The 106662-nt window shown below is 31.5% G+C and overlaps 3 protein-coding genes and 5 long non-coding RNA genes across 15 annotated transcripts; 3 read left to right on the forward strand and 5 right to left on the reverse strand.

Moving 5' to 3' along the window:
- Nucleotides 1-20882: 20882 nt before the first annotated feature.
- Nucleotides 20883-22279, forward strand: LOC128042609 (uncharacterized). Its single transcript, XR_008198111.1, has 2 exons — nucleotides 20883-21182; nucleotides 21946-22279. It is a non-coding gene; the product is annotated as an uncharacterized LOC128042609 (long non-coding RNA).
- Nucleotides 22280-33872: 11593 nt separating this feature from the next.
- LOC105803813 (uncharacterized) lies at nucleotides 33873-36013 on the reverse strand. 6 transcript variants are annotated; one of them, XR_008198052.1, is made up of 4 exons: nucleotides 35471-36013; nucleotides 35150-35187; nucleotides 34276-34776; nucleotides 33873-34172 (listed from the first exon to the last, which is right to left on the reverse strand). It is a non-coding gene; the product is annotated as an uncharacterized LOC105803813 (long non-coding RNA). The 6 variants fall into 6 exon arrangements; XR_008198051.1 differs by lacking the exon at nucleotides 35150-35187; XR_008198053.1 differs by having other exon boundaries at nucleotides 35150-36013.
- A 3514-nt stretch (nucleotides 36014-39527) lies between these two features.
- LOC128042361 (uncharacterized) lies at nucleotides 39528-41727 on the forward strand. The gene is made up of 3 exons (XR_008197657.1): nucleotides 39528-39597; nucleotides 40745-40830; nucleotides 41503-41727. It is a non-coding gene; the product is annotated as an uncharacterized LOC128042361 (long non-coding RNA).
- A 3560-nt stretch (nucleotides 41728-45287) lies between these two features.
- Nucleotides 45288-46862, reverse strand: LOC128042603 (uncharacterized). The gene is made up of 2 exons (XR_008198092.1): nucleotides 46547-46862; nucleotides 45288-45568 (listed from the first exon to the last, which is right to left on the reverse strand). It is a non-coding gene; the product is annotated as an uncharacterized LOC128042603 (long non-coding RNA).
- Nucleotides 46863-62860: 15998 nt separating this feature from the next.
- On the reverse strand, nucleotides 62861-66147 carry LOC105803769 (glucose-1-phosphate adenylyltransferase small subunit 2, chloroplastic). Its single transcript, XM_012636173.2, has 10 exons — nucleotides 65799-66147; nucleotides 65367-65663; nucleotides 65008-65277; nucleotides 64753-64932; nucleotides 64474-64577; nucleotides 64277-64388; nucleotides 64088-64186; nucleotides 63881-64000; nucleotides 63356-63498; nucleotides 62861-63083 (listed from the first exon to the last, which is right to left on the reverse strand). The coding sequence occupies exons 1-9, from the start codon at nucleotides 66060-66062 to the stop codon at nucleotides 63382-63384; spliced, it is 1563 nt and encodes a 520-aa protein (XP_012491627.1). The 5' UTR covers nucleotides 66063-66147; the 3' UTR covers nucleotides 62861-63083; nucleotides 63356-63381.
- A 7665-nt stretch (nucleotides 66148-73812) lies between these two features.
- Nucleotides 73813-75785, reverse strand: LOC105803757 (ras-related protein RABB1c). Its single transcript, XM_012636156.2, has 6 exons — nucleotides 75520-75785; nucleotides 74971-75110; nucleotides 74689-74771; nucleotides 74386-74590; nucleotides 74240-74308; nucleotides 73813-74046 (listed from the first exon to the last, which is right to left on the reverse strand). Exons 1-6 carry the CDS (start codon nucleotides 75563-75565, stop codon nucleotides 73954-73956), a joined length of 636 nt encoding a protein of 211 aa, XP_012491610.1. The 5' UTR covers nucleotides 75566-75785; the 3' UTR covers nucleotides 73813-73953.
- Nucleotides 75786-81518: 5733 nt separating this feature from the next.
- LOC105803750 (subtilisin-like protease SBT5.3) lies at nucleotides 81519-87709 on the reverse strand. 2 transcript variants are annotated; one of them, XM_012636146.2, is made up of 11 exons: nucleotides 87275-87709; nucleotides 87061-87170; nucleotides 86886-86983; nucleotides 86635-86799; nucleotides 85925-86033; nucleotides 83604-84138; nucleotides 83264-83361; nucleotides 82892-83137; nucleotides 82672-82786; nucleotides 82357-82570; nucleotides 81519-82247 (listed from the first exon to the last, which is right to left on the reverse strand). In XM_012636146.2, the coding sequence occupies exons 1-11, from the start codon at nucleotides 87356-87358 to the stop codon at nucleotides 81712-81714; spliced, it is 2310 nt and encodes a 769-aa protein (XP_012491600.2). In that variant the 5' UTR covers nucleotides 87359-87709; the 3' UTR covers nucleotides 81519-81711. The 2 variants fall into 2 exon arrangements, with proteins under 2 accessions (XP_012491600.2, XP_052489760.1); XM_052633800.1 differs by having other exon boundaries at nucleotides 82672-82792; nucleotides 87275-87701.
- Nucleotides 87710-101326: 13617 nt separating this feature from the next.
- LOC105803727 (uncharacterized) lies at nucleotides 101327-103638 on the forward strand. Of its 2 annotated transcripts, XR_008198041.1 has the most exons (5): nucleotides 101327-101790; nucleotides 101980-102275; nucleotides 102436-102619; nucleotides 102801-102870; nucleotides 103211-103638. It is a non-coding gene; the product is annotated as an uncharacterized LOC105803727 (long non-coding RNA). The 2 variants fall into 2 exon arrangements; XR_008198040.1 differs by having other exon boundaries at nucleotides 101329-102275.
- Nucleotides 103639-106662: the final 3024 nt, after the last annotated feature.

Consider the following 106662-nt stretch of genomic DNA (forward strand, 5'->3'; position numbering starts at 1 on the left):
TCTTCATCTGTACCGTGTTTCATTGTTTGGGTGTTTCCATTTCTTGCAAAAGATTAAAATCTCCAGTTCGTACATTCGGTCAACACACATAGTTGACGGAGAACGTCGCGAAGCATCGTCGGAATCGGTCATCGGGGGAATAAGTATTCAAGGTTCGATTTCCCCATTCTGTCTCCGTATTCATTTGGGTTTTCTCTTACTTGTTAATTTTATTCTTGGTTTGTTGATCCTGAAATTAAAAAAAATTGTATCCTCTGTTTATAGGGTATTCGGTCTTCCTCTTCATTTTTTGTGGATCGTCCTGAAGGTAGTGTAATGCTTAGAAAGTGAAATTATTTTCGGAATGGTTTCATTGCTTACAAACTGATGTTAATACTGCTTTTTTATAGGGTTTCAGTCCATTCCATTTCATTGCGTTCATTTCTGTTTTCTGCATCGTTCTGAAGGTACAAATATATATGTAGGAAAATTTGATGTGCAAATATATATGTAGGAAAATTTCTGTTTTCTACACAAACATGCTGTCGGTGGATTCATCTGCTACTGTGCTTTTAGCAAAGGATTTGATGTGCAAATATTTATGTAGGAAAATTTTCCCTAGAAACAAAGGATAAAATGGTTTGGATGTCTTACTGTTTTGACCTAGTTTGCTTGGAAATCGCTTAAGAAAACTTAAGTGTCAAACGAAGCTGTCTTTAGCTTCTATTTTCCACTCAAAACTCGAAATGCACTTTGACAGTGGCATTAGTATTGTCTTCATCTTTTAATATTTCTTCATGTGATTCACCTTGTTTTAAATATTACAAAATACTCCTTTTATGATGTATATAAATCTTCACAATTGCTTTACTTAAAACATGAAATCATAAGTTGAAAATGCTCATTTTCAAAATGTCAAGTCACTTATTCATATAATTTGGAGAACTTCCTCTTTAAACTGTTATTTTAATACTTTAAATAAGTCAAAGTAAAAATGGTGCATCAAATTGAATGCGCATCGTGTTCACTTTTAGATTAATTTAATTTATTTACATATGATTCAAAGAGTCAACTTGTAGCTAAGTCATCTAGTTACCCTAATTTTGTATGTATATTCACTCTCCACGAATAATTCAAAGGACCGGTAAGTTTAAAAGCAAAGATTGCTTATGTAAGCTATATTTAAATTTTATTAATAATAAATTGACAACTTAAATAAGTATTACTATATTTTAATATTATACATATATTCATTTACGTATGTAAGCTATATTTAAATTTTATTAATAATATTTAAACATATTTTGTTGTCAATTTTGTACACATATACCTCTCCACGAATAATTCAAAGGAAGATTAGTTTAAAAGCAAAGATTGCTTATGTAAGCTATATTTAAATTTTATTAATAATAAGTTGACAACTTAAATAAGTATTACTATATTTTTAATATTATACATATATTCATTTACGTTATGTAAGCTATATTTAAATTTTATTAATAATATTTAAACATATTTTGTTGTCAATTTTGTACACATATACCTCTCCACGAATAATTCAATGGAAGATTAGTTTAAAAGCAAAGATTGCTTATGTAAGCTATATTTAAATTTTATTAATAATAAATTGACAACTTAAATAAGTATTACTATATTTTTAATATTATACATATATTCATTTACATTATGTAAGCTATATTTCAGATTTTATTAATAATATTTAAACATATTTTGTTGTCAATTTTGTACACATATACCTCTCCACAAATAATTAAGTAGAATATTAGTTTAAAAGCAAAGATTGCATATGTAAGCTATATTTAAATTTTATTAATAATAAATTGATAACTTAAATAAGTATTACTATATTTTAATATTATACATATATTCATTTACATAACACATAACTTACATAACATACTTAATACATAACTTGCATAACTTACATAATACACAACTTACATGTGTAAATAATACAGAACTTACATAACTTACATACCCTACATAAATTAAATAAGTTACATAATAATACATACCCTACATAAATTAAATAAGTTACATAATACACAACTTACATAACTTATATAAGTTTCATAATACACAACTTATGCAACTTACATAAGACATAACTTACATGTGTAAATAATACGAACTTACATAACTTACATACCCTACATAATTTAAATAAGTTACATAATAATACATACCCTACATAAGTTAAATAAGTTACATAATACACAACTTACGCAACTTACATAAGTTTCATAATACACAACTTACACAACTTACATAACTTACATAATGTATAACTTATTCCTAAATCCTAAACCCGTGCAATTTATTGTCAATGTCAGACTTCAAGAATTAAGAAATGGACCATTCTTGGATGAATTTGTCAAGGGTAAGTTACATAATACACAACTTACGCAACTTACATAAGTTTCATAATACACAACTTACATAACTTACATAACTTACATAACTTACATAATGTATAACTTATTCCTAAATCCTAAACCCATGCAATTTATTGTCAATGTCAGACTTCAAGAATTAAGAAATGGACCATTCTTAGATGAATTTGTCAAGGGTAAACGACGGTTATCGAAATGGAGTGCATAGTTTTCTAAATTTTGCATTTCAATATGCAAGCCAAGAGAACATGATTCTTTGCCCGTGTAAGAAGTGTGTCAACATAAACTGGCATTATCGTGAGGTTGTATATGAGCATCTAATTGTTGATGGGTTTGTTCGGGGTTATAAACAATGGTTATTTCATGGAGAATGTCCGTGTAGTACTTCCTCTTCAACGATGGATGTATCTTATTCTGGTACTGCTTACCATCAGCCTGATAGAGGGGATGACATGGAAGGTATGTTGCGGGATGCATTTAATATGCACAATCATGGTGTCCAGTCGTTCCCAGCGGACTTTCTGGCTTCTGATGATTGTAATATTGGGAGAAATGCTTTTACCAAACCGGGAAGTAGTGTACGTCATGAAGAGCCGAACGAAGAAGCGGCGAAGTTCTACGCGCTACTTAATGACATGAACGAAGAACTGTATGAGGGATCAAAATTTTCAAAAATGTCTTTCTGTGTTCATCTTTTTCAATTAAAATGTTTAGGAGGGTGGACCGAAAACTCTTTGACAATGCTGTTAGAGTTCTTGAGAGAAATGTTTCCTTTTGCAAAAATCCCTCAGTCATGCAAAGATATGAAGAAATTCATAAAAGATTTAGGCCTTGGGTACAACAAAATCCATAGTTGCCCAAATGACTGCATGTTGTATTAGGGCGATCGGAGAAATCAACAGTGCTGTCATGTATGCGGCCACTCCCGTTGGATAAGTAAAAACGCAGAAGGTGGGAACGACGATGAAAATGATGCACAGTCAAGAAAGAAGCCAGTTAAGATTTTACGGTATTTTCCGCTGATACTGAGGCTTCAAAGGCTTTTCATGTCGTCAAAGACTGCGGAGTCTATGACGTGGCACCATGATGGACGAACCGATGATGGATTATTAAGGCATCTGGCAGATTCTTTAGCTTGGAAATCATTTGACAATAAATTTCCAGGCTTTGCAAGCGATCCTAGGAGTGTGAGGCTTGGGCTAGCATCTGATGGATTTAATCCTTTCAAGATCATGAGCACTGCGTATAGTACTTGGCCAGTAGTGCTTGTTCCTTACAATCTGCCTCCGTGGATTTGCATGAAGCAATCTTCCATTATCTTATCTATGATTATCCCTGGAGAGAAAGGGCTCGGGAATGATATCGACATTTATTTATAACCACTTATTGAAGAGTTAAAACAATTGTGGGCTGGTGTCGAGACATACGATGTGCTGAGAAAGGAGAACTTTAATTTACGTGCAGCTTTGATGTGGACCGTTAATGACTTTCCCAATTATGCCAATTTATCCGGTTGGAGTACCAAGGGTCGTTATACGTGTCCTTGTTGTGCTGCACAAACATGTTCGCAATGGTTGTACAATGGGAAGAAGTTCTCTTACATGGGGCATCGTCGGTGGTTACCGAAAAATCATATATTTAGATTTCAGAGTTCTGTATTTGACGGTACTGAAGAGTTCAGAGAAGCTCCTTCGCAGACCAGTGGCTCTGAAATCTTGTTCATGTTGGAAGATATGAATTTCATTTATGGGAAGATGAACCAACCACCAAACACGCAAAGAAATAGAAGATCAAATGATGAAGCTAATGATGACTCTGATGAAGAGGACGATCCTAATGAGGCGGACTTGTGGAAAAAAAAGAAGTATTTTTTTTGAGTTGCCTTATTGGGAGTATCACCTTTTACGACATAATCTTGATGTTATGCACATTGAGAAAAATGTCTGCGAGAATATTGTGGGTACAATTTTGAATGTCGACGGAAAATCAAAAGACAATCTTCAGAGTCGACTTGATTTAGTCCAAATGAGAATCCGACCTGATCTTCATCCCAATCCACTTCCGAATGGGAAATATCAGTTGCCGCCTTCTATTTTTTCAATGTCGAAGACGGAAAAAGAAGTGTTCTGCACGGTGTTAAAGGATATAAAGGTTCCAGATGCGTATGCATCAAATATATCTCGATGTGTTAGTGTTAAAGATTGAAGATTATATTCGCTAAAATCACATGACTATCACATCTTGATGCAAGATTTACTGCCAGTGGCTCTACGATGTTGTATGTCCAAGAAGGTGACGTCTTGTATAATTGAACTATCCAACATAATGAAAGTCATTTGTGGCAAAGTTTTGGATGTTCAAGAACTTCAGAAGGTACAGGATCGAGCCGCTTTGACTTTATGCAACATGGAGAAAATCTTCCCACCTTCCTTCTTCACCATTGTGGTTCACTTGATAATCCATCTCCCGCACGAAGCAATTCTTGGCAGACCCGTTTTCTATCGATGGATGTATCCCATAGAAAGGTGTTAATTAAAATTTTTAAAATTTTCCTTCATTCACCTCTATGCCTTTAGTTTCAATAATTAAGAAATATTGTATATTGTATTTAGGTTCCTATCCAAATTAAAGTCTTACTGCCGCAACAAGCGATATCTAGAAGGATCGATTGCTGAATGCTACTTGGCAGAGGAATGTATGACCTTCTGCTCAAGATATTTGGAAGATGTTGAAACAAGGTTAAACAGACCAAATAGGAATGCTGGACTTACGGACCATAACTTAGCCGATACTTATTTGTTCCAAAGTTTTGGAGAACCAATCGGCAAAGTTGAAATTGCAGAATTAGATCATTTATCGTGGGTACAAGCACATCGATATGTTCTATTTCACCACGAATCATTGGAACCTTTACGGAAGTAAGTTCTACAAATTTGATAAATATTTATCAAACTAATAACTGTTTATCTTCTAACAAGGTGAACATTTTCTTAACATAGTGAGTACAAACAAATATTGAGATCTCGTTCGCGCTCCCGAAGAACACAACATCGAGATATCAATAAGATGTTTACAGAATCTTTTTATGAATGGTTAAGCCAAACGGTATGCAGTTGGAGCTTCCTCTTACAAATAATAATGTTTTCTCATAACATTTTTAATTACTCAGTTTACTTTCCGTTCAATAGGTTTGGAGTGGGAAGAATGTAAACGACGAAGTTAAATGGCTCTCCCAAGGTCCAAATCGAGTGGTTAAAGATATAGTGCGTTCCTCATCAACGGATTCAGATTTCATACAAAATATCGCGGGAGGTTGAGGAGAACGCAAAATTGTGGAATAGTTGTCAATTCTGCAATTACAAGTTATGCTAGTGCTAGGGACAATAATCCTGCCGAGGAAATGTGGAATATTTGGACATCTTATCGACATAATTGAGTTGGATTACTACGGCAAATGAAAAGTTGTCTTATTTCGAGGTGATTGGGCGATTTTAATACACTCGTGGAATTAAGCAAGATCAATTTGGTTTTACAATGGTGAACTTTGACCGATTGATTCACACAGACAACAAGCGATAGATGAGCCGTATGTATTCTCATCTCAAGTCAAACAAGTTTTTACTCAAAAGATCCAATCGATGAGGGTTGGTACGTTGTACTCCATAACATCCCTAGAGACTTGTTTGACATGGGCAATGGAAGTAGAGATAACATCGACGACGATCGAAACTTTTCCTTTCCAGAAAAAAACTTAAACGACAATATCCCTAGTACTAGTGCACAATTTCAATGGGTTCGTCAGGATACCGATGAAGATATTTACAAATAAGGATGTAGTAAGATTTTACGATTGTTTAATTATATGTAATATCATAATTTAAATCTTGGTCTTATGCTATATTTCAACTGCTTTTATATGTCTTGATATTGTTGTAATTAGTTATTAAGTTGTCAACTATTTTATGTGTATTGCAGATAAAATGCCTAGAAGAAAAATTCTAAGGGGAAGCATTGTTCAAAATGATCCTAACTCGATGAAACAAATAATCTTGAACATCGACAAACAATTGGATCTTCGAATGTTCCGATTACAGCTGAGGATCCTACAGAAGTTCAAAGTAATTTTACATTTAATTTACATGCGTGTTTCTGTTATAGTTGATTTATTTTTTAAATTCTTATATTATAATATACCATTTGTAGCTGAAAATGGTGGGACGCGCAGAGGTCGATGACGTACGCTACTTAGAGAGTTATACGAGTTAGATCCACTCAAGCGTGTCAAAGTTGGACGAAACAGTTTTGGTCAGCCTGTTGGATCAGAAGCTCGACTTCTAGCAGGATATATGGGCATTTTAGCACGAAATCTGAATATGTTGCCTATCAACTACGAGTCATGGCATCAAATGCCCGATAGCAACAAAAATCAAGCCCCCGATAATATTAAGGTAACAAAATGTTAATGCCATCTGTAATGCTTGGGAAATAGTTTCATTTATATTTACTTTATTAACTTGTGTTTTTTGTTTTTTGTAGGCGAGGTTTGCTTTAGAGGTCTCGGATGCTTACGTAAAGAAGGCATTGGGAAAAAGATGGAGAGACAATAAAAGTACTTTGAAGAAAAATTATTATAAAACAAAAACAACCCTCGATGAGAAATTGCAAAATGTCCCGCCGGGTATGTTGAGGTACCAATGGGAAGATGCGGTTAGATTTTGGCATTCGAAGAAAGGCGAGGTATGACGTACTTCCAAACTATTGTAATTATTTTGGTTTATAGTATTTTCTATTTACGTACTAAAAATTTCATAACGTAGGATCGTGAACAAGTTGGAAAAAGCGGCAGGCAGAAACAAAAATTCACCCACACAGCCGGGTCGAGAAGTTTTGCATGTGTAGCTGAGGCGGAGGTATTTTTAATTTTTTTAATATTGTCGAATATGTATAACTTCTGTTAAATAATATTTATACTACCATATTGTAGGAACTGTCATCTGGTCAAAAAGTTAGACGCCTTCAACTTTTTGAAATTACACATAGGAAGAAAGATGGATCTCCCATGACTCCTGAAGCTGGTGAAATAATGGTACGTTTACTTAATACGATTTGACTTATTTTAGTTATTTTTAGTGTTTATTTTCTAATGGTTTAATTTATTACTTGTAATGCGACTATTGTTATGTTGCATATGTTTTTTAATATATAATATTGCGTTCCTAACTATGTGATTTATTTATTAGGAAAAACTAAAGGATAAAAAGGCGGAGTACGAAGCGATTGCTTCTAGTGATAGTTCTGTTCATCTTGAAGACATTGATAACCGGATTATTACTGAAGTTTTGGGTCCTGAAAGATATGGTCGGGTTCGATTTCAAGGATCTTTTGTTAGCCCAACCCAATATTTTGGATCCAGCTCCCACCAATACATGGCTTCGGGGAGTCAGGCTCAAGCTGAAATTCAGAGGTTGAAAGACCAGATGGCTGAGATGCAAGCAACCACAGTTGAGGTTCAAAGGAAATATGAAGAACTCCAGCTACAACTTAAAGTAGAGGCGACAGCGAGGGAAGCAGAGGCCGCAGCGAGGGAAGCAGAGCAGACCAAAAAGTACGACGAACTCCAGCAACAGCTTTAGACTGTGATGAAGATGTTTCAGTCGCAACTTCCGCCTTCATAGTGTATGACATAAATATTTTTATCATTTTAACATTTAACATTTTTGCAAAAATACTATTAATTCACTTTTATTTATTGATATTAATATTATTTTATTCGTTTAATTTGAAATATTATATAAATTTATTGCTTTTGGCTGGTGTAAATCTGGTTGCTTTTGATTTGTTGCTACAGGTGGGCTGAAAAAATGAAAAATTTAATATAAAAAAATCCCAAAAATAGTGGCGTTTTTGTATAAAAGCGCCGCTAAAGAACATGTTCTTTAGCGGGGTTTTAAAAAAAACGCCACTATTTTTCATGTTCTTTAGCGGCGCTTAAGAATAAATGCCGCTAAAGAACATGGTCTTTAGCGGCGTTTTTTCTTAAGCGCCGCTAACGAACATGGTCTTTAGCGGCGTTTTTTTCTAAGCGCCGCTAAAGAACACGGTCTTTAGAGGGGTTTTTTTTCTAAGTGCCGCTAAAGAACACGGTCTTTAGAGGCGTTTTTTCTAAGCGCCGCTAAAGAACATGGTCTTTAGCAGCGTTTTTTTCTGAGCGCCGCTAAAGAACGCGTTTTTTGTAAGCGCCGCTAAAGAACATGGTTTTTAGCGGCGTTTTTGGTTTGTAAACGCTGCAAACGTTTGCGACATTTTCGTTAGCGGCCTTTTTTGCGGCGCTTAGTGGTGTTAAAAAGTGCCGCTAAAGGCCTAAAAAAACACCGCTAAAGACCTGTTTTGGTGTAGTGTATATTGTGTAGTAAATTGTGATTAAATAGATATGTTGGCAATGTGAACACTTGAAATCGTTGGATATCATTGGCATGCCATAGGCTTGTGAGTACTCATCCATTTTATTATGTGTTGGGTATTATGGCCTAGACATAGCGTTGGAGAGATAAGGGAATGTCGAGTATAGCTCCATTCACCGCAGATAGTGTGGTTTGTTTGGAGAGTGTGAGTATACGTGCTACACTTACTTGAAGATAGCTTATGACTTTATGAGTCATGTGGAGTGTTTTGGAGATCTGCTTATCAAATGAGTATATAATTTCACAATGTTTCTTATTCACAGTAGAGGGGGAAAGTATATAATATGAAGCTAAATAAACCATTCTCCTTTATAAAGTGAAAGTAGAAAACCAATTTGATAGGAAAATAAAAGGTCTTACATTGGATATCAGATAGAAGGGGCAAGTATGACTTTAACTTCCTTAAAGAGGTTTGTGACACAAACAAAATTATACATGAATTTTCCACTCCCTATTTTCCACAACAAAATGGCATAACTAAAAGGAAAACAAAACTCTAAAAAAATGATGAATGTTTTACTACTTACTTCTGGTTTACCTGATCACATGTGGGGGGAGGCCGTACTTTTCTACAAATCACATCCTTAATAGAGTGTCTCACAAAAAATTAGATTGTACGCCATACGAATAAAATGAAAGATGATATGCACTTTAATTATGTTTTATTTTACTTATTTTAATTATTTAACTTTTACCTTAATGAATAAAATGAAAGAAAAAGTTTACCAACTATCCACACTAAACAAACATGGTCTATTTGCCTTATAAATCCCTCCACTTATGTTAATTAAGCCATTTAACTAATAAAATTCGATGGCGATTAAATTTTATATCTTTTACAATTTAGTCATTTTTAAAAATTAACTAGCTTAACGTTAAAATTTCCAAACCGAACATTAATACACCTATTTAATCACTTCATAAATATTTAATAAAAATATTTATGGTCTCAATTTACAGAAACGAAGTTCCACTACCTGATTTTTCCACAACCATTTGATTTTAAAAGCAACTCACTTGAACTTTCGTTCAATTAGCAAAATTTAACCAAATCAAAATTCAATATAAACTATATTTAAATCTATAAAATAAATAATAATTACGAACTTATTGTCCAATTTGTGGTCCTAAAACCACTATTTTCGACTCCACTGAAAACGGGTTGTTATAGCACAAAACCTTTTCTAAGTTCATCCGAACATTTTCAATACTCACATATATATGCATTTCTTTAAACTATAGTCCAAATCTCATATTTTATACCAATTCACAACCAAACACATATATAATCACAATTTAAACACACAACTACTTAGACACATTTATACCATATGAACTTACCTAGTCAAATCAACAAACAAGTTGAATTTGTAAGGAATAATTGATAATTTTGCCTTTTCTCCGATTATCTTCGATTTGGTTCAATTCTTGATCTAAACATTAGTTCAATTCAATTTATCAATTTCAAGAAGTTTATAATATTCTATTTTATGCATGGATCAATTCAATTTCATTTTTGAATGCCCTTAATTTTTTGTATTTTATTCAATTTAGTCCATAAAATTGAAATTGCAATATCTTTTAAATTTGAGCTTCGATTTGGAAACCGATCTCAATTACATCATTCTAGGACCCTCTATTATTTAAAATTATAAAATCTTTACATCAATTTCACAATCTATACACTTTAGTCCTTTTGGACAAAACTAACAATTTACACTTTATAATTTAGTCCCTTTCCATATCTAAGCTTAAAATGTTAATCCCTGATTTATTTTTGATTCTTTGTATGATTAAGCATAAATGAGTTACTAGTTTGATGGTTAAGTGTTAGTGAAATTTCTTTGAAACCCAAGTTTGAATTCGCTCCCTTGTATTTTTTTTAATTTTCGACATTTCCCTTGTTTTTAACCCTATTGCTGCCCCTAAGGTTCAAAAAACCTAGTATTTAAACATCTTTTTCCTATTTGTGTGTTCACACTGCATCCTTTCAAACTCTAACATATTTTTCTCTCTTGTGATTTTCTCTTAATTATTTCCTTCTTTCCTCCCTTTGTGTTGCCCCTCATCTTGGCCCCTCCTAATCCTATCGTTGAAAGCACCAAAAATATCCTATCCCTAATAAATAATGAAAAAGAATAGTAAAAGGGAAATAGAGTCAAATCCTCAGGGACTGGAATTGCACAATATCTTGTTCTGTGAAATCCCAAGCAGAATCATGCCCAAGAAACCTGTGTTTTTGAAAAAAATAAAAAAATAACAGAATTAAAAGTTTGGATCTAGAAAAAAAAATAAAAATAGAATTAAGAATATTGAATCGAAAATTCGAGAAATTAAAAATAGAGTTAAGAGGAAGAAAATTCTTATGGAAGATTCCAGTCTCCAGTTGTCTCGTTCTGCCTTGGGTTCAATCGTCGGCTTTTAGATAATCCTTCCCAAACCAAATAAACCAGTTATAGTGGAAGAGGACGCCTACGACCACCAGCTCCAAGGATTTAGACTTACGATTTGGTGGAACCTGACTCTATCCAACAATCGCTTCTGTGGGATCGTCTTATGTTAGATCAACGCTTCTCAATGGCGAATCCCACACCATTTTGTCTCTTGGGCTCGCCAACCTCTTACGCAGTAAGCTAACAAACCGACTGTGCAATCTTCCCAAAACATACAAAGCGGCCGCCTTTGCATACGTTGAAAGCTTACTTCTTAAGGGACATGGACAGAAGCGTCAACCCCGTAGTGCGGAGAAATGATGAATACTCGTTGAAAATGCTGAGTACGGATTCTAAGCCTCATGAACCCTTTGGGGATTTTCAACAACCTTCGGCTAGATGGGTTTAGTGGCTCATGGTTGTGGTAGAAAAGAAAATAAATAAAATAAAAATAGAGATTTTATTGAAAGAAAATATCAGAAGAACAAAAGCCTAGACTTTTGGAGAGAGAGTGTTTACATAAAAAGATGGAAATGGGATCCCTTTTGAGTCACTTCACCCCCTATTTATAGTGCTAGGAGAGATAGTCTAATCCTAATTAAATTCCTAAAAGATAAATACATTTAATTGAAGATAAATAAAGATAAATAAAATAAAATCCTAAAAATAATCCTTAATAGTTATCTCAATATTAATTATCCTAATATAATTAAAATAGAGTCTGATAGAATAAAATCTCTTCTTTTTGTATTTCAACCCTTGTGTCCTTCATGCTTGCACTTTTGGCACAAACTTTTCCTTGTGTCGCACATTGGCTCATTTTATCTCTAAATTCACGCTTTTGGCCCTTAATTTTTCTTTTGCCTCAAATTTAGTCCATATGAGATAAAAGATCATAAATAGCTCAAATTAGCAGGATCATGGACAGAATAAATACATAATTAATACATAAAAATATGTTATTCTAGAGTGTTATCAAATTCCCCCTACTTAGCCCATGCTTGCCCTCAAGTATGGTTCTTATCTATTGTGAAAGTTAGATTCTGCCATAAAAGAAATACAACTCCAAAGTTTTATAAAAATCAGTCAAAAATGCATATGAAAATAAAGAGAATCCTAAGCTTTCTTTAAGTAAAATAGAAAAAGTTTTCCAATTAATACACACAAAAGTTAGAATTTAAATGAATTATTTAGTGAAAATTAGGTAAATTACCAAACCTACCAAGACACCCTATTTTTTTCCTCCTTTAGTCCCCAAATTATATTTTTTTTCTTTTTCTTTTCCTTTCTTTTCCTTTTTTTCTTTTTCTTTTGATTTATTTATTATTTATATTTTTTTATGCTTTAGGAATATACTGAACCTTTTGACGCGAAGAGAGATGACAGCCAAGCACCCCACCCCGGTTACTCAGCCCAGCAGACTCCTAATTTATTATAATTTTTTCTTAAGAACACATTGAACCTTTTGACGAAAAGAGAGATGACAGCCAAGCACCCCACCCCCGTTACTCAGCCCAACATATTCTTAAAAATTAATTCCGGTTAGCAGAGTTTTACCTAACACGTCACACAACCAGTTGATGCAAAATAGGATGACAAACCAAGCACCCTACCCCGGTTACTCAGTCAGTCACGTTTTTAAGCTGCACTCATAACCACGGAAACATTAAACGACATTTTAATAATAAATTTTTTATGAGAACTTTAGAAAAAAAATCAAGTGTCAAAAATAAGTTTCACTAATTACCTTAATAGTCATCAACATATTTTAGCATGCAAACATATTAAGTGTCCACTTTGTATTTAAACTTGATCAATTTTACGAAAAGCAAGATAAAGTTAACTTTATGAATCACAATTATTTTTAGTCTAATAAGAATAAAACAGTGGAGATGGTATCAATTATGGAAAATCCGTAATTTTCTCAGAAAACAAGAATAATGCTTGTAGGTCAAACAGTGGGGAATTCTTGGTAAAAATCTTGGGCATGAAAAGAGGCAGGAGATTCCAAAAAAATAAATATGGAAAAAATAAAGCCTCAAGCAGCAACACCAGCCAAAAATAATCACAGCAACAGCAATAATAACCAAAATCATAGCAGAAAATGATAGTAATAACGAAGAGTACCTCCCCCTACTGAATGCACATTGTCCTCAATGTGGACGAAAAGAAATAAATAGGTAGAAAATTTTAGAAAAACTCCCCGTGTTGTTACTGTCGATCGCAAATGATGGCAATAAGCTTGGTCAGTTGCTGGCCAAAGGTTTCAAGTTGGGCCTCAATGCGCTCTAAGCATTGCTCAATGGTTTTCTTCGCATTTTCGCTCTGTTTTATCTAAGCAAAAGAAGAAAAATTTATTAATATCAAAATAAGTAAAATAAAATAAAATAAAGTAATAAATAAAGTAAAGAAAAAACATAAAAAATAATAAAAATAAAAATTGGGTTGCCTCCCAACAAGCGCTTGTTTAACGTCGTTAGCTCGACACCGTTATTGATTCTATGGTGGTTCCAAATGGATATTCTCAATCGTGTGAGCTTGAAAATTCTCATAACACGGCTTCAACCGCTGGCCATTGACTACGAACTGCTTTCCAGATTCTTCACTCTCTATTTCAATAGCTCCATGTGTGAACACTTTAGTAATAATAAAAGGTCCTTACCATCGTGATCGAAGCTTACCTGGGAATAACTTTAACACGGAGTTATAAAGTAAAACTTTTTATCCTATCGAAAAATGCTTTTGAGCTATTCTCTTATCGTGAAACAACTTTGTCTTGTCTTTATAAATGTGAGCATTCTCGTAGGCATCATTGTGAAATTCTTCTAACTCTTGAATGTTTAATTTCCTTGCCTGTCCTGCGGGTTATAACTCCAACTCTGGTGCCTGTATAACAGAAGGTAACTGTTTAGTATTTGGAGATAATAACTCATTAACAAATTCAAATTCATCAAGTTCAGAATTATCTCCATAAATTGACTCAAAATTCTCTTCCACCAAAGAGTCAATTATGTCGATACGATTTACGCTCAATATTTCACTTGGATGGCTAATGGCGTCGTAGACATTAAACTTTACGATCTCCCTACCAAACTCCATCGTGAGAGTTCCACTTCGAACGTCGATTTTAGTACTAGTTGTACTAAGGAACGGTCGATCCAATAGGATATCTGAAAATCCAGGAGTGCTATCCTCCTCCATTTTGATCACATAAAAATCTGCAGGGAAATTAAGTTCGTTAACTTTTACCAGAACATCCTTAAGGACTCCTTCTGGATGCACAACAGACCTGTCCGCTAATTGAATGATAACACCTATTTTTGTCAAAAAACCTGCGTTAAGTGATTCATAAATAGAATATGGCATTACATTTATAGAGGCCCCTAGATCACATATAGCCTTCTTAATTCCCAGATGGCCTATTTTGCATGGTATTGCAAACATGCCCCTATCCTTGCATTTTGTCGGCATTTTCCACTATAACACTACGGATATATTCTCACCAATATTCACCCTTTCATTACCTGTTAATTTTCGCTTGTTGGTGCAAAGCTCTTTAAGAAATTTAACATACCGCGGTATTTGCTTGATGGCGTCCAACAGCGGAATGTTGATCTCGACATTCCTAAATGTTTCAAGGATTTTCTTGTCCTCTTTACCTCTTCGACAATGGTTGAATTGTTCTGGAAATGGAGGTTGAATTTTAGGCAATGGAGGCTTCAGTCGGACCTGTTCCTCTTTCTCAGGTTTTTTCTGGGTGATTTCTTGGGCAAGATTCTTGTCAAGAATTGGTTTCAATACCTTTTCGCTTCACAACGTCACTGTATTTGCATTTTTTCTAGGGTTTGGTTCTGTTTGTGACGGAAGCTTCCCTTGAGAGGTCAATTTCTCAATCGATGTGTTTAACTCTTTGATAGACGTCTCGGTTTTCTGTTGGAAATCTTTCATATCTTTTTGGAAATTAAGATTTTACTGTTGAAAATCAAGAACATTAGTTACTAACTTATTGACCATGGTTTCTAGAAAATCATCTGAACCTTGAGGTTGTTGCAAAAATCGATTTTGGTATGGCTGGTTATTTCGTGGATTGGCCCCATAACTTAAGTTAGGATGGTCCCTCCACCCTGGGTTGTAGGTATTAGCATAGGGGTCGTACTGCCTTTATAGCGGCCCAGGAAAATTTCCCACAGCATCCAGATGGGTCGTGGTATCATCATAAAAACTGGGACATGTATCAGTTGCGTGATCAGGTGTAGCACATATTCCGCATAACCGAGCTGTCTTCACTTTTTCTGTAATAAAATAATTCATCATATTAGTAAGTCTATCAACTTTATCCTCTAAGGTTGAATTACTTAGCTGGTGAACCCTTATAGGGGGTTCAGTATTGGCTCGAAACTGCTGAGAATTTGCAGCCATCGTGGAGATCAAGTCTCTCGCTTGTTGGGGAGTCATGTTGACCAATGCTCCTCCACTAGCAGCGTCTACCATATTCATCTCCATGGGCTTCAAACCTTAGTAAAAATATTGGAGGAGAGATTGATCCGTTATACCATGTTATGGGCAGCTTGCATACAACTTCTTAAACTGCTCTCAATAATCGTAAAGGGACTCAGCTTCTTTTTGCCTTATTCCAACAGTCTCTCTTTTTAGTTTAGCTGCTCGAGACGCTGGAAAAAATCTGTTTAGAAATAAAAGAGAGATTAACCCAAGTTGTAATAGATCCAGAGGGTAAGTAAAATAACCATTCCTTAGCGGAATTTGTTAGGGAGAAAGGGAAAGCACACAATTTAATCTGATCCTTAGTTACCCCCTGAGGTTTCATGCTAAGACAAACCATATGAAATTCTTTTAGATGCTTGTGGGGATTTTCATTTTGTAACCGACGATAAGTTGGCAGTAACTGGATTAAACCTGACTTCAACTCAAAATCAGTATCCACAGTAGGAAAAGTGATGCATAATGGCGATTGTTCTGTCGGAGCTTCGGCCAGTTGTCGAATCGTTTGAGCCATTGGTTGGTGTGCTAAATTTGGGTTTTCATTAACCCTAGTGTTAAGCACTTCTTCTGGTGAGTCGACTTTTACTTTTTCACTTTCAAGTGTTCGAGTAGGGTTTTCGTTAACCCTAGACTCAGCTTCGTCGTCGACTTCGATTTCTGGCGGTGGGTTACTTTGAGTTCCAACCACCGGTGACTGCTTTTTTCGTAACTTTGTCTCCTTGCGATTGACTCTAGAAGTCTTCTCAATTTCTGAATCGAACGCAAGAGTACCTGGAGCAGATCTGGTCATAAGAAACAAGAAACAAAATTAGTACGTTGCCAGTCCCCGGTAACGGCGCCAAAATTTGATGCGGTCGTTGAAAGCACCAAAAATATCCTATCCCTAATAAATAATGAAAAAGAATAGTAAAAGGAAAGTAGGGTCAAATCCTCAGGGACTGGAATTGCACAATATCTTGTGCTGTGAAATCTCAAGCAGAATCTTGCCCAAGAAACCTGTGTTTCTGAAAAAAATAAAAAATAACAGAATTAAAGGTTTGGATCTAGAAATAAAATAAAATAAAAACAGAATTAAGAATATTGAATCGAAAATTCGAGAAATTAAAAATAGAGTTAAGAGGAAGAAAATTCTTATGGGAGATTCCAGCCTCCAGTTGTCTCGTTCTGCCCTTAATTTTGCTCTCTAAATCCACGCTTTTGGCCCTTAATTTTGCTTTTGCCTCAAATTTAGTCCCTATGAGATAAAAGATCATAAATAGCTCAAATTAGCAGGATCATACACAGAATAAATACATAATTAATACATAAAAATATGTTATTCTAGAGTGTTATCACCTCTCAATTTTTTTATACTTCCTTTTGTTTGTGTCGTCAATTCTCATCCATCGTCGCCGTTTGCACCACCTTGTGCCACCGCTGCTCCCTTCTCCGTCACCGGCACGTCATCACCATTTTTTTCTCTTCCTCTCTTTTCGTGTTCATTCCTTTCATTGTGGTCAAATCTCCTTTTGTTTTTACAATCTCTTTGGCCAAATCTCCTCTGACTGCCAAAATCTCTACTGATTGTTTGTTCCCGATTTGATTACTGGTGTAGAGTAAGTGTTTTATTTTTATTAGATCTCAGATCTCATATTTGGATCTTCTTCACCATCTTGGCCAAATCTCATGTGTGTATATTCTTTGTCTAAGACCCAGATATGGACTACTCAGATCATCTTTAATAATTGAGGCTAATTGTATCCTCCATTCCGAATCAGTAGAAAGCGTAAGCATTCTCTAAGATCAGATCTCACTTTTTCCTTTCCAAATATGACAATACCAATTCTAATAAGTGTGATTCATTGTTTAAGGTACAAATATGGACACGTCAAACCAGATCTGATCTGTAGGAGTGTTGTTGTTTTAGATGTGTAAATCGGAGAAAGAGTAAGTGTTCTTCTTGTATTTAGTAATTGGATCTATAGATCTTTTCTTAGATCTAGCATAACCAAATCTAATATGGTGTGTTTTGCTCATTCAAAGTTCAAATCTAGATGAGATCTGATCAAATCTGTAGTGAAGGAGTGTAGCAGATTAGATCTAGTGTTATTTAGACGTATGGATTAATGTGAGGGTTCTAACCAAATGTAATATGCGTATGACTTGTCCATAAGTGTTTTATGTGTGTGTTTGGTAGCATCTATATGAATCTATGCCTTAATTGTGATTTACTGAAAGCATAAGTGCCTTTGGTGTTAGTCGAATGAGATTTGAGCCCTTTACTAAGGTTGGCCAAATGTAACTGCCTCTGACTATGGCTTTTGAGATTACCAAAATTGTGTATATTGTTATTGTATGTTTTGTTCTGATTCATATGTTCTGTAATATTATGGAAAAATATTGTTACTGATATTCTGATTACATGTTAAAACATATTTACTATCATTATTTTATTGAACGTATAATGAAAATCATGCCCGCTATTTTCGATAAAACTGATTGCATGTTGAAGCACGCCTACTGTACTGATTCTGATTCTGTTATGCTATATTGCATTGCATGGGGATCGGGATGATATGTAAGGAGAAAATTTCTGGTAGTTTATTTGCATTTTTGGTGATTTATCCACATATTTCTGGTAATTTATCTACAATTTTGGTGATTTATCCACATATTTCTAGTAGTTTATTTGCAAATACTGGTGGCATGTCTACAATGCGGTGTGTAGGAATAGACGAGTTTTGGGGAACTTTTATTGTGGTGTGTAGCGGATGATGGGTAGGAATTTTCTTTGAAAAAAAAAAGGTTACACTGTTAAACATGAGCATGTACATACATGATATAATTTATGTTATCTGTTACACTGTGTTACTGTTAGCTTGATTTCTATTTTATCCTATTGTAATTGAAAAAGTTATGTGTTAAGGCTCACATTGAGCTCTATAGCTCACTCCTTAATTTACTATTTTTATAGGGAATTCACTAGGTTAGGATCTGGACTCGACATACGGAGAATCATCTCAGACTTTTTATTTTACTTTAAAAAGTATTTTCACTTTAAATTATCAATTTCTATTTGGGGACTATAATAATTTATTTGGACTGTGGAATGGGTTGTTTTTGGTTGGTTTTAGTTTGCTTATAAGCAAAACATTTGAAACTGAACAAACTTATGATTATGCTTAAATATGCATGAAACATGGTTTTAAATATAAAATTGGTTAAAACACTTTTTCTGTTGTGTAATTGAAACTGGATTTCTGAAAAGATATTTTAACCAATAAAATTTATAAAGTTTTCAAAATACAAAACCTTTACAAATTAGTCTCTAGATTTTAAACTGGTTTAATAGCAAACGTTTTTATCTTGTTTTTGTAAAATTAGATATCAACTAAGTTTTCCAAATGACATAAGAGTTTTTACAAGATAACCCCTAACCCAATTTGGCTTAAAACCCAATAATTTTTATTAAACTAAGAAAATTACTCAAACGTATCTTCCGTAGAATAAGCAAATGATTTCAAAAGTAAACTTATGAATCCAATTGTTTTACTCGGCCATTACAATGGCCCATGTGACCTTCAGAATTCGGACATAAAGACTGGGTCGGGTTAGGGAGTTACATAAATATATCAATTCAACACTAAATTCATGAAATCAATAATGATAACTTTTAGAAACTTCAATAATTTACCAAATTGGTACATGGGCTAGCTAAATCAAACTCTCATAACCTCAAAAACATAAAAATTACAAGAGAATGACTTAATTGAACTTACAAATAGAAGTACGAAAGTCTTGAAAGTTTAAAACCCTATTCTCCTCTTTTGCTTCGTGAAGAAGAAGAAGATGATGAATAAAATGTTTTGTTTTCATTTAACTTTAGCTTATATACTTATTTTTGTTTTAATTAATCTCAATTAATTAACTAAAGTTTAATTAATTAATTTTTAATCTAAATTAACAATATCAGTGGATTACAATTAACATCCACCACCGGTCATTATTAAAAGGGTCTAATTGCTCATTTGGTTATTTGGTTAATTAAAATTTTATAGCGATAAATTTTTACAATTTAGTACATTGACTATAATTAACTATCCATTTGACAAAATTAAAGGAGAAAACTTTAATATATTTTTATATTAATCTATTAAATATTAATATTTAATATTTACGGACTCGAACATCGAAAATGAGATTTCGAAATTGTCATTTTTGAAACCATTAAAAAACGGACTATTACAGCATTGTCCCATGTTTCCTCCAATTTTAATGGTTAAGCTCATCACCTTATTTCTCATTCTCTCCAAATATGCATAAGATATGGTTTGATATTAGTAAGTGAAAGATTTATTTTAAGCTCATGAAATGATTTTTAATTTGAGCGCATTATAAAACTTCACTTTTTTCACTCACAATGCTTTTAACTTTATTCATGATTTTATTCATTCGCTTTGCTTTTAACCCTCACATTATTTTTGTTCACTTAATATTTTTGATTTTAAGCACATTTTAGCGGGAGTCTACACACACTATATCGAACCATCTCTTCATTATTCACTCAGATTCATTTTTAAAACCACCAAAATATTTCAACCTAACCCTTAATGTCTGTGGTCTAATGTCTAATTGTAAATCTGAACTGTGTTAACAAATATCATGTGTTTTCTCTCCTTACTTTGCATTTAATCTATTTTGTTCAATTTTTTTTCAATTTCTAGTAGAACTAAATTGTTTTACAACCAACCAAATGATATGTTTAAACAATAATTTGAACAAAGTACGAGTAGTTTGATTCGTACAACATTTCTTTCAAAATAAACTAATTATTAAATGTGAAACTTAGGTCTAATATTCTTTTATCCACTTGTGAACGACTTCACCCCAAAAATTTAATACCAGAAAGATTACTTGCACACTACGCAAAAATCAAAAAAGGCCAAAAGGAAATAACCAAATCCAACAACCAGCAGAGAAGAAGAAGAAAACAAAGTTATAGTTTAATAAAGATATGGTAGCCTTTCCTGCCTCTAAATTCAAAGAGATTAATGCTGAAAATTAGAGTAACATAAAGTACCTTTCGCTTTATCATTTTCTTTTATTCAAGTATACAATCAGTCAACACGCGCTAATCAGCGCTGAACACTAAATTCAAAATTCCATTGATTTTAAATTTTGTTGCCATTGAAAAATTATACCTTCGTCTCTCTCTATCTCTATCTCTTTGTGTATATATAAACTCAGCCTGGCTTTGATGAAACCATGAAGGTGGAAGTGGACATAAGCAATGAAGAGGGTTTGGAAGAATCATAAAGTAGTGTTTTCGCTGCTTCTGGTGACTATACTTTTATCAATGGCGACTTCTGGCTCTCTCTTAGCTGAAGCAAAAATTCCCAACTTCTTAGCTATCCAAGGTTTGTTTTCTTTGTTCTTCATATTATTTTCATCACCCTTATTTTTAATTGTATGGTCGAGGGGAATATAAAATCAGTTGGAGTTTTAAATTTGACTTGGAACTCCATGTTCAAATTAAGGTAAGTAATGAGCACTACTACAAATGCTACACATAGAAACGGTCAGAAAACACTGAAATGTTGATTGAAACAAAACTTAAATTACTCGATACCACTTGAGGATCAAAACGGTCTGTATCTATTGATATAATCGGTGATGTTACGATGCCAACTACCTTAGCTCAAACTCAACTCAAATAAGATTAAATTTCTTAAACTCACCGAATTAAGCTGATTTATTAGTAAAAAATAGCTCAAATTGGTTGAAATACAAAACAAAAATGCTAAATCATTAAAAGAGAGCTGAAATAAGTTGATACATTATTCGAATCAAATGTTAAGATATTTAAATTTAAGATTCGATAAATTTAATTGCTCAAACTCGACTCGTTATGATCAAAAGGTATTTAAATTTCAAACGGGATCGTAAATAAAATTTCCCAGATAATCTACTTAGATTATAATATACTAAACTACCTAAAAGGATTAGATTGCTTTAGATATAAATTTCATAGAAACCGAAAAATTTTATCATCAATTAAGGGTGGTGTTTAAAATAAAATTATCCTTTGACGTGTATGGTTTGAATTAAGACATTTTCAGTTTTTAATAATATTATACCTAACAATTCACATCAAATATTTCGGGTGTTTGTGTAAAACAGAAAGCTTGAAGCGTGGCATACAGCGTCGGAATCTGAAGCCATTGCCTCCAGGTGGTGGGACTCCCCCAGCCGGATACAAATGAGAATGAGATCCGACTCCGGCAACCAAAATATATGGCTTTACCATTTTAAATTTTAATGTTCTAAAAGTGGTGATATTATGATGATAATGATGAGAGGATATCCAATGAGAATACCTTGATGGGGCATTATTATGGGGCACAATAAATTTCATAACAGTTTTTTTTTTAATTTAATTTAATAGTAGCGAAAGTTTGTCAGTTTTGTTTTATGGATTTAATAATAAATTTAGTCCTCCAATGTTTATATATTCTACTTGATCTTAAAATTAAAAAATTAATAAATTTAACCATTAATAATTAAAAATTTGTCATTTTAATTCTATAGAATATGTGGTCTGAAAACAATCACTAGTATTCTGTTTTCATCGTACTTTTAGGTGCTTTTCTATAGAAAAAGAAAAAGAAATTTAAAAAAAACATATTTGGAGTTGGTATAATCAAACTTTAATTTTTTTCAATTCTAATAATTGGAGAAATTATTATAATGTTCTCTTTAATTTTTTAAAATTATTGTTACAAATAAAGTACATATACAAATATAATATATGCATAATAAATACTTAAATAATTATAGTTTAATATTCAAGTAATTTAAGTATCAGTAGTGACAAAAAAAGTTAGACATCAATTTAAAGACAAGATATAATTTAGACACCATTTTTATGATTTAAGTCTACATACAAATATAAGTTTTAAAATTATTAATTAAATTTAATAAATTGATTTAATAATTGTCGAAACCATTTTTTTGAAAAAACAAAAATTTTTTGTCGATTTAAAAAATGAAACAAAAATTGGAGTCGCCACCGACCCTTTATTAAGATGTGGTCGGCTCACCTTGAAAATGATTTTGATCTGCGAAATTTGAGAAAACAGGTTCGGGAATCGGTTACGCACGAGGAAGGGTTAGCACCCTCATAACGCCCAAAATTGGTACCGAATTGATTAATTAAGGTCTTAATTTCGAATATCGAAAATTCGTGAAGAATTTTAAAAAAATATGATCCTCCCTTTTATTAATGTTAATTTTATAAAAGATGATTGGATAAATCGATGCGGATGCTAAAGACCTCCTTGTCTCAGAGTAATAAAATGTCACACCCAATACATTAGGGCACGACATTTTTAGTCCTCGAGAATAAGCTTGTCTTTTGATTTCCAAAACTTGTGCGGTGAAGTTTAAAAAGGATAGTCAATTGCTTTAAGTCAGATGAGAAATCGAAACCCAATACATTAGGGCACAATTTCTCAAAATTCCTAGCATTGAATATAGCCCTTATTATTATTTTAAAAATTCTCATCTCGAGGAATCAACATATCATGTCCAATACATTAGGACACGACGTATCGAATTCCCGAGAATGAGCTTTTATTTATGTGTTTTGATTAAAGAAAATTTTTGATTATTTATATTCAACGAGGAAAATTGGAACCCAATACGTTAGGGCTCAATTCTCTCGAGGATTCCAAATTTCGAGTATTGCGTTATTTTTGAAAACTTTTATATGAAATAACTTTGACATTTGTAATCTTTTGAATGAATAAAAAACGATTGAATAATAATGTACAACATAAAGGATGATTTGTAAATAACATACACTAATGAATTACAAATAATCAATAGGTAAATACAAGCAAGCATAGTAACAATAATCTCAATCATACATTATGTCAATGCTAATAATATCGACATTCAAAGAATAAACGAATTATCAATACAAAAAATGAGTTATATGTGTAAAATTTTAAAGTAAACAATATACATATGTGAGTTTAAAATAAGTCAAAATGAAGATAAAAAATAAATACTATAAAAAATAATATCAAAATGAAGTTTAAAGTGAATATTGTATATGAAGAAAACCAAAATACATGAAATAATATATACATATTAATTTAAATAATATTACACATGGATTGGAAAATTTCTTATGGTAATATATGTATAATAGTATGTATAAAAGGTTGATATAAATCAGTATATAATGAAATAAAATTTTAAATGAAACAAGTTATATATGTAATAAGTAAAAAAATGTAAACATGAAATCGATGATACATTAGGTGTATACGTATAAAAAAACTTAATACAAATTATATATAAAATAGTATTATATAAAAATGTTATTGACTTTTAAAGCACAAAAGTATATATACATAAATATTTAAAAAAGTATCATAAAAATAAAATTATTAAAATATATAGATAATATTAGATTAACATAAAATATATACTAATATATTAGATAAGAAAAGAATCAAAATTAGTATTTAATAAAGTAATTTACGTATATAAAAAGTAAATATATGAACTAATGTAATAGTAATACCAATAATAACAAAAGTAATAATAATGAACTAAATAATTTTATAGCAATAATAACGAAACAGAGGAATAAATTGGCATTAAAGCAGTAATTAAGGGGAGAAACCTAAAATAAACAAAAGAAAAAGTCCAAATTACAAAGCGCGAATAACATAGGGACTAAAATAGAAAATATTCCTTGCCCACTAAAACGCAGCGCTGCAAATGGACTAAAATGAAGTTAGCAAGAAATTATGCAGCCCAATTTAAAGAAGCAACATAAACTAGATTGAAACCAAACACAAACAAGGAGGAATTGAAGCGCAAATATCCCTCCCCAGACCAAAACGCGCGGGTCTAGCCGCAGTTGGATCGGGTCATCGGGTTTGAACAGATACGACGTCGTTTCGGGGCCACTGATTCAGGCCCCAAACGACGTCGTTTAAATGCCCTATAAGAACTAATTTCAAAACCCTAAAATCATTTCAACTGCATGACAAAGATTTAGGTCTTTCTACCTCTCAGCCGCTGCAGACCTAAAACCGTCCTCTGCTATTTTAGAAACCAGGCCTCCCCCCATCCAACCCCGATTCACACGAAGGGGAAGAAGGCTTCATTGGCGCCGGCGACAAGGTAAGATCCCCCCTTTTTCTTTATATTTTTTGCATATAAAGTAAAAACAAATCGAAGAAAACCAAAAAAAATAAAATAAAAGATAAAACGAATTCGGAGAATCACCTAAACGATATATTCTTTACTGTTTTTGAATTGTTTTTTCTGTTTTTGAATTTTTTTGTATTTTTGTATTGATTTTGTGTCTGCCTCTGAAAAATACAATGGCTTTCTACTGATTTTTATAGCCGAATGAAAAATACAATTTTTGTGTTCTCTCTGCTGCATTGTTTTCGTCTTCTTGTAGGTATGGAGGCTAGCTGGCGTACGGAGGCGCAGTGATGTGGAGGGAACGCGTGGTGGTGTGGCGCAGAGGGGTGGCTCATCACGCGCGGAGGGCTTGGCTGCGGCGCCTGGATCTTCTAGGGTTTCCTGCTTCTAATTTTTTTTGTTTTGGGCTATATTAGGCTAACGGTTTGGGTAGTTTAGGTTAAATGATTTGGGCCTTATTGGGCTAATTGGTTATTGTAAATGGACTTTGGTTTATATGCGCGGGCCGGACAATATTGGGCCATTACAATAATTATAGTTTAATTTTTTTAAGGAAAATCAACAATATATTAATAAAAGAAGAAAAACAAGCATTATGAAAATAAAGGACAAGACAATTGACATTCACATAAAATCCATAATTTAAATGTTGTATTTACTAATTACTACTCATATAACATTTTATAGGATACATTATTTATTTTGATATTTTAAGTAAACATAATGTTTTATTTGGTTCTTCAATTTTACAAAAAGTTATTTTAATTTTTCATTTAATTTTTCATCTCTTTTAATCCTTGAACTTACATTTTTTGTGAAATCAGTTTAAAATAGATAAAAAATTAATATTTGTTAACTTTTTGACATGGCATATGCATGGATTGCCACGTGAATGACATGTCAGCATTTAATTAATTTTAAAAATTATATTTTTATAATTTTTATACTTTTTTAATGATTTTTTATTTTTTTTAAATAATTTTTATAATTTTTGAACTTTTAAAAATTTTAAAAATTAATTAAATGCTAACACGTCACCCACATGTATGCCACATCAACAAAGTTAAAAAAAAGTTAACTTTTCCGTTTATTTTTTGGTGATTTGACAAAAATACAAATTTCAAGGCTGAAAAAACGAAAAATTAAATGGAGAATTAAAATGACTTTCTTTTTTTTATAAAATTGAAGGGTCTAATAAATCATTATGTCTTTCTTGTATTCATTGGAAAATTATTCACTTTGAACCAAAAGTGTTTTCTACTGCATCGTAAAATTGGATTTAAGTGCTTTTACCTTTTAATTTGTTGCGTTTTGTAATTGAAATTATCAAAAAACCTTTTCTGCACTAACTATTTAAAGGGTACTTAGAAATTTAGATTAATTTAGATTTGCTATATTATATTTAATTATTTAAATATCATCTAAATTATTTTTTTAATTTTTAATATCATGTCTAAAATATATATTTTAATTTTTTACTATATATTTTTTTTACAGCAATGATGAATACTTAAATTACAAATTGTATTTTTCTATAACACTTTTCGAGAACACTTTTTCAAAACACTTTTTATTTGATAATAGCCTTATCTTGATGGTCACTTAAGCCCGGGTTTGGGCTAATCTTGATGGTGATTCGGGACTATTTTGATAGCGATTTTGGTTTTAGCTTGGGCTTTGATTGTTGGTTGGAAGATTTGGCCTCAAATTCCGACGAGTCGAACTTAAACGGACTAGATTTTCTGTCATTGAGTGTTCAAAGTACAATTATTATTTATTAACTCAAGTAAAAATATATTAATTTTTTTTTAAAAGTACCTAATATTGTTGAAATATTTGATGAAAATCATGCCCGTTATTTCTGTTAAAACTGAATGCATGTTGAAGCATGCCTACTGTACTAATTCTGGTTATGTTATGCCATAGTGCATTGCATAGGGATTGAGATGATATGTAAAGAGGAAGTTTCTGACATTTTATCTGCAAATACTAGTGGCATGTCCATAATGCAGTGTGTAGGGATGGACGAGTTTTGGAGAACTCTTATTGTGGTGTGTAGCGGATGATGGGTAGGAATTTTCTTTTAAAAAAAATACACTGTTAAACATGAGCATGTAAGTACATGATATAATTTATGTTATCGATTGTATTGTGTTATTATTATCTTGATTGCTATTTTATCCTATTGCAACTAAAAAACTTATGTGTTAAGACTCGCACTGAGCTTTATAGCTCACTCCTTAACTTACCGTCTTTGCAAAGAATCTATGAGGTTAGGATTTGGACTCGGCATACGGATGATTGTCACATCCCCAAAATCGAGTTAGAAGAAATTGGGTTAGTGAAACCAAGAGTGGTCATATCCAGATTCTTTAGTTTTGATTGTGACAATTATGAAAAATAATTGAATTTAGTTCAGTGGTTGAGGGTTGGGGTGGTGTGTGTGAGGTTTTGGGCTCGAATCCTTTCCCTTGAAATTTTGTTTTTTTTAGCTCAATTCGTATCCCTAACCTTTTGGCTTAAATCTTATTTCTTTGCAAATTATATTAGAATGAGCCTATTAGTTTAGTGGTAAGATGTCAACTTACCCTTTGGTTTTGTGTTCAAGTCCCTGTGCGTGTAAATGAGAAATTTCTTTTTGTTTTAAACTCTTTTCGGCTTGGATCGACGACTTTCTGGGTTAAGTATTCCAATATTGGCTTTGGGGGCTAATTTCTTGTAAGGGAAAGTTATCAATTTAATTGTCAGATTTTTATCAACGTAAATAACACCAGGTGTGTGAAATCAACGTAAAAACTTGATTGAAACTCAATGAAATCGCGAAACTGGGCTATTTTTCGAAACTGCCCAATGCCACACAGTTGTGTGGTAGGCCGTGTGAAGTTATACAGGTCGTGTAGGTAGGCCGTGTGGGACACACGGCAGTGTAAAATCATGCAGATCGTATGGGTAGATCGTGTGGACCACACGAGCTAGGTTTTTGGGCCGTGTGGGCCTTTTGGGTCAATTTGGAGGCCTAATTAAGGGTTGATTAAAGGACTCGTAAATTGGATCCATGGGCATTATGTAAGCCCAAAAAAGCATAAGTTTCAATAAACAAACATGGGTAAGTGTAGGAGGTATGTTAATAAGTTCCAATAAGTATAATAATGCATTATGATTTGCCATAAGTAGGTATGTAAGTTAAACATGACTATTTTGTAAACGATGTGTGTTATATGTATTTTGTTTTCTGTTCTGATAAGTTATCTGATTCGACTATGTAATATGATTTGTTATGATCTGTATAAGTTATGTGTAAGTTATGCTCCATATAATATCTGTTTATGTGTGTATGCCATACAACCTATGTGATATGTATGTATGTTAATGTGACTTTGCATATGCATTTGGGTGGGTTATGATATGATGGAGGAAGTGTTGTATGGCAGTTGTTACTGCAAATATATGGCAGCTAGACCGCAAATTTCTATATGGAAACTCAACTGCATATTTGTGAGTGGCACACTGCCACATATTGGTGTGATTGGACAGATGGACTCTTGTAGTCCTATTTAGTGTGATTGGATGGTCGGAGTTGATGTGTAGAGGATGGGGGTAGGATCTATAGCTGCATTTGTTCTGGTCTGATATATGTTTATGAAATTTTGATATTCTGATCCGAAATATGTTTCAAAAATATGACATAATGATTTGATATATGTTTTTGGTAATACAATATTTTGATATGATAGTTGTATATTATTAATAAAAATTTTGTGGTGACATTTACATATATACTTGTTAAATAAAATTCTGCTTGTGGGTCGGATCACACACCAGGCTTCTAGCTCACTTGTTTGTTTGATATGTTTCAGGTGAACTTCTGACTTAGGACCGAACGGCATGTGGGAGCTCGGATTGGTCTTTCAAATAATATGGTTTGATTTATGTTAATTAAGAATTCTGGACATTTGGTTTTGGACTATGTCTTTTAATTTGGCTTTGTTTTTGGGTTTTGATTTGTTCGTTTGTTTTTGGAAGTTTTAACGTAAAACTGAAAAAAAATCATACAAGCTAACAAATTAAAATTTGATTTTCAAAACTAAAACAAGCTAAGGACTTTCCACTGCAAATTTAAATTGAGTTTTATGACAATTTATAAAGAATGTTTTGGAATATACCTAATTGGCAAACTATACGTTTCACTTATCAAGATCATGGTTTCCAAATTATCAACTTTGTAAATTTTTTGCTGCAAAGTTTTATTCAAAATTACGAGTTTTATAAAGCAAGCGAAATAAGCACAATGATTTAATAAAATTTGGACTTTAAGTTAGTAATTGATAGATTCACATAAGCAATTTAAAAGTGGAAAGTTTTTCTATCAAAGATTTGTGACAAATTTTATAAAACTTTGATTTTCGGTTTTGTATCAAGCAATGTTTTGGAAAGTAAAGATTTCTACGTATTACTGTAACTCTCCAGATTCGGCTATAACATCTAGGTCGGGTTTGGGGTGTTACAATGATCGTCTCAAACTTTTTATTTTACTTTAAAAAGTTTTTTTACTTTAATTTATCAATTTCTATTTGGGGGCTGTAATAAATTATTTGGATTGTGGCATGAGTTATTTTTGGTTGGTTTTAGTTTGCATTACATGCAAAAACGTTTGAAACTGGACAAATTTATGATTATGCTTAAATATGCATTAAACCTGGTTTTTAATACAAAAAAATTTAATTTATCAATTTTTATTTGGGGATTGTAATAATTTATTTGGATTGTGGCGTGGGTTATTTTTGGTTGGTTTTAGTTTGCATTACATGCAAAAATGTTTGAAACTGAACAAACTTATGATTATGCTTAAATATGCATGAAACCTAGTTTTAAATATAAAATTGGTTAAAACACTTTTTCCGCTATGTAATTGAAACTGAATTTTGAAAAGATATTTTAATCAAGAAAATTTACAAAGTTTTCAAAATACAAAACCTTTACAAATTAGTCTCTAGATTTTAAAATGGTTCAATAGTCAACATTTTTATCTTGTTTTTGTAAAATTTAAAATCAACTAAGTTTTCCAAATGATATTAGAGTTTTTACAATATAACCCCTAACCCAATTTGGGTTAAAGCCCAATAATTTTATTAAACTAAGAAAATTACTCAAACATATCTTCTGTACAATAAGCAAATGATTTCAAAAGTAAACTTCTGAAACCGATTGTTTTACTAGGCCATTATGGTGGCACATGTGACCTTCAGAGTCTGGACATAATGACTGGATCGAGTTAGGGAGGTTACATAAAATATATCAATTCAATATTAAAATATTCAAGAAATCAACAATGACAACTTTTAGAAACTTTAATAATTTTGTAAATTGGTACATGTGCTAGCTAAACCAAGCTCTCATAACCTCAAAAACATAAAAATTACAATAAAATGAATCGGTTGAACTTACAAATTGAAATCCGAAAGTTTTGAAAGTTTAAAACCCTATTCTCCTCTTTTGCTTCGTGAAGAAGAAGATGATGAACATAAAACGTTTTGTTTTCATTTAACTTTAGCTTATATAATTATTTAAGTTTTAATTAATCTCAATTAATTAAATAAAATTTTAATTAATTTTAATCTAAATTAACAATATTAGTAGATTACAATTAACACCTGGTTATATTAAAAGGGTGTGATTGCTCTTTTAGTCATTTGGTTAATTAAAATCTATAGCAATAAACTTTTATAATTTAGTCTCTATACTACAACTAACTATCAATTTGACAAAATTAAACGAGAAAATTTTAATATATTTTAAATTATTCTATTAAATATTAATATTTAATATTTACAGACTTTGACATTGGAAATGGGGCTTTGAAACTATCATTTTCAAAACTATTGAAAAACGAGCTGTTACAACATTGTCCCATGTTTCCCCCCAATTTTAATTTCTCCTTCTCTCGCCTCCTTTTCTCTCCAAATATGCGTAAGATATGGTTTGATATTAGTGAGTACAAAGAACTAGCAAGTAATTGTGCATTATAGAAGTGAAAGACTTATTTTAAGCTCATGAAATGATTTTTAATTTGAGCACATTATAAAAATTTTCTATTTTTCACTCACAATGCTTTTAACTTTATTCATACTTTTATTAACTCGCTTTGCTTTAACCCTCACATTACTTTTGTTCACTCAATATTTTTCATTCTAAGCACATTTTAGTGAGAGTCTACACACACTATATCGAACCATCTCTCCACTGTTCACTTGAATTCATTTTTGAAACCACCAAAATATTTCTACCTAGCCCACAATGTTCATGTTCTAAGGTCTAGTAATGAATCTGAACTGTGTTAATAAATACTGTGTGTTAATTTTCTCTTTACTTTGCTCCTTACTTTACTTTGTATTTAATCTATTTTGTTCGATTATGTTCCAATCTCTGTTAGAATGAAACTATTTACAACCAACCAAATTATCCGTTTAAACAATAATTGAAATGAAGTCTTTTTCAGCAACAAATAAAACTTATTTTTAAATAATTAGTGATGTTTAATAAAGCACAAGTACTTTGATTCATACAACATTTCTTTCAAAATAATACTAATTAATAAATTTAAAATTTACATGTAATATTTTCTTATCCACGAGTGACCGACTTCTACTCAACAAAAAATTTAATACCAGAAAGATGACTTGGACTCCACGCAAAAATCAACGAAAGCCAAAAGGAAATATCCAAATCCAACAACCAGCAGAGAAGAAGATGAAGTTGACATAGAGATTTCTGTAAATTTTGAAAATAAAATTATAGTTTAATAAAGATATGGTAGCCTTTCATGCCTATATTCAAAGAGATTAATGTTGAATATTTTGAAAAGTACCTTTCGCTTTTGCATGTTTGTTTGATTTTCTTCTTCTTTTATTAAAGTTTACAATCAATCAACGGTGAACACTAAATTCAAAACTCGATGATTTTAAAACTCTTTACCATTGAAAATCTATAGCTCTCTTTGTGTATATATAAACTCAGCCTGGCTTTGATGAAACCATGAAGGTGGAAGTGGACATAAGCAATGAAGAGGGTTTGGAAGAATCATAAAGTAGTGTTTTCGCTGCTTCTGGTGACTATACTTTTATCAATGGCGACTTCTGGCTCTCTCTTAGCTGAAGCAAAAATTCCCAACTTCTTAGCTATCCAAGGTTTGTTTTCTTTGTTCTTCATATTATTTTCATCACCCTTATTTTTAATTGTATGGTCGAGGGGAATATCAAATTTTGTATCATCTTATTGGCCTGCATGCACTGGTGCAAATGGTACACACTGTAACGGCTAAAAAACACTGAAACCTTGATTGGAACAAAACCTAAATTATTCAGTACCACTTGAGGATCAAAACGGTATGTATCTATCGATATAATCAGTAATGTTACGATACCAATTATCATGGTTTAAGCTCAACTTAGATAAGATTAATTTTTAAACTAGTTCAATTAAATTGATCTATTAGTAAAAATAGCTAAAATTGTGAGCTTAATTTTAAGTTCAATTATTTATATTTAAGCTACATCAAGTTTGAACTAAAACAAAAATTAATGCTAAATCATTAAAAGAGAGCAGAAATAAGTTGAATCAAATGTTAAGATATTCAAATTTAAGTTTCCATAGATTTAATTACTTAAATTTAACTTGTCATAATTAAAAGGTATTCAAATTTCAAACTATTTCTCATTAAATAATCTAGGTGTGTGGTTTTTTCTTTTAATCAAACATAATCTACTTAGATTATAATATCTTTATAGAAAATCGAAAATGTTAACAAAAGTGATACTACACTACCTAAAACGATTAGATTGCTTTGGATATAATTTTCATACAAACCGATAAATTTTATCATCAATTAATGGTGGTGTTTAAAATAAAATTATTCTTTGATTCCATGTAATGATCTAATGGTCAGGGTATTCATCATTTCAGGTGTAGTCTAGATTCAAATTGCGCTATTCGTGTTTGTTGTTTGAATTTTGTCTTGTTCTACAATTATGTTTGTAGAATTATAGTTTGAATTAAGTTATTTTCAGTTTGTAATAATATTATAACTAACAATTCACATCAAATATTTTCGGTGTGCGTATGAAACAGACAGCTTGAAGAGTGGCATACAGCGTCGGAATCTTAGGCCATCGCCTCCAGGTGGTGGGACTTCCCCAATCCCAAATCCACCGTACAGACAGGAGCCCCCAGCCCGATACAAATGAAATCCGACTCCTACAACCAAAATATATGGCTTTACCATTTTAAATTTTACGGTACGTTTGGTTCATTGGAATGGAATACTGTTGTAATGGAATAGGGCTGTAATGGAATAGAGTTGTAATCAGTGATTCAATTGTTTGGTTGAATGTAATGGAATAGAACTGTAATAGTATTATTGTGTTTGGTTGAAGGGAATAGCTTTGTAATAGTGTAAGGAAAAAGCTAAAATGACCAAAATACCCTTAGCAAAAAAATTTTAGGTAGATGATTCTTATTATTAAATTTTAATAAGATTATTATTAAATATGATTTAATAATAATATATAATTTAATAACATTCTTAATATAATTATTTTTATATTAAAATATTTAAAATATTTTATTTACTACATTTTCAAATAATACACTATTATTTAAATCCACTGTTGCTCAAGTTGTCTCCATTATAGTTGACACATAACAAACACATGGTTAGAGTAGTGCATTTGCATGATTTATTATGATATTTAAATTCAAATCACAACCACTTGCACTATACCTGCTAGAATAGGAGGTCAAGTTTATGACATAAAATATTGTTTCATTAAAAAAAATTCAAATTTAACTTTACATATATTACGGTTTATCAACAAGCGATATGAACAACCTTAAATTTTACTTTTCTTCGTCATTACTGTCTGAATCAAGGAGATAACAAGAAACACAAAAAAACAAATTCTATGTTACATATTCTGATTCGTGTAAAGAAAGGGATTGGTTACAGGAAAATGTGAACGAAAAGGTTTAAAAGAAATCTATAAGGAAAATTTGTTATGCACATCATCGAGTTTTGCCATTTATGCGCGATATGTATCCTTGTGTTGTTGTCATTCAACCATTCAACTACGCCATGCGGAAGATACCTCCAATTCAATGTCCTTTTCCCACCAATTAGAAGTCTACAATAATTCATGATTTTGTTTGTTGGTTAGCTGATTAGATTTTCATGATGCTTAATCTCTACCATGTAATATATGTATATATATAAACCGAATTTCCCACCTTGTTTCTTTAAGTTCCATGGAATCAAATTCATCAAAAAAAGAGGAGGCAAGGTGTAGAAGCAGCTGCTTTAAAGAAAATATCTCGAACTTGAGTTGCCCTCTTGCCTTTTGCATCCCTCAACAGCATGAAAATTTTCAATTTTATTGAGTTAAGAGAGTGGCTAACATGAGAAGCTGCAAATATAAGGGAATTTAGTATGCAAGGGACAAATACCTATGCGGAGGTAGATCACTTTGAATCCAGAAACTGACTGTAGATTCTATATAGTCTCTGTTTTTCAGCTTCTAAAACTGACTATCTTGCCTTGGAAGCAATAGACTTCAGAACAGTATCAGTTATGACCAACATTTTGCCAGGCTCATTGCTATTCGCGCTGCTCAAATGTTCATGAACCGCAGCGAGCTGTGCATCTAAGAGAAGAGCTTGGAGATCAGCTCCGCTAAATCCTTCTATCATATATGCTATGGCGTCCAAATCAACATCACTGGCCAATGGAAACTACATTATATGTGCAAAAACAAAGTATTACAAAGGCAAGCAACACTAAAACATTCAATCAAGGTAGTTTCTAGTTCGATATATATATAGCAAATCACATTATGCTATACTATGTTGCTTGGACTGTTCATTTATGTTCTATACATATTTGGACACAAATATACACGTTGTTCCTCCAAATATATGAAAATTTTTAAAATTTTGAGTAAATCAATGACAGATGTACATCAAAATCCAACACTGACCACTTAATACTGGTAACAAAGCTAATATATGTGGTTAAAATCATGTAATTCTAGGAAGCAAGACCTGAAGAAGAGTTTTATACATTCGGTTTCTATGATGAAACAAAAAAGGAGGCGATCAAGCCTACCTGGTCTCAGCAATACAGCATCAAGCAGATCTGGTCTACTGCTTATGAGAAGAATTTAAGTCAATTTTAAAGCCATGCAACTCATAAGGAAAACCATGAAATAAGAAATTCATATATTTATGGAAAACCTTGTAATCAAGAAACGTATTATCTTTTAAAAATTTTGTGCTACTTGAAAAGCTATCTTATTTGGGTATGCATCTCATGTCAAAATTGATCACGTGAAGATAATAACGAACCAAACTCAAAATTGTGGGGATTAACCGAAGATTAAGGATAGATACTATCAAAATAATACAATAGGATTCCATGAGAACTAACCTTGTTGCAACAAACACAAATACACCGATCAAAACTTCAAAACCATCTAATTCAGTTAGGAATTGTTTGAAAGCAAAATAACAATGAGAAAGACATCAAAAGTTAAGGCAAAATAATAAAATGCAGCAAGCAAAAAGATACTAACTTGGTTGACAACTCGATCAATTACTCTAGTGTTGTCATGTCATCTTTTAGGGGTAATGGAATCAAATTCATCAAAAAAGTTAGAAAATATCTCGAACCTGAAACGATATTGAGCATGAACCATGAGTTACATTTCCACAGTGGAAACACATTAATATATTTCCACAGCATATGATGAGCTGAACTTAATAGTCAATAAAATATGCATGCCTCGGCATCCTAGTCCTTTGGGCACTAGAATAAGTTAATAAATCTACAAATTTGCAAAGTTTACATTGACAGTAATATATTACAGCAGTCCTATACCCTTCAATACAATACTTAAAATGCATGTAACACAAACTTGCTACTAAATTTCATTTTAGGCAAGGTAATTACTAATAATACATACACATTATGCATTTATAAGGCTCACAAGAAATTATTGTTTATATATGTTATTTTCTACATACTGGGTTTAAATTATAATAAATATTACTGGCATATCAAGAAGCAAAAATTAATGGGGAACACATCCATAAAAGATGGTAAAAGAGAAAATGCTTGATTAGACTCTCTTACAGCTTGCTCAGAAGCACCAATGTATTTGTTCAATAGTTCAAGCCCTTTCACTGATATTTCATGAAATAATAAAATTAATTAGTATCAAGTTTTACCCAAAATTTTAAGATAAGCAATGGAAAGTGTATGCAATCTCATTCCCTAAATAACACATAATGCAACTTATTATATACAATTTAAACTACATGCAGATTAAAAGCATCGTGAAAATTAGTAACAAGAGGGATAAAGATGTTTGTAACGACCCAAAATTTGTAGGCACCAAAAAAAATATGTTATCGGGCCTCCGTCTTAGTAAACTGAGTTAGTAAATAAATATTAGGAGTAAATGTGAGTCTAATAGTGTGTTTAATCAGATTTTTATTTAGTGAATTTAGCCCACTTTAAAGTAATTAGGAAAAAGGATCAAATTGAATAAAGAATGAAAGTCTAATTATAGATTAAAAGAAAATAAAAAAGACCAAAATGGAAAATAAGCCATTTAGCATAAGTGAGGCGGCATAAGCCTTTAAAATCTAAGATTTTATATGATTTTATTATTAAGGTTTTATCTATAATTAAATTATAAATTATATTAATTATTATATTATGAAATAAATAAATTAATTAATTAAGACATAACAAATGTAGGGTGATAAGTGGTACATGTGTAATATGTGAATAGATATACACTTGTATTAAAATTATTTATTTGCTTAAAATTTAAGTAAAAGATATTTATAATATTAATTAATATTATTATCATGATATTATATTGTGCCAAATGTATGGTGTATATGATGAAATGTGGAAAAATAAAATACATATGTTAGTAATTATTACATATTTACTTTTAAGTAATAAATTTATATTAATATCATTATTTTATATATATATATATATATATATATATAATAAAGTAAGATAAAAGAAAACAAAGAAACAAAACAAAGAAGGAAAGAAACAGAGAGCAATTCGAAACAGGGAAAGGAAAGAAGAAAAGAAAAGAAAAGGAAAAATTAGGGTTTTGAAGCTTAAAGCTTTAATTGGTAAGTCAATTAAGTCATTTTATTTAATTTTGATGTTTTAGAAGTCTTAGAACAAAGATTTTGATGAAATTAAGTTGGGACTTTGGAAGTTTATAGGTTTTAAGTATAGTTCATGCTGAAAAAATGTTTGAATTAGGGGTTTAATTGAGACTTATTGATTAGAATTGATTAAAGGATTAAATTGTAAAGTAAGCTATAAGTTTGACATAATAGGGACTAAATTTCAAGAATTTCGAAATTAGGGTTTTATGATGAAATTTAGATAGTTATATCTAAGTTTGGTTAAAATTTGAATTGAAATAAAGTATAAATTGAGATAGAAAAATAAGTGAATTTAGTTAAGACTAAATTGAAATTAAAGTAGAAAATTGAATAGAAATTTAATTAATTAGATATAAATTAATAGTGTATTATTGATTATAAAATTATCTTAATTTTTCGTAGCTAGCAAAGAACTAGAAGCATCGGCACGGAAGGGAAAAGAGGAGATTGTCGAGGAGTAAACTCGAGAAATTCACGGTTTGTATTACTATAATTCAAATATATTTATTATTATTATTAATTGCTATATTTTAATTAAAATGCATGGTAGGTGAAATTAGGTAAGCAATTGAAATGATAATATTGAATTGAATGAAATTGATTCAAAAATGTTTGTGGCTATTGAAATTGAAGGAGAATAAATTAGTAATTAAAATGATTTGAATTAAGTAATTGAATTAAATTGCATTGAAAAAAATGTGAATCTTTGAAATGTATATTGACTGAAAAGTAATTAGTGATTTGAATTTGATTGGAAAATGAATTAAATATATATATATATGAATTGAATAAAAGTGAATTAAATTATGAATAAGTGTGAATACATGAATTGAGTATCGATTGAAAAGTGGTTTGAATTGAATCAAGTATGATTACATGTGAATATCTGGAATATGTATTGGTAGATTAGGAAGTGGAAAGTGAATTTGAATTGAAATGTGATTATTGAATAGAAATTGAAATGGTTTGAATTGAATTATTGAATTAAACTGAAATATTGAAATTGGTGATTGATATGGATTTTATTGGAATTGAAATTGAGAGTGGAAATTGATATGTGAGACTGATACTGAACTGAATTATGGAATACTGAATACTGTTATGTGTAGTGCTTTGAACTGTAAAAATACTGAAGTAATGAATTACTGCAATACTGTGAAATTGATTGAAATAAGGAATTATAATTGATATCGAACTAAGAAGGAAAATTATACTGGAAAGTGAATTAAATACCTTATTAACTAGTCGGGCTAGTTGGATATAGTTGGCATGCCATAGGATATGGAAAAAGTACGGGGTATTTGTTGGCTTACTGATCAGGCACTTATGTGCCAACTTCATATCATTATCGATTCGGCACTTTGTGTGTCGAATCACATCTTATCATTCTCGATTCGACACTTTGTGTGTCGAATCGTTATCATATCGCATTATTCAGCACTTTGTGTGTTGAATCTTTATTCATCGCTCATATTCTTGCTACCGTTATGATTCTTGTTCTTGGTGTGTTTGGTTGGAAGCCGTATCCGCCGAGTCCGAGTCAAGTTAATAGGGCAAATGAAATAAAGTTCTTGATAAAACTAAATCTGAATGATATGACATATGTGAAAGGTAAGAATTATGGTTCAAGAAAGATAAGGATAAATTTTATGAAATAGATTTTTGACAATATGAAATGATATAAAATGAGAAGTGAAAATGAAATAATTAGAAATAGTGAAATAATACTTGAATTTAATTGAATACAAGTTATTGAAAAATATTTATGGATTTAATGTATGAAGTGAGTATTTAAAGACTCTAACGTAAATTGATTATAAAGGAACGAATTGACAATGGAAATTGATGATGGATAAATTATTAAAATGGAATGGGAAATTGAAATGGGAAATTGAAATGAATGTGAAATAGTTCTTGAAAGACTAATGTTGTAAGGTTTAGATATGAAATAGAATAAGTTATTGAATTGAGATATATAAATGAAATGTATGAAATAATGACTTTATGAAATGGTTATTGATGAAATGCATGAAATAAATATCGATATAGTAAGAAGATAAATAAGTTAAAATGAAAAGAAGCTATTTGAAATACATACCTTTGAAATAAAATTAAAGTTTAAATGCATGAATGATTTATTAATGGTGAAATAGTGGTAAGATTTAATATATATATATATATATATGTATATATATGTTGTTTTTGCCTTAAGTATTTGAATTATAGTAATACCACTAGGTGTATACTCAGCGTACGGTTTGTTTCCGTGCGTAGATTAGGTACAGAAATTTTAGAAGAGTTGAATTTGAGATTGCAAGACTTCATCTCATCACATCTTCAAGCAACAGCAGGGTATGTTTTAAAGTTTTTTTATTAGAATGGCATGTACGTAGGAAAAATATTAGGTATGTTCCAAGCATTTTTTTTATGTTCAATAATATTAGTAATTAGCCAAGAATTAATTTGGCGCCAAATGTAATATTCCTATATCAAGTTCCTTAAGTCGAACATGGTATAGGGGTGTTACAATGTTGGTAATATATAGAAGTAACAAATTTATCTAGAGGGGAATGTAACAGCCTGTTTTTGGGTCAAATCAAAAGAGTGATTTTGGGACCACAAATTCGAAGTTAAAATATTAATTTTATTATATTAAAGTTTACAGCATAATAGTATTATTAGGTGAAAATTTCGTGAAGAAATTTTATCATTTGCATGCTTAATTTGATATGACAGACTAAATTGCGTAACGTGTAAAATTTAGGTTCTATTAGAAAAAGGTGTTAATTTGCTATGAAATTAAAACATGAGTGGCCTTAAATGGTAATTAGACCATAATTATTTTTAGTGGACAAAGTTGGAAATTAATTAAGCATTATAAAGAATTATAAGTAAGGTTACTATGGTAATTAATAAAATAAACTTAAATTAAATTAAGAAAAAGAAAGACATCATCTTTCTTCTTCATTTTACTAACCAAATATTAGCTTGGGAAGCCATTAAAAACCATCCAAGCATTCGGCCATCCTTAGTTCTCATGCATGTGAGTATTTTTCGTCTCGTTTTCATGATTTCTATGTTTTTGGAGTTGTTGTAGCTTAATCTAGCTAGCCCGTGTCTTCGATTTCAAAACTGTTAAAGATTTTGATGGTTACCATTGATGTTTAATGGTGAAATATGAATTTTTTATGTTATATTTTCATATTTTGTAAAGTTATTTTTTTGATGAAAATGCAAATTAGGGATTAAATTGTGAAAAGATGAAAATGTGGGGTTAAAGTGTGAATAAATGTAAAATATGGGCTGATAGGGGCACTATGGTAATTTGGCCAAGCATGGGTCTTGTTGAATTTTATGAATTTTGTGTATTTGTGAAATAGGGACTAAATTGTAAGAAATGTGGAAGTTTAGGGCCAAAGTGCAAATTGGCTTAAATATGTGTTTTTGGACTGAATTGAATGATTATATGATTAAATGAGTTAATTTTGAATACATATAGATCAAGAAAAGAGGAATCTAGAATTAGATCGGGAGAAAGGCAAAATTATCGAGTAATCGATTCGATTCGTCAATTCCGAGTACGAGGTAAGTTGGTAATTTGATGATTTCATTAAAATGTATGTTAAATGTTTTGATTATGCCTAAACGGTGATTATGAGATTTTCATTAATGTATGAATTGTAAATATGACTTTACGGATATATTCGAAGATAAAATCGATAAGCTAGAAATCTCGGTTGAACCTTAGGAATAGAATTGGATACTTGTGAAACGTTATAAGTTGATATACCGATTTGGCTTCAGGTCATGATATTATCACTTCGGGTGCGATTTATACTGATTTGGCTTCGGGCCATGCATATCGGATAAATTGGTTTCGGGCCATGATAATAGTTCTTTGGATAAGTTACCTTGATTTGGCTACGGGCCATGGTATAGGTACTTATCATATGAGACATTTGAGTATCTGATTTCTATTCCAAATGGTTCAACAGGTAAATGAATGAGATGATTGAGAAAGAGGTTAGTACGAGACAATACAAGTACGTACAGAACCTATTCGAGTATTTAATAGAGAAAGATAATGAAATGGTATTTGATCATGTTTTAAGACATGAGAAAGGTTTGTTGTAATTGTATATATGGTGATGTTATGTACAATTAGTTGAATTGTATGTATTTGATGTATTGAATTATTCATTTACGAGTTTACTAAGCTAGGAAGCTTACTTCGAGTTATTTTCCTATGTTTTATAGAGAATCAAGGCTAGCTCGAATCCAAAAGACGTCGGGAACATCATCGCACTATCGGACATCTAAGTTGGTACTTTTGAATTGTATGTATATGGTATATGGCATGTATAGGCTAGTGTCATCTTGGTATGTTTTGAGTTATGATATTAGCCATGAGATTTGGCTTGTAAAGGTTGGTGTGTATTTGGCCATATGAATTGGTTGTTTAAGTGTTGAGAGAATGCATGTTTGAACTTAAGATGAATTGATGGTTATAGTAAGTTAAATTGATATACTTTTGAGTTAGTTTGGTACTAAAATTGAAATGAAATGAACGAAGTTTATTAGTTAACTTTTATATAATATTATGAATGTTGTTGATCAATTTGATAAGTAAATGTTTTAGGCATGATTTAAATATGTTTGAATGTGAAAATGTGTTGGTTTCCATATTGATTGTAAATTGGTTGCGGTTGAAATTGCAAGGAGGGTTAGATTTTTATAAAGGGATTATCTTGAGTTCGCATAAAAAAAATTCCCCAAGTTTTCGAATTAGTCCCGAATCACTCCTAACTCGTATTATGGGCCTAAGGGACTTTAAAATTATTTTATATTATATTTGATAATTATTTGTATATTAATTGTAAATTGTCTGATAGGTCCAGTAATGCTCCATAACCTTGTTCTGGTGACGGACACAGGTTAGGGGTGTTACAGGAAAAATGAACATTAATGTCTTTTTAAAAAGAGATACAAGACGGAAGTACATACACACACAAGAAACAAAAATACCAGATCATACGATCATATCCATCACAAAAACCAATTCTATCATCTGGATTTAACCAGTTGGTTAATGAAAAAAGGTCCCAATACCAAAATCTACAATTTCTAACCCTATAAAAAATTTCCATTTTTCTTCAAAATTCAAGAAAATTATGGAAAAATAATTACTGAACTAGATTTCTCAATATTCTTCTGGGTAATTCTTATAACAATGATAATTGAAAAAATTCGAAAGGAAAGAGGAAAAACGGAACCAATAATACAAACATAGTTGAAATTATAAAACAGGAAGAGGAAGAAAAAAGGGGAACTTACAGAGGTTCTCACAAAGAAAATGAGGCAGCTTTGTGGAGGCGGGGAACGAGTCGTAGATGAATCTACGGTTCTCAATGACAGAATCGAGGGAGGCACCACTTTTACAACAACGACAGAATTGACGGTCAATGGGTGAAGAAATACATGGTAAAATTGTCTGGGGGAGAAATTTTGCTATTACATCCGTCGTTGAATGGACTATTCTTATCCCCCTTCACCGAATGATGATTCGGTAAATCAGACGAATAAGAGAGGAATAGTCATTTTCCGAATGAAGAAAACGGTGAACCAAACTATAGTTTAAGTGTTCATCCAAGAATAAGGAGGGAATGGAGCCATTCCCTCCAACCAAACGTGGCCTTAATGTTCTAAAGGTGATGATATGATGATGATGATGATGATGATGAGAGGATATGCAATGAGAGTACCTTAGATGGGGCATTTTTACATCTGGTGATGCTCGTCTCCGTTAAAAGAGATTTTAAATTGTACTTCATGATATACAATTTCACTCGGTGTTTTCTTCAATAAGGGGACTAACTAACCGTAAACAATCTTCGGAATGTTTCTCCATACCTTTCCGGCATTCAAAAACACTCGTTTAAGAAACCAAAATGCAAAATCTTTTATCCTTTAGATTAGAAATATTGCAGGCAGTTATAGACAAATATTTTAATTAATGCTCAATAGATGTTCCTCTCTATTTAATATATTTACTTTTTTATTTTATTTGTTATGGATGTTGCACAATAAATTTCATAACACTGTTTTCTTTTTTAATTTAATTTAATAGTAACGAAAGTTCGACAATTTTGTTTTATTGGTTTAATAATAAATTTAGTCCTTTAATGTTTACACATTCTATTAATTTAATCTTAAATCTAAAAATTCAACAAATTTAACCATCAATAATTACATGATTTATCATTTTAATTTTAATTCTAATTCTAAAGAATATGTAATCTGAAAAAAAACTCTGTTTTTCACCGTACTTTAGGTGCTTTTCTTTAGAAAAAAAAGATTTGGAGTTTTTTTTTCAATTCAATTAAACTTTAGTAAGAAGATAATAGTTATTGGCGAAATTATTATAATGTTCTCTTTAAATTTTTTAAAAATTTATTATTACAAATAAAGTACATATACGAATATAATATATGTATAATAAATATTTAAATAATTACAGTTTAATATTTAAGTAATTTAAGTACCATTGATGACAAAAAAATAGGTATCAAAAGACAATAGGTATAATTTAGACACCATTTTATGATTTCAGTCTACATACAATAAGTTTTAAAATTATTTATTAAATTCAATAAATTGATTTAATAATTATAGTTTAATTTTTAAAGGAAAATCAACAATATATTAATAAAAGAAGAAAAACAAGCATTATGAAAATAAAGGACTAGACAATATTGACATAAATTCCATAATTTAAATGTTGTATTTACTAATTGCTACCCATATAACATTTTATAGGATTCATTATTTATTTTGATATTTTAAGTAAACATAATGTTTTATTTGGTTCTTCAATTTTACAAAAAATTATTTTAGTTTTCATTTAATTTTTGTCTCTTTTACTCTTTGAACTTGCATTTTTGTGAAATCACTCTAAAATAGATGAAAAAATTAATATTTGTTAAACTTTGCTGACATGGCATATACATGGATTGTCACGTGAATGACCTGTCAAGATTTAATTAATTTTAAATATATATTTTATCATTTTATACTTTTTAATGATTTTTATTTTTAAAATAATTTTATAATTTTAAAACTTTTAAAAATTTTAAAATTAATTAAATGCTAGCACATCATCCACATGTATGCCACATCAACAAAGTTAAAAAAAGTTAACTTTTCCGTTTATTTTGGGTGATTTGACAAAATATAAATTTCGAGGCTGAAAATTAAAAAATTAAATGGAGAATTAAAATAACTTTCTTTTTTTATAAAATCGAAGGGTCTAATAAATCATCATATGGTATTCGTTGGAAAATTATTCACTTTGAACCAAAAAGTGTTTTCTACTCAATCGTAAAAATTGGATTTAAGTGCTTTTACCTTTTAGATTAATTTAGATTTGCTATATTATATTCAATTATTTAAATATCATCTAAATTAATTTTTTTAATTTTTAATATCATGTCTAAAATAAATATTTTAATTTTTTTACTATATATTTGTATTTTTTTACGGGTAAACTATAAAAATAGTCACTTTTGTTTACCTCAGATTACATTTTAGTCACTTATGTTTGAAATGTTATGTTTTAGTCACTTATGTTATAGTTTTGTTACAAAATGGTTACTCTGCCGTTAAGCTCCGTTATCTCCCTAACAGAAATCCTACGTAACAATCCAAATGGGTTTTAAATGCCGATTTGGATGTCCAACTAGGATGATAATAGATTTTTAATTAAATAAATTTAATTGGTTAAAAATTTTAAATTAATTACACTTTGAATTGAAACAAAAAATTGTTTCTCTTTTTCTTTTAATTTTCTTTTCCATTTTGACTGAAAAACTATTCTTATCCCAGTTGGACATCCAAGTTGGCATTTAAAACCCATTTGGACTGCCATGTAGGATTACTGTTAGGGAGGTAATGGAGCTTAATGGCAGAGTGACTACTTCGTAATAAAACGATAACATAAGTGACTAAAACGTAACATTTCAAACATAAGTGACTAAAATGTAATCTGGAGTAAACAAAAGTGACTACTTTTATAGTTTACCTTTTTTTTACAGCAATGATGAATACTTAAATTACAAAATTACATTTTTCTATAACACTTTTCGAGAACACTTTTTATTTGATAATAGCCTTATCTTGATGGTCACTTAAGCCCGGGTTTGGGCTAATCTTGATGGTGATTCGGGAGTATTTTGATAGCAATTTTGGTTTTGGCTTGGGCTTTGATTGTTGGTTGGAAGATCTGGCCTCAAACTCCGACGAGCCGAACTTAAACGGACTAGATTTTCTGTCATTGAGTGTTCAAAGGATAATTATCATTTATTAACTCAAGTCAAAATATATTTAAAAAATTATTTAAAAGTAACTAATAATGTTGAAATATTTGATGTTGACATTAATTCCATGCAATTTTCAATCCATCAGTAATCAGTAGTAGTTTTACTTGAAGGGTTGATCAGAGAAGAAGCTAAATAGGGGAAACTATAACTATCAAAGCCTAAATTATGGGCTTTTGACGTATTTTTCCGGTGGGAGGTATATTTTTAGCTACTATAAATATAATAATATATTACACATGTACACATATGAAAATTACATATTTAAAACATAAGAGATATTTAAAAATAACATATAATAAATAATAAAATATATTATTTGAAACTAATTAATTAATAGTAATAACATATACAATATGTACAATATTAAATTAAAATGTACAAAACACTTTTATCATATTTGGTAGGAGCAATATTATTTTTTCGGCATGTTTTAGTATATAAGTTAGCAAATTGATAATATTTAGCCACTCTCAAAGCTTATTTTCAGCAAAGAGAAGGAAAAGTTTCGCTTATTTCAAGATGTCTAATTTTTACAAAAGCTTTTATGATCTTTTTAATTTCAAGTTTAAAATTGTAATAATTATTCCTTATACTATTGTAATATCATATGCAATAAATAAATTTTTCTCATGTTATTACACTAATAACCAAACGAAATATTTAGGTTTTAGCATTGATTAAGTGGTAAAATTAAAGTTTTATGAATCCAAATGTCATGGTTCAAATCTTCTCCTGGTATCAATTCAGTCAATAGTTTAAATAAAAATATAAATTAAGTAGAGAGAGTTGCTAAATTAGACCAAATTTCACCTTTTTAAAGAATTAAATTATTCTTACATATTGGAGTATATGCACTTCAATAAAAATAATAAAAATGGAGGTGAAGAAATATAATATGTGGAAAAGAAAGAGTAGCAAAAACAAACCTCGGATGGTTGAGAAGTTGGGAATTGTTGCTTCAGCTAAAAGGGAGCCGGAACTCGTCATTGATAAAAGTATAGACACCAGAAGCAGCGAAAACACAACAGCATTACTATTATTATGCTTCATTGTTTATTTCGTCTTCCTCATTCATGGTTTCATCAAGGCCAGACACAGAGATTTATAGGCAGATAAAGTGAGAAAGTTCTCATTTTTCAATGCCAAACAATAAATTTGAAACCTAATGATGGGTGGCAGGCAGGCTGCCACGGTACACCGACCTCCCTGTGTAGAAACGGTCTTCCTTCACTTTCTCGTCTTAGGAAGTTGGTCTTGTTAAGTTTTATTTGCTGCTTCCTTCAAATTTCAAAGGTAGTAATGGGTGGTTTTGTTTTTCTCCCTCAGCTTTTTCCACACGGTGATGGTTTGGTGAATTAATAAATTTCTACTTAATAGAAGGGACAAAAAGATGACTTGATTTCCCACGAGGAACTTGACTGAGTCAAACTCAAAAATCATTTAAGGGATTGCACCTTCCTTAATTAGTTTCTAATTATATTCGATATCAACAAGGGTTGGAGAAGGGGATGACGTTGAAGAAGGTTGGTTCACTTACTCTAAGGTCGAGAGTCGGAAAGGTAAAAGAACTTAAGTAGAAAAGGACCGGAATGTTAAGGTATTGTAGGTGGAGAGTTGTCTCCCTACAATGTTGATACCTTTGGGTATTTATAGGAGAGATGGTTCCTACCCAATTATGTCACTTAGTAGACCCTAGGTGGTCCAATGAAGGGTCCAACTGAGTTTGAGGTAGGGATATTGATAAAGATGAGTGTGGATGAATGCGGAAGCAGATTGTAAAGTTTGTTCAAGTCACATATTTGACTTAGGGCTCTAGACGTTTGAAAAAAAATAAAAATTTGAGTTTTGACACAACCTGAAACACAATCAAAGCCAAGTCAAACAAAACAAATAAATAAATAAATAAGATAAATAAATAAAATAATAAATGAAACATTTGAACAACAAATAAGAAAATAAATACGATAGATGGAAAAGATAGAACGTGATATGTAGAAGTCCTAAGAAGTCTTGAAAACACCAAGAATCCACAACCCCTTCAAGGTGCTCTAATTTTCCCTCCAAGATAGAAATCTTGGTAAGAAAAAGTTTGAAAAAGATCTTCACAATCTAAAAAAATTGTTAAAAACTATTCTTAAAGAAACTCAAGAAAAAATCTTGAAAAGAAAAACTTAAAGAGAATTTATTAACTTAAAAAAGAAATAGAATAACAATCAATTGTGTGAATTATGTAAAATGCAAAGGCTTTTATATAGGCTAGCTAAATAAATCTAAATAAAACTCTTAAGTATACTAGAACTCTAATTAATCTAAATAATAAGCAGTTTTAAACCAAAATTTTCTTGTTGAAATAAAACTCCTAAATAATTTCAAATACTTAATAATTATAAAAAATTTGGAATAAAAATAATAAAATAATAAAGGCTGATAAATACAATATTGGGCTCATATTTAATAAAAATTAAGCCTAAAACTCGAACCCAATATGAAACGTTTAAGCTTATGGGATTGATTGAGTTCCTTGAAGGGAAATGTCATTTTCCACATGAGCTTGTCATCATATATTGAGAGTTTATGCCAATGAACAAAATTAGTCTCTTCTATTTCATCCTCACTCCAAAATCCATCGTCTTGAAGTTTCAACTCTTCTTAAATTTTTTTTGAGATAAAGTCTTGAACAAATAAATTGAGTTTTGATTTTAGCTGCTTGGATTTGGATCTCGTGATTGGTCCTTGAGGAAACCTAAGCCCATCGCCATTATGGCCTTTCAATTGGACCGAGTTGTTCGTATCAGATATAAAAATAGTCCCTCAAGTCGAAAGGTAGGTTACAAAGTGATTTTGCCTCAAGACCATCCACAAGTTATCCTCGCAAGTGGTAGCCGTTACAGATAAAATAGTGGGTGCCAATTTGGAGCGGTTCACCCTTACAGCGTGAATAGTCATTTACGATGAAGGGAAAGTATGGGGAAGTGCGTTTGAAATTCCCAAAAACTTTGGTTTGTAATTTGATGGAGGGTACAACGGTTCCCAGGTGGTCCCCTCTTGAGGAGAGCGTATTTGTTAATAGTAAATAACTTAACAGAGGGTCCAATTGGGTGATTAATGATGGACAGTCCCTTCCGTAAGGTGTACAACACATACAGATAATTAGTCACTAAATGACCATTTGAACGGTACACGGAGGAGGGTCGCTTACCAATATCTCTCTAGTCAATCTCGTCTCACCACATGTCGCAATCATGGTAGAGGTATAAGAAGCCTCTATTTCACCATTAGATTCTTTCACATTTATGAATCACCTTCTTCATTACTTTCTATTTGGGTAAGCAATAATAAATTAAAAGAGAACCAACACATTTCCAAAAAAATAATGAGTCTATTTAGGCTTGACTACTTCATATTGATAAAATCTTATAATGCGTGCCTATGATTATCCCTTATGCATTTAAGAAGATTGACTACTTATCTAGTCATGTCATACAGTGAACCAGGGGACCTCTCCTATAAATACCCTAGAAAACTATGAATATGGGGTCGACCTTGTAATACCCTAAAGTTACTCTGAGTACTTGCCTTCTTAATTTAGGGGAGCTCAACTATAAATACAGGTTTTCCTCCTCATTTCTAATCATCCCATTATATTCTATTCAAACTTAATGAATATACTTGGAGAGCATTTACTCAAACACCTTGTGAGCATTGTTTTCTTGTGGTTATTTTGTTATTTCATTACTCTTTTGTTTTTGATTTGTTTCACTTTATTTTCGGTGCCTTGGAGAATTTCTATCAAGAATACTCACTTTCGAGAGTAAGGTTGACTTAAGCAATTTGAACTTAAGAAATTTCCTATGGCTACAAGGATTGCGAGACTAAAGTTCTAGTCCCATGACAATTGGTATTAGAGCTAGTGTTCAAAAACACCGATTGTGATGTCAAAATGAGTAGATGAGAAAGTTGAGTCTATAGAGACCCATGGGATGAGAAAGAAAACTAGCAGCTTGGGTGATATGCTAGTAACTCGAGGGATATGCTATCAGCATTGGAATGTAAAGTTGTCAAACTTGATGGCTCTATGGGTGATGTGAAGGAGACCCTTGAGAAATTTGATAGATGAACCACAGAGTTATAATTAAGGAAAGGTTAGCTCAAAGAACAAGTGGTGAAGGCCTTTAGTGCTAATGTCTATTCGATGCAAGGAGTCTTCAATACTGCAACGGGTGAGATGACTTAAAGGAATGATGCTATCGAGGCCATAGTGTCAACCTTAAAAGAACAGATTGAGGAGCTCAAGGGGGAGCTCAATATCTACAAAGTTGCTCTTGGTATTGGGATGTTGGCTTCGACATCCAAGCCTAAGGTAGATGTCCCGAAGCTAAAAGAGTTCAATAAGACGAGATCCGTAAAGGATGTGGACAACTTCTTGTAGGAAATGAAGCAATACTTTTGTGCTAAAAGCTTCATGGATGATGGTATTAAGGAAAATATTGCTGGCATGTATTTTACTAATGTCACTACGTTATGGTGGCGTCATAAGTTTACAAATAAGAGACGACGTGGTACCACTATTAGGACTTCGGAGGAGTTCCAAAATGAATTCAAATGTCAGTTTTTCCCAGAGCATGCCAAGGATAAGGCTTGGGATAAGTTGTATCGGCTTATGCAACAACGCAAAGTTAGGGAGTATATGAAGGAGTTCAATGAGCTAATGCTCCAAATTTTTTATCTGGGTGAAAAGAAGGTATTTTTCTCCTTTATGAATAGTCTAAAGTTGTGGGTGAAACAAGAGTTGTAACGTTGAGGGTCAAAGAGCTTTCCAAAGCTATGAACATAACGCAGTCCTTAATCGAACTTGTTTCGAGAAAAGACATGTTTAAGTCTTCCAAACCCAAAGAGAAAAGCAATGGCCGGGGAGATGAAGAATGTGTTGGATATGGTGCCCTAAGTGTAGTATTTTCATCTACGTAGACTTGTATTTTTTTGAACAGACCGGTTAATAAAATTATTCACGAATTACATTAATACCCTTTGTATATTATTCTTACTTGGTTTTTAATGTAAAGCAAAATAGAAGCAAATATTAACTCATTGATTGTCTAATATTTAACAAATACTAAGCAGTATTATGTGGTCAAATCATAATCTAGAATGACAACTTATATTAGTAGACGAACCTAACATGTCCTTAGTCTAATAAAAAATGAGAAAATTGATTGAAAGAGTAATATGTCCTTTATCAAATCCAATTGGGAATATGTTTTGTCACATCCCAAGTTTGGCGAATCTAGGATTAAGGCGTGTAGTAGAGAAATTTTCTACTTGGCGAAGTGTAATTCACCCATTTGCTTCTTTTCGCGAATATGTCTAAGCATATATAGTAACTACTGTGCAAGTGAGTGAAAATTTTATATCAGGGTATTCTGCTATTTAAAGAAAAAGAATGTGCAAGTGAAAAGATAACTATGGTAACACTTAATCAAAATTGTACCTTTTCGATTCGTCTAGGATGAACGTTTCAACCGAGTAGTCTTCTTCACTGTCCTCAAGCTCACATCTGTCGAGTGTGGGCTTACTTCAAATCAGAAAAAATTTCACAAAAATTACTATGGGGTAATTTCGTAATTTTTCTAAACTTTTGGGCTAAATTATAAATAAGAACAATATTTTTAGAAATTTTCTGAAATAATCTCTTCAGAGAATTTTCTCTCTACAAATTTCTCTTGAATTCAAGTGTTTGTAAATAATGACCAAAAGCTCTCTTTATATAAAGAGAGTTTAGAGAGTTCAATTATAAATAAACTTAATCACTTTAATATTAAATTAATATGATATTTATCAAGATAAATATTAGATTAAATTTAATATTAAAGTGATTAAGTTAATAGAATATTTATCTACAAGATAAATATTAAATTTAATTTAATATTAAATATATTGAAATAATATTATTTTTAGAATAATTAATCTAAAAACAAATTCTTTGGTAGGGTCCTAGTAGGAGTGTAATTCTTCCACTATTCAACCACTATAGACCCACCACCAGAATACCACCGTCGCAGTCGCTGGCACCCCGAGCTGGTTTGATTTCTCCCAATTGGACTGTCGGCTCGGTTTCACATACCAGGCCCAATTCAACCAATTTTTGGATCTTGGTCTTGGTTTGGGGATCCCGAGTTCAATTTACGATCTCAGGTCCAATTTTCAAGTTTAATTACCCATTGGGTCAATTGTCTGACTTAAAAATTAATTTCCAAAAATTTTATATTAATTTTAATTCATTTGATTAATTTAATTTTACTTGATCAAAATTAATTTTCCCAAAAATCAATTAGATGTTCCAAATTATTTTTTTAAGAAAATTCTTTAATCAAATTTTTTAGTTGAACAATTCTTACGGCCATCCCATTTAATTCCACATTAAATAAATCAACTCAATTAAATTATTTCCAAAATCGTAGAATTTCCTTTTGATTTAAATACAGTCTGATCGAGCTTTTGTTGAGCTAGCGGAGGGACCAATCAGTCATATATAATTAGGATCTAGTAATTGTAATTATGTTCAGAAGCATCATTCCAATAATTCGCAATTACTTAATCATGGAGTCATTCCACAAGAAGTATCATGATTGAAAACTCCTTATTGTATACTCTTTACAAAAGTAATTCATCCAACTATTTTGCCCAATGACCTCGTTATGTGTGTGTTACCCTTATACGATATCCTTGAGTCCTTTGAGTTACATCTGTTCACTCAATACAACCCTATTTTATCTCATTATGACCATTGTGTCTTCTTAATTATTAATATGATCACTGTCAACAAATTACTGTGATAAATTACTCGTTTAAGAACAAGGAACCTGTGACCACGTTCCATCTTTATCAATCCACACAGTGCCAATGAAAGGATATCATTAACTCTTTAATTGAGCTATGAATTCCATTGTTTCTAGTAAACCTATGCCATACACAAGTCATGTACCCAACATACCGAATATCAATTTGATCATCTTTAGAGCATAAGCCTCCACTTATATCATAGCACATGAGTTACGCATGGTCAGTGACTAGCTCAAGATTTAGGTAAATCACACCATGAACGTCACAAGTGAATTAATTCACAAATAGATTTAGAATTAATCCATATAGGGTTCAGTTCAATGCATCATTCTTTCAATGAATACATCTAGGTCTCTACCCGTGGAGTCAACTGCTCTGATAGCCAAGACTAGTCATCTCCTCAATTGGAATTGTAGACGACATAATAATCATTCTCAATATTTGAATCAAATACTCACTTTAATTCTTTTACAAGATTACAGACTTGTTTAGATTATCTACTGAAGTAAGTTATCTTTCTCGCAATGTAAACGTTCTTATAGTGTCACTTATCATCAGTTTGAACTTAGACAATCAATGAGCTAATATTGTTTGTCACAATTTTACTATTCATGTAAAATATGAAAAAGAAATACAAAAGACATAATAGTAAAATGTGAAAGTAACTTTATTTATTTATTCATTGTTCAAATAAATAGAAAATAATTACATGTTTACTACAAAATGGGCACATTTCCCAACAATAAATAGAATGTGTATGTATTGAGTCAAATTGGGATGTGATATGATGAATGATTTGATTTAGCAAACTTAGCATGGTAATTCGCCAAAAGAAATATCAATATATCATATCCGTCAAGAGAATAGTACCTATGGTCAACTATTCTGGAATAATCATTTGATGATTGATGAAGGGAAGAGAAAGGGGTAGTATCGACTGGTGAAATTTATAGTCAACTATTTAGTTAAATGAAAGATGAGAAGTTAAGAATGGTAAGTGGTGTATAAGTACGTGGTTATCTGACGATATGAAGTTATTTGCCAATGACAGAATTGGGAAATCTACAAATGCGGGATGAAGAATTTAACAAGCAAGTTTAAAAGGTAATTTATTTTTGAACTCAACAAATTCTCTTGAACTTACAAGTGTTATGTTTATGTTTCAGGTTGTTTTATTATTGAGTTCGCTTGGAGGGACAAGCCTAGAGTTCGCCAATATAGCGGCGAAATGGGGTATTATGCATACAATAAGTTATCTGGAAATGGCGTATTGTAGGGTTACGCCTTTAAGTGTCTATCTTTAGTGAACGTTTATGTTGTAAAAGATATAGGGATATGTCTGATGTATTATATTACTTTCAAATACATTTCTTTGTTTCTATAATCACGAAAATTTTAGATAAAGTAATAAGAAAAATGTTTTAGTCAAGAGTACTAGAAATTTGTTTTGGAAATTTAGTTAAATATCGTGAAGCAACACCTAAGATCCGGATCCGACGAATCAGGTCGAGTTGAGGGCGTTACAGACTTTGTCTTGGGCACCGGAGTGGATGACTCCCAGAAGATAGAGACATAGATGTAACTGACTGGACGGACAGTACATAAGACTGGACCCAAGCAAAATAAATTTTGAATCCGTTTATGGATTTATTCACTTGTGATGTTCATAATGTGACATACCTTAATCCTGAGTGGATGATGGACTATGTATGCATGACTCGTATACTTTTATGTAAGTAAAAGTCTGAGTTCGAATAGATAAGGAATCGAAAGCTGGTGTGTTGGGTATACGACTTCTGCAGTATGTAACATAATTCAAATAGTGAAATTCATAGCCTAGGACATGGGTAAATGATATCCTCTCATTGGCATTACATGATAGATGAAAAACAAACGTGGCCACGGGTCGTCTTTGTGATGAATTACTTTGTTATTATTTAATATTAATTGTAACGACCCGATAGTCAGGGGTGTCAGAAAGTGCATTCTCGAGACTCCGTTCCCGTAAATTTGACTCGTAAATATTTATTAAAAATATTTACAAAGCTAGTTGTGTGGTAAATTAGGTTTTGGTTAAGTGAATTTGCAAGAATTAAAAGTAATTAGGTATAAGGACTAAATTGCATAGAGGGTGAAAGTTGAATTATAGATTAAAGAAAAATTAAAGGGACTAAAGAAGCAATTATGCCATTGTTTTTTAATGAGGCCGCATAAGGTAAGATATTTATAAATTTCATATATATTATAATAAAATATGTTTACTTAATTAATAAGGATATATATTGTATTATAATAATAAACTAATATATGATAAAACAAATTAAGTAAATGAATGAATTAAAAAAAAGCCAAGCCAAAACGAAACAGAAAGGAAAGAAAGAAAAGAAAAAGGAAAAGAAAGAAAGAAGAAATGCAAGGGCATAGGGACTTCTAAGGTTCAAAGTTTATTTGGTTAGTCAATTTAGTCCTTTTTTGTAATTTTTATGTTTTTGGAATCTTGGTGTTAAGTACTACCCGACCTGTGTCGAAATTTTAGCAATTATTGAGTTTTTAAATGTTGTTAATGTTGAATAATTTTAGTATTAAGGATTAAATTGATAGATTTAAAAGTTAGAAATGAAAAGGGATTGAATTGTAGAATAAATTGTAAATTTTGAGTAATAATGATTAAATTGTGAAGAATTTGAAATTTAGGGATTTAAGTGAAAATAGGGAGTTAAATTTAGTTTAAAGTGAAATTTGTATGAAAATATAGGATTAATTGTAAAGAAAAAGTTAGTTTCGGTTTAGGGACTAAATTACCGAGACTAAATTGAAAATTAGTCAAATATTGAGTAAAAATTGAAATCTTCAATATGAAATTGAATTGTGTTGTATTGATGAATTTTAATTGTTTTAATTCTGTAGCTAACCTCGTATCGGAATCCTCGACTAAAAAGGGAAAGATAAAGTCGACATCGAATAGCTCAGAATTTATGGTTTGTATTTCTATAATCCGAAACTAGTTATTGATTGTTATATTTTTTATTTAATGCATATGGGTGTTGAGGTGAGTATTCGACACTTTGACATTCAATTGAATTAAAAGTTGATTAAATGGATTAAATTGATATATATATATACATATATATATTATGAATATATTGATTATTTGAATTGAAATGAATATTAATGTGAAATTTGAATATTGGATATTGTTATTGTTTCAAATGATATGTGGATCCAATTGTGAAAAGCTATTATATAGCAAGTGATGAGAATTGAATATGTTATAAAATGATGTATTTATGTTTTAAGTATTGAATGGTTAATGTTATTGTATAAATAAATGTGGCTTTAAATATTCAATTGTGTCTATTATATTGTTTTGTCTTTAAATATTTGGATTATAGAAATACCACTGAGTTTTACTCAGCGTACTGTTTTGTTTTCCGTGTGCAGATTAGGTACTACAATTTTGATCGTCGATTCAGCATCCAACAACGATCCTGAACTCAAACATGGTGATGTTTATCCTTTTGAAATGTGCCGGCATGTACCTAAGGTGTCTAAATAATAGTTATTTTGTAAATGGATTGAAAATGAGGTTATAAGTTTACTATTGGTTTGGTATGTTTATAATTTGGATTAAAATGATGCTTTGATGACTTGTTTTGATGATATGAAATGTTTGAGAATTCTGCCTGTTTGATCGGTAAACTTCGGTAATTCTCTGAAACCCTACTTCGGAGACGGATATGGGTTAGGGGTGTTTCAGTAATTGACTTTTCATGAAGGAAGATGTAATGGTTACTGTGAGATGAAATATAATCATATTGGTAAAGCAGATTTATCCCAAAAAATTAAGAATATCCTATGAGAGGAACACACTTATAACAAGGTCATTGGACGAGAACTGATCGAGTTGCTTTCGTAATGGTATGTTATTAAGGAAAGCTTAGTCACAATACTATAGTAGAATGACTTCATGACTAAATGAGTTTATAATTAATAGACAAAAAGTTGAAACTTAATTATAAATCGTTTGAGCCCTAATCACATGTGTCCAGCTCGTCCCTCCGCTAGTTCGTTGAAACCATAAATGAATTGTTTGTTGAATCAAATGAACAAAAATTGATAGAAACTATAAAGTTAAAGAAATGAGAAACATTTGGAAATGAATGTGGTTTTCTCACTCAGTATGAAAATGACCTGAGAATTAATTTATAGTTTTTCGAATTATTAATTAATTAATTGAAGTTTAAAAATGGAATTAAATTAATTGGTCATTGTGAATTTGTTGAATGTAGAAAATTAAATATATTCTCATAGATTATTTTACGGTAAAATTTTCATGATTTTAATAGAATCAGAATCAGGTTGATAAAATTATTTAATTAAAAATTTTATTTATTTATTTAAATTAACTTATGATGTTTATTTTGGGAAATAAAAAAAATATGCACTGGGTTGGATTCAATTATTAAGTGTTGGGTCAATAGTTTAGGAAGCACATATAATTGAACTCAATATAGGAGAGGCCTGAATCTCATCATAATACATATGAGGAGAAGCACACCCTGTTAGCCCCTCTCTCTCCTAGTTCAACTAGGAGATTGTTTTTCTATTAAATAGACATTAGATACATTCTACTAATTCAACTAGAGTTTCACTTCCTCTCCCTATAAATAGATGCATCGGTAGGGCTAAAAACAATAACTTATATACGACTTTGAGATATTGCTATTCTACCAGAAAGAAGTGGAAATTTATTTTCTAGAATAAATTTTATTTTCTGGGAATAACAATTTTACTGGTTTCTATTCAGAAAGAGATTTACTTTCTCAGTGAAAGTAAATAAAATATTTTTGGTTTTGTGTTTGATTTAAATTTGTTTGCGCCCACGCTTGAACCAATTTGTGGTATGAGAATAGCGGAGAAGGTCGTTCAATTAAAAGCCAGGAACGGCAAAGATTTTTCTAGCCAAAAACACATATGCAATTTCAAGAAAAGTTGATTGCTATAAATATCACAAACCGGCTCGATTTTCAAAATTTTAATTTTTTGCTGTGCAAGAAAACTATTTTCGAACTAAATTTTTTCCAACAATTGGTACCAAAGCCAGATTGTGTTATGTTTATAGTATAAACTGATACCGAAATTTTCTCTCTTATTCATGTGTGATTAATTTATGATAAGATGTGACATTCTTGTTGTTGACACCATTTTTTTTTTGTGAAAATGGGGTCGACTTGGATTTGAAACTAAAAACGAGTATGGGAGTCGCCACCAATCTTTTTTGATGAGGTGTGATCGGGTTATCTCGAAAAGTTATTATTTTAATAAACGATTTGATTTATTAAAACAATAATTTCGGTCTACGAAATTTAGAAAAACGGGTTCAGGAGTCAGTTACTTACGAGGAATGATTAGCACCCTCGTAATGCCCAAAATTGGTACCTAGTTGATTAATTAGTGTCATAGTGTCGAAGATTGAAAAATTTGAAGAGTTTAAAAAAATGATCCTTTATTGAAATGCTAAAAATTTTCGAAAAAATAGCATATTTCACGTTAATCGAGAAAGAGAATTATATCCAATAAGTTAGGACACAATGTCTTGGATTCCCGATGCGCGAATGAATGCCTAAAATTTACTTATTTAAAAGATATTTAGCTATCTCGAAAAAAAAGGGATCATGTCAGTAAGTTAGGACACGATCTTTTCTTAATTCCTGAGATCGTTTAAAACTTGAAAAAAATGGAATCATGCCCAGTAAGTTAGGACACGATCTCTTCTTAATTCTCGAGATCGTTTAAAACTTGAGTTTGAAAAGATTCGTGTATTTAGATTTATTGTGAAAATCAAAACCCCGTAAGTTAGGGTACGACCTTCTCGAATCCAAACACGAGATTTCGCTTATTCAAAAAAATATATTTATGCATTGAATAAAATTAATCTAACACGGAATAATAAAAAATGAAACACGGTGTCAATATGAGTAACAAAACAAAAATGAATACGATGATGTAAGCATAAATAATACGAGCAACAACAACAAAAATAAGATAAATAAAAGGACAAATCAATTATAAGTAAATAAACAAATAAGACTAAAACGTTTTTCAAAATAATAATGAACACATAAATAAATAAATATCAAATAAGACAATAATAACAATAACGAAAATAAATAAAATAATAAAAAGTCTATGTATATATATATATATATAAAGTTTGAAATAAAAAGATATAAATAAGTAAATAATAATAATATCAATATATAATAAGACAAATATATTTAAAATTTAAAATAATAATAATACTAATGATGCTAATAATACTAATGATAATAATAATAATAATACTAATGATAATACTAATGATGATGATGATAATAATAATAATAATAATAATAATAATAATAATAATAATAATAATAATAATAATCATAATCATAATAACATCAAATTTATTAATATTATTAATAAAATAACCAAAATAACAAAAAAAAGGGTTAAATTGAATTTTAAAACAAAATCTGGGGTCAAATCTGAAAATAAATAAAAAGGAAGGACTACTTTGAACGCGCGAATAACAAGGAGAGACTAAAAGAGTAATTTTCTCTTCTCTTCCAAAACGCACAGCTTCAAGGAACCATATTGTAAAGCAAAATAAATTACTGGGTGAATTTAAAAAAACAAAAGGCACTCGATTGTAAAAGTATTTAAAAGCGGAAGGGCTGAAAGTGTAATTAGCCCTTCCGTTTAAAAACACGCGATGCCTGGCCTGGAGCGGGTCGGGTCGGGTTGGATGGCACAAAACGACGTTGTTTTGGGCGTTAGGGGGTTGGGCCAAAACGGCGTCGTTTCATGCACCTATATAAACCAAAAAATTTTCTAAATATTTCATTTTTCCTTTCTTTTCAAAAAAAAATTTCAAAAACACTCTCTTCTCTCTCCCTACTCTCCAACAATCCGGCCAATGGTCCGGCCGAGAGCCACCGCACCAACCGCCGGTCGCTGGGGCCGGCGCCGCCGTGCACAGCGGCAGGGAGTCCAAAAGTTTCAATTTTTTTCCGATGCAGCCCTCTGCCCCCTAAGCACTCTGGCGTCAGCGAAAAGGTAAGAAAAGACCTCCCTTTTTACTTTATTTAGTATTTCGAAATAATAAAAAAATAAAACGAAACAAAAGCAAAAATAAAAAAAGAGTGACCTTTAATTTCTTGAATCTTTGTTCTTTTTTTTTCTTTTTTTTTATTCCAATAAAAAAACCCCTAGCTATTACATTTGCTTCGGCTCTTATAGCCTATTTTTGTTATTCTGCTGCTCTTTCTTTATTGTTTGCAAGTACTCAATGGTGCCAGTGGGCAAGTGGCGGTGGCAGTAGGTAAAAGGCGATCAGAAGACCCTAGGTGCGGCGCACCTAGGGTTAGGGTTTTCAGACCTTTTTTTTTGTTTTAGGCCATTTGGCCGTGGGAAATTGGGCTGCTGTGATCTAGGCTTAGGGTTTGCTTGGGTTTTGGGCCGTTTGGGCCTGTTGTAATTGTTTTGATTTGGGCCCGGGCAGAATTGGCCTACAACACTTGTAATTATCAACATGTTTAGGGATATGTATGTGAATGAATATATGTTATTATTTTATTATTTATATGATAAAATAATTTTGTCAAAATTGTGATTCCTAAAAAATTAAATATAATTATTATTACTTTTTCAGGTATGTAAATTAGATCGTAAATTATCATCTCCACGTAGGATTTATTTAATTATTATATTAGAATAAATTATGTGAGCCGAAAACGAACACAGGGCTTATGCAATCAAAATTTTCGATGGAATCCAAGGAACCGAGATGCATCCAGGCTGATTGAGACAGCGCAAACCCGAACCAACCAAACCGGCAAAATACAAACGGTGGTTCGACAACAGGAGGTTGTCGATGGTCCGACGTTGATTATTAATGGTAAGGAGCCAACAACGGTGGTTAACAGTGGCCGACGGTAGTGGTCAACAGTAGCCCGACGGCAACTTGACGAATTTGAACCCAAGAAATTGCCTAAGGCTAAACGGATTGCAAGACTAAAGTTTAAGCCCCATGACACATATGTGTGATAAGATTTCTAGTATTAATAATTTATTATATTTTTAAGTAGAAATAATTTTTTTGATGGATAAATGGAAATAATTAATCATGTATGTTTAATAATATTGAACACTATGATATTCTATATTAATATATTAATATTTTTTAAAAATAAAAAATTTTATTACTAATATAATAATATTAAGCGTGTTAATTTTAATTACTTATAAAAAAACTTTTTCTAGAAAATATGTTACGCTTTTTAAAAGATAAGTCAATTTACAAGAAAATAAATTTATTTTTCATTTACCTATAAATCATTTTTGTTGACCAAATTATTTTCATAAACCAAACATAAAAAATACAGAAAATATTTTTCAGAAATCATTTTTCGTGAAGCAAACACATCCTAAAAGTTATAATGGAAGACCACTTTAAAATTTTAACTGAAAATTATGAAAAACAATTTTTTAGTGAAAATAGTGAAATCAATTTTTATTTTTTAATTTTCATGTATTTTTATTTTCATTTTTCAAAAACGTTTTAAAGTTTACAATCAAATAAAATTTCTTCAATTTTTTTTATTTTTCAAGGAAATAAAACCGAAATAGTCTCTATTTCCTAGAAACAGATGGAGACCTAAAAAATTAATAGAAAATAAAAACTAAACTAAACTAGGCTAAAATGCTTTATGATTTTTTCTCTCCAACTTTATTATTTTAGCCCTTAATTTAATTTTTTACCTTATTTAACACTTAAATTGTCAAATCATCTTAAAATGGATAGAAATTTATTTGTTTATTTAATTTGCTACCATGACATACATGTGAATTATAAGGTATATAAAACGTTAACATTTAATTAATAAAAATATTAAAAATATTTTTATGATTTTTAAATTTTTTTCTAATAATTTTAATGATATCTAATTTTAAAATAATTTTTATGTTGTTCTGATTTTTAAATTTTAAAAATTAATTAAATGTTTATGTCCACGTGACAATCCATGTACATGCAATGTCAACAAAGTTAAAAAATATTAATCTTTCCATTCATTTTGGGGTGATTTGACAAAAAAAACATAAATTTTAAGGGTTAAAAGGTAAAAAAATTAATGGAAGATAAATAATTTTTTGTAAAGTTAGAAAGTCAAAAAATTATTATGTCAATATTTAATTGTAGATAAATAAAGGTGGAAAAAATTAAACTAGCCTTAAAAAAATTAATTTTCATATATAACAAAATGGATGAAAGACTTCTTTTTTTTTGTGAATTACAAGAAGAGGGCAAAACCCTAACAATAACACAATTAGCGTGATTTAAACCCAAGCCGCATTTAAGACAGTGAACACCTTGACTATCAAGATATCATACAAAGTTCAAAGATATTTTAAATATATAAAAAAAATACCTAAAATATTTTGGCTCTTTTACATTAAATCTTGAGTGTTGTATATGTCACATAATAAGTATGAATTACTTAGTAGAAGTTTTAGACTCCACAAGTAAAGTTAGAGGTTAATAAGTATTTTATAGGAGAATAGTAAAATATTAAAATATATATATTTAAAAAAACGAGACACATATCAATTTTTTAAAGCTTCCCATACCAATATACCAACATTTTCATAAACTTCCAACAAGATTGGAAGGGTCAATAATTAGCCATTTTTTCTCTTCTCTTTCCTTGTTTTCAATGAGTCAAGACGCGCTAATTTAATGGACATTAAATTCAATAACGAGGCTTAAAATTCATGGGCATTGAACAAGGTGAAGGGGGAGGTTTCTGTTATGTATAAATACTGAGCCAGGCTTCAATCAAACACCATGAACACTACTGCTGCTATTGTAAGTAAGAAAACAATGAAAAGGTGCTCCAAAGATAACAACTCACCACTTATCTTTGCGCTGCTTCTGGCATCTCTACTTTTATCAACGGGGAATTCAGGGTGTGTGTTAGTTGAAGCAAGAATTCCCCACTTCTCAGTTATCCAAGGTACCCCCTTGTCAAACACTATCGTTGACACATGAAAATATACAATCACAAAAAGAATAATGAATTCTCAGGTGTATGTCCTTGTAATTTTGGGTTTGTGCACATAACAGGCAGTTTGAAGAGTGATATATACCGTCGGAGATTGAGGCCATTTCCTCCGATAGGTATGAATTCCCCAGACCCTAATGGCAGCCATGGCCAAACCCCTAAGAGCTGAGAAAAACGAGAACAAAATCCGTATTGCATTCCCTACTAATTCAGGTAATCTCCATCTGTTGTTCTCTACTAAATATGGCTTTCACCTTTTGAAGTTAAATCCTTTTAAAACGAAGATTAAAGCTGTTGTATAATAGTAAAGACCCTTCCACCTTCTATCTTCAATATATAATAATAAAAGATACTTCTTCATAGGTACAAAATTCTAACCCTTTATCCCTGTAAGATGGGTTTTACATTAATTGTAGTCCATCAGATACATGCATACATATATCACTAGTTTTTTTTTGCATTAAGGGCTAAACGGCAGTGCATGATCTTTGGAATGTTCTCCATGGCCATACCAATCCTGCATTTAAGATAGCTCTTATCTAAGCAACCACTCCGAAAGGCACAATAACACTGGTAAAACATAAAATTTGCAGACAAATTATGGAATAAAGTTGTTATTTTATTTAAGCTGAAACATGAACTTTATAGCATAATTCCGAAGGTCCTCTCTCTATTTAATATATTATTATACTACCTAAAAATATACATCACAATGGGAAATTACATCAGATATAAGAAAAGGTGGAAGATGTGCAATTGCATACTTTCTTGAGGCTATTGGAACAGTACCTTAAGCAGTGGTAATGTAAGCTTCCTTAGATTACAGTTCCACTAGGAATTAAGGCATCCTTGATTACTGTCACAATCCCACTCTTTATGAAATATCCATCCGTTTCCCTTGCAGTTTCTTGCACATTGTCACTATTAATGATCTGAAAAAAAAAATGCAACATTCATTGTCAACGTTTTAACCTTGGAAATCTAATAAAAATAGATCTTTTAGATGGGATAAAATGTTCTTGAAGTTGTTATTGCAATAAATCCCTTTGTTTTTTGTTGGCATTCAGTTAAGAACTTTGTACTATTGCCTTCAGAAGAATTTTTATGCTAAATCTAGGAAAAGAGCTGAGGAGAAGAATTTTTATGCTAGACTAAGTTCCATGCAGAAGAAAGCAGCACCAAGGTGCCAGTGAGAATTTAGGGACTGAAACTCATATCTCTCCCTGAGGGTTTAACTACTGTGCTGAGACCACAAAAAAATCATAGTAAATGACTAAATTTATGTAAGGTAAAAAAAAAAAAAAAAAAACCAACCTTCACATTGTCACCAATTCGAGCATTCTTGTCAATAATGGCTCTCTTGATGTGCGAATTCTTTCCAATACCAATTGGAACGCTTCCCTTTGCAGCAAGAAACCTTCTGTCAGCATCAGTCTGGACGAAGGAAAAGAGAAGATATTGTCAGAGGCAATAGTATGTGTCAAATATAAAAGAAAGCTAATTATTTTCAGGCCATTATACCTCATAATAATCTGCTCCCATCAGTAAGGTATCTTCTATGATTGCGCCCTCAGAAATGCAAGATCGAAGACCAACAACAGAATGGTGAATTTTACAGTTCTGCAATTAACCAAAATACCATGATGATTAACTCTCATCAATTGTCTAACTTCCATAGGCAGAATATTGACATAGCCCCAAGGAACTGACCTTAATCACACAGCCCTCACCAATAACACTATCTGTAACATCAGCATCAAGCATTTTGGATGGAGGCAAATATCGAGGCTGGGTGTAGATTGGAGACGATCGGTCATAGAAGCTAGGAAGAAAGATCAAAACCATAAAGGTAATTAATTTTATCATCAACTAGTCATAATAATAATGCATTGATGAACTAAAACAACCTGAAATCTGGCACTGGCTTTTTGGTAATTCCCAGATTTGCATTATAAAATGCCTCAATGGTACCAATGTCCTCCCAGTAGCCATCATACAGGTAAGCTTGCACCTACATGGATTTAAAAGCAATTAGAATTCCGAACAAGTATAACTATTTCTCCATGAAGTGAAGAAAAGATCAATGTGGCAACATAGTTGAATCCCATCATGCATAAAATTCTAACAATGAGCTTGATAAAGGTAACAGCCATAAAGATGAAGGGATATATGAAAAGCATACTTACCCTCATCCCAATGGAAGTAGCACCGGGAATGACTTCACTTCCAAAATCATTGGCACCCGGAAACTTTTCTCTAAGAAGATCCAACATCACATTCTTACTAACAACATATATGCCCATACTAGCAATGTAAGGCATCTCTTTTGCCCTCTCATCATCAAGACCTAAAATTGTTGTATCAACCTAAAACAACACCATCAAACTCAGAACCAGAAAAACAATAACAGCATGAAATCCGTATCCGAATAAAGATTCTACCTTCATAGCTTTAAGTTGGTCCCCTTTCGGTTTCTCAGCAAATTCAATTATACGCCCTTCTTCATCAATCTTCATCAGACCGAAAGCAGTAGCCCGTTTTTCATCCATGGGCAATGCAGCTACAGTGATATCAGCATCAGTCTCTCTATGCGCCTGGATAAACTTTTCATAGTCCATTCTATACAAATGGTCCCCAGCAAGAACCAAGAATTCCAAAACATTATGCTCCTCAAACAACCATAAATACTGCCTCACCGCATCTGCTGTCCCCTGTACATTCAAACTCAAATTTTAGCAAATCAAAACCCAAAGAAGTACCAAATTTAAAATCCATTTGAGTGATATAATCAACAACAGACCTGGAACCAATTTGGGTTCTCAGGACTCTGCTGAGCTGCAAGAACTTCGACGAACCCTTCGTTCTTGTAACCACCCATGTTACTAGCATATGCACGGGAAAGGTGACGATTGAGAGAAGCAGAATTGAACTGAGTGAGAACGTAGATTTTTGATACATTACTGTTCAAGCAATTGCTAACCGGAATATCAATTAGCCTATAATTTGCTCCTAATGGAACAGCCGGCTTAGCTCTCTTCTTTGTTAGTGGGTAAAGCCTTGTCCCTGCTCCACCTCCCAAAATAATCCCCAAAACACTCTGCCAAAATAATAATCACAAAAATTTCCAAAAACAAAAAGAATTTCCCACATTTTCATCAAAATGCATATTTAAAAAAAAAAAAAAGCTTAGATCTTTGAGCATGTCAGAAACAGTGATAAACATAAAGCTTACTCTACTAGCGTCGGGGTCCAAACATGTTTGAGAGTTTTGAGAATCGGAAACTGCTTTCGGTGAAATGATGAAAGGAGTTCGTTTCATTTGCCGGGAAGAAGTAACAGTTTTGGAAACAAGCTTATCACCTGATAGAGCAGAAGCCGAGAATGACAAGGTTCGAGGAGCCAAGAATATACCGCTAGAGGGAGAAATTGAAGCAGCATTGGATGAGGAAGAGGACTTAGTAGTAGTAATCAATCTCAAAGCAGCTGTAGCAGCCATGTTGGGAAAGTTTACGGGAATGATATGAGGATGGAACAGCAGCTTTAAAAAAAGATCTGAAATTGACGAGGAATTCAGCAATGGAATTGCCCTTAATGTCTCTGTAAATTTACTAGCTCATTTTAGAATGCTTCTGTCGCTATTCACGGGCTTTTCTGAGATTTCATAATCTTTTTAGTTTTGTATTTTATAAGAAAAAAATCATTTTCGGCAGTGAAGAATAATTGGGTGGCTGTCATCTTCCTAGTAAACTGAGATCACATTATTTAATTAAAATATATAGTTTTAAGATTTTTTTTTATTTATATCAAAATAATACAATTAGAAGCGTAAATTAGTTGAGATTATTCGTGCAGCTTTTTCTATTTGTAAATAATTTATTATTTTTAATACTAATTATATATTTTGTAATATTGTTGTTAAAGTGTTATTAATGTTAATGATACATTTTATCAAATGGTTTTATGAAGTATTTGAAATAGTAATTAATTAAAAGTTAGATATTGTTGAGTTTTTGTATTTCATATTCTTAAACCAATGAAGCTACACACCCAAGGTCAAACATAGGGTATACCAAAAGGTATTTGGGGTTAAAATTGTTATTACTTTATTTAATCAAAGGAGGTCAAGACGTCTATCTACCCCTTTTACCTTGGATCTATACATTGAGTTTGATGATATTCAACTTAGATACAAAGCAACCAATGTTCCAAGCTCATCTAGAATCCCAATAGAAATATCATCTATGGTGGGTGCGCAATATGAAACTCCAACTCGACTTATAATTTAATTAATATTTAATGGCTATACTAAGGCAGTGATGCAATTAGAGTCTACTACAAGACATCTTCCATTCATATTCAGTTTTAGTTATGATACACATTTGTATGTTCTATTATCAATGTCTACTCGAATTCAATCTCCAAACTCAAAGTCGCCATTAACCAAAAATTTTATTGAACGATCTGGCAAATTCGCAAATGATTATAGTGAAGACGAGTTGAAATTAGGGAAGAAAAAAACAACACAATTTTCATCGGAGTTAGAGTGAACGATCTTCCAGCATATCAATCTCCATCATATATGCAATGGATGCACTTGAATTTTCGAAAATTTTTTTATCAAACCCCCAAGGTATATGACTCATGCTTCTTCATATTCATGTGGACTGTCTATTAGGATCAATTTCCATTGAAAGAGGCGACGATATCAACCATTAAGCAGTACTGCATTTTGTACAAATTTGGAGCATTAGGACAAATTTAGGAGTTTCTGGCTTGATACTCGTATTATGGATTTCACGCCTCTATCTACATAGTTAGTGTATGTTAAAACCATAGTCATAAAAATATTTTTAAATTTTTAAATATGCATGTAATGATGTATAAAACATAGGAAAACCAATGGAAGTTGTATCAATTGAGGTTAGAAACCACAATCTCTTCTTGGAAAAATCCAGTTTAGAAAAATAGTTTTCAGTCAGAACCAAAAGTTAAAAATTTTAAAAATCGAATCGGTTGTAATATTTATAGTAATAAACATTTTTTCTAGAAGTACTTGTACTTTGTGTGAGATGGATATTAGATGTTTTTGGCTTTCAACCGAACAATATTCTTCTCCATCATTCTCGTACTACGAATTACTTTGAATGTGGGCTCGAACAATCACGAACCAAACACAAACCCAAAAACAATTTATTAGTTTCCATAGAAAAATAATTCTCTCTCAATAGAAACTGTTAGAATTGTAATTCCCAACAAATAGAATTTATTCTTAGAAAATACATTCTCACCACTTTCTAGCAAAATAACAATATATCAAACTTATATGAAATTTTTGTAAACAGTTCTACCAATGTCATCTATTTATAGAAAAATATAAGAGAATCATAGTTGAATTAGTAAAACGCAAGTAATATTTATTTAATAGAAAATAATATTCTACTTTAAGTAGAATGGACCTCTCTGTATTGGGTCTAATTATATATGCTTCCTAATTTTAACTCAACATTTTATAATTTAATCTAACCCAATACATGGTTATTTCCAAAATAAATATTATTTATTTAATTAGTCAAATTAACTAAATAAAATTCCCAAATAATTTTCTCAACTCAATTTTAATTTCGTTCAAATCATGACAATTTTACTTGTAAAAGAATCCATGAGAAAATATATTTAATTTCCATATTCAATAAACTCACAATGGCTAATTAATTTAATTTAATTTTTGAACTTCAATTATTTAATTATAATTAATTAAATAATAATTTGAAAATCTTAAATTAATTCTTTAGTCATATCTAACGCATCCATTTATCAATGCGGCACATTTATTTGACTTCACCATTTCCATCTATTTCTGTTCATTTGGTTCTACATGCAATTTATTTTTGGTTTCAACGAGCTAGTGAAGGGAACGATTGGATATATGTAATTAAGGCTCAAATAATTTATATTTAAGTTCTAGCTTTTCGTTTATTAATTATAAACTTAGTCACGAAGTCATTTCATTATAGTATCGTGATTGAGTTCTTCCCAACAACATACCATTACGAAAGCAACTCGATTAGTGCTCATCCAATGACCTTGCCATAAGTGTGTTATTCTTATAAGATATCCTTAATCACTTTGGGATAAATTTATTCTACAATGAGAAGTCAATTACTATCAAATAGTAATCAAGTCATTTACCAAAAAGACAAATGACTCGTGGCCACAATTACTTTTCATTTATCATGTAATGTCAATGAGAGGATAACATTTACCCATTAGTTGAGTTATGAATTCCACTATTGTGAATGGTGCTACAAACAACAGAAGTCGTATATCCAATGCATCAGCTTTTGATTCCTTACCTATTTGAACTCAGACTTTTACTTAAATCAAAGTATATGAGTCACGTATAGTGTTGGATCTGATGCCCTAAGTGTAGGATTTTCGTCTATATACATTTGTAATTTTTTGAACAGATTGGTTAATAAAATTATTCAAGAATTACATTAATACCCTTTGTATATTGTCCTCATGTGGTTTTTGCATGTAAAGCAAAATAGAAGTAAATATTAGTTCATTGGTTGTCTAATATTTAACTAATAGCAAGTGGTATTACGTGGTCGGATCATAATACTAAAAGACAACTTATATTAGTAGATGAACCTAAATATATCATTAGTCTAATTGAAAATGAGCAAACTAATTGAAAGGCTAATTTACCATCTATTAAGTCCAATTGTGGAGATGTCTTATTTTGGGCATCGAAGCGGATCACTCCCAAAAGATAGAGAAATAGATGTGACTGACTAGATTGACAGTAAATCGGACTAAACCAAAGAAAAATAGATGATGAATTTGTTTATGAATTTATTCACTTGTGACATTCAAAGTATAACATACCTTAAACCTGAGTGGATGGTAGATTATGTATGCATGACTCATATACTTTAATGTAAGTAAAAGTCTGAGTTCAAATATATAGGAACCAAAAGCTAGTGCATTGGGTATACGACTTTTGAAGTATGTAGCACCATTCACAATAGTGGAATTCATAGTCCAAGATATGGACAAATGATATCCTCTCATTAGCATTACATGATAGATGAACAGTAAACATGGTCACAAGTCATTCGTCTTTGTGAGGAATGACTTGATTACTATTTGATAGTAATTGGCTTTTCATGAAGGAAGATGTAATGATTACCATGAGGTGAAATAGAATCATATTGGGAGAACAGATTTATCTCAAAGAGATTAAGGGTGTCCTATTATGGTAACACACTTATGACAAGGTCATTGCACGAGCATTGATCAAGTTGCTTTCGTAATGGTATGTCAATAAGGAGAGCTCAGTCACAATACTATAGTGGAATGACTTCGTGAGTAAATGAGTTTATAATTAATAGGCTAAAAGTTAGAATTTAATTATAAATCATTTAAGTCTTAATCGCATATGTCTAATCAGTCCCCCCCCGGTAGCTCGTTGAAACCAGAAATGAATTGCATGTTGAATCAAATGAACAGAAATGGATAGAAATGGTAAACTTAGAGAAATGAGAAACATTTGAAAATGAACATGGTTTTCTCTAAATGGAAATGGCCTGAAAATTAATTTATAGTTTGTCAAATTATTATTTAATTGATTAATTAAATAGTTGAAGTTCGAAAATGGAATTAAATTAATTGGTCATTGTGAATCATTGAATGTATAAATATTAAATATATTTTCTCATAGACTCTTTTACGGTAAAGTCGTCATGATTTTAACGAATTAGAATTGGGTTGAGAAAATTATTTAATTGGGAAATTAATTTATTTAAATTAATTTATGGTGTTTATTTTGGGAAATAGAAAATATATATTGGGTTAGATTGAATTATTAAGTACTAGGTTACAAGTCCAGAAATACTTATAATTGGATCTGATATGCGAAAGACCCAAAAGTCTCTCATATGTTGCTCATACAACTGCCTATATATATCGTCATCCATAATTAAATCCAATTCCTGTTGAATTGAATATTCAAACATATGGTATTTTTCAGCATAACTCCATTTCTTTGTCGAGGTTCCGTTCATCCTATTTGATGCTTTGTTACTATTTTCATCAAACGGTTTTGTACAATCTGGTTCAAGATGGTTGATAGCAACACATGGGCCTTCGCGATCAGAGTTGGAAACACGATGCACGACCTCATCTAATGGAGTCATTGCTTCGTTTCCGTGTTGCAACACCATCATGAGCAATCTACGGTTCTCATCAATCTCCCATTCTTCGTAAAATCATTCCTCGTATATGTCATCATAGTACCATGCGGTCATTTTGCATTCCTCATCCCAACTGCTATTATCATTAAATTCATAATCAACTGCATTCATGATTAAATTAAATAGTCGACAATGTATCTAAAAATATTTAAATAAATAAAAATAGAAAAAATAATGAAAATAAAAAAAATTAACACTCTATCTAACTCGTTTATCTTTCAACTAGTATTATTTTACAAAGCAATTAAATTAATAACAAATTTCACCATTGCAATCCCCAACAACGACACCAATAACTTGACAACGTCTGGACTAGAAATATTGTAGCAAAAAGATAAAAAAAAAAAACTAAGCAGCGTTGTCTGCAAGTATACGGGTCAAATTGTAATATAGTTTGTTTACAACGAAACACTTGGAAAATATTCCAAGGATCGTACCCAAGGGATTATAGAATAGATAAATTTCTTATTAAATTAATTACAGAAAATAAGTACTAATCTAATCGAGTTCCGAATTAGTAGTGCGATTTCAAATTAAAGTATTTATTAAACTAATTAAATTAATTAACCTAAACTAAGCTAATGGAATTTCTTATTCCTAGTGTTGACAATGCGAGCTCTCGACCTATAATCGATTAAATCCCTAATTAACAACTAAGTCATTAATTACCCTCAAAAGAGTTGTTTACCATCCTCAGCTAGGAATACCCTCTTGATCTCACTGCTTGGCACAAGTTATACTCGACAGACTACCCCCTTTCGGTCTCACCTGTCTCGATATTCTATTAGGGGCGTCACTCCCTAATATACTAAGTACTCTTGAATAAACTCTCAATTTTAGGTAAATAATTACTTAATTAATAAATCAGATCCATAACCGAAACATGCTAGATATAAAATACGCACAACTTATTCTAATATTCTATAAACATCAGTTGATCAGGCTAATGAAAATATATATATAAAAGAATAAGAAGTAGGAGAAAGCTCTTGAATAAATATATACACGGTTCCAAAGCAATCTTCGCTCGCGATCGTCTTCACATCGGAACAAGGAAAATCCCAACTAAGCGAATATAAAATAAAAATACAAAGAAAACTATTTAAATATGAAAAAAGGCCTAATTTTCAACCCTTTTTTAATGGGATTATAAGAGTGTTTATATAGGCACAGATTAGGGCTACCTTAGGGTAATTTATTCCTAAAATACCTCTGGTTTAATAAACAAATTATAGCTTTAAAATTCTGTTCATGCGACTGCTGGTGTCATCATCTAATCATGTTTACATCACGACGTCGCGACGCCAAGACCCCCATGTCGCGACATCAACTCTGTTTTCAGCCCTTAATGCTTCGAAGTTCAATGTCGCGACGTTGGATGTTGATGTCGCGACGCGATCGTTGTTCCTTGCATACTTATGCCCAAATTAATGCCTTACACACTCAAATAACCCGTTAGTCATACCTGAGGCCTGAGTTGGCCTTACTTGTCATCAAAACACTAAAAACTACATAAAAACGCTTATTTTACCAAAATTAAACCTAAGTAAAAAAAATCAAAATCGAAATAAAAACATATAAAAACACTAGAAAACAAGCTTGTTAAGCGCCGGAAAGACCTTCATTTTCCACATCGAATTGTGGAAGGTCATGCTACATACTGCAAAAGTCGTATACCCAACGCACTAGCTTTCGATTCTTTATCTATTTGAACTCAGGCTTTTACTTACATCAAAGTATGTGAGTCACGCATATATAGTCTATCATCCACTCAGGATTAAGGTATGTCACATTATGAACGTCACAAGCGAATAAATCCATAAACGAATTCAGGATCTACCTACTTGGGTCCTATTCGATATACTGTCGGTCTAGTCAGTCACATCTATGTCTTTATCTTCTGGGAGTCATCCGCTCCAATGCTCAAGACAAAAACATCTCCCCAATTAGACTTGATAGACGACATGTTAGTCTTTCAATTGGTTTTCTCATTTTCCAATTAGATTAATGACATGTTTAGGTTCATCTACTAATATAAGCTATCTTTCTGTATTACGATTTGACCACGTAATACCGCTTAGTATTAGTTAAACATTAGATAACTAGTGAGCTAATAATTTTATTAAATCCATATGTTCAAAAAAATATAAGTATACAAACGAATATATTACATTGAGGGCACTAGATCCAATACATTTGACCTTTGAAGTCAACTTTGACTCATTGCCTGTTACTTCAATTTTTGTAGGTGTATAATAACCATCATTCTGTAACATCAAAATTTTGATAGACAAATGTAATTATTATAAAGAGAGTTAATAATATGTTGTAAATTTAATAATATTAGATATATAAAATTAATTATTAAAATATGATGTAAGTTTGACAAAAAATATTATATAAGTAAAAGATATAGTGTTTTTTGAGTGTTTAAAAATTTATACGGATGGTGAAGAAAAATATAGTGTAATTCATCCCTCCAAAATTGTAATGTAAAAAGAAAAATGTTTCCTTGAGAAGATCGGTTTGAGACTTTTGAGTATTTTAGGTTGACTTAAACAACTTAAAAACGAATTATCCAATAAAATTGCTTGATTTGGTTGATTAAAGTCCAGGTCGTGACAATAGACTAACCCAAATTCATGAAATGCTCAGTTCATCGAATCTAATGAGAAAACCAAATTTCCCAACTCAATTCATCCAATCTACTGGACCACTTTTTGTAAACAGTTGTGGGGAAGGAGCATTAAATCATGTAAGTTGATAGTTTTTTTTTATATAAAATTGATCACTTTTCTTATGCTTGCTTGTATAAAGAATAAAGAATTTAAGATTATTTATTTAGCTCAAATACATTTATTTTTAAAAAATTAATCAAATAATTTTGACCGCATTTTGATTTTGTTTAATTTATTTATTAAGTCTTAACTCGATTGGTATCAGTATTATTATCAGATAGGAAGACGTGAATTCGCGTCCGCTGAAGTATATTTATCCTCTCATTTAAGGTAAGAAAGAGTTGTACCATCGACAAGAAATCTCGTAATCCAACAGCAAAACTAAAAGAAATGTATAAATCCGAAACCAAAACACATAACAGTTGAGTCTCAAAACTTGGAGAAAAAGAAATCAGCCGCAGCAGCTGCCTGCCTGAGAAGCCGAACCATCTCTACCACCTGATAAACCAGCGCCGGTTTGGTGTCCAAGTTTTATACCACAAGACTGTACCAAAGCAGAAATGAACTGAAGATTAATGGTTCAACAAGTATTCATCCATTCCATTATTGCTGCCTTGTAAAAAGCTAACCTTCTCCGACACCCAACAATTTCTTACCAAATCAGGAATTTATGTACTATCCTAAAACTTGAAAAGAGAATGAAATTGCAAAGTAACTATAAGCATTACAAAACTAACCTCATTAGATATGTCAATAACTCCATCCTGAATCTTCTTGTAGATTTTGGCAGCCGTGCTAATAAATGCCTGCAAAGGAATATCATCGACAACCTTAATTATACGGGTTATCTCAAGTACGATATGAAATTATTTTTTTATATCACCTCTTCGACATTTTGAGCCGTTTTCGCTGAGGCTTCCATGAAGACCAGGCCATGTTCCTTGGCAAACTGCTCACCTTCCTCTGTGCTCACAGCCCTTCTATGAGCCAAATCGCACTTGTTGCCGATAAGCATAACGGTCATGTTTGCATTTGCATGTTGCCTTGCATCCTCCAACCAGCTAGTCAAGTGATTGAAAGTCTCCCTCCTGATTATTAATCACATATTCATGTAGACATGGGTTACTTAAAGCTTAAGCAACTTCATAGACTTAACTAAAGAGATCCTAAACCAAAGAATATATACCTAGTAATATCATAAACTAGAAGTGCACCGGCAGCGCCTCGGTAGTAAGACCTTGTAATGGATCTGAATGACTCTTGGCCCGCCTAAACAAAACCAACAAAATTCATCATCCACAACACAAAAGAAATATGTTTCAGATTTTAATGGCTTAAGCAGTACCATAATTCTACACATAAGAAATCCCGAACTTTCAATATACAAATAAGGGTCCAAAAGCACTTACAGACATATTAAAGGGGATGAAACTTTAAAGTAAAACATTAAGAAGCTAAAAGAACAAACCGTGTCCCAGATTTGAAGCTTTATTGGGTTGTTGTCAATGCCGATCAACCTGGCTCCGAATTCAACACCAATGGTTAAATCATGAACGGGCTGGAATCTTTTGTCGGTGAATTGCAAAAGAAGACATGATTTCCCAACTCCTGCAGAAACAAAAATGAACATACTTGTGCTGAAGTAGCATGTAGTAACACACAGAATTGCAAACATGGCCAAAATGAGTATATAATATGCAAATTTGCTTAAAGTAGGAGAGCTTCATTGGTTATGCAATTCCAGTCTTCATTGTCTCGGCAATGCTAACACATTGTGATGCTTAATAAAGCCATTACTCGATGCTAGATTCTGTTCAAACATAGGAATCAAGGGCCTAATCACATTACAAATTCTGATAATGCACCCTTTAGGTATTTAATTGGCAAAGACGAGCTTACAAGCAAAGAAATTAACAGTGCCAACAAAAAGAAAATCCCAGAAAATTCAGATGATAATCATAAAACGTATGAGAAACGACCCAGATATCCAATTTCAAAAAAGAAGAAAAAATCGTACCAGTATCTCCAATGATAATGTACTTGAAAAGGTAAGAGTACGACATCGTCTGTGGTCGTATTTGTACAAACCCAAAGACCCAAAATCCTAAATTTTGAACAATATTGGTTTTGGAAATTAACTGAAAGATCAGATCTTTCAAATGTATATTACCAAAATAAACAAATCAAACAAGTTTGTTTCTTTGAAAAAAATGGAATTAATAGTGTCAAATCCCAGAAAGTGTTAAAAGAAAATCAAAAGAATTAAAAGAGAGATTGATGATCTCCTTCTTCTCCATTTCTCTTCTTTCCTTCCTTCAAAATTGCATTTTCTTTTTAATTTGAAAAAGGAAGCAGGATTTTAAACATAAAAATCACTAAACTTATTTAAAATTTATATTTTTAAGGTTAGTTAAATTTATCATTTAAACCTTTTTTATTTCAAATAATTAAATTAAACTCATACAAATTTACTTATAATTTGTTTTAAAAAAAACATTAACGTGAATTTTGTTTGAAACTTAGTAAAAGAGCCGCATTTCCTTATCACATATTGTCACTGACTCACAATTCATCACCATTTGACTGACTTTAGGATTACCTTTTTACAGTATACTATTTTTTTAAAATTTGGTCATTAATATTTTTATTGGTAAAAAATATTTTATTTATGAATGACTAAGTGACAAATGAACCAAATGTTAAGGATTCAAATAAAAATATTAAAATTAAAAAATAGATTAAATGAATGTTGTTGGAGATCGACCCAATTAAGCAAGGAACAAGTAAAAATAGCAGAAGAAATTGATAAATTGAACACACAAATTTAATGTAGAAAAACTCCTCCAAAGAGGATAAAAACCACAGGCAAAGATAATTTTACTATAATAGAAAAAGAAACAAAGAGTACAAAAGATGGAGATTAAAAAAAACTAAAACCCCGAAAACCTGAAAACAAATAACCCTCAAAACATAAACACAAAATTCTCTCAATGTATTATGAGTTCTAATCTAATTGGTGTATTTTCTAAGGTTATAAAGAGCCTATTTATAGGCTAAATTCATATGTCAAATAATAATAAAATTTTAGCCTCTAAATAGGCTCTTTTACAACATTAGAAAATACACTCATTAGATTAGAACTCATAACACATTTAGATAATTTTGTGTTTATATTTTGAGGGTTCTTTGTTTTTGGGTTTTCGGGGTTTTAGTTTTTTTTAATCTCCATATTTTGTACTCTTCGTTTATTTTTCCATTATAGTAAAATTATCTTTACCCGTGATTTTTATCCTCTTTGGAGGAGTTTTTCCTCGTTAAATTTGTGTGTTCAATTTATTAATTTCTTTTGCTATTTTTACTTGTTCCTTGCTTAATCCGGTCGATCTTCAACAAGTGGTATCAGAGCTAGTTCATTTTTTATAGATCAGCCCATTTAGATATGATAGCAACAAGGTTTGAAATTGAGAAGTTCGATGGTGAGACAAATTTCAATCTGTGACAAGTTCGGATGATGACAATTCTAGTTCAATCTGGTTTGAAAAAGGTTGTTACCGGGAAAAAGCCTGAGAATCTAAATAAAACAGAATGGGAAGAGCTTGATGAAAAGGCTTTGTCTGCAATCCAGTTATGCCTCGCGAATACGGTATTGTAAGAGGTATTGATGGGGAAGACCTCATCTGCCTTGTGGAAAATGTTACAAACTCTTTATGTAACTAAGTCTCTGGCTAACCGTTTAGTGTTGAAACAACGTCTATTTACGTTTCGCATGAACGAAAGTGAGTTTCTTAGAGATCACATCAGTCAATTCATTACTCTTTTAAATGATTTAAAGAACGTTGAGGTTTATATTGATGATTAAGATCAAGCTATGCTGTTATTGTGCTCTTTACCCCCTTCATACAAGTCTTTCAGGGAGAACCTAATTTATGGCAGAGACAAACTCTCGTTCGAAGATGTGAAGGGTCATTTGTTGAGTAAAGACAAACTCGACAATGAGCTTCATTTGGATAGCAAGGCAGATAGGCAAGCTTCCATTTTGATAGCATCAAATAAACAAGATAAAAGGTGTCGCTATTGTAAAAAGTTAGGTCATGTCAAAGCAGATTATAAACTGCGAAATAAAAGAGTTGTTGAGAGTAACGAGGAAGATGTAGCTGGCACTAATTTGGCCGATGAAAGTGGTGATGATTTTTTTTTTAGTGTCAACGAGCGATAACTCCAAGCTCACGTCCAAGTGGATCCTAGATTCAGGATGTTCTTTCCACATGTGTCCCAATAGAGAATGGTTCTCCACATACAGTTCGGTTGAAGGTGGAGTTGTGCAAATGAGAAACGATTCATCTAGTAAGGTAATTGGTATTGGTACTGTTAAAATTAGGATACACGATGGGACGATTAGGACACTCTTTGATGTCAGGTATGTACCTGATTACGAAAGAATCTTATCTCATTGAGTATTTTAGACTTGAAAGAATGCAGAATCAAATCGAGTCGAGCGGCATTAAAGTATCTCTTGGAGCTCTCGTTTTGTTAAAAGGTAAAAGAACTGGCAGTCTTTATATTCTGAAAGGTTCTACAGTGAACAGTGAAATCGGACGTCCCTCGTCCGTTACAGAGTCGAAGTCAACTCGTTTGGAGCGGAGACAACTTGGTCATAGGAGGGAAAAATGTATGACTGTTTCGTTGAAGAGAGGTTTTCTTTTGGATGCAGGTTTTGAAAAGTTAGGGCAATGTGTTCGTGAAAATCAGACCCGGGTTAGTTTTGATTTGGCAGTGTACAAGTTGAAGGCTAGAAGTCTTCCAGTTTCTAAGCACAGATTCGACTTAGTTAATTCCCTGCATAGTTCAAGATAGGCTTGTGGCGGGCTTTGGCAAAGATGGCGTTGTAGAAATATGAGTCAAGGTGGAGATTTGTTAAGTATGACTCCTATTTCAATCAAATTTGAGAAATAATCTTCTAATTAAACTCTGTTTATTTGTTTCAATCAAACACTGATTAGTTTAGATTATTTTATTATTATTTGACATATGAATTTAGCCTATAAATAGGTTTTTTTACAACCTTAGAAAATACACACATTAGATTAGAACTCATAACACATTTAGAGAATTTTGTGTTGACGTTTTAAGGATTCTTTGTTTTCGGGTTTTGGGGGTTTTAGTTTTTTTTCATCTCCATCTTTTGTACTCTTCGTTTCTTTTGCCATTATAGTAAAATTATCTTTGCCCGTGGTTTTTATCCTCTTTGGAGGAGTTTTTATCCTCTTCTGCTATTTTTACTTATTCATTACTTAATCGGGTCGATCTCCAACAAATGTAATAAACAATTATAATTTAAATAATAAATTTATTTAAATTGCAAGAGCAAATATCGAACTAATTAAAAGCTTCTATGTTTGAGACTTTAAGAGAGCCACAGATCCTCCGAATTTTGTAAAATTACTATTTACATTTAAAAAATTATAATTCAATTATGATTTTCAAAAATAATTTTTGATTTTGCCTCGATTTTATTTATTTATGGCTACATGTTTAAAATAAATTAGTTGTACTTTTATAGAAAAAATTTTACCTAGGGTCCATTTGTTTACATATAAAAGGTTTTACGAATTTTTTTACATTTTCCTATATTTGTTTCATAAAAATAATTTGGTTAAGGAAAATGACTTACAAGATCAATGGAAAATAAGCTCTTTTCTTGTAAATGACTTACGATTTTCAAAAGCGTAAGACATTTTTTGAAAAAGAGCTTCTATAGATAATTTTATTTTATATAAAAATTAAATTAAATCAAGTTTAATATTATTATATTGTTAATAATTTTATTTTTATTTTAAAATATTTAAAATTATTAAATTATTAATATAAAATATTATATTTTCAATATTATTAAACATACATATTTAATTATTTATATTTAGTTATATAATAAACCCAAAACAACCCAAATAGTTAAAATTCTTCGACCAAAAGATTGGAGTGAAAACTCAAATTCTCCAAAGAAATTTCCAACCAAATTCACCACCAATATAAACCACCACCCATATTTCACATATTAGGATTACCAAATTGCCCGGTACAATGCATTCCTAATGAACAATGAACATATGAGACATTATTGGTTTATATATTTCAACTATGGTACCTAATTCAAATTTCCAAATTGGTTCCAAAAATGGTAAAACTAGTATGGACCATCATCTTTCGATATTTTACCAGAAAAGATTCAAAACTTATGACCCAAATTCTTTGACAAATTTTAGCTCGAATCGAACCACAAACACATCTACAGAACAATCTATTTTTTTCTCAAAATTGTGCATTTTTTGGATTGTTTCCTGGAATTACTCTTATGAATAGGATCCATGTGTTGGAATTTCGTTAATAGTTCAATACTTCAGAACTAAATGGTGCGACAAATTTAATGATGAAAAATATGATTCAAAATATTTGGATAAAATTTTCAACATGAATCCGAGATTATGTAAGTCTGCAGCCCCAAATTAAACCACAACAAAATTCCTTCAAACAAAATCGACTGCTAATGTAATGTTAACTCAAGCCAAGACCAAGAAGGAATATAAAAAACTCATGGCTGAAATGCTTAGCTCAATGGATTCTAGATCCGAAGACGAGAAATCCTCAACGTCTTCAATCAAAACAATGGATCTTACAAACATTACCACCTCAGTAACTATCACTAGAACCCAGAAAAAATGATGATAATTTTGCAAAGACAATAGATGAATGAACGCAAAAACAAAAGATGAACAAGGGAGATTCTCTACAGAGCAAAGACAAAAATGAACAGGAGTGATTCCCTGCCAAATGCAACCAAAAATGAATAGTGAGATTCCCTGCAGAGCAAAGACAGAAATGAACAAGAGTGATTCACTGGCAAAAGCAACCAAGAATGAATAGTGAGATCCCTTGCATAGCAAAGACAAAAATGATTAGGAGAGGTTCTCTGCCAAAAATGTTATAATCAGAGAATAATTATAATAATAATCTGAAAAGTAACTATTATGCAATCTTTGTAATAATGTAAGGGATTGAATTCCCCAGATAAAAATGTTGTAAAGAGGCATGAGCCCTCTATAAAAGGCTCCCATTTTTTTAAAAAAGGACACGACTTCAAACACTCCATACAAAGATAAAAAATTTGGTTCTCCAAACTTTCTAGCTTTTAGAATTTAAGTTTTTCAAACTATTCAAAAAATTTAATTTTCAAACAAATCAAATTTATGTTATCAAATTTTACTTTTCAAATTACGACTTCCGTCCACTCGATCCTCTGATCATTAGGACTATCTGGTTATATAATTTATTATTTTAATAAATTATCTAAAATTTCAATTTTATTTTAATAATCAATTTTTAAATAATATTCTTCACATTGAAAATATTCAATATTAATATTTTAATAATAAATATTTATTACAATTATAAATATATTATAAATGTTAAAATATGTCATAGGTCTACGTATTCTTCACAAATTTGCAATTTAGTCTCCGCACTTTTATTTTTAAGAATTTAGTCTCTACTTTTCAGTTTTGAAAATCAAGTCCAATTGTTGACATTGTTAAATTTTCTTTTCAATTTTGTTGATGTCACATTTTAAAATAAAAATACTCACTTAGTCATGTAACTAAAAATAACGTTGTAATAAACCCGAATTTAACAAAATATTTATGATATATGCAAAAACAATGTAAAATATAAATATATGGATATAAAATAAACTCAATTAAATAATGAAAAGATAAGAAAATCTCAAATGTATGTTTGTTTCATTGAAAATAGATTTTATGAAATATTTTAAGGAATCATCAAACAATAGAAAATATTTTATACAAATTCATCAAATCACCCTAAAATATTAACTTTTCCTAAAGTCATTTTCAGTGAAAGAAACATATTCGTAATTTTATCTTAAGAAAACAAATATAAAGTAAACTCGAAATTTAATTTGATTGTCAAGTTAAAAAAGTAAAAGGAAACAGAGAAAGAAAAGATGGAAAAGGTCTGATTCATCTAACTGGATTTCAATCATTTATTGTTTGGCCTTGAAGAATAATATAGAACACATTGAAGGCCATGCCTAAAGCAAATAAGAGGTAGCAACCAATGGGTTAAATCCAGGGATTAAAAACTTAATGCTAACCCAAGCCTGTTTTTTTTTTTTTTTTTGACAGCTTTTATACTTTTAGACTGCCTTCACTACTATAGGACTCCTAACATAGTGTACATGATCTGACCATACCAGCTGCCCATATACGTATTCCTTAATTGCTTCGCCTTTTTTAACCTTCAGGCTAACTATGAAGGTCTTCTCTTCGCCAACCTTTTTGAACTTCAACTTTTTCGGCTTAACCTTAACCGAAATTCCGACTGGTTTCTGCACTTGAGCTCTGTAAGTGCCTGGTGTTCCTACATTTTTAACAGTCCTAGTCACTGTAATGGATCCAACAAGGTTAGGGATAGTGATTGAAGGGTAGTTGAAGTTGGCAAGATTGATCGAACCGGGGCACTTGTAGTTGTCCTGCGAGAATGCTGATATTAGTGTGTCGTTGTACCCCAATGTGCATAGAAAGTTTAGGTAATCCTTAGTGGATAAGTCATAAACAAGTCCCGGATCCACAGCAAGGTTTGGTTGTATATGTCCCGATCCATAGCTGAACGGTCCGGCTTTGATGTATGATGCATTTAGAATCCTCTCGTTTGCGTTATCCAGTGTGGTTGCTGCAACATAGGGGGAAAAATGTAGGGGTTTATTGCGCAATCATAATCTTAATGAAAATTCAAGAACTAGAAACCTAAGGTTTATTGTTCGAGGTAACAGGTTTCTTACCACTGGTCATAATAGCTGATTTGATTGCTGCAGGGCTCCAATTAGGATATCGGGTTTTAAGAAGGCCAACAATGCCTGAAACATGAGGACATGACATCGAAGTGCCTGATACTGAGTTAAACTGAACTCGGCGCTTGTCGAAATCTTCATTTGTTGGCCCTTCTGCTTCTGTATAGGCAGCTATTACACTCACTCCTGGTGCAGTGATATCAGGCTGAATATTGGATACAAAAATACCGAGTATGAGATACAATTTAGCAGATGAAAAAACAAATATATATATATATATATATAGTTGCTGCTGGTAGCAAGTACCTTGAGGATCTCAGGTGTGATGGTATTAGGTCCCTTTGATGAAAATGCTGCCATGAAGGGGGCTGGCTTTGTGCCAATTAGGGTGGTCACGGGCATAATACGAGCCATGGGATTCCTGTTCCTGATATCCATACATAGTCAGTGAACGTCTAATACTGTTGTCATATAAGCTCACAGAATGACTCGTAAGGGTAACATATTTATTGATCCTCGCACTTACTTTGTTGAATTAATGTAAGCGAAAACAGCAAGACCATCGGTGTAATTGATATGTGAAGCCGGGAGGAGATGAGCATCGGCAATAATTTCATTCCCTGTGAGAAAGTCATTCGCAAGAATCATGCCAACAGCGCCAGCCAGAGCTGCTTGCTGACCCTTGTCCACCCTCGCATTCTTCCCTCGAAGACAAACCAAGATCTTTCCAGTCACCTTTTTAGGATCAAGGGCACCAGCCTGGCATAATGTTCTGCATGATGTCTACAAATCAGCATGCATATATACAAAAAATGACGAGAAGATAAGATACGTATATTACTGAACAGTTGGTATAACTGAAACCAAGGTACACTATTTACAAGTGTTATATCCTTACGCATTTTGAATGGATGCATTCGCCAACTTAGCATCCGCTGCACTTAAAAGAGGGAAGAACTTCTTGTCTGGCAAAACTTTAGATGATAAACTTTGTCCCTTCAAAAAGGAAACATAAGTATTTATAAGTGCTAGGTGAAAACATATGAAGCATGTTATGAACCAACAATCTTAAGTAGTAGTTTGCTTTCTCTCTATTTTTGTGTTTAATTTTGCATTCAATTGGATGATTATGTTGCTACTTTTTACTCTATTAGTCCTGATCGCATTTCGACTTATGTTTGACGATATTTATCATTTTGATCTTCAGTAACTAGACTTGACGGGAGGGATGAAATAACCTTGTAGTGCATATTGTTGCCAAGGACAACAACACTACGAAACTCCCTATCCATTGTGCTGGCTCCGACTGTTATCTGCCATGGTGCAATGTTAGAGACAGTCCCATCAGCAGGTCCTGAATTTCCAGCCGAGCAGACCACAACAATTCCATGCTTGATAGCATGAAAAGAACCGATCGCAACGCTGTCATTGAAAAAGGCAGTAGGATCTCCTCCCAGTGAAACTGACAGCACGTCGACACCATCCTGAATGGCCACATCAAAAGCTGCCAATATATCTGCATCAAAGCATTCATTTCCTGAAACCGGTGGCCAGCACACCTTGTATGCTGCTACTCTGGCTCTAGGGGATCCACCTTTTGCGGTTCCTTTGCCAAAACCGAAAACACTTGCCCTGGGTACCATGTTACCCCCAGCAGTCGATAAGGTATGTGTTCCATGACCTTCTTTATCGCGTGGAGTATCGAATGACGAGTTGAGTTTGCCAACAACAGATGCATAGCCTTTGTTGAAGTACCTCGCTCCAATTAGCTTCCTTTAACATAACTCCAACAATTTAGGCACTAACATGGTTTAGAAATACTAGAAAGAACACACATCATCAATAAACAAACTTAAATTTCGATTTAGATACCAACTTTATAAACCTAAACTACCTTCAGGAAAAGGGGCAGTAGCTTTTTCCAGGATAAAAAAGACCCCATAATAAGACAACAGCATGATAAAAATAACATTTCAACCACCCAAAAAAAGGAGAAAGCTGATCTGAGCATTGACAGCAAGGGAATATCAGAATAAGTATGAATATTTTATGCAATTGCAAGTTGCAAGCAAAGCAGTGCACGCATGCATGTGCCATTCAAGCTGCCAGAAGCTTTGTGTCACAGTCAGGGCGCTGAACCAATCACCTATACTGGCCCGAGCTTTGAGTCTCGGCCCACGACACTTTGCTGCTAACCGTGAAAAGTGAACCGTATTAAAGCAGATTATAGGGGATCTATAAAATGCCGGCTGACTATTGTGTGTCTCAAAGGTTTTCTTGGACTTGTCCAAGAACATGAACCTAGATCTTATACAATTCAATGGCTTTTAAATCTCATTATATTTGAGTTTTTTTAAATGGCAACATAAACAATTCTTTGCTGTCTTGCTTTTAGGCAACAAAGTGTTTAACTATATAAGAATATCAGATTAAACTATTCTGTCATTAGTGTAGAAGGGTAATACAAATTAGCTCATTGTTTGAGATTTTCAAACAGGTTGTAATAAACTATAAACAAAAATTTTCAGAATACAGTCAGTTTATTTAAAATATATATATTGCTAATATTTAAATCATACTCCATTGCAATACAGAGAGAGTCTTGCTTCACAGTGAAAAGCAAGCCAAGAATTAAAAATTGCTCACTTACCAAAAATATATAACATGAAATTCTTTTTATATCAAGTAAACAATTTTAAACTCATGACTTATTTTCATTGACAAATGTGAGGGAGAAAATAGGTGATAAAAGAATCTTATCTAGATTTTATCCACTTACAGACACTTCGTTTTTTCAGTAAGTTTAATGACATAAAAAAAGGGAGGCTGGAACTGAGTACTGGTTTTTAGACTAAAACCTCAATGGTCCTACGGATGGAATCTACGTTATTCGGATTCATGTGTGAGTGTCTGATATCTGTCCCGTATTAGAGCATTTTTATGTTTTCAGAGAGTCATATTTCATTCCTATATTTGAGTAGGTGTTGAACTTGAGTCGGATACAAAATAAAGTCATTGGAATTTTAAACTTGTATCTGTGTCTACTAGAAAAGGTGAACCATTATTTGTTCCCATGGAACTTAAACCACAGTATACACCCTTTTCTATTTGTGTTAAGTTTTTTTTTTTTTTAAATTCACTAACTCTTAGATAAAGTGGTACCCTCAGCTTTACCATGAAATTCCAAATAGCTATGCTTTTTATATTTATATTTATATTATTACAGATACTGGTCCATCCCCACCATCAAATTGGAACTGATGAAGATTCCTACATTACCTAAATTTCACCTCTGCAGTCTGCACACATGCCACATTCTTTCTGGGTTCACAACGATGGAGACCTTTCCACAATTAAACCCTACATTATGCAATAACTAAGGGTTTCTATTAAGGGCATTCTTAGAACTGGGTTTTTAGCTACTTTCCTCTATCAAATTTAAACACAATAAGTGTTAAGAAGACAAAATGAACATCATCCTTGAAAAAGGTACACCACTGCCATGGGCGTGGGATGAAAGGTGGGGATGGCAGGGGAAAGAAACAAATAAAAAACAGACCTGTTGCAGTGAAATCCAGCATCTTTCTGATTTTGACAAATTCCCTTCCACTTTGAAGGAATCGGTCCATACCCATCATCACTGAAACTTTTTGATTCTGGCCAAACACCTTAGCATAAAAGCCAAAAAAATAATAATAATAAATCCCCATTCAACATGCGTTAATGGCTGTGAAAGTCAAAGCCTTTCACTAAAATACAAGCAAACCATGGGCAATATTCATCTTTGATTTCTTGTTTTATTGCACTACTTTTCAATCCTTGTCCAACCGCTATCTATTCAGTATTTAATTTTTGTTAAGCTGCCTTATCAATGGAATAGCTACATTATACATTTATAATATAGACGCTTCATCATGCACGAACACGCAGTGGGACTAGTCAATGACTGCATCTCAGGTTCATGGATTGGGAAAATCACCATCTATCATAATTTAAGCTACGTGTATGGTGTATTGAAACCAAATTGTCTATTTACATCATTATCTTAATTTCAACGTTGTAAAAAGCAAAACCCTTTTCTTTTTATTAAGTTCAGCTTTCCAAATTAAAAATTATTAATATGTTAGATCCAATCTGTATTCATTTGTGAGTTTTGTCATATGGGAACCAAGTTAACTGATAAAACAAACAAAACACATTGTCCAGTCAGTTCATGTAGTTATTATTTACAAGACCGGTAATCATATGAAAGATTAAGATGTAACTCACCAGTGTCAAGGTTTCCGATGATGGTGTCTTCACCGTACCTGGTTTTGTTCCAGATTGAGTTGGATGGAACAACACCGTTGTGATCCAAACCAAGGAAATCCCAGGATCGCGTTGTGTGTAGCTTTCTTCCCTTGTTCAAGAACAGTGAAACTACTTTGGGATGCCCTGCGGACAAAAGAGTTTTTTTAACACAGTTTCTCGGGAAAATTGAAGCAGAGAAGAAAAATAAAAAAAAAGAAATGGACATTTACTTGCGATCTGAGCTGCTACTTCATCGTCTAAATGAGCAGCGAAACCATTGATGTGCCTTGTATAAGAGTAAAAGATAGCTTCTCGAGCATGCTCATGGCTGTTTCGAAACAAATCATTCAAGATGTAAAGAAAAAAAAAGGCTTCAAATATGTTTACTCCACGAAACGAACTTACCCGCCGAGGAATGATCCGAGAAAATGGTAGTGAGATTCCGTCACAGCATCGAGATCAATCGATGACGATTGGACTCCATGCGAATGACCTCCCAAGTATACCACATATGACTACATCAACAACAACCACCAAGGAAATTTTTCTTTTTTCTTCAATAATCATTGTAAGCACCATTAATGGAAGACAAAGGTGGGGGTTGAATCGAAATGCTTACCCTTTTGACAGCAAATGCGGGGCTCTGCAAAAAGGAGAAAACAATAAAGGAAACCAAACAAAGGGTAGCATTTGAAAGTCTCATTTGCTTGGCCTGCAGCTTGTTCTGTATCACCTCTGTTCCAACCCCTCAGTTTGTTTATATAAAGTAGAATGGAACAGGGATATTGGAGTTGTGTTTATGACAGTGTCTTGGAATTAATTAAAAACAATTTTTAATCATAATAGAATCTCAATTCTGACTTTTGAAAGCAAAATCATCAACATGTGAACTCCAATTGCAGGATCTAAATGGCTATGGCAGACTTATTTATAATCGGTTTATGAGTATAAATGAAACAGTAAAATAACAGTTTTAGCGTGATTTTGGTTTGAATGTAGATTCGGAGTTGACGGGGCTAAACTTGACGACGATTAAAAAGAAAAAAGGATGGGTTTGTAGGAATATCTTTAACCCTGCTTGTACGTTGGAGATAACATAATTGACAATTATGAGCTGACAAACATGTTTATTTATTTATTTTATTGAGCAAGGGTGATAGCAAGGCTAGCCTTCGATATAGGGTCAAGAAGAGGAGTCGAGCATGTGTCAGCTGGCCGTCCGATGGGGCCACTCAAACACTCAACTTTGGACTAGTTGCTTTTGTCTACTTATTTGATGCCACAATCCAATCCATATCAAGAAATAATATATATTCGTATGGTATTATGATTGGTTTATAAGTAAACATAACATGGTTCAAAGAGATGCTTTGTTTAGCATTGAGATTAAGTTGAAAATGGAGGCTTACTTTATTTTGCCTTCTGTTGTTTAGAAGTCAGCGGTGAAGTGGGTGAACGAGTTTCACTCCATTGTATGCCATTTGACTAACTGTAGTCCAGATATTGGGCTAAGTCAATTCTAATATTATGGCTATCCCTATTACCAAAAACAAAATATTACCGCTATTCCACAACTCTTTTCTTAAATAAAAATATTATGAAGATATTTTATTCTTTTTATTTAAAAATTAATAAATTAATATTTATACTTAAGTGTTTAAACGGTCGGTTCGATCCAAAATATTTCGGTAATTTGATTGGTTAACCAAGTTAATCAAAATTTATATATTTTATTTTTAGTTAAAATAAGTATAAAACATATAAAAATAAATTGCTAATGTTGAATTTTTTAATAGTTCAAAAAATATATTATATATTATTTATTTCGGTTAATATAAAAATAATAGTTCAAAAATATATTGCTAATATTGAAAATATATTATATGATATACATTATTTATTTCGGTTAATTACTCGATTTTGGACCAAATTAACTGATAATCGAAATTCTAAAAAAATCATTAACTGACTTCCAACCGAACTAAATTCAGCCACCAACTGATTAATCGAATTAGATCGGTTTGGCCGATTAATTTGGTTTTAACCGAACTGTGAACACCCCTACTTATACGTTAGGTCGAAGAGCAAGCTAAGCATTTTACTGTTAAAAACTGACCCATGTACATTAGCATGTCTCGTGTCATAATCTAATTATTCTATCGTCGGTGCCAATTTTTAACCGTACAAATGAATAAAAATTTTAACAAAAAAATCAATTTACTTTTTTTTTAATTTAATACACAGAGATTAATTTACTCATTTTATTTAATAATAGGATATGAAGCATTTATGAAAATTATCTGAGATGATAGTGTAAATACTCACAAGTGGCCACCCCTTTAATTGACATGTGTACCTTCAAAGCATTTAATATATTTGATCAAATTTGTATTTAGATGTCAAGCATTTAATTTTATTTATTTATTTACTTTAAAATTTTAATTCAAGTAATCTTTACCAGTTTGTAAATTACTAAATTTCCTTCTTAAAGTTACCAAATAAGTATACTTATTCTTATATAGTGAATACAACTAATCATATATATACACTATAGTAGGATATTGAAGCATTTATGGAAATTATCTTAGCTGGTTGCGCAAAATATTGACAAGTGGCCACTCTCGTTAATTGACATGTGTATATTCAAAGCATTTAATATATTTAGTTAAATGTAACGCCTTAAAATTTTGAGTGTTTGATTGTTGGATTCTATTGTAAGGTCAAGGATTTGAGATATGATTTTAGAGGTTTTTCTATTTTAATTTTAACTAACCTCTATTCTTGAGCCATTGACTTAGATTTAATTCTGTCTAAATTTATGTTTAGAATGAGCCTATTGGTTTAATGGTTAAGTGTTTGTATACCCCCTGGTCTTGTGTTTGAGTCTTGGTGTGCGCGTCAGATAATATTTTTGCTTAATGTCGGAGTTGTGATTTGTGGTTAAATTAAATTAAATGTTCCTTTTTTTCTCCCTGCTTTTCCATTTCTCTTTTTTTTTTCCTTTCCTTTTCTTCTTTCTTTCTTTGTCTCTTTCCCTTTGAGTTCTTTTTCCTTTCCGTTCATTCGCTGCTTAGGTACATACATCTTGTCTGTTGTCGTTGTCGGGTAAGTTTGCGTTCTGTTAATTTCCTGCACTTGATTGTTTCACTTTGGAAAAAAAACATTAGTTGTTGTCTTCCCTGCCAAGTATAGTTTTTGTGTAAACTGTTTGAGCCTTTTGATTACATGTTCGGTTGTTGTCCCTAGGGGAAGGTCTAGAAGATAACGATCCCTCTAACGCTCTAGATTCGTGATTGTAGTGGTACGAAGGTAATACGCGATTTAGGATTTTTTTTCGTGTCGAAACGTTTCGACAAAGTTGGTTGTGTGATAATCTTAGTGTTGTTTCAAATTATCACTTAACTGGTTATGGATTGTTCGTTTTAGGTATCAGGAATCTTCTGCGTTGTTCTAGCTTCGAAACTACTTCAGGTGCTTACTGAAAACTCGAGTTTTTACAAATTTTGGATGCCGAAAAACATGGTTGTCGACGCCACACGGCCGTGTGCCAAGGCGTGTGGTAGGCTGTGTAACTCACTGTTCACCAAGTAAAAGCCACACGAGCAAGGGACACGGGTGTGTGTCCAGACCGTGTGTGGCCATGATAGTGCAGGGTTCACATGGGCCAAGGACACGGGCGTGTGTCCAGGCTATGTAACTCACTGTTTACAAAATAATGATCATATGGGCAAGCACACAGGTGTGTACCAGGCCGTGTGGGGTCGCACGGGCCAGTTACCTAAGGTGTGTAGGCCAGTTTACGAAATTTTGCCATATCCCGAGAATCTCTTAAACCGAATACAAGCTTTTTGTGAGGCCATTTGAACCGAATTAAACTATATAAACTGATATTATGTGATTTGGAACTTGAGTACTGATTATCAGCGTGTGTATTGTGTTTGACTAATGTTAATGGAATTGATCCACTGTATTCGAGTATGAGTTATATTTGAGTATTCGCATAAAACTCTAAATTAACTGTCATGTGAAGTCTGCATGTGCATGGGGTGAGAATTGAATTAGGAGGAAGTATTTTGTTCTGAAACAATGGTTAAATCACTGGTATCTGTGTTCTGATTTGGCAACCAGACTGTATTCTTTGAAACGTGTCAAACCGACATTGTGTAGTGTGTGGGGTTGGAAGGGTAATAAATACCCTATTTGGTGTGTTAGGTTGGTTGGAGATGGTGTGTAGCGGCTGGTATTAAGTAATTACATCTATTCTGCTCTGTTTTGCATTTGACTATAGTTTGAATTGTTATCTATTTGTATGATTCTAATATGTAACTGAATGAATTGTTTCCTGATTCTGAATCAACACCTGCACCCTATTGAATATGTAAATAGTTGGTTCCTTTATGATATATTAATTCAATTATTGTTGAATGAATTTTAGGTAAATCACAGACTTGAATGGGTCGGCAGATGGGGAGCTCGGTTATGCGTTTTACACCGTTTAGTATTATTAATAATGTTAATTGTTTTGTAGTTTCAGTTAGTTGAATGATAATCACGAATTACTGGTTTGTCTTTATTAAAACTTTATATGACTTTAAAGGAGTTTTAATATAAATTGTAGAGTGTTTTTTTATTGTTATTCGTTGTAACTCTCCAGGCTTGGCCTTATGGTCTCGGTCGGTTATGGGGTATTACATTAAATTTACATTTAAATGTCAAACATTTAATTTTTTATTTATTTACTTTGAAATTTTAATTCAAGTAATTTGTAAATTATTAAATTTCCTTCCTAAAGTTACCAAATTAGTATACTTGATTTATATATGCTAAATATGGAAAGAAATAACTAAGATCTTATCCTAATAAATATTAAATATATTATACTAATAAATACCAAATCTTCTAGAAAAAAATATATATTATGTAAACAAAATTTGCACGCACGCTTTTAAAAAAATCCATTTTTGCTTCATAGCTCCATGGTTGATTTTTAGACAACTTGCATGTTTTATCGTGACCGCAGTTCGCATTCTTCTCGTGACTTTAGTTCACACTTGTCCTGTGACCACAGCTCGCCTAAGTAAGGAGCTCGCCACTTTGTAGTAGCTCTCCAATCTTAGAGAATTCGCCAGTATTGGTGCGTATACCATTTTGGGGGAGTTCGTCAATATTAGTAAGTTTTCCAATCATAAAGAATTCACCAAACTTGAAGGGTTCGCTAACTTTATGTACTACACGAACGATCATCTCGCAACAATAACATAATCATGCTCATTCAAACCCATCTCAGATTTTGACCATTCCACATTTCCATCCTCCCCATTGTTATGTACCACATCATCCATCATAGAATCTAGCCAAACTTATTTTGAGACCTATAGCAGTATAGTTCATTCCGTTCAACAATATAGAGCTTTTCTATGAAAAAAAAATTCTCTTAACAAAAAAAACCTTTCTTTTCTTAAATTGTGCACTTGTTAAGTTTTCTTTTGTAAGACTATTGGTGAAAATGGCTTCATTCTTTCCCTTTAATTCGTGATGTATCAACTCATAAATAAGAAGTCTAAACACCACCCAGTTTGAGAAGAAGAAAGAGATTAAGGTTGTTGCATTTAATTATTAGTTTCTAGTGTTGTTCAATTAATTATTGGAAATTATATAATTTAGAGGTGACTTTTGGTGTTCTTTTTTAAAATTGTCAAACCAAATGATATTTATAATCAAATTGTTGTGATAAGCTTAATCATAGAGAAAGTGGACATCTTTTACACGGGGATTCTCTAGGATTAGAAGCTCTTGAGTAAAATGAGACAAATATATGGTAAGTATAAGAGTTTAACAATTGCCAAGTTGTTGTTTATAAAATCCCACACTCTTGATAGGAGTAAAATGAGACAAATATATGGTAAGTTTAATGGTGTGTTGAATGTTATATTTTCATAATAAGTACTTCTAATTTTTTATATTCAATAATTCAACTTGTAATTTTACATAATAAGTTAATGTAAATTTTAAAATTGTTTAAAAAATTCTTTTAAGTTTATCACTATTTTTACAAATTAAATATACTATTAAGATTGAAATAAATATTTTTATAATGAATTATTTAGTGGTCACAATTTTAAATATAATTAACAATCTACATTTACTAATTAATAATTAAAATTAACTTACAAATCATTTATAAAATAAACTTTCACACATTATACTATTATAATATTTATATTTTAAAAATAATTTTAAAATATTGTTTATTTAAATTTATTCTAATATCAATTATCATATTTTAAAATTAAACTTATATATTATGATTGTATTATTAATGAAAACTTACAAATTTTATGAAAATTGTTAACAAACACGTAAGTGTAATTTCATTAATGCATACAATCAACCCGTTAAGTTTTTAATGCGTTCACATTATAAAATTTAACATTTGACAAGGAAAAGTAAGCATTTTAGAGGAAAAGTTGCAACATAAAACCCTCCCTTTTTTTAATATAATTTTAATAACGTTTTACATGTTACATTTGCATAAAAAGTCAATGTAAATTTTAAAATCATTTAAAAAATCTTTTAAGTTAATTACTATTTTTACAAATTAAATACACTATTAAAATTGAAGTACATATTTAAAAATATAAATAGTATTACAATAAATTATTTAATGGTCACAATATTTAAATTTAATTAACAATCTCATTCACTAATTAATAATTAAAATTAAATTGAAAACGATATATAGAAATATAATTTCACACAATCTATTATTACAATATTTACATTTTAAAAGTAATTTTAAATTTTAGTTTATTTAAATTTAGTTGAGTATCAATTATCATGATTTTGAAATTAAACTTATATATTATTATATTATTATATTATTATATTTTAATTTCATAATCATATTGCTAACGAAACATTACAAAATTTATGAAAAGTTTTAAGAAATAATTAAATGCAATTTAATTAGTGTTTTAAGAAAAATATGGTTATGATCAATTAGAGTTTATTTAAATCAAGTATGATACTCTTAAAAAATTCCCTGCTTTCATTGTTCACAACCACAAGAAGAGAAAGGCACAAAAGCATAATACTCATCCCAAAGAAAGTATAATTTAGTGAAATACACAGACATTGAAGCAGTTTCTTAAAGGTGAGAAGTGATCTCACGGTCCAGAAAATAGACTCGAGATCCATCAACTTTATTAAAACGTTCATTAAGATTTTTTGTAATACCCCGAAAATTACTACAATAAGAAAGTAAGATAATATTCTTGATATAGTAAAATAAGGGAATAAAGTGATAAAAAGGGTAATTTTCAGTTATGTCAACATTGAAAAGTATATTATGACATATTAATTCAAGAAAGGATTAAATCGCAAAAGTGAGAAAAGTTTTGTTGCCCAAGGGTAAATACTCAAAATTTGAGAGGTTAAAGTGTAAATAAGAAAAAGTTGAAGGACCAATAGTGAAAATATTTTAAAGGTGGAATAATCTAGAAACTAAGGAAAATGGATGAATTAGGACCAAATTGAATAGGTGAAGAATTATGATGGACTAAATCGTAATTTTACCAAATTAAGTAATGACTCAAGGATGAAATTTTAAAAGATCATAAAAGGCAAAATGGTCATTTAGAAGAGAGAGAAATCTAGAAGATAATGATGATGTTGGAGATATTTTAGATTAATTAAATAAATAAATATTAGTTTATTAATATTTTAATTTGACTTTTAAATGATATTTTATTATTTTATTATTTTACTATTTAGTATATATATGTGGAAAGAAAGATGAAAAGCAACCAACCCACCATCTTTTCCATGCAATTCACGTTAGAAGAGAACAGAATAAAGAAAGTTTTGCTTTCTTTACAATTTGGTCCTTCCACCAAAAAAATTCACCATTTTCACTTAGAAATCAAAAGAATTTCCATAGCCATCAAGAGAGAAAGATAACAAGGAGACTATGGGGAGCTAGAACACCAAGTTGGATTCAAGAAATTGAAGCTGGAGGAGAGAGAAAATCAAGTTAAAGGTTGAAATCAATAGGACAAGGTAAGAACATTGAGATTTCAATATATTTTTAAGTTTGATATTATTGAAATAGCATGGAAAAGATGTTATAGTAGAGTTTTCTTATATAAAGTCTTATGTTCTTGATATATTAGTGAAGAGAAATAAGTGAAAGTGATGGGAAATATTATAGAGAAAGGGAATAAGGAAGTTATAAACTTAGTAATTAACATTTTGCATTAAAATAGTTTTGGATAGTAGCAATAGGTTAACTTTGAAAATCACCATAAATTGTGGAAATGAAATTAGAGGATAAAAAATATTTAATTAAATCTTACTGAGTCTAGTTTCTCATAGAAGAAACGGTGTAAGTAATGGAATTGTAAATTTTGAGATATAATAGATTTTGTGAGACAAGGTCAGAATGACTTCGGGTTCCCCTGTTCTGATTTTAGAAAATCATAAAAAATTGTACACAAATAATTATGAGTTATAATTTATATTTTTAAAATCCTTAAAGAGTCTATTTTCAATAGAAACAAACTCGGATATCATCCAAATTCTGTACAAGGAGATAATTAAGTTTTAGTGAAGAAGGGTCGGAACTGTCAGACAGCAGAACAGAGGTGACTTTAAAGAATAAACTGTACTTATTGGCTAAACCAAAAATTCTGAAAATTTTACGATAATAAGATATGTGAGTCTAGTTTCAGAAAAAATTATTGGATTCTAATTTTGAGTTCTGTATCTCAAGATAAAAATAATTTAGTGGCTATGACTCAAATGGACAGTTTTGATTAAATTTACAAGTAAATAGTGAAATCATAGATAATGTTACTTATAAGCATATTATCTAAATTAAGGATGTGAAATGGAGAGGAGGAGGAGGAAAATATACATATGAATATTTATCTAACATGGATAATTTTCACGTTTTAGGCTCGAGGACTAAATTGAATAAAAGTAAAAATTTAAGGGTAAATTTGTAAAAATGTCAAAAAGTGACCAAATTGCATGAAATGAATTTTATTATTATTTAAATTAGTAAATTGAATGAAATATTAATTTAGATCAAGATTGGGTGGAAATTTGAGAAAATAGAAAATTTCCAAAATGTCCCTAAATTTTGGTATTTCGCAATTTAGCTTTGGTAAGTTCGTATGAACTATATTCTGTATAATTTTAATTGAATTTAATGCTATTTGGTAATGAATATTATATATATGTGTGTTTTATTATTGGAATTGAATTATTATTGGTAATATGCATAATTATTTGATGCATTGAAATAATTATCGGAAGCTCGATTGAATTGGAAGCTTGTTGGAGATATATCACATTATCCATTGGTTCTATCGATAATTTTGGATGATTTGATTCTAGTTATAATGGCATGTACAAGTTAAATTGGTTAACGTTAGCTCATTAATGTTTTGATTTTGATTGGTTATAAATATGAATGCTTGATGGAATGAAAAGTCTGAAAATTAATTAGTAAACTCTGGTAATACTCTACAACCCTATTCTGGCGATGGATACGGGTTAGGGGTGTTATATTTTTCCAAACAACTGCTATACTAGAAGCAAAAACTATCCCTGCTGAAAGTTCTTTGCTAACTGTGTTCTAGATCTGTAACACCCCAAACCTGGCCTAAGTGTCAAGACTAAGTCCGAAGAGTTACATTGACGTTACTAGAAACCCACATTTATAAACACTAACAAAAGGAAGTCATTCAACATATTATAACAATCATAAAAACCAACTAATCATTCAACGATCTTAAAAAGTGATATTACTAGAGAATACTGAAATTACTAATAATATAATTGAAGGGTGATAAAGCGGATTAATCAAGCTTCCACAACGCCGACCCGTTCAAGTCTGTAAACCATCTGAAATTCAGTCAAGAGGAAAATGAGTTATGAACCCAATGAATAACAAAAGTAGATTTAAATAAAGGACAAGTATAAAAATAGTTCTCGAATCTCAAGTTTCACCCAGAATCAGAAAACATTCAGTACAGATTTAACGTATCAGCTATATGGAAGAACAATTCTAGTTTACATACAGAACAGATCAGAAACAGATGCAGTTATTCCTACCCCCATCTGCTACACACCATCTCCGACCATCCCAACACACCGCTTAGTGTCGATACGGCACTTTTCAGAATATTTGCAGCTTAACTGCCAGATCAATAGCCGAATAAACGCCAGATTCACATGTAAGTCGTGGCCTAGCCACTATTATTGATTGCAAAAATTCTAAAGACACGACTCGAACTTCTAACCCCAATCACATAAGCAGAGCACAGAACCACAAATACATAGATTTAATTATGGCAAATTTCAACAGTCATTCATTCAAATTTTTAGGGCGTTACAAGATCCATGACAGAACTATGGCATTACAATGTTCCCATTGATAATGCAAACCCTCTGTTATTGATTCTTTAGAGCAAGTCTCATCCACAAAACCTAACTTGTTTTTTGCCAATAATGCAATTCGCATAGGTTGGCTCCAAATATTATAGTTTTTAATCCTAAGAAGTTATGAGAAACGAGTAACGCACTTGGAGTATCATATGGATGTAAGTACAGGGGGATGATTGAAATCAACCGAAAGATCAGAGGAATTTGGCATTGCAACAAATCTTGAACAGAAAACAAAGTAGTGACAAACGAACCGCAATCAATAATCCACAATTGAGAAGCGAATGAGTGTTGGCTCCGATACCATGTTGAGAATTTCAACAGTAATGGAGAATTGATGTGAAAAGGTGAAAGAAGAAGAAATTTGATATCGGTTTTTTATTAATGAAAACTGTATATAAAATTACAACTGATATGCATTTATATACCAACTATCCGCTCCTAACTAACTACCTGATAATTATCTCTTCAACAAGATTCTATTCAAATTATTTAATTAATTGTATGTAAATATTGATAAGCTATTAAATTTTGAAACCATTTTAATATCAAACTATGATATTTTTGGGCATCTATATATATTTTATAGCATAATAATTAAAAATATATCAATTCAATTGGTGCATCGCACTTCAAATATAAATGATTAAGTGAGCTTAACTTTGTAAAAGAAGAATTAAGAGTGAAACTTAATTAATATTGAAGTCAAACTCTAGTTTCCCACTCACCTCCCAACATTTGATTCAATCATACTCTTACAGTGAGCTTCAAATCTTCTTCTCTTACAGTGCTCATATTTACTTGCTGATCTTTCATCAATTAATATCTAAAAATTTACATTCACAAAACTATTGAATGCTTAATATAATATTCTTTTATTAGTTAATTTTAACCTGCTAATTTAGTTTTAACCGTAAATTTACGTGGATTTCAAATTGATAGACATGAAGCTTAATATTTAATATTTGTACTTGTAAATTCTTTTCTCTTCTCCAATGTAATATAATTGTATATTTGTATAAAAACAATATTTATTGCATCTTTATACTATAAGGCCAAGTTATTTCATTAATTTTTTTAAAAAAGAGACAATTTAAAATAAATGTACGCTACATCAGTCAAATTAATAAAAGTTAACCTTTTCGTTTATTTTAAACTGATTTGATAAAAAATTTAAAAGATAAAAAAGGAAAAATTAAATGAAAAGATAATTTTTTATATAAAATTGAAGCACTGAATAATTTCTTATACCGTTTTAATTTGATCTTGACCCAAATCAAGCTTGATACAAGTGGGAGACAATATGATTTAATATTAGGTAAAAACACATTTTAAAAATTTATTTCTCAAAATAAAAAATCCAACAAAAAGAGTAGTTTTTGGTAAAGTTAATGAAATAATGGTACCCTTTCTGTGGTACTATAAATGTTGGAGATGCCGCTTTGTTCAAAACTAAATAATTCCATCTTTAGTATTTGGGCTTTATTGAAGGGGGACAAGATATAGGGCGATCAACCGTACTAACTCAATGCTGTCTTTTTTCCTTACGCCACTAGTCCTTACAGACTGTTTACTTTATATAAAACATTTTTTTTTTAACTTTAGGGTAAAATACCAAAAAAGCCCTATTTTTTAAAAATTTATCAAAATGAACCCGGTATTTTATTATTTACCGGAATGAGCTATTTTCCCCAAAATCGCGTCCACGTCAGCGCGATGTCAGGGGACATGTCAGCAAATCGCGTCCACGTCAGAGCGCTTTGCTTACGTGGACACAAATTGCGCCTACGAGGACGCAATTTGCTGACACATCGCACTGACGTGGACGCGATTTCGTGAAAAATGACCCATTCCGGTAAATAATAAAATATCGGGTCCATTTCGGTAAATTTTTAAAAAATAGAGCTTTTTTTGGTATTTTACCCCAATATGTATTACCGTAATATGTAGCTCAAATTATGTATTGTAGTTAATATTCATAATATTGTAGCTCAAATTGTCAATCCGTCTATACTATTGTACTAATAATATATATTAATGTAATATTGAAGAGTTAATTGATTAAAACAATAAATGCAACAAGTATAAAAAAGATTCAAAATTATTGCCAACAAAATTTGAACCAAGGTACTAAGGGAAAAGAGCAAGCATCTTAACCAACTAAGCTAAACTAATTAATTGACATATTATAAAAATACTGTTATTATCTTAATTATATTACTTACGTTCTAACGATTTATCGGACCTATTCCATACACGTGTCAAATCAGAAAAAATAATACAACAATTCTGTAAAAAAATCCGGTGTTTACTTCAAATAAATAAGGAAAATAATGAAGTGTATGTTTCAAAATTCAATTTTAAACCGAAAAAATCAAAATTTAGAGGTAAAAAAGCGCGTAGATCTCAAAAAGTTATTTGAAATAAAAAAATCGTCTCAATCGGACAACCGAGCCAAAAGTTATGGCCTTTCAAAATTTTCCAAGCTAAAAAACATAAACGGTCAATTTTTTTACCGGTGGGTACTGTTCACGTGCGGCGAAAATCGCGTCCACGTAAGCGCGATTTGCTTCCACGTCAGCAAATCGCGCTTACATGGACGCGATTTGTTGCCACGTAAGTAATCGCGCTGACATGGACCCGATTTTCTGACACATCCCCTGACATCGCGCTGACGTGGACGCGATTTCGGGGAAAATGATCCATTCCGGTAAATAATAAAATATCGGGCCCATTTCGGTAAATTTTAAAAAATAGGGCTTTTATGTGTAATTTGCCCTTTTTTTAATGATAATATTAGGATAAAGCCCGAACAATAAATACGATTAGTGCAACTCGAATCCAGACCACACCTAAGGCGGTGAACACCCTTAACCATTATTAAACTTTTTAAACAATATTATATCAAATATATATAAAGTAGGTTTATGTATGATATTAATACTTAACCGCATTCGAAATGATGACTTAAATTCTTTTCTAAACCCGTCCAAATTTGTAAATGTGTAATTTAAACTTAATTTAGACCATTCTATATTATTTTTAAAATATATATTATTTTAATTTAATATTTAATATTTTAGAGGATTTTCTTTTATTAAAAATTTAAATCTAGACAACTTAAATATATTTTAATGTTTACATGGTATTGTATCATTATATTTTGATTTTATGTGAAATAAATTACATAAGATATAGAAATAAAACAAAAATTTATTACAAAAGTAAAAAATAGATTGGTTGGAATCGGACCTTGAATGTTGAAGCACAAGCCTGATCATATTTTAAACAAACCTATTGTTTTTTTTGTCCAAGCTCAAACCTTTCTACTTTTGTCTAAACATTTTCATATTTCAAGCAAGTCTTCGGGTTTGGATAGGTAGCCTAACCCATGAATATGTCTATGTGTCATCTTGACAAATGTTAGAAGATATTGGCTAACAATTTCCTTCTTCTTTTTTTTAGGTTAAACCACATTTTGGGGCTTGAACTTAGCAACTTTTTTCATATTGGAGCCTGAACTTTTTGTTTGTCCAAGTTAGGCCCTGAACTTGGCAATTGTTCCCAAATTGGGACCTTAACTTTTTTTTCCAAGTTAGGCCCTGAACTTGACAATTTTTCTCACATTAGGACTTGCAATTTTTTTTTGTCCAAGTTAGTCTTTGAAAATCCTAAAGTTCATGCCCTAATGTGGGAACAATTGCCAAGTTCAGCACCTAACTTGGACCAAAAAAAGTTTAAGCCTCAATGTGAGAAAAATTGTCAATTCAAGTCCCCATGTAGGACCAATTGTCAAATTCAGGACCTACCTTGTACCAAAAAAAGTTTAGACCCTAATATGGGAAAAGTTGCCAACTTTAGGCCCCAAATAGTGATTTAATCTCTTTTTTTTTCTCCCCAAATAGTGATTTAATCTCTTTTTTTTTCTTACTTATGTAATAGATAGTAAGCACCCCATGCCTAGATACCTCACGTTAAGAAGAGTACTGATGTGGTATCATAAAGGAAAATTGTCACATTAAATTCAATCTTATTAATTCTTTTGACTATCCAAGCACACCAAGCCTACATCAAGATATATTCAAGCCAAAACTTAACCTATGTCTAAGGGTCCGTTTGTTTGGTGGAAAATATTTTTCGGAAAATATTTTCCACCTTTTCTAGTGTTTGGTTGGTGTAAAATGAAATCCTAAGGGAAAATGTTTTACAAACACGGGTAAAAAAGGCCCCAATTTATGTAAAACGTCTTACCGATTTGGAATCAGTAAGACATTTTCCGATTTTTCCAGCGTTCTCCCTTCTCTACACTCTCATTCTCCCTTCTCCTCTCTACACCGATCTGGTTTCGTTCTCACGTTCGTTCTCCCTTCTCCCTTTCGTTCTCCTTTGATTTGGTTTCGGGCTCCTTTTCCCCCTTGATTTCTTCTTCTTTTTATAAATTGATTTGGGGATTTTCTGCTTGTTTTTGTCTGATACCTTGCTTGGGTTTTCTGCTAGTTTGGCTGTGGTGTTTGGCTTATCTTGGGCAGACTTTCTTCACAGACTTGCTTGGGTTCTCTTTCGCTCGCTCTATCTCTAAATTTCTTTGGTGGATTTCTCTTGGCGTGACGGTGTTGTTGTTGGTGTTCTCTTTGTGAACAATCTCGTCTTCACAGATTCATTATCTTATCGATCTGCACCTAACTTGTAAGTCATTTTTCTCTCAATCTGAAACCCTAAAATATCAATTCTGCCCTTCGATCTTTTTTAGATCCATAATTTATCTCATCCAGTTTTAATTATACAAATTTGATGATATATTGGGAACGTTCTCTTTACGATTACTTTAAAATGTCTTGAACTAATCTCCATTCTGCATTACATTTTTCTTGCTAGTTCGTTGGTGAATTTGATATGTCTCATTACTAGTTTTAGCCCAGGTTCTGTTACGTTTTTCAGCATGTCTACCCCATTGACGTTTTTCAGCGTCTCCATAAGCCGCTGCCATGCTCCTTGAAAGCTATTGTGGTGCCTTCAATTTTTGTTTCCATCTCCTTTAAAAAATTTGATGCTTTCCATATTGTGGTTGTCTTTAATTTAAAGCTGCTCTGTTTTTGATTAGTTCAAACCCCAATTTGTTGTTGCTTACTTGAATCGTGTTACAAGATGTTGCTTTGCTTCATTGCTAAGAGGTTAGTATCAATAAGGCTAGCTCCATATATTAATTATTTAGTCGAATGATGTTATGGTCAGTTTACATATATTAAAACATACATATATTAAAGAGTTATTCCGACTTTTGACATCTAGTCTTTTGCTGTATATTCTGAAACTATTTTGGTTATTTTTCAGGCTGCCAAACGTGCAGGGTGGCTTCCTCAAGGTGATAATTATCCCAATGCTAGCCATGTTGGTTTTGTACTTGTTCTTGGAGAAGATGGCAAGTGTTTTCGAACCCATAACACTGAAGTAGTTCGTTTAGTTGATCTACTTGATGAAGCCAAGAACCGAAGTAAAGCAGCACTTATCGAGCATGGTATGATATTGAACCTTATCTCTGTTGTTACAAATGTTTTTCAACTCTTTTCAACTACCTTATGTTTGTCAGTCTATTAGTGACGTATTTGTTATTGCAAGTCCTTACAGTTGTTAAATTGTGTAGCCTTTGAACTTTTCAACCTCTTGTATCTGAAATTGTTACTTTGTGTGCGAATCAGGTAAGGGTGAAGAATGGACCGAGGAGGAGATTGAGAGTACTGCTGATGCAGTTGGTTATGGTGCTGTAAAGTAAGCTACTTATTATTATATCAAGTTATTTATGTAATCTAATTAGTATTGCTATGATCTTCTCAGTAGTTCTTGTACTACTTTGTTTTCTTTTTAATGATAAGGTGCCTAACAGTTTTCTTTTTTAGACTGCAAATATTGTGGAACTGGTTTCATCATTTTGGTCTCTAATGAACTTTTAATGCTAACCATCTAGCTCTAGTTTATTGTTTTTAGTTCTATGTTGAACATTTTAGCTTTCAAATCTTCTGTTTGTATATTCTAGATGTTTATGTTATGATCTTTTTATCTTGATTACTATAATTTAAAAATCCTTTTGGAATGTGTGTTTATTTTGCAGAAAGCAATTTGCAAGGAGCCTCAAGAGTCAAAGATTCCCCCATCTCTTATTTTTAGTGATAAATTTTGATTTTCTTGATGCAGTCATGCCATTTATACATTTCTGCGAAATTTTGAAGTTGTAATGAAGTTGTAAAATGGCTTGTGTTATTCAAGTTGTTGGTATTAAATTTTGGACTCTGAGTAATATTTGAATCCGCTTTACTTTTGTTGATAGGATATTGAATCCTTTTTTTGAATCCATTTTGTTTTTGGGGATGACAGATTCTGATATACGAATTGATTAGCTACTTTACTTTTTACAATTTTTTGACTTGCTAAATTCGGATATTTTGGCAGATTCAGATCTTTGGTCTGTTTGTTAATGCATATTCAGACCGAGTCACATAGATGTAGTTAGTTTTGCCTAAGTTTTTGAGGGACTTGGTTCATATGTTCCTTGCTCAATTTACTGTTGAAGATGCATATGTATTTACGTTAAGCTGGTTTGAAAGGTTTCCACAATACAAGCATAGAGATTTCTATATGTGGATAATGGAAATTGAGTATTATTATAAATAAATCATTGTAATATATGTAAAACAATTTCAAATATAAAATTTATTAATATATATTAATATAGGTAAAACAACTTTTACGAAAAATATTTTGAAATCAAACAATGAAAAATATTTTACACAGATTCATCCAAACACCAGAAAATATTTTCCAGTAAATTATTTTGACAGAAAAGTAAAACATTTTCCAGAAATCATTTTACGGAAAATATTTTACTGGCAAACAAATGAACCCTAAATTGGATTTTATTACAGAGATAATCATGTTATGAGGGGCTCGCTCCAAACTTGATTCCCCTATTAATACCCCCACTTCCAAGATCAAAGGGAGACAAAGAACAAAACATGCGAGAACAACCATTAGCCATCGCTATAATAAAATACTATCCTAAATCTCTATCCTGACTCCTTGCACCATATGGTGTGACCCACCATTATGATCTCCTTAGAAATTTTGTATAACTTAATTTTTATAACAATCAATGTCGTCCGTGGGAAATTGAAAGAAAAACTACAGCTCAATCAATGCAAAACATCCCAAAAGTGTAAGAAAAAGAGGTCAACCTACCCAAAGCATCCCATATTCTTAATTTATCTATCAAAATATCTATAATTTATATAAAAGCACGAGTTTAGAAAAACTTTTGAATCGACGAGAATATAATTTATTTTCTAACATATTACTAAATAGACATTTGAAAATAATTATAATATTTAATTTATAATTATTATTAGTTAAAGAAATTAATGTAAAATATAATTTTGATAATTATGTATTTAAAATAATTATAATTTAATAGAAATTATGATAATTATAAATTTAAAATAATTATAATTTAAATTGAAAATATTACTTAAATTTTTTTACAATTACAATCATTTAAAAAAATTTTACTTGATATTATTTTTTGTTACACATTAATTGTATATTATTTACAAATTATTAAAGTAAATTTATTGATTTTAAGAAAATAAAATTGAATAGTGAAGAGTTTATTTTACAATATATCAATTTTATTGATAAAATAAAATCAACTTAATATTTTCTAAATTAATTGATAAGTAGCTACATACCTACCTATCTTATTCAACACCTTTTTGTTGAAATTTTTATATTAAGTAAAAATTAAAATGATTATCAAACATATTTAAAATATTAAATGTTGGAAATTTTCATTTTCAATAAAATGAAAATTTTTAAACCAAGGGTTTTCAACATTGAGTACCTTAATTTGGTAAGAATTTCCCATTATTTTTGTAATTTTTTTGTTTTGAGATCATGAGAGCTTAATCTAGCTAGCTCATGTCTCAATTTGTAAAATTGTTAAAATTTTGAAATTATCTATTGTTGAGAAATAAAAGTTTTAGTTGTTAAATTGAATGATTTTAAGCTTAGAGACGAAAAAGGACTAAATTATGAAATTAATTGATAGTTTTTTAATAGGGACTAAAATGCATTAATTATGAAATTTGTTGTAAAAATGAGAAATAAGAGGTCCTAAATGGACTATAGTGAAATCAGATTAAAATTTGGAGTTTTAAATTGATAGTTATGTTAGTCCCGATTTTAGGGACTAAATTGAATAAAATGTGAAATTTGTATAAGTTTGCAATTGAGTGTGAAATTGATTATGTATTGATAGTTTTGTTTGTTTATGTTAATTTGTAGCTAATGCCAACTCGAATTCCTCAAAAAGGAAGGGAAAAGATAAAGGCGTCGACGAATAGCTCGGAGTTTACAGTTTGTATTCCTATAATATGAAACACTTCAATTGTTGCATTTTTATGAACTGTGCATAGTAAGGTCATGAGGTGAGTTGGAAATAATAAATCGAGTTGAACCAATTTGATTGACTGGTTATTTATGATAAGAACTAATTGAATAGATTTGAAAATATTGTATATTATCGTAATCGAAAAATTTACTTTGTGTCAATATGAGTTATGATGATATGCATGCAAATTGATAAATTGGTTGATGTAATGATAACATTGAATTGTGAAATTGGCTTATATAGGAAATTGAGAAAATTGTTACCTTATTAATTGTTCGGGCAGAGTCAGATATAGTTGGCATGCCATAGGATAGGAAAAGTTCAAGGTTATTTCGACTACGACTCGATGAGTGTTGGGCACATTTGTACTTCAGTTATATCAATGAGTGTTGGGCATAACTTATTACTTCAGATTTGTCTGTCGAGGCACTGAGTGCCAAACTGGTATGATTGGTTGGATTCGTATATCCGTTCAAGTCTGAGTTAGGTTAATAGGAAATTAAAATGTAAAAAGGTATAATTATAATGACACATGAGATTATTTGAAATGATGATTGATTATGTTCATCAGACTTCTAAGGCTGAGAAATTGAAATGAAAAACATAGAAATCAATCGTTGTGAATTTTTAATTGTGTTATGAAATGGACTATGTACTTATACTAGTAAATTAAATATGAATGAGATAATGAATGTGAGGAAATTGTATAATATGACATATTGATTTACATTGACCATTTGACCAATGATTCATGCATTTACATGATTTATATTATGTTATAACGTTCAATTATAGAAATACCACTGAGTTTATATTCAGCGTAGATTTTGTTCTTTGTGTGCATGTTAAGTTTTGTTTGTGCTTTCAGACTACAAATCAACATCCATACATCAATCCCAGACTCAACAAAGTTTGTTCCAAGTCTACTTTGTATTAAAAAGAACATGTACCTAGGTTGAGTCTTTTTGGTATAATTTATGTGTTTGTAAACATGTTTCATTACTGATATATGCTTTTGGTCAAATGCAACTAAAATGGTAGTAGGTTGATATGTGATTGGGATTTGGTAGTTGGATGGAATGGAAATGTTGAATGGCAAACTCAAAGCAATGTTTAATGAA

This window comes from Gossypium raimondii, chromosome 7 (genome assembly GCF_025698545.1).
Source record: "Gossypium raimondii isolate GPD5lz chromosome 7, ASM2569854v1, whole genome shotgun sequence".
NCBI classification, from domain to species: domain Eukaryota; kingdom Viridiplantae; phylum Streptophyta; class Magnoliopsida; order Malvales; family Malvaceae; genus Gossypium; species Gossypium raimondii.

Coding starts and splice junctions, on each gene's coding strand:
- LOC105803769 (XM_012636173.2), bottom strand. CDS start 66,062: ATGGCTGCTACAGCTGCTTTGAGATTGATTACTACTACTAAGTCCTCT. Junction 64,187..64,276: donor GTGAGGGCTGTGTGATTAAG/GTCAGTTCCTTG, acceptor GGTTAATTGCAG/AACTGTAAAATTCACCATTC. Junction 64,001..64,087: donor TGGGAGCAGATTATTATGAG/GTATAATGGCCT, acceptor TCCTTCGTCCAG/ACTGATGCTGACAGAAGGTT.
- LOC105803757 (XM_012636156.2), bottom strand. CDS start 75,565: ATGTCGTACTCTTACCTTTTCAAGTACATTATCATTGGAGATACTG. Junction 74,772..74,970: donor AGCTTCAAATCTGGGACACG/GTTTGTTCTTTT, acceptor GGTTTTGTTTAG/GCGGGCCAAGAGTCATTCAG. Junction 74,047..74,239: donor TTATTGACATATCTAATGAG/GTTAGTTTTGTA, acceptor GCTTTGGTACAG/TCTTGTGGTATAAAACTTGG.
- LOC105803750 (XM_052633800.1), bottom strand. CDS start 87,358: ATGAGACTTTCAAATGCTACCCTTTGTTTGGTTTCCTTTATTGTTTTC. Junction 83,138..83,263: donor AATGCATCCATTCAAAATGC/GTAAGGATATAA, acceptor GACATCATGCAG/AACATTATGCCAGGCTGGTG. Junction 82,248..82,356: donor ATCAGCTATTATGACCAGTG/GTAAGAAACCTG, acceptor CCTATGTTGCAG/CAACCACACTGGATAACGCA.